At 34.6% G+C, this 144,179-nt stretch overlaps 2 protein-coding genes, 1 long non-coding RNA gene and 1 pseudogene across 10 annotated transcripts; 3 read left to right on the forward strand and 1 right to left on the reverse strand.

Moving 5' to 3' along the window:
- Positions 1 to 32,879: 32,879 nt before the first annotated feature.
- LOC143227053 (uncharacterized) lies at positions 32,880 to 41,852 on the forward strand. Of its 2 annotated transcripts, none has more exons than XR_013014843.1 (3): positions 32,880 to 33,078; positions 37,046 to 37,274; positions 41,722 to 41,852. It is a non-coding gene; the product is annotated as an uncharacterized LOC143227053 (long non-coding RNA). The 2 variants fall into 2 exon arrangements; XR_013014844.1 differs by lacking the exon at positions 41,722 to 41,852 and adding an exon at positions 40,065 to 41,236.
- A 13,873-nt stretch (positions 41,853 to 55,725) lies between these two features.
- Positions 55,726 to 71,011, reverse strand: LOC143224966 (protein-lysine N-methyltransferase EEF2KMT). 2 transcript variants are annotated; one of them, XR_013013535.1, is made up of 8 exons: positions 70,787 to 71,011; positions 66,075 to 66,206; positions 63,951 to 64,058; positions 62,186 to 62,263; positions 60,339 to 60,394; positions 58,798 to 59,212; positions 57,042 to 57,182; positions 55,726 to 55,858 (listed from the first exon to the last, which is right to left on the reverse strand). XR_013013535.1 is itself a non-coding variant. In XM_076453524.1 (8 exons), the coding sequence occupies exons 1-8, from the start codon at positions 70,850 to 70,852 to the stop codon at positions 55,752 to 55,754; spliced, it is 1,098 nt and encodes a 365-aa protein (XP_076309639.1). In that variant the 5' UTR covers positions 70,853 to 71,011; the 3' UTR covers positions 55,726 to 55,751. The 2 variants fall into 2 exon arrangements, 1 of the variants encoding a protein (XP_076309639.1); XM_076453524.1 differs by having other exon boundaries at positions 58,803 to 59,212.
- An 18,658-nt stretch (positions 71,012 to 89,669) lies between these two features.
- Positions 89,670 to 99,145, forward strand: LOC143224970 (uncharacterized; annotated as a pseudogene). The gene is made up of 2 exons (XR_013013536.1): positions 89,670 to 90,050; positions 96,367 to 99,145. The product of XR_013013536.1 is annotated as an uncharacterized LOC143224970 (transcript).
- Positions 99,146 to 99,159: 14 nt separating this feature from the next.
- Positions 99,160 to 135,571, forward strand: LOC143224969 (WD repeat domain phosphoinositide-interacting protein 3-like). Of its 5 annotated transcripts, none has more exons than XM_076453532.1 (9): positions 99,160 to 99,545; positions 122,207 to 122,383; positions 123,192 to 123,279; positions 124,228 to 124,334; positions 125,684 to 125,874; positions 126,957 to 127,042; positions 128,236 to 128,337; positions 129,707 to 129,828; positions 130,682 to 135,571. In XM_076453532.1, exons 1-9 carry the CDS (start codon positions 99,524 to 99,526, stop codon positions 130,795 to 130,797), a joined length of 1,011 nt encoding a protein of 336 aa, XP_076309647.1. In that variant the 5' UTR covers positions 99,160 to 99,523; the 3' UTR covers positions 130,798 to 135,571. The 5 variants fall into 5 exon arrangements, with proteins under 5 accessions (XP_076309647.1, XP_076309648.1, XP_076309649.1 ...); XM_076453533.1 differs by lacking the exon at positions 99,160 to 99,545 and adding an exon at positions 119,256 to 119,298; XM_076453534.1 differs by lacking the exon at positions 99,160 to 99,545 and adding an exon at positions 119,262 to 119,298 and having other exon boundaries at positions 124,240 to 124,334.
- The last annotated feature ends 8,608 nt before the right edge of the window (positions 135,572 to 144,179 follow it).

Here is a 144,179-nt window from a genome sequence, read left to right on the forward strand (position 1 = left end):
TATTGTAAGATAAGAAAATATATGTTTCAATTTCACCATAGGAGGTGGGGAAGGGGTAACAGATTATATGTAACGTCATCATACATGCTTCAACATCTCAAATGTTGCTCAACAAACTTTCAGATATTTAAAAGGATGCATGTAAGGAAGTTCCTTGTTTGTTTGTTTCAGAATTTTGACCAGAGTTACTCCAGGGTAAGTGGCGAGACAGGGAAATGGTAGTTGTTTTTATGTTCAGGAATTCGAGCCCTCTCTTCAACCCCCAATGAAATGATAGACAGTTAGAATTTAGAAGTTAAATTGCGGGAAATAGAGAGAGTAGCGGTTGCTTTGTTGAGACTGTAGCAGAGGAAGGTAGAAGAAAAACGAAGACTAATTTCTTTGGTTGTCTTTATTGTCATGATGGAGGCCATTTTGAAGATCCAGTAAGTTTCAAAACATCTTCAATGTGATGTTATTTTCCTGTGTGTAGTCTAGGTTGTACACGGTTATTTATGTAAGTAGTGGGTATTAGCTAACTTAGGCAGTATTCCCTGTTTGTCTCAGAATGCATCTTTATAAATTCGGGGTTAATATTTTTTTCGCGTCTTAAAAAAAAAAAAAAAAAAAAAAGTCATCACATCTAGATTGCAGTTACAACTTCTAATTACAAAATGCGTGGGGCCCAGCATAGCCAGGTGGTTAGAGCACTCAACTCGCAATCTTAGGGTCGCGGGTTCGAACCCCCCGTCCCTCTAAATATGTTCTCCCTTTCAGCCATCGGGGCGTTACTATCTTAAGGTCAATCCCATTATTCGTTGGTAAAAAAAGTAGCTCAAGAGTTGGCGGTTGGTGACGATGACTAGTTTCATATTCATATTTGAAACCGATCCAGCTGTTACTCGACGATGTCCAGTTCCATCATAAAATTTATTTCTTTTTCGACTATGCAATTTCTGTAAGGTTGCAACACAATCGTGACAAGTACTGCTACACACATACAATCTATTCTTCTAGATTTTATTGTTCTAGTGTCTGAGAGAGTTTTCAAACCGATCACAATTTTAACCAGACAATTCGATTTAGTTCTTAAACATTACGATTAGTGTCATAATTTAAAGTACATATGCACACGGGAGTTAGCGACCGTGACAGATAAAGGAGATAAACCATCAGTTGACAGTATAAGCTTTAATTCATAATGTACACAATGTGTGACTGAAATCCATTTTACGTGTTTCATTATCGAAGCTTGAGTTTGGTATAAAACCACTTTGTAAAACCCGAAAAGCCTATGTCTTCTCTCAGAGAAGGCCTGGCATGGCCAAGCGCGTAAGGCGTGCGACTCGTAATCTGAGGGTCGCGGGTTCGCGCCCGCGTCGCGCTAAACATGCTCGCCCTCCCAGCCGTGGGGGTGTATAATGTGACGGTCAATCCCACTATTCGTTGGTAAAAGAGTAGCCCAAGAGTTGGCGGTGGGTGGTGATGACTAGCTGCCTTCCCTCTAGTCTTACACTACTAAATTAGGGACGGCTAGCACAGATAGCCCTCGAGTAGCTTTGTGCGAAATTCCAAAACAAACAAACTCTCAGAGAAGATTATAACAGGCAAGGTTAAACCAAGCACACGCCTGTATATCAAGTGAAAAATAGCCTGCCAAACTCTTGCAGAAACTTATGGTAGTTAGTTTGGTGGTTCAGTGTTACGTCGACGTAAAGGAAACGTCGAGGCTTTTTTATTTATGAAAGTGAATTATTAGGGAAAGGGAAAATGGAGTGTGTTTTTGATTCTGGATAATTACTCACCCTATTGAGGGGGTGCACTTATAAAGGGGTTATTGTTGCATTTCAGTATACTTTTAAACAAATTATTCATTCGTTCCTTGAAAGTTTGGACTAAATAAAAACTTTCTTCCTTTTTTTTGATTTATGAATTGTCCAATTACCAGCATCTCTTGTTGGAAATATAAACAATTGGTTGTGTGAAACTTTTAGAACTTTTGAGCGTATTAAAAGCACGGTAAAGTGATGTATTTAAAACTCAGTGTTGTAGTAACGGGGAGACACGCGTTACTTCTTATTTAGGGAGGAAAAAGTTTTATCCGAGAATAAACTGATACTAAACTCATGAAGTCAAAATATTTCAAAAAGATGATTGACTTCCATCAGATATTGTGAAGGTCGATGATAGATTTCATTAATATTTGTGCTTGGAATTCTATATGATTATTCTTCCTCCAAATGTTGTAAAGGTTTTATGGACTTCATTTGCAAGTTACAATTCCCACGCTGTTTTCTCTTTTGTTCTGTAGAACTAAGCGTGTCCGAGTGGTTAGCATAACGGGTTGAAGACTGAAAATTCCGAGATTCGAGATGTCATGTCTTTCGATACGCTTTATAGTTTCAGTTGTAGGGGTGTTATAAAATTGACAATCAATCTCTTTACTCAATTTAAAGATCTGGTCAAAACTTTTGTAGTGGCAAAAGCCAAGGTAATTCTATATTCCTTCTGGTTAGTGGTCAATTTGTAATTTAATGGTCGCAGGTTCGAGCCTCTTCACTGTCATTTTAGCTGTGGGCTGTTATAATGTAACGGTCAAGCCAATTTTTCGATGGTAAAAAGTGGTCCATGAGTTGCCGGTGAGTGACGTTGGCCAAATACTTTCCCTTCTTGTCTATCACTTCTAAATTGTGGACGGTTATTGAAGATATCTCTCAATTAGCATTGCGCGAAAATCAATAAACAGAATTTTTCTAGTCAATAGCTCAACGTTGTGGACAGCTATAACTGAGTTTTATTTAGGCCATTTAGCAAAACACAATAAACCCTTGTTACTCAGGTTAAAATCAGGCCTGAATTTTTTTGAAAAAATCAGCCTACACTTTGTTTTTCAAACTTCGTATTATTTTCCGATTGATAACTTCTATAGAGCATGAGATAACGCATGTACTGTTTGTTAGATAAATTGAGTACATTTGCAAACATTATTTAATTAATAATGAAACAGCTTTGAACAGCTCAATCTTGAAATATTTTCCACGAATTCTAGATCTTGAAAAACTTCATTTCTGTCATAATTTGCCGAATATCTTTTTCACACAGACAAAATGCTTTTAGGCTCAATAGTAAAAACAAGTACGTTCTCAGAAAAGGAGTCGGCCCCGCATGGCCAGGTGGGTTAAGGCGTTCGACTCGTAATCTGAGGGTCGTGGGTTTGAATCCCCGTCGCACCAAATACGCTCGCCCTTTCAGCCTTGGGCACGTTATAATGTGACGGTTAATCCCGCTATTCGTTGGTCCAAGAGTTGGCGGTTAGTCCAAAGGTTGGTGGTGGGTGGTGATGACTAGCTGCCTTTCTTCTAGTCTTACACTGCTAAAATAGGGACGACTAGTGCAGATAACCCTCGAGTAGCTTTGCGCGAAATTCAAAAACGAACAAACAGAAACGGAGTTGTTCTCAATAATTCAATAGCACACACAAATAAAGAAAAAGTCGAAGCTTTCAAAGCTCAACTTCAAAATACGTTTAAAACTCACTCTGATTCAGATATGAATACATATTTCTACAATAAAGTCACCAACCATATACTAAACAATAAAAAACAATTTCAACCAATTTTCCCAATAAACATATCTGAGACAAACACAAGACCTATCACAAACTATGAAAACATGATACTAACGAAAGAAATATCCCTACAAGAACTACTTGAAACAATAAAAAACAAAAACAAAAAAACGCCAGGTGAAGATGAAATACAAGCCATCTTTCTAGACAAGGGCACTCCGAAATTGTTTGACCACCTAAAAACACTTTTTAACCTATCTCTATCCTCAGGATACATCCCAGTTTCTTGGAAGCTTGCTAATATATTAATGTTCCATAAGGAAGGAAAGCCAGCAAATAAACCTAATAGCTACCGACCAAAGCAGCCTGACCAGCTGTATAGGCAAAGTTCTCGAAAGAATAATCAGTAATAGACTCTCCAAATTACCAAAAGAACAAAATGGATTCAGGAAATTTAGACAAACGACAGATCATTTAATTAGATTAACCGAAACTATAATAGATAGCTTCAATAAAAAAGAATGTACTGTCGCTTGCTTCCTTGATATCGAGAAAGCATTCGACACTGTATGGCACGATGGTCTAAGGTTCCGAAATAGGACTACCGCGTAGAATTATTCGCTGGCTGTCTAACTTTTTGGAAAACAGAAAATGTAGAGTAAATGTTGAAGGAACTTTTTCTGAATACTTTACTCCACAAGCTGGTGTCCCTCAGGGAGGGGTGGTTAGCCCTATACTCTTCATCATGTATGTAAACAATATGCCACTGAAGGATCCAAATCATGGATTCTCTTCACAGTTCGCTGATGATGTGGCAGTCTGGAAAAGTGCCGCAACACCAACGATAGCAGCCACTAACATACAATCGTAACTAAATAGAATAAGTGAATACTGTCAAAAATATAGAATAAAAATAAATACAGCAAAAACACAACTCGTAGTCTTTACGAAATCCACAAAACACAAAAAACAACAGACAGAATTATATATGAATGGCACTCTACTCCAGACTGCCCTATCGGCAAAATGTTTAGGTCTAACCTATGATTCAAAATTAAACTGGATTAATCATGTCAACGCAATTAAAAATAAAGTCTGGCGAAGAACTAACTATGCTGGGAGTCTAACTGGCAAAAACAGTGGAGCATCTACATACAACATACTAAAAATCTACAAAACATATATTAGACCTGTAATAGATTATGCAGCTCCAGCCTGGATAACTGTAAGCAATAAAATAATTAAAACCAAACCACAAACAATCCAAAACACACTCCTCACAACAGCATACAGAGTTCCAAGAAGTATATCATTGCAATTCATACCAACCGTACAAGATAGACTCCTACATGGTATAATAATGTACTTCGATAAAAATTGGATGAAAAATGAATTACTATGCGAACTAGATAGGTACCTCATACATGATGAAGTTAGTCCCAAACATCTCTCCCCAATCAATTTATATTTTAAACATAAAAAAATAAAAATAATAAAATTTAATTAAAAAATAAATATATAATTAAAAAAGAATAAAAATGTATGTATATATATATACATATAATAAACTAAAAAATTAATTGAAAAAAGTGCCACCAACAAACTTGACATTCTGCTAATAAAGCAAAATAACAACCATATATGTACATTGCCCTGAAAAGAATCAGAATAATATTCAGTTTACTCTGACCTTAAAATAAAATAATTACAAATATCAATACTGCAAGACCACATAAGTATGGGGAGGAGGAAGAGGTCAAAGAGAACCTGACCCTCCAGGGTATGAACATATCATACCCAAACACCGAGAGAGAGTTCTCACGGGTTTATTCATATTTTACTAAATGTTTTATGTTCGTGTGTCTCAAAGCGTTATCTTATGTTACTTACTATCCAATGTCTAAAAATGGATGTTGCACTGTTGTTACCATTGTCGTTGTTTGTATTTTCCAACTACATTTAATGCCTGATTAGAAATTCACTATTGTAATTATACAGATTTGTAACTTACAATTTCCTGTCAACTGCCATCTTCCCACTCCCGTAGTTTACAGAGTATTTACAACTAAGTAACCACCTGCAGAGAAACCACCTGCGACGAGAAATTAAAAAGTAGATGTGAGAACTAGCGAACTTTTAAACCCTGGTAATAAGAATACCAGGTTCAACGTCACAAAGAAAATGGTTTCACAACTTATATTTCAGTCTGGATCTTTTGTTGACGAAATGAAGCTCTTTAATCGTGTCTAATTTAAAAAAGGCTTAGCGACGAATATTTCTTTCCACAAGTATGATCAAAATTTATAACTTCGAAACGCAAAATAGAGGTATATATAAATATATATATATTAGTCGGCGTAACCAGATTTTAAACAGTAACATCTGGTTTTAAATGTCTTGGAATTTTAGTGAAGCAAAACTTATTTTATAAACTTAGGATGAAACAAACCTATTAACTTTGTATAAAAAGAACCAATGTGTTGGAAGTGACTGTTGAGTCTTTCGTCAAATTGAATGTTTTAGCGTTGCACTCAAGAAAGTGCACGTCTCTACTGATTTCTATTCAAGAGAGCCTGCATTGTCTTGTGGTGACACTGTGGAAAATAAACCCAAAAAACTATGTTAATTAACTGGCATCTAATATTGTCTCAACATTTTGATACACATGTTTTTGTGATAGATCTGATGATGGTTATTGTAGGGATTATTGCCTGTTTATGAGTATAAAAAAAAAATCTAAGAACTGTTATCTTTACCAATGAAAAATATTTTTAAAATTTTTGTATATGTTTTTGTGTGCAAGTTTACTACAGAAAGCAGTAACTTTAAAATAAAAAAATCAAACAGTGATACATGGTAAATACATGTTGAACTGCAAACTTCAACACATTTCTGCAAACGTTCACCAAAGAGGTTGAAAAAACAGACATAATTTAACTTTTTGATATAATCTTTGAACATTAGAAGTAAACTATATCCTTGACATCTTCACCACGGCCAAAAGTCCAGTGGATTTAGATCTGACAGCGATATATCAACGCTTAACAACACAGCCAGCCCAACCGTTGGGGAGGACGTTGTCCAAAGTCTCGCAAGCAAAGAGTGCAAAATGGAATCGTGCTGTTGTTCTTCTGAAAAAAAAATCTTTCGAAAGCTAACACAACTAAACAAAGGCGAATTCTACATGAGCTCATGAATGTTGTGTCGGTTCTATTTTCTTCAAACTAGCCACTTATGCTTTTGTCTGTCCTGCACAGATGGAGTGTTACTTCACCAGACATAATAATGTGGCTGATCCATCCAGTGGAGATATAACCTATCACTTGTATCGTCTTGTAGTTAGTTCTCTTCTTGTAGCTATTACAGCATCTTAAATTTTGTAGACAGTAAAATTTTAGCATTTAAAAATCGTATACACTTTAACCTTTGGTAGATGAAGTTCAAGATTTCAGTGCTTGTTCAGACTACGTGAAAATGCCTTAGTTACTATAGCGACAGTATACCCTCTACACTAAGTCATCCAGATGCCAGGGATAAACAGAGTCTTTGTACTTTAGCTGCCTATAACATCACTTAAATACATCGATAAATAACACTCTTTCGTTACAAATTTGTCTGAGCTGTATTACGATAAACATAAGTTATAAATATCCTAGAACGTTTGTATTTTTTAGCGGTTATTCAGTATTCAACATTTAATTTTACTTGAAGCAACTTCTAATTTTGATTACGCTTTTTAATACGTGTGACTGTACTTGAAACACGATGAAACTGTGTGTGTACTTAGGTGGTGACTGTATGTGTAACTAGATAGTGACATTGTAACAAGATGGTGAATGTATATAACAAGATCGTAACTGTATGTGTAACATCATGGTGACCATGCGTATAACAAGATGGTGACCGTGTGTATGTAACAAGATGGTGACCGCGTGTGTACAAAGATAATGAATTTATGCATTGCAAAATTATAACCGTGTGTGTAACAAGATGGTGTCTGTAGGTGTGATTAGATGGTGGAATATTTGATAATATTAACATGTATATAATAATATCAGTTGACAAAATCTTGAATTTTGGTTTAGGCCTAAAGTAGAATAAAATCTGATGGTTCATAGATCAACATATGCTTTACTGCATTTCACTAATTTTTTTATTTCAAAATGTGTAATTAAGGTGGTTAAGGCACTCGACTCGTAATCCGAGGATCGCGGGTTCAAATCCCAGTCAACCCAACAAGTTCGCCGTTTCAGCCGTGAGGGTGTTATAATGCTACGGTCAATCCCACTCTTTGTTAGTAAAGGAGTAGCCCAAGAGTTGGCGGTGGGTGGTGATGACTAGCCGTTTTCCTTCTAGTCTTATATTGTTGAATTAGGGACGGTTAGCGCAGATAGCCCTCGTGTAGTTTTGCGCGAAATTCAAATCAAAATATGTATATTTTATAAACATCCAAATTTAATCACAAAAATGAAGAATAATAAAGGAAAAGTGAAAAGAAAAATTAATACAACATAGTTTACTACTCGTTATATATTGATTAAATCAACTACGTGTATATTCACTGCCTTACTATTGTTATTATTATTTTCAGTGTGTGATGGTGTGTTCATGCTAAATAGCAAGGTTATGGCTGAATTCAGCCAATATTTAACTGTAGGCAGTTTGAATACGTCACAACAAAGAAAATACAGGCCCAAATACTAAAAATATTTGAATAGAATATAGATTCTCTCAATCACTCAAAGGTAGGTTTGAGGGTTCACACTCCTAAAAACTGGGTTTCCATACTGGTATTAGACACAACGCACGTAACCCATTCTGCAGCTTTGTGCCCACAAACAAACTAGTACAGCATTTACTACAGTATCGAACTGCAAAGAAATCCCGCCAAAACTTCCTCCCTTAAGAATATACTAGAATTACAGTTCCACCATGTAAATTATTGTTAACTTAAACAATGCCTAAACTTAAAAATGTGCTTGATTTAACTATTAGATTAACGATTAAATCCTTGAAATGTATATGATTCTACTTTCTAGTGACAGCTGTTGACCCCATTTGAAGAACTATACATAACAGCAGAAATTTTAATGTATGACAGGGTGCACGTTAACACAAGCTTGCTATTAAACACGTTATCAGTGGTATCGTTTATGTCACACAGTTGTCAAAATAGGTCTTAATAATAATAAATTAACGTAGCAAATATCCATGTACTGTGTTTAGTCTAGATTAATACAATGTTAACAATTATTATGCTTCGATAGCAAATATAGATAAATCACAATTAGAGAGACCTACTAAAGTTCCAGAGAGTGAAACTTATATCTAAGATAATTTATATTATTGGATAACGGGAGGATTGAGCAGGGAGATTACAGAATAATCTAAATATGAAAAAATAACTGAGTTTTATGTTGCGTGAGAAATAAACAGGTTGTAAACGTTTAATGGTGAGGACAAACAATCTTTATTACAGACAAAACAGACTGACAAGTGGACAATTTCTTCTACTGGATCAATAGTCTGGATGAATGCCTTTTTCAGCCAATCACGAAGAAGATCAAGGTAGGAAACTGAAGCTCCGTATTGATAGAGGACACACCGGTTTCTTTATCTAGCGATTGCATCACCACGTGATCAGTTGCACTATCACAATATTAGCAAACGGAAACTTACGGACACCACCCACTCGGCCAAAGAAAGGACGCCACAGAGTTTTCTAGGCAAAGTGAGTGTTGTTTGACATGGGAGAGAAGGAACAAAACTACAACGCAATGTTATATACTCAAACTTTTAACGGCTTTCTGCAACAAATGTTTTATAAAATAAAAAAACTGCAAAGAAACAAACTGCACAAAAAAGAAAGATCCTAAAATGTTAATGGTTTTTAATTATAATCTGCCTCTACCTATATTATTAAATGAAAGGTTACATCTATAAAAACTATCGAAAACCATCAAAGCAAAACATTATTAGAAAACTATAAATAAACAAAATAATCTGGATAGTGTACAACATGAGAAGAACTAATATTTGTTGTAATGTTGCTACGTGTATTTCCTTGCAATGTGTTTACTTATATTTTATATATTTCTTTGTTTGTTTTCGAATGGTCGTACATAACTCCTCAAGGCGATCCACAATTACGAAACAACTGACCACAGGGAAGGCAGCTTTAGGGTTTTTCTTGTCTGACCAAACACTGTCATTTGACTCGTTAATCTTATAATGCTTCCACAGTTCCAAAGTACGAAGAGCGAGATTTATTTACTTTAGATGCAAAAGTTTCGCACACTACCCCTCAGACCAGGCTCGGCCCACTTTGCTGTTTCGAACCCCTGTTTTGACAGCTTGCACCACTCCTGTGAATGGTGTGAAGAAGACGAGGAAAATATTTACACACATCCCAGTGAAACAAAAATATATTATTCACACGTATTCTATTAATTAAACATAATTCCAGGAGAATACCTGTCGGAGGCTATGCGGCACCTACCGGCTGATCTTGCATAAACATGTCAAACTGGTGCGTTTAACATTTTTATTCATAAAATAAAGTGATTACGTTTAGCTTGTTTAGTTAATGTTAAACATAACAATACACAGTGAGTTATCTGTGATTTTTCCAGTGCGGGTATCGAAACCCGATTTTTAGTGTTATAAGCCCGTACATTTATTTATCTTTGAGCCATCCGGAGCAAATGATTACACTATGTAAAAAAAAATTTTTTTTTTTGCTTTTTCTTGTTCCTGGCCAGAAAGTGTTATTTCCCAATTGCTTATGCATAAAGTAAATGGAAAAGACCTATTTTTTCTTCAAACTTTGCTTTTGTGACTTGGGAGCGTATAACGAAAACGCATGATGGGAGACTATATTTGGGGGCTGATACGTGAAAGTGATTTACATTACAGTCGCAAATCTCAAAAACTACATACTTCTAAACATTTTTGTATAACTTTAGTATAAATAATGTAAATCTTGATTCATATGTTGTTTTATTCAGACCTTATGTAAATGAAAATGTGCAAGTGTGCCCGTTTTTACATAGAAAATACGTTAACTTCTAAATTTCATTGTCCAAGTCACAAAAGCAAAGTTTGAAGGGAATAATGGCCATTTTCTGTATTTTTACGACATAAGCAATTAAGAAATAACACATACTATCCAGGAACAAAATAAGTGTTACATAGTGTTATGAAAGTCGCGAACTACTTTTAATGAATATAATAACAACTCTATGTAATATGGTTTGTTATTATTGCAATATTTGAAAAAAAGAGGAAGGTATATACAGTTTATTTTTATATGAAACAATGTAAAGCATTTCTTTAACTTTCAACTAGACCTGCGCAAATCTGTATTATATTTATTTATGTTTGCGAAAAGCTGCATAATAAGCTAACTGTGTTCTTCTGTCCACTGCGGAAATCAAACTCCAAACTGATTTGGAGCAGCCTATGTCTGTCACCTTTTTTTATCATGCTGTGATCATGGTAACCACCTACTGAAAGAAGATGAACTGTGAACATTCGTTTCTTGCTTGAAAGAATACAGAGTGAACGTGAGAGCCTCGCTTTTGTTTGCTGCTGATCGTGTGCAGATATTTTGTAATAACTGAAATAGTTACGACTTTCACCCTTCCATGATAATAATAAAAATATTTCTTTTATTCAGATGAAATTCACGTAACACTTCATAATTATCCATATACGTTGTGCATCTATCTATGATATTCTAGATGACATACTGTAGCCTTTGTTTTTAAGTCTCAAATTAGCTAGTGTGTGTAGACTTCTTGAAAGGTCGTCCATTTAAACAGGCAGTACAAAATGTACAACAACTTGGCTTGAAACTGCTTTTAGACTAATTATTGTAGCATGTAAACCTGTGGATACCCAACTTCCTTTGTATCACACGACTTTGTATTTAAGTCGGATATTTATTTGCACAGTCCATTCTCTTGATTTCTATGGATATTGGTCTCTCTCTTAAATATAACAGAACATTGTGTTTGTTGAATAGATATTACAGAACACTGTGTTCGTTAAGTAAATATAACACAACTTTGTTAAATGAATATAACAGAACATTATGTTCGTTGAATAGATATTACAGAACACTGTGTTCGTTAAGTAAATATAACACAACAGCTTTGTTAAATGAATATAACAGAACATTATGTTTGTTGAATAAATGTTACAGAACACTATATTCGTTAAGTAAATAGAATACAACACTGTGTTCGCTAAGTAAATATAACAGAAAATTGTGTTCATTAAATAAATATAACAAAATACTGAATTTGTTTAATAAATATTTCTGTGTTTAAAATCACACTTTTATTTGATTGTTTTCCTCTACTGTTCTGTTCTCTTTATTCTTTTTTTAACAATCTTGAACCAGCGGTTTGCAGGTTTTTTGGTTGTTTTTTTCTGCTGAACATTAGTGGATCTGAATACCTCAGTTTCTATTATTCATAGATCGGCCATTTTTGTGTTCTCCAACAAATAAAATGTTTTTTTTTTTTTTTTTCGTTTCGCGGCGAGTCTCGTCTCTTCCATTCTACAAGTTAATACATTTCTCCTTTCACACACTAGGTTCCAGAATCTCTAGTTGTAGTAGGATTCAGGTAAGTGGTGTATTGTTTAATCTTGAATTACCACGTATTACCTCTTCCCACTTTCTTAATGTTAATACACTATTTCATCACCCTGTGATCTGTTTTGAATACTTTTCTCCACGGTTCAGGGATTAGAACCCTCTAGACGGTTTAATTTGGTAAAAGTCCATTAGCATCTTTCACGCTTCTCACTGCGTGTCTTGTATAGAAAAGAAACCAGCTAAAAATGGCGCGACTGTCGTAGACAGCTGTCACCTCTCATTAGTACGTGACATGTGGTCAGTAAATATGCAAAATTCAAACTTGGGAATGATACACAGACAGTAACGTACACCCCTCACTCCTTGGCATTTCATCTACCTCTTTTTTTTTTAAAAAAAAAAATAGAGAGAGAGACAAACAAACAAAAGACTTTACTAAGCCCAGTGCTCGTGGGATAAGATCTAGGAGTGAAATCCCGACAAACCTTATGTGTCAATAACAATTAGACAATCCAAACTAAACCCCTAAACGGTAGTTATGCAAATTCATGATTAATGAAAAATTATTTTAGAATATGAAAAGTTGCTTCACTTAAATGTAATTGTCAAAAACGCAAAATATGAAACCGCAAATTTGCATCTATCTCCTCATGAAACCAACAAATCATCATACCAAATTTGGTGAGGACCCATCAACGGTGACGAAGCAGCAGTAAACACACATAAACACCCATAAAACTGGAAAACTTTATGTACGTCTGTATGGACTTATTGAACTTTCATACCAGCTAATTACATGGACATGCAACAGACAGTGTTATTATATTTATACAGATACAGCCATCGTATCCTCAGTGTAATTAATTTGAGTAAACACTACTCTATAAATGTAGAAAGAAAACTGTAGCTGTTCCTTTATATAAATTTTAACGTTTGTTTTGTATTTTCTTATAATAAAGCCATATCTGCTGAGCCCGCCGAGGAGAATTGAACCGCTGATTTTAGCGTTGTAAATTCGTAGACTTACCGCTGTACTAGCAGAGGACGAATTTTAAGGCATTATATTCACGTGATTTACGTGTACACATCCTGTATATCAATAGTCGCAGTATTATTAAGTTCATTCCACGTAACTGGTTGTTTCAAAAGGAATCTTTCCTGTTTTTTCCTGTGTTTCATTTACTTTAATGTCAGTAGTTCGAGTTCATTACATGGAATTGGTTCTTTTAGAACTGTGTTTCCAAGGTACCATTGGTACTATGAGTTCGTTCTAAGGAACAGGTTGTTTTCGAACTAACATTCTCTATTATTTCAGAAGCGTGTGACTCGTAATCTGAGGGTCGCGGGTTCGCATCCCCGTCGCGCCAAACATGCTCGCTCTTTCAGCCGTGGGGGCGTTATAATGTGACGGTCAATCCCACTATTCGTTGGTAAAAGAGTAGCCCAAGAGTTGGCGGTGGGTGGTGATGACTAGCTGCCTTCCCTCTAGTATTACAATACTAAATTAAGGACGGCTAGCACAGATAGCCCTCGAGTAGCTTTGTGCGAAATTCAAAAAACAAACAAAAATATTTCCGAAGTGTTCCAGAGAAAAAATTGGAGTAATTTTCATTTAATTCACGGAAGTAACTGAGTCAATATTATTGTTTTGTGTTTTTTCCATGGAAACGGATTAATGAAATATCAATTTCTGTGACATTTTGAAGAGAACAATTAATGAAATTACCTTTAAAAAAATACAAGGGTTTAACAATCCAACAGTTTAATGAAATCATCTTGGTTTAACAATCCAATAGTTTAATGAAAGTACCTTTAGAACATTCGGAAAGAATAGTTTAATCATATTATAATCATAACATCACAATGAAATAGTTTTGGCCTGTAGTTCTACACCCTCATTAAGTCTTGAGTTATAGACTTAATACAAGATGTGTAGCTCGTTAGGCATCATTCTCCAAAGTTTGCTTTCACAGTAGAGTGAAACACTTTGCACACCAGATCATTATTTCATATTAACACATAGAATGGTCTTTTATTTTATAATTATTATCACGGTACCTACAGGGGATATAGACATTAGAAGAAGAGGTGCATTTTTTTTTTTCAAATATATCACCATCTGTGGTCTATCAATTAGTCATTTCTCTTTAATGATTCGCAGTTTCTTTGCATCTGGTAGCTTCGACTGGCTATACGTGGTACATATTAATTAAACAGAGAAGTGTTAAAGAGACTACATGGAATTTTAGTAGAGGTGAAATGGAATTGTTATGACCTAGCAGTCTGTAATATTTTAGTATTTTCGGTATTATAATACTAATTTTTCGTTTGTTTCTTTGGAAACTTCACGTAGATCTATACAAATGCTACCTATACGCACTAGCCGTCTCTAATTTTGAACTGAGAGAAGGTAGCTAATCAACAACACCCACCGTCAACTTCCAAGCTTCTCTAATCGAGAAAATAAGGTCCAACCGTGACTCTTATAACGTACCAAAGGTCTCAAAGTGTGGAATGCGTGTTTTCTAGTGTGGGATGCGAACCGTGGACACTATTGGATTTACAGTCCAATACGTTAACTATTAACTTACTCTCTCTTTTAATATATTTTCAGAGACAGAATCTGAAGTGAATAAAACAGTGAAAATTAAAAAAGAAGATAATAACAAGAGGGAATTCTCAGTAGCTACGGCTGTAATTAGATCTTAAATAAGTCAAGAGATGGAGCTATAAGGTAAAACCCCTCAGAGCCAACCCTGTGAGCTGCCCTGCTCCTGCTAAAAATAATTTGAGTTCTTATATGTATAGTCTTTGTATTGCTTTTAAAGCGTTTCTGAAGGTTATAAGAGAATAAATGTTTACAAAATGGTGTTCTGGATCATGGACATGGTCAAAAATGTTTTAATATTTCTAACTAAATTTATATTCTTTATGTAATTTATTTGTACTGATTCTAATACAACATTTTGTTTGAATAATGGCAGTTATATAGAAAATGAATGTTAAATTCCAATTCTTGAAAACGTTTGTTAGAACAAGCTGTACATTTTGAAAAGCCAAACTTATTTTTAATGCTAAAAGAAATATTTCATAAGATTTCGGATAACATAGTTCGTTACGACCTCACTTTAATGTCTTGTTCAAACTTATTCAATGTGGCTTGTGGCTTTGAAATGTTACATAGTTTAAATGAAACAAAACAAAAAATAAAACTTACTAAGCCTCGGTAAGCTAAGATTTGACTTAAATATTCTTCCTCAATGCAAAATTCTCTGTGGTTCTTAAGACGAGTATGAAATATTATCTTCCTTTCGGATATTAGGTTGTTAATTGACTTCGATTTAGAAATAAAGTTTGGTTGTTTTTTTGGCGCAAATCCACAATGGAAATGCCCACCATGAGGAATCGAGCGCCAGATTTTTGTGTTATACGTCAGTATTGACTCACCAGAGAATAAAAGGTAGAGGTCAGCTTGTAGCTCTAGCTTGGTATCATTCAACCTTCCAGAAAAAACGTGCACCGTATGCTAGGAACAAAGTTAAGGCCCATTATAACTACGAACGTTTCGAAAACTCGTTAGTTAATAGAATAGACAGACTTAAGAAGGAAACGTTGTCTATGTATTTTTTTTATCCTTTACTGAATAGTTTTAAATGGACATAAGGTCAAGGCGACGTACAACACTCGAAACACTCTCATGTTCTCGATGGCGAGTGCACGTGGCAAGATAGTTAACTTCTTAGCTATCACATTATCATCCCATAGTTCACTGTTATCTATTCAGGCTGTTTTTATTTGTTGTGGGAGTCAAACAACAAAACGTGAAAAACCAGTTTAGGAGACCTTGAGGAAATTCAAAGAATTACGTCGGTAAAACATGCAGAAATATGTCTCAGAAAATGATGAAATCAACTTTCGTTTTCTTCACCCAGTGAAGACCACGAAATCGAAATGCAAAGCTAATTATTGGATATATTATGAGTAAAATATTCTGTTAGTTCTAGTTGACAAACAGAAATTGACACGTCTTCATATAAACTGTAATTATTTTACGACCTCACAACGGGTGCATCAGCTTAGTTGTTTTGCCTAAGTGCTAAGAACAAAGTAACAAATATCTGTTCAAGTTAAAATAACTTGATTTCTGTGTACAGATTATGACATGATGTTTTTATCACTGTTGTATAACTTCGATGTGTTCATTATCGCACGGTTTTTGTATGTTGACTGTTTCACGTTATCACTATGTATATTGTTGTATGTATATTGTTGCATCATGTACACTGTAAATCGTGCTAATGGGTTGATTATCGTACGATGTTGAATATCTTTTTCTATGTGTATATATATATTAGACCCGGCATGGCCAGCTGGTTAAAGCACTCGACTCGTAATCTGAGGGTCACGGGTTCGAATCCCTGTCCCACCAAACATACTCGTCCTTTCAGCTGTGGGGCGTTATAATGTGTCAGTCAATCCCACTATTCGTTGGTAAAAGAGTAGCCCAAGAGTTGGCGGTAGGTGATGATGATTAGCTGCCTTCCCTCTAGTCGTACACTGCTAAATTAGGGATGGCTAGCTTTGCGCGAAATTCCAAACAAATAAACTGTATATATAAGTATATTTTTGGAATATGCCTCCGTGTTCAGTACGTTAAACTATTTAACACAAACTGATTGGCTCTCCGTTAAGTATCATTGTTTCCTTTAAACTTAATTTCTAACGTTCATTGGAAATAGTTTCAACTTGATTCATTTAACATGCCTATAACATTTAACAGTTAACATACCTTAACAACGTAAATCTATTTTAAGTCACCTTAACGATGTTTTTTCTTTAAATACATCTTACGATTTTGTATTTGTATAATGACTATATTTACTATGCTTACCCTGAGATCGAACCCTGAATTTCAGGCTTATCACTAAGTCACTGTGTATTTAACTGTTAGTATTGTTCATTAGTTCGTATATACATATATGTATATATGTACATTCGGCTGCATTTTTACCGCATTCGTTTTGCATTATTTTATTTTTACTCTCTACAAATATTACATTTCTCATTATATTTTATTTCCGCCATTAATGTGTTAATTTTCTTATCGTTATTTACGAATCTCCTAACGATGTTCATTTGTTTGTTGTTGTTGTTTTGCCTGGATGCACGTACACAACCCGTGCTACACTAAATATAAGTATCCTGTTTCCATAGCTACTTTTATTAACAGCAGTATTATGGTACGAAGTAGAAAACTTGTTAAAAACGACTGACTTATCGGAATATACAACAAGACCACCTGTTACTTTAAAACAACACTGCTCTATACTTAACAAAATTCAACCTGTAACACCAATTTACCTCCCGAGAGAATGCGCGTACGCATCGTCATGGCGTAAGTAATTATTCAATAGGTGTTAATTAAACTAGGGATAAGCTTAGGTGACACCCCCGAGAAAAAATCACCTGAAATATGTTATACATTTCTTTAAATTCTGTAATAAATCGTGGATGTAACTAAGCTACACCAAACGCTAGTGATTTCGTAACATGTGGGATATCTCTGAAATGACGCACAAACTAAGCGATAATCTGAAACAATTATAAAGTGAAAAACTTTTACCTCCGTTTTAAATAAATTTAGAAATATGAAATACGTAACGTTGAGGGATCTTTCTTTTATAAACCAAAACGTGTTTTTTCTAAGTCAATGGTAAATTAACAGAAAATGAGGCATAGCATTTTTTGTGTGTTTACTCATTTCTTTCCATTTGCTGAATTTTAAGAATAGTTAGTTGTCTCCACTCACCGACAACTACTGAGCTGCTCTTTACCAACGAATAGTGGGATTGACCACATGCTATAGAACTACCATGGCTAAAAGAGTGAACCCGCCACCTTCACGTTGTGAATTGAATGTTCTAACCATTAGGCCTTGTGAAATCAAATAACAAGTAATAACACTATATTCCATTTTTCAGGAAATGGATTTAGAACATCATTAATAAACATGATTCATAACACCCTTCAAATATAGTTGTTAATGGATCTTTAAATATAACATGAAGTTAAAGAGTATTTTTTAAAGTCTAAAATCGCATAACGCAGAGCAACTATTCTCAATTTTTTCGATATCAAGGACCAACTCGCTCCCTTACTGGGACCACTGAAGTGCAAGTACAACTAAAAACCATTACAATTTACACATGGATATTCTATCAGTTTCAGTTGATTGTTTTTGTGAAATCCCACGAACCAGCAAAGTGGTTAGGACAGATCGATGATTGAGAAACACTGAAAATGAAATGCTACAAGTGACACTGTCGGTGTCCTAACAAATAGATAGAAAATCAACCTTATCGAAATAGTCCTTCTATACATAAATTATTATTTAACGTATAGCTCCACATCCTTTGTTGGGGGCTGGTATGGCCTGGTGGTTAAGGCGTTCGACTCGTAATATAAGGGATAGAATCTCCCTCAACGAATACACTCGCCCTTTCAGCAGTTGGGGCGTTATGAATTACGATCAATCCCATTGTTCGTTGGTAAAAGAGTAATCCAAAATTTCGTGGCGTTTACTAACTGCCATTCCTTAGCTTATGACAACTAGCACAACGACGGCTAGCGCAGATGACCCTCTTGTAACTTTGCGCAAAACTCAAATAAAACCAAAATGAACTTTTGTGTTAGCTTGTGGTGAGAGTGAAAACTGAAACCAGACAGTTTCATGTTCTCCTGTTCGCGTGCTTTTAAAAGGAAATCACAGTTCCTCTAATATGGTCGATACACCTTGAGTTTCTTAAGCCCTTATAATTAGTCTCATTATTGGTTTCATTCATTTCTCGAAATCACTCGAGCCGTCACAGTTCTTACGCCCACTTGTGTTCTATGTTTAATAACTTTAAACTATTAATTATTCACACATTGTTTGCAGTTTTTATAAGCAGTGGAATTTTTCAAACGTTTTTGACTGATTATTATTTTTTACACTCCTGAATAAGGTTTAGTGAACTTTCGAAGGGTTTTTTTAATTGATAGCATTATGACAAACACTGAAATCAGATTAACAATGTGACTTCTTTTAGTGTTTTACGAAATGACAGTCATTCCCAGTAAGCTTAGGTCAGCATGACTTGATGTTATAAGATATATTTCTTTGTTCTTGTTGTTGTTGCTTTTCAAATAATAATAATTAAAGTGAATATTGCAAATCTGTTACACTGAGGTAGCGAGATATTTTTTTGAGCACTGTTTATAATTTTCAGGTTCTTAAGAATGAGCTGGACAAATAATTATAGATATTTAAATAATCAGTTTGCAGGTGTTATGATAACCGGGTTGAAGCTAAGGGGCGTTTTAAACAGCGGTCACCAATTGGCTTTCAAAATCTTGACAAAAGTAAAGATTTAAAACAAAAAACTTCCAAAGCTATACGTTGTTCAATTGTAGACAATGTGTATGTACACACACGCTTACACCTGCTGAGTGATAACTGACACGTGACATTTAAGCTATCACCGTATAAAGTATATTTGTTTAAAGTTAAGCACAAAACTACACAATGGGTTATCGGTGCTCTGCCCAACACGAGTATCGAACGCCGAGTTCTAGCGGTGTAAGTCCGTAGACATACCGCTGTACCACTGGGAAGCCTGTATAAAGGAGCTCCAAACACTCATTTATCCCTCTTCATACAAAATGAGTCCTTATATTTCTGTTTCTATTCACTTGTAGGTACTAAATAAAGCTTTACATGAATTAGCCGAAATACGTCATTTATTTTGAACTGCGCAAACCACAAACAATGGCTATTATTTTGAATACCCCTAGTGGTACAGCAGTATGCTTTCGGATGAACAATGCAATTTCGATACCTGCAGTGGGCAGAACACAGAGATCCCACTTTGTAGCTTTGTGCTTAACTTCGAACAAACAATAGGCCCAGCAAGGCCAAGTGTGTTCGACTCAAAATCCAAGGGTCGTGGGTTCGAATCCCGGTCGCATCAAACATGCTCGCACTTTCAGCCGTGGGGGCGTTATAATGTGATGGCCAATCCCACTATTCGTTGGTAAAAGAGTAGCCCAAGAGTTGGCGGTGGGTGGTGATGACTAACTGCTTTCCCTTTAGTCTTACACTGCTACATTAGTGACGGCTAGCGCAGATAGCCCTCGAGTAGCTTTGCGCGAAATTCAAAAACAATCGAACAAACAAATTATTATGAATAATTTACTGTTTTCTATGTTATTTTATTTTTCTGGTATTATCTCCTGTTTAGCAGGCAGTCATCCAACCTGTGAGAAAAATAAATGCAGTAAGGATGAGTGAGCAACAATCTCCCGAGCTACTGATATCATTTTGTGAAGCGATACTTGATTCACTTGGATTATACTGTATCTTATTTGTTCATGTTTTTAATTTTTATATTAGTTATGAATTGTCTTAACAGATGGCAATATATATTAGTTTTCTAAGGCTGTTGACTTTGCGGTATGTCAGAAAGTTTCAGTTCTCAGACTATTAGACAAAAGAAAACATAGAAAAAAAGCGAAGACATGAAAGAGGGTGAAGAAAGGCAAAACAAAAAAGCATGAACTATTTTTTTTATGTTCCCAACGCTAACAACAGATGTCACTATATGTTAAGCAGTCAATCCTCTACGCCTCAGTTTACGACATCCTTCTAAAGTACGTCACACATACTTGCATACGTGCTACTCATTGCCATGACTCTCTCATTACAAAGATTAAAAATAAGAGTTTCACATAAGCCTTCTTGCAGTAACTTAATATAAAGGTGTCTGTGATACTGAGGAAGGAGAGCACCTTTTCCAAAACTCTTTCTTTGTTATTTGTGACAAACCTTGAATTATAAAATAAAAATAAGATGATCCAGTGATTTAAAATGTGTGAGAGCCCAGTGTGAGAAAAGTTAATATGAGTATTGTTCTGAATATGTATACAACAACATTCTAGAATCAGCCTTGATACTGTTCTGAATATTTATAGAACTTACAACATTCTAGAGTCAAGCTTGGTACTGTTCTAAGTATTTATACAACTTACAACGTTCTAGAGTCAACGTTGGTGCTGTTTTAAATATTTATACAACTTACAATATTCTAGAGTCAACCTTAGTATTGTTCTGAATATTTACAGAACTTACAACATTCTAGAGTCAATCTTGGTATTGTTCTGAATATTTATAGAACTTACAACATTCTAGAGTCAATCTTGGTATTGTTCTGAATATTTATAGAACTTACAACATTCTAGAGTCAATCTTGGTATTGTTCTGAATATTTATAGAACTTACAACATTCTAGAATCAACCTTGATACTGTTCTGAATATTTACAGAACTTACAACATTCTAGAGTCAATCTTGGTATTGTTCTGAATATTTACAGAACTTACAACATTCTAGAGTCAATCTTGATACTGTTCTGAATATTTACAGAACTTACAACATTCTAGATTCAACCTTGGCATTGTTCTAAATATTTATACAGTTTACGACATTCCAGAGTCAATCTTGGAACTGTTTTAAATATTTATACAGCTTATGACTTTCTAGGATCAATCTGTTGGAAATCTAATATTTATCTTGTTGTGTGCTTTTGTTTTTGTTGAAAAATTAATTTTTTCCTTTGTTTTCTATTAGAAAGTTAAAACTTGTCTTTTTATATGTACATCTGCTCAGAACTGTAAGAAAAGGTAACTCCTGAACTTGGTTTTGGGGGAAAGTTAATACTCTACACATCAGATCCAGACCAAGAAAAAACATTGAAATATCTAAAATAAAAGTGTGACCTGCTTGATAGAGTTAAAATTCCTAAGTATGTATTATGGCTTCATTTAAAGTGAACATGAGCAGGGCCGTCACTAGGCACTGGGGCCGTGCCCCGATTCTATTTGACAGTGTCCCCCGATCTTCAGTTGGTGTCTAGAAAAATCAGAATAGAAACTATGATAGAAGCCCGGCATGGCCAGGTGGTTATGGCTCTCGACTCGTAATCCGAGGATCGCGGTTCGAATCTCCGTCACACCAAATATGTTCGCCCTTGCATCCGTGGGGGCGTTATTATGTCACAGCCAATCCCATTATTCGTTGGTAAAAGAGTAACCCAAGAGTTGGCGGTAGGTGATGATGACCAGTTGCCTTCACTGTAGTCTTACACTGCTAAATTAGGGACTGCTTACAAAACAGACCTCGTGCATCTTCGTGTGAAATTCAAAAAATAAAAAAGATCGATAGCATACCAAAACGGCGAATATTCCCGCGCCTTTGGGTCCGAGCTCCGAATAGTTAAGTGAGTAGCAGCGCCTCTGAACAAAAGAAAAAGATGTTTGTTTGTAAATAATAATATAAACAAAATGTTCTGTGTACGAAGTTTTATTACTGCTTTCTTTTACCGAGCCAGGTGGTTAGACTCTCAATCTACGGGTCGTTCCACCAAACATGCTCGCTTTTTCCGCCATAGGAGCGTTATAATGTTACGATCAATCCCACTATTCATAAAGAAAAGAGTAGATCAAGAATTGGCTGTGGATGGAGATGATTAGCTTCCTTCTCTCTTGTCTTTCTCTGTTAAATTAGGGAGGGTTAGCGCAGATACCTCTCGTCTAACTTTGCGTGAACTTCCAAATAAACCAAACCAATTCTTTATGGAATTAAGTGTTTAGTGTTCTGGTTTCAAGCCATTCATTCACATAACGTTTTAGTCTAGGTATTGAGTTGATTTGTATATATTCCTTCAATATTTGTTTTTGTTATTGTCCAAGGACTTACAACGCTTTCGACACCTGTAGTGGGCAGAGCACAGACAGCCCATTGTGTTGTTTTGCATTAACAAAAGAAGCAAATAAACAAATTATATTTATAAAAACGGTTTACGTAACTGCCTAAAATTTATACACCCTCCAGTTATCAATATACAAACCTTCTGATCAAGTCTCATCACGTGCTCTTTTCTTTTCTGATTATATTTTGAAGTGCAGTCGCGGTCAGTTATCAGTTCGGAGGATACTTTGTGTGTAGAAAAATCTCGCGTTGTGAGATAAAAGATATAGGAGGACCTGCGTGGGCGTTGGAATATTTTGCAGGGGTTAAAAATCTCATCACTATTACACGCCTATGAAACGCTGTATTGCGCGACCATCATTCTTGTACGCTCGTGCAATTTTTGGGGACCAATAGGGTGTCGAGTAATCCAAGCACTTCGTGTGAGTAACAGACTGAAAGGAATAAAGCACGCGAGGGCAAAGGTTGTTATTTATTCGTATTCAACTTGGGAATAAAAATTAATCTACAAGCTAGTAAGCAGTGGTGAGGTTGTGGGTCGACCCCCTAAAGAATTAATAGAAGGAAAAGTTACTTTGAATCCAGTCTGTCTGTGGCACATTTATTATCACACAGATGTTAATGATTGGAACAGTTATTTATATTTATTAAATAAACGAAATATAAAGAATGTTACAAAAAGAACTAATTCATGAGCATCTAAATCTCAACAACCTATAAAACGTCAAGTCTCCAATCCTCTTTAATGGTGCTATATATTCGAGAAACAACGAGAACAGCGTGTGTACTGGCAACTAACTAGATATTTTTACGTGCGGTGAATGCATATAATCAAATGTTTAGTCACTTATGCATCACAGTTGATTTTGGACAGGTATAGATTTTTTTTAAAGGCGGTCTTTTCAAGAGAGAGAATGTCTAATAAGAGTTATATTTGAATTGGGGAAGAGGTCTTTGATGAATGTGGATCTCCCAGATCCAGATAAAGATTGTTTATTTGAAGCTGAGCACAAAGCTACACGATGGGTTATTTGTGCTCTGCCTACCACGAGTATCGAAACCCGGTTTCTAGCGTTGTAAGTTCGCATACATACCGCTATGCCACGGGGGTGGGCTCCAGATCACTCTCTTGGATCCAAAAAAGGATCTAAATTTCGATCCAGACATTCCATATCCATAAGTGAGTTAATTAAATAACTGATGTACTAACAAGTTCTTCTAAATGTCCTCGATTATAGGGCGATATTTTATGTTTATTATTTTCTGCTCGACAAGCCACGCCAGTAGTTCGCATGTTGTAATTCGTAAACAGTGTTAGCACATGGAAATTAGATTATGATATGGCTCTCGTTCAATGAAAGCTCGACGTGGCCTAGTAATAAGTCGGAACCGTAAACCTGAGGATTCATGGTTTGCGACTCAGTGCAACAAATAAAGTGATCTGCACTTTGTGGTAGTGGGTTTGCTATTACATTGACAATCAAATTCCACCAATCAATCATACTAAAGTAAACTATTTGTTCGTTTGAGGGCTAATAACTCTAAACTGCGGAATTAAATCTCTAAATTGCACGTAGCACAGATGGTCCTTTATGTATCCATGAGCTGAAACAAAAGCAATAAAAACAGATTTGTTTGGTGACTTGCAGGAGAAACAAAATAACGTTGCCAATGTTTGTTCAAAACATTACTTATTTTATTGTGGTGTCAAAGCTTCTCGAAGTCAATACATTGCTGTTTTCTAAGCATTCTGTGTTTTGTAAATTTTAAGTATGCTACGTGCTATTTTACGTCATAAAAAGAACAAATAATATTTGTGGACGGTTTCCATTTTATTTCAACTGTTTATTATATTTCTAAATAACGTTACACTGGTATCATATAGTCCACTTCATTTTTTCGAGTGTGTATATACATACATTTAACGAAAATGAATACATTTTAATGAAGTAAAATAAACAAACTCATAAGGAAGGTGGCCCCCGGCCTGGCCAGGTGGTTAAGACACTCGACTCGTAATCTGAGGGTCGCGGGTTCGAATTCCCATTGCACCAAACATGCTTGCCCTTTCAGCCGTGGGGTCGTTATAATGTGAGGGTCAATCCCACTATTCGTTGGCAAAAGAGTAGCCCAAGAGTTGGCGGTGGGTGGTGATGAGTAGCTGCCTTCCCTCTAGTTTTACACTGCTAAAATAGGGACGGCTAGCACAGATAGCCCTTGAGTAGCTTTGTGCGAAATTCAAACCAAACCACAAGGAAGGACTGCGTTAAAAACAGCAAATCCAAACCTCTGGCTAATTATATTAGTTATAACTTAAAAAAGAAGCCGACACAAAAATAAATTAGATACAAAACGCTGCACTAATTGAAAAGTTCGCAGGGTACATTTTATAATCTTACATTATAGTTTGTACCCTGAGATCTTTTCAATTAGTGCAACGTTTTGTATCTAATTTATTTTTGTGTCGGCTTCTTTTTTAAGTTATAACAAACTTATATATATATATACATAATGCTTTAATTGTTGTTTAGCTATTCCAAAAGCCGAAGAAAGCCGTAACGACCTTTCAGAAGTCACTTGAACTCTCTGTAGGAAGAGGGGTGATCGTGAAATTCAAACACTAACAATATTCGTTGTTTTCATCATTCACGTCTACCATCGTTCACATTCACGAGAAAACGCGATACACAATTAAACAACACTGTCTGGTTTCCACCAGTGACATCTGGTGTCATACACTGTTTTTCAAATCTGTCAAGTTTGCGAGCGCGTCACGACACATCAATAACATGGGTGACCCCACAGTGAAAAATCAGAGGGAGGAGATATGAGGACTGTGTTGGCCATGTGTGGTGCGTATGTGGAAAATGCTTGCAAATAACCGATCACTGAAAGTGCTCACTGCAATGGTGACCCATAGCGGGTAAGGCCGATAAGAAGAAATAACTACGTAATCTAAAATGAATCAATACCATTCACCTACAGAATAAATTCTGGCATCTTTGATTTTGATTTGGTACAGTTTCCAGTACGCAGTTTTAACGATTAGCGCCATCTGGTTATAATTATTTGTATCATTGGAATCAGTGTTTTCTCCACCTCCTTCGTCCATCTATCCAGACATCAAAACACTGTAGCAATTAATTTTCGGGTCATAGATGAACGAACATTTTAGACTATCTGCGCTGTGTCTCCCCACCTTCCTCCCCGCGCCTATAAAAATCCGATTTATAGCGTTAGCAGCCCTCAGATTTCTCTCTTAGTCACCACAGATTATAAATGTCAGAACAAGACAACTAATTTTATAAAACACCATAAAACGTGTCTCTTTTATAAGCTAAGGATTTAAAACGTTAAAGAACGAGTGTTGATACCTGAGGTAGACACAACACAAATAGACTATGATGCAGTTTTGTATTTAACAATAAATAAAGATACTTTTATAGGGAGTTTCCATTGTTCGACAGTGTTGCTTCTATGAAATATCTTACTTACCCATTTATTTGTAAAAAGTTTGTTTGTTTTGGAATTTCGCACAAAGCTACTCGAGGGCTATCTGTGCTAGCCGTCCCTAATTTAGCAGTGTAAGACTAGAGGGAAGGCAGTTAGTCATCACCACCCACCGCCAACTCTTGGGTTACTCTTTTACCAACGAATAGTGGGATTGACCGTCACATTATAACGCCCCCACGGCTGGGAGGGCGAGCATGTTTGGTGCGACTCGGGCGCGAACCCGCGACCCTCAGGTTACGAAGCGCACGCCTTAACGCGCTAGGCCATTTGTAAAAGGAATAGCACTATGAACAACAAACAGTTTATTAACTCACAAGAAGAATTTGGTGGGATCGCTACTGCGTACCTCTGAAACTTATATATAAAAAGAAAGGATCGCTGTGCGAGTAAAAGACGTTTCAACACATCATTCATATAATTCTTATTTCATATTTATATGATCTCTTGTCTATCAGTTCCCCTTGTTTATGTTAGTGATGAATAGTAGAATTCCCCCAAACCGGTGTAACTCGGTGAAAAGTTATAAACCGAGTGGATTTGTATTTTAGAATCATATCTATTGCCGAAAATATACTCAATGACGAAGGGAGTGGATGGGCCTGATCCCCACAGGCTTTTCAATCTGTCTCAGTAGAAATGCAACAAAATTAGGAAAATGACGCTTAGGAAAAGCAGGAGAATGTATAAAATTTAATCCAGAACTTTCTGGATCCCCAAGAGCTTTCAGGGCTGGCAGGCAAACTGTAATGGATGTGCTTTGCTCAATCACAGAAACCTTGGGCCTCCCACTTTTAATTTGCCTCCTACACTTCTGTCTCCTTCAGAGAATGTAACAGCAAAGAGGCTGCCCTGTAGCAAAGTGGTATGTCTGCGAACTTACAACGCTAGAAATCGGAGTTCAATACCCGTGACGAGCAGAGCACAGATCGCTCTTTGTGTAACTTTGTACTTAACTACAAAAAAATAAAATAAAGTAACGCACAGTATGCTTTCATAAGTATAATTATGCTTAGAAACTGTTGTTGGTGATTTAATAAATAGTAAATGTATTTTGTTATTCATCAAACAGTTAAGCACTTAAAACGTACCTCGCTTTCATATTTGATATTTTATACAAAATAACTATGAATTCACAGTCAAGATTCTAGCAGTTATTTAGACGCTGAACGAACATTTCTGGTCAACTCATAATTACCTTCATACCAGGACAATATTGAACTTTGATGACCAAACGTCTTGATATCCATGGCTGTAATTCACGCTACTCAGATTTCAATACCCATGGTGGGAAGAAAACAAGTCGCTCTTTGAGGAGATTCGTGCTTAAATACCAACAAACAATTATAGCTCCTTTAAAATAATGTTTCACCACCATGGATTCACAAAAACATGAAGCAAAATACAGAGAGATAGAGAGAATATGTAGTAATGATATGTAAAATATATGTCTAGTTATTTGGAAGAAAACTACTTGCCCCCTAGTGGCACAGAGGTATGTCTGCGGATTGGTACAGCTAGAAATCGGGGTTTCGATACCCGTGGTGGGCAGTGTAGTTTGTGCTTAATTCTGATCAATCAGCATTCATATTATTAAAACTTAAAATCATTCCAAACTTGTTTTTCACAGTTTTAGGTATCACTACATTATTGCAACTTCATATAAGCATAAATCGTATATTGTTGTATGGGATTGTAGGTTTCCGTATTACTAACAGACTTTAAACTTTTCACTTAGATTTTGCAAGTTCAGGAAGCAAGAAAGGCTGGTCACTGCTGCTTTATTATTAATATGCTAGAGAACTATGAAAGAAAAGTTGTTCATATATAAACTGGTATAATTTTGGCATTGTTATTAGTTTATATACTCAAACATTATTAAAAATTCCCCAGAAATCCATCTAAAAAACTGAAACCATTGAAAATATTACGTTACAGTGAAAATCAAGCTTACAACTAAATTTAATGGTTCGAAACGCGTGTTCTTATTCTCTTCAGACCGTATATTGACCAACTTATATATAATTGTTTTTTAATTTTGCGTAAAGCGTCATAAGGGCTATCTGCGCTAGCCGTCCCTAATTTAGCAGTGTAAGACGAGAGACAAGGCAGCTAGTTAGCACTACCCACCGATAACTCTCGGACTATTTTTTTCCCAACAAATCGTGGGTTGACCATAACATTATAACACCACTACGGCATGTCTCAGGCCAAAAATATGACAGATAACGTGTGGATTTTCAGTACAATTATTTGACACCTGCATACTCATGTTTGTTCCTTATTGACTTCTGAGGCCTTGGCCTCCTGCGAAATTCGTTAAGATATGAAGTGGTCAAGGATTTGAAATCTTATAATCGTTAAAGATGACAAATGAACTTGTATTCAACATTATCCTAACTTATTGAGAACAAATACGTCTTTAAACATACTGCTTCTTAACATGTGGAAAGAAAAATCCACAGTTATCTCAGAACCATCTCTTTGTTTCATGATTGATTACCAAGCGAAAAGGGTTGGGAAAAAAGCAATTTTCTTTTCTCTTAAGGACCGAAATCATATAAGATGGAAGGATGATAGGGCACATCTGAGACACTTCGTTTATCAAGCAGCTATTAACAAATAGTGATAAAACATTTATATTAGTTTCTGAGATTTTCATTTTAATTGTTTAATAAAATTCCCAGAATATCAGTTTACAAATCTTCATCATACATTTCACATTTAATGAAACAATCAGTGAGAGCCACGCTGATTAGTGTTTTCCACTGTGGTAAACTCAGCAGTGTTCCAATTAGTTTATGATTATTTTTATTGGTGAAAAAATTGACCGTCGCAATTTTACGGCCAGAGAAACCTCAAGCAGCACAATTAATATCTTCAAAAGATCTAAAGTGTCTGCTAAGATACCTCCACAGCCACTTATTTTGAAGCTAAACACCAAGGTAACCAACACCTGCTCTTTCCACACAGAAATGATGAATCGCGTCCAGTGAATACTCTATACCCAAGCAGTAATATAAAGAATAGGACCCACATGCATATAATGTTTAGGCTTAACCTTTAAGAGGCCCTTTTACGGTTTATAGTTGGTTTAAAAAGAACAGCTATTATTCTGCAGTTTCTTTTAGATATGAATGATTACAGATTGTCCTGGTTAAAGATTCATTCTTAATAAAAGTCACCTTATACTACAATCCTCTTTGGAAATGTGTGTTACGTTACATGCGTTTACAATTTTAGTAAAGCATGTGCTGACATCTGCATGACCTTAAATCGTATTGTGTTTCTATTGTTGTATCAAAGTGGTTCCTGAATATAGTATTGAAGATTCTTCTTACTTCAGTGACTCCTTTCAGGTCCAAACAGCTCCAGAAATAAACAACTCCAAATCAATAAGGTAAACGATACAACTGAATGCTTAGTTGAACTTTCGTATAGCTACACGACTATTAGCACTAAGACCCGGCATGGCCAGGTGGGTTAAAGCGTTCGACTCGCAATCTGAGGGTCGCGGGTTCGAATCCCCGTCGCACCAAATATGCCCGCCCTTTCAGCCGTTGGGACCTTATAACGTGGTAGTCAATATTCGTTGGTAAAAGGGTAACCTAAAAGTTGGCGGTGGGTGATGACGACTAGCTGCCTTTACTCTAGTCTTACACTGCTAAATTAGGGACGGCTAGCGCAGATAGCCCTCGTGTAGCTTTACGTGAAATTCCAAAACAAACAATTAACCCTAAATTGGCATGTTGCTTAGAAGGTTTCGTATAATAAACAAGGGGTAATCTTCAACAACCACGGCACTTCAGGTTATTTTAGGCAAGATTAGAGTAAATCAATCTATGAAAGTTTGGGCATAGTCAAATACATCAAACGAAAGGGTTCGACTACCTGAGACGAAAATTGTCGTTAGATCTCAACGGAGCTTAAGCTATAAGCAAAGTACGAAGGCTGTTCAAAAAATACGCGAACTGTTTGAATTGCGCGGCTCCAATTGGTTCCAGGGAAATCCGCTTGGTGTCGCTAGGTTCGCACAGATCAGCTGATTACGACATCATTTCCCGATTGCTGATATCTTCATTTGTGTATTAGCTACGCGGCTTTAAGTGAAGTGCGATTTTTTCGTGTGGAGGATTTCAGAATGAATGACCTGAAGGAGCAAAGACTTGCTGTGAAATTTTGTGTTAAACTTGGAAAATCTGCGACTGAAACTTTTGCTATGCTTAACACGGCTTACGGTGATGTTGCTATGAAACGTACGGCATGTTTCAAGTGGCATGAACGTTTAAAGGATGGTCGACAGTCCATTAAAGATGATGAGCGTCCTGGACGTCCTTCCATGTCAACTGACGACCCACACGTCGACAAAATCAACACCCTGGTGCGGGCAAATCGACGTCTGACTGTCAGGGAGCTTGCTGAAGAGTGTGGGATATCAGTTGGATTTTGTTACGAGATTTTGACCGAAAAATTGAAGATGCACCGCGTTGCTGCGAAATTCAGCCCTCAGAACTCGTGAGTTTTTGGCCAAACACTCGATCACTGTTCTTCTCCACCCCCCTTACTCACCTGACCTTGCTCCTTGCGATTTTTTCTTGTTCCCCAAACTCAAAAGACCCTTGAAAAGAAGAAGATTTGAGACGATTCCCGAGATTAAGGCAAATGCGACGAAGGAGCTGGAGGACATTACAAAAGAAGCGTACCAGGACTGTTTCAACAAGTGAAAACACCGTTGGGATAAGTGTGTGCGTTGGGGAGGAGAGTACTTTGAAGGGGTCCCAGACCTGTAACTTCTAAGTAAAGTACATTTTGTTTTATGACATCAGTCCGCGTATTTTTTTAACAGACCTCGTATTATTAAAACAAAAGAGAATTAAAAAACAGTAAAAACGCACTTATGTAATAAACAAGTCATCTTGTTTGTTTGTTGCTGTTTTTTTCTAATAAAATGAATGTTTTTATACTAATAAACCACCGGGAATCTACTGCTGCTAAATCATTAATGTTTGTTTTGTTATTGCAAAGCCATCTCGAGTTATCTGCTGAGCCGATAGAGGGGAATCCGTAGACAGACCCCTGTAGAAGCGGGGGGCAAATCATTGATAGAAACCTCTTCAGTTGTTGTTTATGAATTAAGCACAAAGCTAGTCAATAGGCTATCTGGGCTCTGCCCACCACGGGTTTAGAAACCCGGGTTTTAGCATTGTAAGTCCGCAGACATACCGCTGAGCCACTGAGGGACAACATCTTCAAAGGCTGGCTGTTACTGACATTTAATCTACAGTTGTGATTAACCATTCGCTTAAGATTGCGTGTAACACACGACTATTATGATCAAATAATTTAAAATGTGAGGTGATAACTCTTCATGTTTTGTTCATTATTATTATGTATATATCATATTACCTTCCATTCAATCACTCAAGTTTATCTACTTCACACTCCATTAGAATTAATTGTAATATTATATTCTCATAGGAAACCAGAATGGCTGACACTGGATGGCGCTAAGATCAATCATATTAATTATGGTAATATTTAAAATCAGCCAATAAGTGTTACTCTATATAATTAAATTAATCAGATACTGTTTGATACTTTTAGATCTTTTAATTGTTGTAAGTTATAATGAATCAGAGAGTTTGTAATTGTATTTATAAACAGATTTTCTGATAATGTATACAGTTAGGCCTTTTCTTTCTGCTAACTTTTTACTTTAATGTTGTATTGTTGGGTTAAAACTTGAAGTTCAAGTTTATTATTTGTAAAATATCACACCAGGCATTTTAAAACTATGAGACTTTTTCTCTTTTTTTAATGTGAGGATATCTTGACTATGTAAGGTAAGACAAGTTGAAGAAGTGTTTTGTTGAAATCTTGGAAAGGTATCATATGTAAGTGTGGTTGGAAAAACTTTAAATTACGGTACCTGAAACCTAGGTGCTAATGTTTGAATTTGTAACCTGAGGATCACTTCAAGCGGTTGTGGTCAAGCAGAGGACACCTAAATTTCAGGCATAACAGTCCTTAACTTTCAAATAATGAGTGGAAGAAAGACAACCAACCACTAGCGCCTGCCGTCACAAGAGTTTTGTCTAGAATTTTAAACTAAATAACGAGATTGACTGTCCCCTTTATAACGCACCCATAACGAAATGTAAAAAGCGCATTCAGCAATATTACGTCTCAAATTCTGGACCCATATATTCTATGTCATACATCAAGTAACGTTAGCAGGTAAGACGGTTAATTCTACTTTTATTTTGTTGTGGTTTTGCCTACCGTTTATTTATTATACTTTCTGTCGTTTAGTTCAACTCTGAATTTTGAGTTACATTAAAGTGTTAAGGCTCCCTCTGGGTAGAGCAAGTTGAATTTTAGTAAGTATGTATATATTATGAAATTGACACTAGTCTACCCTAGCGATAAGGTATAGATTGATATTAATGTTCTGAAAGATTACATAAGTCAATTAATTACATGATATATAACCTCGTTATATACCCACTAAATAAAAATCCTGCCTTAAGCTTAAATAAGTTAGTTCACGAGGTATATTAAAACGTGTTATTGTGAGTGCTGGGCAAGTCCGGATTTATTAACCGTGTTTTGGGTAGGTTATATACTTCCTATTTTAGCTATTTTAAAATTTCATGTTGGATTTCAATGGTTTTCAAAATTGTTTTTGGTTGTTTGACCTTGGTTATAGCGGCTGTTTGTTTTAGTCAGTTACAAGTTCGTCAGAAAAGTTTCTTAAACCCAGATATCCATTAATTTTAAATGGTGTCGTTGTTGTTGTTCCAAGTTAATACTGGCACTGGGCCAATACTCCATCACGTAATGTGTACTATACATGTATTACGTTAGAATTCTCACTTTTCTCCCTCTATTAAATTATTTTATCTTCAAAAGTCTGGGAAAAGCTTGCACCCTCATATTGTAATGTGTTCTCTTTCTTTGCTTTTTAAGCTCTGTGAAACGCAGATCGCCATACACCATTTGGAATAATTAGAATACGTTTAAAAGCCACGTGCTTTACATATCGTTTTTTCGTTTAAAATGTTTATTATATTAACAAGTAATGTTGTGGCATTATGAACAACGCTTTAGATAATACTGAACAATTAATTATTCATGTTTCCAACATCTACGATCCTCTGCATAGCTTTTGTTTTGTTTTAATTTCGCACAAAGCCATACGAGTGCCATATGCGCTACCCGTCCCTCATTTTGGAACTGTAAGACCAGAGGGAAGGAAGCTAGTCATCACCACCCACCGCCTACTCTTGGGCTACTCTTTTACCAACGAATAGTGGGATCGATCGTAACATTATAACGACCCTACGGCTGAAAGGGCGAGCATGTTTGGTGCGACGGGGATTCGAACCCTCGACCTTAGGATTATGAGTCCAACCTCTTAACCCACCTGGCCATGCCAGGCCCCTGTATAGCTGTTGTTTGTTTAAAGAATGTAAAACAACAACAAAAACCGACCTTTACGTTTTAGCCCCTTCATGATTTCTTGTCCCTAAATGTCTATAAAGAGTTGTTTCATGAGTTTTCTTCCTTCCAACCCTACTTGATTCATACTCGCAGGTTAGACATGAATATAAATATTTTAATAAATTAACCGTAAGATGAAAGGAAGTAACCGATTGTTTTTCAACGGTTCGTTCTTACGCTATACGCTGCGTCAAGTTTTTAAATGTATCACAATCAGATGAGGGAACTTAGACCGAAAAGTCTCTTAAATTTATTTTAGTTAACTTGTATCAGTAGTGTCGATCACTGTTTGCCATTGGTTTTCTACACCTGTTTGGTCTTTCTCTTTGAATTATTACATGTTTGAAAACACTATACTGAATAAATGTGTTTTTAATTGAAATTATTTCGCTGATGCATGGACTTCATCAACTTTTATAAACTATTTAAAATGCTTGTAGGTCTTTGTTGTTGTCGGTTATTAGGCCTCTAACGACATGTGGTAAAATAAGTTGCAAAAATATGTTTGTTTCGAATATGTGGCAGAGAGCTACGCAAGGGTTACCTGTCAATATTGTATTGACAGACAAGGAGAGCAGGCAGCCAAGAGCCCCATCATTAACCTTTGGGTTACTGTAATCAAGTAGTGGAATTTAGTTGTTAATCTTGTAACACACTCAGGGTGCCTAAGTGAGAGGAGAGCAGGCAGCCAAGAGCCCCATCATTAACCTTTGGGTTACTGTAATCAAGTAGTGGAATTTAGTTGTTAATCTTGTAACACACTCAGGGTGCCTAAGTGAGAGGAGAGCAGGCAGCCAAGAGCCCCATCATTAACCTTTGGGTTACTGTAATCAAGTAGTGGAATTTAGTTGTTAATCTTGTAACACACTCAGGGTGCCTAAGTGAGAGGAGAGCAGGCAGCCAAGAGCCCCATCATTAACCTTTGGGTTACTGTAATCAAGTAGTGGGATTTAGTTGTTAATCTTGTAACACACTCAGGGTGCCTAAGTGAGAGGAGAGCAGGCAGCCAAGAACCCCATCATTAACCTTTGGGTTACTGTAATCAAGTAGTGGAATTTAGTTGTTAATCTTGTAACACACTCAGGGTGCCTAAGTGAGAGGAGAGCAGGCAGCCAAGAGCCCCATCATTAACCTTTGGGTTACTGTAATCAAGTAGTGGAATTTGGTTGTTAATCTTGTAACACACTCAGGGTGCCTAAGTGAGAGGAGAGCAGGCAGCCAAGAGCCCCATCATTAACCTTTGGGTTACTGTAATCAAGTAGTGGAATTTAGTTGTTAATCTTGTAACACACTCAGGGTGCCTAAGTGAGAGGAGAGCAGGCAGCCAAGAACCCCATCATTAACCTTTGGGTTACTGTAATCAAGTAGTGGGATTTAGTTGTTAATCTTGTAACACACTCAGGGTGCCTAAGTGAGAGGAGAGCAGGCAGCCAAGAACCCCATCATTAACCTTTGGGTTACTGTAATCAAGTAGTGGGATTTAGTTGTTAATCTTGTAACACACTCAGGGTGCCTAAGTGAGAGGAGAGCAGGCAGCCAAGAACCCCATCATTAACCTTTGGGTTACTGTAATCAAGTAGTGGAATTTAGTTGTTAATCTTGTAACACACTCAGGGTGCCTAAGTGAGAGGAGAGCAGGCAGGCAAGAGCCCCATCATTAACCTTTGGGTTACTGTAATCAAGTAGTGGAATTTAGTTGTTAATCTTGTAACACACTCAGGGTGCCTAAGTGACAAATGCGATTTCTGTTTTATTTGTTTGTGAGGCAAGGGGATGCGATCCTCGGACACTCAGATTCAAAATAAAGGAATACCAACTATATTAACAAAAACATCGCCATTACTTCAATTAATTCCACTATTCTGCTGGTAGGAATCATGCCCATTTTATTTACGTTTTTTTAATCGATTCCTTGCATTGTGTGATATGCAAATCATTAAGATGGAAGATGTGAATCCCTACCGGCAATAAAAGTTAATTTGACGGTTAGCATTGAAATTAGGTAAATTTGATATAATGATGGTGTTTAAGCTTGTCTAATTTAAGTTCTAAGTGAGTTAGTCTTACTTATAGACAAACTATAGGTGTAACAGCCTTGAAACATCAACTTCATGTGACGAACACGTGCGCGTCTTTTTGTAATTCAACGCAATGACTCAACACCTTCTTCGGAAGTTGTTTTTGATGGATGCGTTTTGATTGTTAGGGAAATTAACGTAAGACTTGGGTGATTCCATTTATTCACAGGGGAAAATAGAGGCATTTAATTTCCGAAATTAAGTTTGACGTCTTAGATTACATTATTAAAATTTGTATGGCTTTTAACACTCCTTACTTAACGTCTTCAATTCATACATAACTTTAACTTGATAGCATGATTAAAATTATGGATGACGTGTTGTTACGTAAATATTAAATGCCAACTAGTCAAAAAGTAAGGAATCTAAACTAGCAAGTAATAAATAAAACCAATTTAAGTTTTAAAAGTTACAAACTTATTTGTTTTCGGTATATCTTGAGTTGGAAGTGACGGGAGGTTTTCTGATAAATGACAGAATTGTTGAAGGAAACTGAAATGCTAAAGTTGCTTTAGCCTTAGACAACAAATGAAAGAAAAATAAGTTAGTGCTGGATTCACTATACGTTAATATCTAACACAAAACTTAATGATGGCGTAACAAGACTCGGTATAACTTTGTAGTGCTATTGTAGTTTGAAAACATTTTACTGAAGAACTTGGTACTGACGTAGAATATTCAAGCCTTTTTAAAAGAAAGTCACGAAGCGTCAAACGCTGAAACTGGCTAAATTATGGAAAACTAATACACCTAAACAGGTTATTAAAATAAGTTAACTGTAATGGATACGTAAAAGGAAAAACACCAAGATTTAAGTTATTTGTATAAAGAAAAAAAACTCGGCCTGTTGATTTTTCGGTAGTCCGCCTGCTATTGACATTTAAACAATTTTAAATTTATTTTGACAATTTTAAAAATATTATACTGTATATATAAGTAGCGTTTCATAAGTGTTGATAATAAGGTTAGAAAAAATGACCTTTAAACTCCAAATCATAGATATAAAAACGCTAGACTGGCCAGTCATTTCCATTTGTCATTGAAGAACACTTCCCGTGCTGTCGCCATTGCTCTGTGTTGAAGTTCGACCTGACAAACAATGTAAAATAACTGGGAGTGACAGAAGTATGTCACAACCCGAAAGAACTGGGGAAACAAGGTGCTATGCCATTAACCGTTACACATATCGTAACCAAAATTAGAAAGCGGAGGCTGTTTCATTCCACAAGTAAGTCAAAACTTTTACTCTTCTGTAATATATTAGATTACAATGGGCAACATCATCGTGGAGACGGTGGCGACATTGAAAGAGCGTGGATGTTTATATCTGTTTCAAAGTATGTATGAGAGTTTCTTGTTTTATTTTTGGAAGGCATATCACACTACACAAATCGGCATGACAGTTTGGTAGCTTTTGATTTGAAAGGATGTACCCATATAAGTAGAATTACGACATTCTAAAATCGCCTGCTGGCCAGTTAGGCTATAAATAGTTTGTTTGTTTGTTTTTGGAATTTCGCACAAAGCTACTCGAGGGCTATCTGTGCTAGCCGTCCCTAATTTAGCAGTGTAAGACTAGAGGGAAGGCAGCTAGTCATCACCACCCACCGCCAACTCTTGGGCTTCTCTTCTACCAACGAATAGTGGGATTGACCGTCACATTATACGCCCCCACGGCTGGAAGGGTGAGCATGTTTAGCGCGACGCGGGCGCGAACCCGCGACCCTCGGATTACGAGTCGCACGCCTTACGCGCTTGGCCTTGCCAGGCCGGCTATAAATAGACGCCGCCAAAACATACACTGCATACAGATATGAGTTCTGTGTACATACAGTTTCAATGCTATCACTTAGAGTCGATATAGAATATTAAGTATACCACTTCGCTTAATGGATGAGAGAGAAATTTTGATTAGTTTGTGTGATATAAGACAAGTGTAATCTGATCAGTGACATTATGGCTTATCTGGGAAACAATTCAAACATAGGCTTAATCGCAATACTGCCAATAGGCTCATTCTCAGGATTACATGATATATTAACATTTTGCAGACGGCTCCTTCCAATCCAAAATCATTGAGATGTTATTGTATTTACATGTTCACGTGGGAACAAAGTACTACAGAAATAACTATCACATGAAATAATAGAATTTGATTAGCATACAATTATGAATTGTATACTTAATGTTGAAAGTCATTTATTGTACTGTACATATATATATATATATATATATATATATATTCCTGCAGTGTTCTTGAAACTAATCCATTGTAGAGTACCTTACTCAGTTGGAAAAGTCAGGTCTATGTTATTGGTATTTTTCTACATAAGAATTTTCGTAAGATTTGTAAAATTACTCTGTTGCATACATTACGCACAGGGCCATTTTCTGAAAACAGATTTTTAAATATTGTTGGAAAATTGGATTTGTACTTTAATCTTTTGATATGTTTTAATAAATACTGGTAGACTAAAATTATTACACATTTGTAAATGTATGCAGGTTCAGAAAGGACCGTTATGAACTGTATTGAGACGTCTTTGATGAGGATAATATATTGGTCATTAAAGTTAAGGTATGCACATGGTAAAGTAAGACACACAGGTACTTACAGAAAGTATTAGACATATATTGTGGTATGCAGATTAGATAACGCTAGGCCAATGAAATGGTAAAAGTGACACTTCTCGTTTGTTTTTAATTATTCATGTATATATCCATAAAGTTGAGCCATTTAAAATTTACAACATTAATCTGCATGTCTTGTACTGCACCGGTGATATATGAGTTTCATATATAATAATACAGGGTGTTCGGAAAGTCACTGTGCAGTTTTGAAAGCAGCGATAACAGCATTCATTCAGTCTATTTCAAGCCAGCAACTGATAGCGGTGTTTAGAAATAAAATAAGAAGGATCCAAGCCTGTATTGATGACAAAGGGGGTCACTTTCAACATTGTTTATAATTGTCATTCATATTTACCTCCTGTATTCTATATTGAAGCATGTATGTTGATAAATATATAAGTGCACAGCGACTTTCCGAACACCCTGTAAAAGAGTATGTCTGTGGGTGTGGTCGCCATAACTTAAAAAAAAAAAGAAAAAAGCCTAAAACCCCCGAAAGCTTCACCCATACTAAGTGGACTATAAGAGTATGCACGTAGGTATTATTACTTATCCACGTATATGCGCATCTTTTTATGAAGTAAACAAGCGACAAACCACATAGAAAATAATATGTGAATGCCATAGCTCCAAAAGCAAAGAACCTAGAAACCTAAAATTTTACACCCACACTAAGTAGACTCTAAGGGTGTGCACCTGACTATTGTTACTCATCCACTTGCGTGCGTATCTTTTCAACGAGGCAAGCTAGCGAAAACCTACATAGAACAGAAGTGGTTCCTTTTATTACAAATTAGCGATAGTACCAAGCTTTGAGCAGGCTAGCAAGTTCATAGTGTATGTATTGTGAACCCATTTCGGCGTAAAAGTATAACCTATATACTATTGGAACGCATTGTTACAAAAAATACACTGGCTACGATATATATATATATATATTAGTTGTTCTATAAGGAATAGCTTCCTTTCTATGTGGTTTTCTACTTGTCTCATCAAAAAGGATGCACATACGCGCGCACAAGTAGCTACGATAAGTAATAATCCAATAATCCAAGCGAAGCATGTTACTGTCGATGTTAAAAGGTGAATCTCACTATGGGGAATGACATTTGGCTTTGATGGTAGCCTGATCCTAATAACCACTGTTCTCATGAGGAGAAGGTTGACATTTCATCCAAAGGATTTTGTTCTTATTACAGAATAACAATAGTAGTGAAATATAATTAATTTCACCCAGATTATGAATTTACAGTTTCATGAGGAATTATTTATTCTTCTTTAAAATATGAGACTGGTTATGTACACGAGTTAAAGTACAATAACAATTAGAAGGTTGTAGCAAAGTGTTTTTCCTATACTTCAAGTCTTTAATTATAAGAACTTGCAGAGACCATATGGAGGTAAGGGACGCAGTTCCAAACAGATCAAGTATTAGGTGAAGATAGAAGAACATGACCATTCAGTCATAACTCGATAGAAAGTGAATCTATGACAAAGTAACATTGTTAAATTAATTGTCTTCAGATCTAGTACACTATAGGTAATACATCGTTGATGAAATTAGTGTAATGAACCTGTGTTACTTCTTTTGGGCATCATGTTGTGTGTGTGTATATAAATATATATATATTCAATCATTTCTATTAGTTTTTGCGACAAATTCTCAAATAGATCTGAATAAATTTTATTATAATTATATAATAAATTTTCTTAACTATTTCCACCCACTTCTATTAAGAATATTAAACGTTTGGAGGTGCACCTTCTCCACAGCCTAGAAATGGACATGACGCGCCACCTCTTGTCCATTGGCAACAATATTTGAGATGTGTATTTTTTCTATGACACATAATAAACACCGACGTTAACAAATAAACAAAAACAGATTTTAGTCTTAAGATTTCCATTCGGGGTTACAATCCAACGCATTTTTCATATATGTCAGATATGTTTTGCGAGCTATTTTTGTACTAATTTCTAAGTTAAAAATCACGTTTACATGATCTTGCCTTAGCACACTTGTTAAAATCAAACAACAACATTATCCAAACGTCTATTTTAAATGTTAAAACATCAAAAGTTGCGAGGTGTATTCCCATTGTCATTTCGACTGGCGGGCTTTGAAAATTCAACACATGGCAATGACGGCCGTTTGAGTGTGTTGAAAAATTACGTGACTTCCAATCTAGTGTCATTTATATCTATGCTCTAGATAATCATAGAGTAAATTTTATTTTAACCAATTGTTTTGACTATGCTACCAATTTTATGCAATATACAATTATATCCTGAAAGTAATAAAAATCAAAGTTACCTGGATATTATATCTGCATAAACGTTTTTGTAAATTAACTTTATCATACGTTTACCAGTGTTTAACGTGTTATTAGGTTTCTGTTCTGCCAACATTACATCCGACATATTCTGATATCCGTGAAAGAAATTGCGCAAGCATCTTTTTTGGCGATTTTTGTCTTTAACGGTTTTTAATTTAATATGAACTTTCAAAAGAGACGACCCTAACTTTGTCATCAATTTGATTGCAAACTATGTTAGCTATTTCTGTAATTAACTATTCATTGTAATATGTGAGAAACAATAAAATACTCTAAATGGTTTGACGACAGAGAGATGAATAAATATCATGTCACTGAAACTTGAAAGACGTCAGAAGTGCAAGCTGACGTCTGTTTCAATTTGTCACGTCGTGTCGCAGAATTTGGGAAGAACATGTGAAAAATAACGTCTAAACTTCACACAGTAAATAAAATGTGTCTTGACTAATGTCTAATACTGAGACTGCAAGAAGTTTGTATCACAATATTTGCCTGACTGTGTTACCAGCATTCAAAGACATATTCAAGCTTTTTGAGACTTCATTTTTAAAAGTCGAAGTCACGTTACTCATCTGTTAACTGATAAAAACAGGATAGTTCGTTGGTCAAACTAATGATCACTGGACTGTTTCAGTGTCACATATAAGATGTGGTTAAACTCATCTGTCAATGGACTAACTAATTAACGTACTTTCTTCTAATTTCTAGCTTCCAGGAAGAAATGGGAGCCACGTAACTTATACTCATTGGAATTCCAAAATGCTGATAAATTAATCTTTGAGTTAGATAATATATTAAATATATTTTTATATTAAACTAGTGTATAACGTATAATAAAATGTTTGATTATTTGTTATTCTACAACGAGAAGTAAAACGAATTTAAAATCTAATTTATATAAAAAAAACACATTCCTTCGGCCTACGCATTCTTATTTAATATTTATTAGAGGAAAAAAAAACTCGTGTTTCCCGCATACATGCCCCCCGCTAGTACAGCGGTATGTCTTCAGACTTACAACGCTAAAATCAGGGGTTCGATTCCCCTCGATTGGCTCAGCACATAGCTCGATATGGCTTTGCTATGAGAAAACACACACGCACCTGCACACATTTTTTGTTTGTGGTGTTTTATTTGAAAGTCCACAGTTAAATAAAATGTAAATACAGTCAAGAACATGTAGACAATAAAATTACAGAAAGTTATTGACAAAAAGGACGCTTTCTAAGCATCATAAGACAAGATTTTTTATAGGAAGATAACAAAGTTGTCGAGGAGACTCTGGGTTGCCTCTTGTACATATTTGTAAAAACTACTACAACGAAGTGATAAGAAGCAAATGTGTCCTATTTTTTTCTATTCAATTGGTGTTATAAACATTTTAAAAATCTAAAATTACACTGTGGATTCTTACATATTATCATTTAACATCGAATCACAGATATTTATACTTTTACTCTGAAACCTACAATTCCTTATGTTTCATTTATTTTAAAGTAGAACTTGTGTTTCCACATAATAAATTGCTGCTAGGAAAATGTGAAATTGGGCGTATCTTTTAGTAGTTTTTCATTATTTTTTTATGGTTGAGAGAAAGGGTACTTTTGGATCGTAAAAGCAGAGGCTTGAATCTACCCCTTGTGCACATCAATAAAGGCAGTGATGTATATTTAAAGTAATTAAAACAATTACGCGACTTGTCTAAACTAATTCACGTATGAGGTTATTAGGTTCGTAGAATGCTAACAAATCTGTTGGCTGGGTGAAACACTTTAACGACTAAAAGGTTTAAATCTATTCCACAATACGTGAAAGACATGTTTAGCCGAATGGTATAACCAAAAATGACAAATCGACTGACTTATCTAATAAAAAACACTAGAGGGTAAGGATGAAAACTCAACACGATGACGGTACCAATGCTCTTAAGTATCTGTAAACAAATAGATAACACACAAAACCTTAACACTTAAACATTGCTCTCTGAGCTAGGATTCTGAAGATAAGATTAATCTATTCCCCAGTTACTTTTCCCTGGCCCGGCATGGCTAAGTGGTTAAGGTATTCGACTCGTAATCTAAGGGTCGCGGGTTCGAATCCCCGTCACACCCAACATGCCCACCCTTTCAGCCGTGGGGGCGTTATAATGTAACAATCACTCCCACTAGTTGATGAACGAGTAGCCAAAGAGGTGACAGTGGATGGTGATGACTTTTCTTCTAGTCTTACAATGCTAAATTAGGAACACCTAGCACACAAAGCCCTCGTGTAGCTTTGCGCGAAATTCAATACAAAAACAAATACATTTCCATTTGCAATCGCTAGTACTACCTACCCCCCATCCCGATCTTCTGTATATGGTGACATCGTCTGCACTTCCCTACTGTTAATTTAAATTTTTAAGTTTGTGTGTGTTTTCTTATAGCAAAGCCACATCGGGCTATCTCCTGAGTCCACCGAGGGGAATCGAACCCCTGATTTTAGCGTTGTAACGCCTTAGACTTACCGCTGTATTAGCGAGGGGTAATAATGTTTAGAAAGCTTTTTTTGATTTTTAGATTTTTGATGCGTTACAATATTTTTTTTTCATATTTTCTGTCATTTGTCGAAATAAGTAAAGGGAGTATTTTTATTCTTACCTAATTGACATCTTTTTCACAAAATACCAGTTACTGTTTCCTAAATTGGGAAAATCTCGTTTTTGACCAATACGCAAATCTAAGATTTTAGATCTCTTTCGAATATTTGAAAATTTTAGCTGAAGCCAAAAGTTTAGAATATGGTTTGTAAATATATCATTTTTCATCAAAATGCTCTTTCAACATCCACCCCACACCGCCGGTAATTATCTAGGCTTATAACCAGGAACACAATTCTAAAAACAATATATATACATATATAAAATAGAGGTACTCAGCTGGGTGAAGTGGACCTGTTTTTGAAAGAAAGAAATTCACGTATAGACAAAAAACGACAAAGCACCTCAAATATGTTCTGGTACTAGTACCACCTTAAGAAATTAATTACGGTACTTACACCCTAGTGCAAATTAATTGAAACAAGTGGTCATTTTATTTTCAGCATGGCGGCCGGTGCAGGCTCGCTGGACACGCTGATTTCCTTTAATAGTAACTTTTTACATAGATGACGTCATTAGCTGTGTTTTGCAGTACGGTCGATCTATTTTTGGGATATATGTAGAAATTTTGAGGAATATTACGTCATTCGAAATTGTGTTAGACTTTTCTCAAAAATGAAGCTATTTGTTTTACTGCTGATCAGTCGTCTTTCAGCCGTCATACTCAATGGACGTGACTCCTAGAAAGCGTATAAAGATTGTGACACTGAACGAGCACACCGGCATGACTTACAGGGATATCGCGGACGTTGTTGGTGTTAGTCTATCGACCGTCAGCCGTGTGATCAAGGCCAAGGTGAGTACCGGATCTATCAGTCCAAAACGTAAAGGAAGATGTGGCCGAAGAAGAAAAACAACGCCAAGAGACGACGCGTACGTGGTTAGGGAGAGTGTGAAAGATCCACGGAAGATAAGTGACGCCATAAAAAGAGATTTGGAGGTCAAAGGAATAAAAGTCAGTTCTTCAACGGTTCGTCGTAGGCTTCTTGATGTCGGTCGAAGGGCAAGGAGACCAGTCAAAAAACAACTTCTTACCAACTCAATGAAGAAACAACGGTGTCAATAGGGTCTGAAATACAAGAACTAGATGCAAGAACAATGAAGGAAGGTGTTATTCAGTGACAAGACTCATTTCTTCGTACAGGGTCAAAGAAGTCTGCATGTTCGCAGATCTCCAGGTGAGAAACTTAGAGAATCTCACATCAATCAGTTCATAAAACATCCATTGAAGAAGTTTTGGGGCTGTTTCACCTACTATGGCGTTGGAGGCTTACATATCGTAGAAGGTATGATGCGAGGGCCACAGTACATCGAAGTTTTGCAGAGAAGAGTCGTTCCAGAATTGAAAAAAAGATTTCCAGATGGATCTGGCATTTTTCAGCAAGATCTGGCTCCATGCCACACATCGAAACTTGTGAAGAATTTTATGACTACAACGCGAATAAAGGTCCTGGACTGGCCTGGAAACTCTCCGGACTTAAATCCTATTGAAAATCTTTGGGCAATTTGTAAAGAAAGACTTCGGGGAAAAGACTGTACTACGAAAGATAAGTTAGTTGAGGCCATAGTTAAGGTGTGGTACCGCGATCCAAAAATTAGTAAAGATTCCAGTTAACTCGTGGATTTTATGCCAAAGCAGATTAATGATCTTCTGAAAAATATCATGTCATATCATGTATTAGCTTGTAATTCTCAGAAATAAAACGCAAAAAATTGAAAAAATCGTAATTTTCCGTCTTGTTTCAATTAATTTGCACAAGGGTGTAGTAGTCGGTGAGTACCAGCAGTATTCCAATCCTGCTTATAACACTAAAAGTTGCGATGGGTAAGAAAGAGCACAGACTTCGGGCTACTAAAAAGATTTGCAACGATTTACAGAGATAGACTGCCACCTAGTTGTCAATAAACAAATTATTTTGTTGATAATCAGAATGTGTGACTGCAGAACGCTGACAACGAAATTAATTTCGCTTGTTCAGTGTCAAAAAAGCATATCAAGATAACTAAACAACTAGATAAAACAAAAACCTCAAATCATATATACATTATTTTTCTATCGTTAAATTTCTTAATGAAAGATTAAACACTTGAGGTTTATACAAAGTATGTGGTATTTTATACATGCTCACACATAAAGAAATATGAACTTTTACAACATTCGCTTGTAACTCATAAGCATTGCTTACCTGGGGGTGCAGAGAAGACACGATCCTCCTACTTTCTCATAAATGTGGGATTGTTCCTCTCATATATTCAGACCCTTACGCAAAACGTTGAAAAGGACGTTTATTGTGTGTTTTCTTACAGTACATTGGGCGTGGTTTCTCTCTCTCTCTCTCCTTTGGGTAGTTGTATTGCCCGGGTGGTTCAGATGTCCGTTACCTCTTCCTTCTTCCTTTACGTTTTGGCGTGGTATTAAGGCGTGTTTTTGTTTTCTGAATTTCGCGCAAAGCTACACTAGGTATATCTATGGCAGCCATCACTGATTTAGCAGAGTAGGACTAGAGAAAAGGCGGCTTGTCATCGCCATCCACCACCGACTCTTGGTCTACTCTTTACCAACGAATAGTGAGATTGAACGTACTATATAAAGATCTCCACGGTTGAAAGGGTGATCCTGTTTGGTGTGACGGAGAATCGAGCGACCTAACCACCTGACCATGGCGGGCAGATATTAAATTTATAACGTGAGAACTGTTTCACGATTTTATATGCTGTATTTGGTCATACTGACTGTTCTTACGTAGAATTTAAAAATAGAAGATGATGATAGATTTAATAATGATAAATGTAACGAAGCCCGTAAATAAAGTACGGCCTTTCAAACGTAAAAAAAAAGTTTTTTATTGTAATCAAGAGAACTACAAATCGAAAATAATTTTAAATATTAACTTAAAAAATACCTTACATTTACATCAGCTGATAAGATATTGCATACTATGAAAACACCCTAATCAATCCGGGGTTTAAAGTTAATTTTTCTTGAAACCTTGAAGTACAGTAATTCAAAATACTTATACACTGCAAAACTTGTTTGTTTTGGAACAAAGCCACATTGGTCTATCTCAGTGGTGCACAAAGTTCGGCCCGCGATGTCCAACGGGAAAGTCAAACATAGAGAGTTCGCGCCTGCGCAAAGATTAAGCATTATAGAAGAATATGCATTAGATTAGATACTGGATGGTTCCATATTTGTGTCGAGCAATAAAGAAAATTTAATAAGCAAATCTCGTTAATGCACAGGTATTTAATCATTGGCACAATGACGTAATATTCCCGTAATTACGAAATCTAACGCGTTCCAATTGTTCTTCGAGATTTACTCATGAGCCCTATTTTGATATTATTTCGTAACAAAAATGGCAGCTAATCGTAAAAGAAAAGTTGACAACGAAAGCCGGCAGTATCATGATGATTGGACTGCGCAATATTGTTTTGTTCAACAACAGAAGAAGCATAAAGATTTCCGCAACGTTGTCGGTGATGAACGGACAGCTCGAATTGAATCTCTGCGGCGGTGGTGGAATCTTCAGCAGAAAGTTTTCTCAAAGCAGTCAGCAGATTTAGGTGCAACATGTGAGGTCAGTTACGATATTTCGTTGATGATAGCGAAATCTGGCCGACCGTTCACTGATGGTGATTTTATCAAGCAATGTATGATTACTGCATCAGAGAAGTTGTGTCCGGAAGCAGTTCGCAAGCTACAGACGGTGGCTTTGAATCGTATGACAGTTCAACGAAGAATTTCACACCTCTCAGCAGACGTGACAAGGCAGCTTACAAATAAAGCAGCCAACTTTGTCTACTTCTCTTTGGCAACAGACGAGTCGACTGGCATCAGTTTAACAGCACAGCTACTAGTTTTTGTTCGTGGTGTGTCATCATCGTTTGATATCACAGAGGAACTAATCGGCATGGGTTCCATGAAGGGTCAGACAACTGGGTCTGCTCTATTTGAGGAGACAGCACGACTGTGTAGTAGTGTTTCATTGGATTTCACGAAACTGGCAAGTGTGACAACTGATGGAGCACCAGCCATGACCGGAGAAAGTAGCGGGCTGGTAGCACTGTTGATGAAGCATCGAGGAAAGCAGGACAGTTGGTGAAGTTGCACTGTATTATTCACCAACAGAACCTGTGCAGTAAAGAACTTGGTTTTCAGGCACTGATGGCATTAGTGACGAAAACCATTAATTTCATCAAATCACGAGGGATCAATCACCGTCAGTTTCGAAGTCTTCTTGAAGAAATTGATTCAGACTATGGTCACCTTGTGTATCACTGTGAAGTACGCTGGCTGAGTTGAGGGAAGATGCTCAGAAGATCCTGGGAGTTGATTGATGAGGTGATAGAATTCCTCAGAAGCAAGAACAAACACATAGAAGTGATTTCCATGACTGATCCAGCATGGCAAGCTGATTTGATCTTTCTGGTCGATATGACACAACGCTTGAATGATCTGAATTTGAAGTCGCAAGGCAAAAATCAACTTGTCTGTCAGCTTACAAATCACGTCTCAGCTTTCAGAACAAAGTTGCAATTGTTCCGGCAGCAAGCAGCATCAGGCAACTTCGTGCTCTTTCCCACTTTTCAGTCGCAGCTATAGAAGAATCAGGACATTGACACACAAGCTTATGTTGGGAAGCTAGATACCTTGATTCAATCCTTCAACTCACGGTTTCATGACTTTGACCAATGCAGTTTGTTGATGAAACTTTTTGCTGATCCGTGCAGCGTGTCAGTGGATGACTTGTCAGCAGAATATCAGCTCGAACTTACTGATCTCCAGGCATCTGATGAACTGCGTGCTATTTACCGAGAAAACAGTTTGCTTGACTTTTACAAAACGTTGCCTGATACATTTGCTAATCTCAAAGAGAACGCACTTGTCCACACCAGCATCTTTGACAGCACGTACTGCTGCGAACAGGCTTTCTCGCATATGAAACTGAACAAAAACAACACTCGCAATCAGCTGACTGATGATCATCTGGAAGCAGTCTTGCATCTTTCAACGTCAAACATCAAGCCGGACATTTCTAAGCTCGCAGATGACATGCAGCACCATCTATCGCACTGACTTTGTGATAGTTAATGTATCATAACATTTCTTAGAATAATGTGCAAACTCTTTGATGTAATCGTTATTTGTGTGTTTTTAAATGTGATGTCCATCTTGTGTGAAACAACTGTGAGACGATTTTAATCTTCACTTTTTTGTGGCCCCCAACGGTTACGAGAAGTCTGTGGCCCCTGACTCAAAAAGTTTGTGCACCACTGGTCTATCTGCTGTGTTCGCTACGGATAATTGATCTACAGTAACTATTTTAAAATGAAATATTTTACTTCTTCCATTTGATGGAAATTACTGAAAAATTGTAAATATTGTTCACGGAGACATAAATATGAGAGTAGGATAAAGATGCATTGAAAATTCTAGAAATATAACACTAAGTGGCACGAATTATTCTAATAATAATAATAAGCTGAGAACGAATTTTTCAAACATCTGTAAAACATGGACATGAGGCCTTTTGGTTTCCATTGTTTTGACAGCTTTCATCGTTCAAATTAACACTGAAAAAATTGGCAGTAACAAATGTATTACAAGAACATAATAATGATGACGAAAGTTTAAAATCGAAAACAAAATATGACTCGTATAAACATTCAATTCCAATTAAACGTTGTAAAATTAAACAATTTTCAATAGATATCGGATGTTTTTTTCATAAAACAAGTTTATACTGTGGCGTTCGTTACACGAATAAATTTCGTTTATAATATCCGAAAATAATACAAGACTTAATGACGGAATAAAAGTTGTTTAACACGCTGCATGGAACGTTTTACCAATTCTATTATTATAAACTCTGAGGCTTACTGTTGAGCAACTGGGTGACCTAATTCAAATAATCAGATGAAAATAAGTATGCAGTTTATTAAGCCTAACAAAAGAAGAAAATCGTGTTTTTATTACTTGTATTTTATTCAGTAATAATAGTTTTATGAAACTGTTTCTCACTTAAAAACGTCACAAATATTCCCTAAAAGCCTAAATATTTTGTGTGCCACATTTAAAACATCTTATTAAAACTGCAAAACTTTTGATATCCTTAGTTGACTACAGAAATAAATAACTGTTGCTAAGTCCTGAGAAAGACTGTTTGTTTTGATATGATATAGTATTCTATCTCGGGTCTTCTTGTTAGGAAATATGGGATTTCCACAGTATAGTTACTATAGGCTGCTAACCATGACAATATTTGATATCTATTCACTACTATCTTACTGTAAATGCTATTTATCAAAAATAGCCAACATTTGATCATTATAGGGATTAGAAATATAACCAACGTAAGCTAATTACTCCAACATCTGAACATGTAATATTGTTGTCATCCTTAAACAAATAAACATAAAAAACTTAAGTTTTCTTTACACATTTTCAATCATATTCTCACTTTGCTATCAGATTCAACCAACTGACTGTAGCTGCTCTAAATGTACTGAATATTTGCAAGCTGTACACTTGAAGTAAATCAGCAGTCAAAAAGATTGAATTTAGTCATATACATTGTTTTAAGCAAATATGTTGCAACTAAGCTTTTAATAATTGTTTCACAATTACCTAAAATAGATACCTATACTTTGTTATTCATTGCTATTGACAAGTTTTTGCAGCGTCTAAAATGTAAACATATACAGTTATTGTCAGTGGTGTGATTACAAAAGATACTTCCCTGAATGAAAAGTAATTTATCCCCTTATATTTATTTTCCTTGTCAGTAACTTGTAAGGTTGCCAGGCCCCCTTTCTGCTTGAGCCCCACAGTTGCAGGGTGATACTGGTTGTTGTTCACTGTTTTATCTTATGTCATACTTAATGTCATAAAGTCGATGAAAAATCTCTTCCACAAATATATATTTTACTGTTTAGGCCCTAACATACTTAAGGCAAAGATAAGAAGCTTTTTGCTGAAATATTAAATAGTATTTTTGCCACTAGCTGAAACACTGAAAGTAGGATGTTTTGTTTTTTTAAAAAGATATTTGCATAAGACTTAAAAACAAGCTTTGAGGCAAGGTCTACATGATTTATCCTATGTTTAAACTGTGGTTATTCCCTAAATTATTTATAAACAAAATTCATCCACAACTTCAAAGTTTCATTCTCTCCACCTTTAAAGATAACCTGGTTACAAAAGTGCAAAACATAGTATATAATATACTAGAAAATCAAAACATTTTTAATGCAGAAGTTGGGAATATTAAATAAACACTTATAAGAAACTGTTTACATTTGCCGTTTCTTAATAGAATAATCCACACAAAAACAAAATATCCCATCTGATGTTATGGCAGATATTCTAAAGAAAATTGTTATTTTAGTCCCACCCTACTTTGGAACTGTATTTCTTACACAAGTGAAAAGAAACTTACAAACTACCTTATTCATAGATTTAGTTAAAAGGTATCTTTAAAACAATCTAGGAAGATCTGTTCAGCTTTAAAGATAAATAATGTTCACTAAATACCTCTCTAGTGTTATAAAAGCTAATGTGCCTGAGGTATAATCAGGAACGTAACATATTGAATGAACCAAATTGAATCATTCAAATAAGAATACACTGTAATGTGAAAACCTACAATACCAGCAACAGTATTAACCACCATCTATACAAATGTAATGTTGTAACAATTTCTTATATTAGAATCCCTTGCCACTAAGTTAAGAAAACCAGCTCTCACTACATTTTCAATCATGAAAATCTAAAGAACAGAATGTAAACTTCAATTGGTATATTTTGCATGAAGTAACCCACAGGAAAATAAAAATGCTTTAGAAATTGTTGTGAAAATACATGCTACCCAAAATGTTTTACATCTGGACAGGTTTTTAGTAGAGTAGCTTGATTTGAAAGTTAAAAATTGTGAAGTATCAACTTTTGTTTTTAGTTGTGATTTTATTTAGTATTTATACAATTTTTTAGTTCTATCATTTAGTACAACTACATAGTAGTCTGGTATAAAACAATGCCTTACAATTTTAACTGATATGTTCAGACCTTACTCGAAACGAGCTTAAATACTAGGCATATACACGATTTTGCATTTGTCATGAACATAAAAAATTGTAATCTAAAATCAAATTACTTGACATCATCAAAACATAATATATTAATATTAATTTTAGAAATCTATTTATAAACGTTTGAAGTGAAAGAAACTGTTGCCTGCTACTATTAAAGCTACATGATATAAAAGAAAAAGTAGTGAACTTTATGAATGGTTTCCAAAATGCTTCTTAGACTTAGATTATTTTTCCTGTATTTGTTCTTCATGGAATGTCATTCATTTATATACTTCATGTTTAAATACAGGTTCATAAGCAATTAAATCTCAAAAACGTAAAATATTGTTCCCAAGAAGAAATAGAAAACTTTTTTAATCATTTGAAGTTCCCATAGTTAAAATGTCTCATAGACATGCATTAAAATAAATAAATAAATAGAGAGGCAGATGGAGAGTAAAGTATCATATGAGTGATAAAGATTGGGTATCTAGTTTTAGTTTTCCCCTTTAGAAATATTTATAGCCTGAGTAATCCTATGATCTCATGTAAAAAGCAAGGGAAGAAAGAAAGAAACTATTTAAGCAAAGTTTTTGTTTAGTTTGTCTTGAATTTTGTGCAAAGCTACAGGAGCGCTATCTGCACTAGCTGTCCCTAATTAGCAGTGTAAAGCTAGAGGGAGGGCAGATAGTCATCACCACATACTGCCACCTATTGAGCTAATATTTTACCAATGAATAGTGGGATTAACTATCATATTATAATACCCTCACGGCCTAAAGAGTGAGTATGTGTGGTGCTATGGGGATTTGAACCCACAACCCTCAGATTATGAGTCGAGTGCCTCAACCATCTGGTCATGCTGGGCCCTTAGGCAAAGGTATAATATTTGTTGACTTTTTGTGTATACATTTTATTCATTCAATATACATAAAACAGTTTGTGTCATGACAAGTAAGATGAGCCAAATCTGTTGCCAAGCAACACACTGTTACTTGATGGGTTGAGTAGATTCATAGCATTACTCCATCACAGTAGGTTTTATTTGTATGGATGAGTAGCTTCATTTCTTATTTACAAATAAATCTTCCTAAATCATTAGAACTTTATATACCAGATTCTTCAGCTAACAAATACTTAGAATACAGTTCAAGAACAACAACAATTAAAAAAAAACATTGTTTAATTAGTGTTTATTGTGTCATGCAATTTATGCACATATACAGGAGGAATTCTGGGGGTTCAGCTGAGCCCCTTATTTTTGTAATTTAAAAATTATGGTTATATAGTTATAACACAGCTGTTATGGTACTTAACATTTGCTACATGTCTACATTCTTTTGATGAAGCATTAGCATGCTGATTATACTTAGCACAATAGAATCCTCCTTTCAAATATTCTGCATACAGGCCTACAATTTATATGCAATCACTTCTGTGTTAATTCAAATTCTTTTAAAGATTTAGAAAATACTTTTCTGTATGTTAAAGAAGTTAAGAAATTGCAATTTATTCACATAAAACGGTGTTTTTTTGGTTTACACTGTATAACAGTCCTTATTTCTAGATTACATAACTACAGCAGTAAAACACCAGCATCTAATATTAGAGTACACACACTACTGATATCTTGTTATTGTTAGTGCAACATGCTTTCAAAAATAACTTATATCATGTGGTATGTTACTTCTGCACTGTACAGGCATCTTGTGATTTGGTATCACATTTTATGTCATTTATGCCCATCTGAAAACATGCACCAATTCATTGAACTTTCATAATAAAATTTTATTTCTACAGAAATTTAGATAAAAACATAAACTAAAAGTAAGGGAACATGGTGTGCATATGTTGTGCCTAACATCCTGTTAACAACAATATTTAGTTTCTACTGCCTAACATCCTGTTAACAACAATATTTAGTTTCTACTCTCCTGAAACTGAATTTGTTCATTTACTTTAGATTCATAGACAGAAGGAGAGGGAGTCAAACAACCACATCAATATCATAAACGTTTGAAAGGCCCACTAACTTTCTTTCTTTCTTTCTTTCTTTTAAATAAACACCTGACTTTCATGAAAGTCATTTCAGTTCATTTTGAGAGAAGTGCTAGCTATATCCCTGACTGACGCTGGTGTTTCATGTAAATGAATTACAAAGAGAATCAAAAGTTATTGCTGTATGACATTACCTTTTATAATTAGATACTACAGGTAAATAATATGACATACTGATCTGAGCTACATTTTAAAATAGTAGTAACATGTTAATATGTTATTCCTGAGCAGAAAGTTATGACAATTTAAGCATACAAGAAACTGATTTGTTGTGATTCCACATGCACCATGTAATATGTGGATTTTGTTCAGACCACAAAATTCTGTTTATTAGTTTACACAGTTTCTGCCACACTGAATCCAATGATATCTCTATGTCAGACCACAAAAAATTCAAAGCTGTTTGTGTTCCAGTAGTTGCTCAATCATAAGCTCATGTCTGAAGTAGTCAGAGTTTCTGCCTTTGTTGCATTTTCAGAAAAGTCACCAAACTAGAAGAGCCAGGAAATGATTGTTTGAGGTTGTCTTTAAATTTATCTTCATTATGACATTTTGTTCCTCTTAACATTCTATCTCACAAAGAGGGAATAAAAACAATACTTTTCTTGATTTACATCTTTGAGATTTTTTCACTTTGATGACAGATTGATACCATGCTCTTAGTTGTTCACATTCCATTATAAATTTAATTTGGAGTCCACATATTTACCAGATCACCATAAGTTTCTTCCAATAAACTGCAACAGTTTAAGGGTGGTTTGCCTTAAAATTCACCCTCCCACACATTCTCTTGTCATTTTGCAAGCACATAATCATATTAATCTTTATATTAAAGAGCCAGCATACATGTCTATAATAAAGTTGTATCGATCCAATATCAATCATCAGTGTTTGACGGTGATGCCCAAGGTACAGCCCAATCATTCATTGTCATTGTTAGTGACTTTTATAGTTTACTATGTCTAGTTATTAATTATCTAATTAATTATTAGACCCAGGCAATTATATTGGCTAAATGTGAAAATGATTGTTACTTGGCATCAAAATATGCTTGCAGTTTCAACAACCATAACTTAGACAGAGAATATTCTGTATACCATTAACAATGTTATTTAAATATATTTTACATTTATCATTAGAATGAAATTGAAAAACATTACATATTAATAAATGAGAATGATTAATTTTGGCTTAACCACAAAAAGGTGTTTTAATATTAACTGCAAATATAATTTGTACAAGTCCTGTTTGTTAACAGGAAATAATTTTTGTATCATTTTGTATTTACAAATAGAAAACTCATGCAGAATCCTTAAAAAATGCAATACAAATGTTGCAATAGATATGTTTCTCTTTGACTTTTGTTTTATAAAGCACAAGCATTTTTTTTAAGTTCTTGTTTCCATGGCACATCTTGTTCCTTTATTATTCAAGAAATGTTTGTTACTCAAGTTATTATATTTATTTAAATTCCAATAAGGAAGGGTTACCTAAAAATCTAGAACTTTATATTAATTCAACTTCTACTTTTAAGTTAAGAATTTAAAAAAAATTTTGGTGAGAAGTTTATGGAAATCAGAATAATTCATCACTTACTGTAAGTAACTTTAATTCTAACATTCAAACAAACTTTTGTTGAAGAGTCCACTCAATACTTTGAGTATTCACACCATAATGTATCCATTCTAACTATACTTTTTCCCTCACCAATATGAAAAAAAAAATGAATGAACTTTCTGTAACTTTTTCACGTATACTTACATTACAAAAAAACGAAAATAATCTGTGATTTTAAGTCTTAAAAATACGACTAGTTTCACAAAATTTTGTAAATGTTTCATTCTTATGCAATAAGCAAAACCATAAAGAATAATAAAAGCTACATTTAAAATAATTTTAAAATATATTACTTTAATGAGGTCTGAGTAAAAGTGAAAAAATCCAGTTTTGTTTTAAATTTATTTACTTATTAATTCTTATAGTACAGCCTAAAAATAACAAAATTTAGAGTTCTGTCAAACTGGAAAACCTGTTTCTTTGGCAGGTCCATTTCTTCACATGTAAGACCAAATTCACCTATAATAAAATATGCACATACACATATAGACATACTGATTTCATTATAAATATATCAATTATTTTTATACTAACCCATACAGTAGTGATTACATATAATCAGCAACATCCAAAGAACATTAAATGGGTAGGATCTCGCTAACAAACAAACAAAAAAAAGGCACCTTTCAAGCATCATGAGGCAAGACTTTTAGTGAGGGGAAGTGAAGTGTTAGGGGAGACCATGGATTGCCAAAAAACAGGCTAAAAATATGATAAGAAGCGAACAGATCTTTCAGTTTTAAAATGTAAAACTAAACAATAAATGTTTGCATATTAATACTTAACAGCATATCACAGTTATGTTTTTAATGTAAAGAACAATAAGTCCTTGTTTTTAATTCATTTTAAAACTGAAATATTGTTCTCTACCTGATAAAATAACATGCAGCTAGGAAAGTGTGAAATAAGGTACATCTTTCAGTAGTTGTTAACAAATCATTATAACTGAGATAAAGAACACTTTTGCATCATGCCGGCAGAGGCTTTAGTCCTCCCCCCATGTGCGAAATGATCTTTTGTTCAACATAAAATTTTTTAAGTAATTACTTTGATGACTAAACCCTTTTATGTTCATTACCAATGAAAGCAAAATGTAGTAAGCTCATACTAAGTAAGAAAAAATATATCATTACAATGTAAGAACTGCAGTTTCCAGATGTATTACTGCTAGTAAGTGTGTTAAAATAAATTTTATATTATAGTCAACCTTATTTTAGGAGAAAAAGAATTCTCTGTTGTTGCATTTTTTATACAAAAAACTAAATTGTGCATAATTTATTAAAATCATAAAGAAATGAAAAATTATCTTCATGAAACTATGGAATTTATTAATGTGTAAAGCAGTTACTATCACTCTAATTTGAATCTATTAATAATTCAGAATTTCAACTATACTTCATAATTGAAGTACTGTTCACTGCAGTTTTTCAAAAATTATTACAAGAACATTTGCTATTTTGAAATAAGATGAATGAAACAAAAAAAATGTGCTTTAAAAAGTAGCCTTTTTATGAAGATCATTGTTTTTGCAATTCCAAGCTATTAGATAACTTCTTTAACTATTACAAGTATAGATGACACTTTTTCTAAATATCTAAATGAGTTTGTATAATTTAATCAACACTTAAAATTTACAACCCACCTGCTTGTTGAAGGAAAATATCAAATGTATTCTCTCTTCTCAGAGGACAAGCCACCCAGGCTTCAGTCCTAGGTTGTTTTGACAAGAACATATATAAAACTTTAACAAGGGGTCCAATCAGTGCTGGGTCATATGTAACATCTGTAGCAATATCAAAAATATGAAAAATGTCTTTAATTATAAAAAAATAAATCAAGCAATAAAGACCTCAAGATTATTACTACACCAACATATCAAAATAATAGCATGAGCTGAAAACATTATTAGTAAGAGAATTAACAAGTCAACTTCAAAGACTTACAGTCATGTGAAAAAAGTAAGGACACCCTATGAAAGCCTGTGTACTTTTGTAACATTTTTGGATATATAGATATTTAATCTCAATTTTAACAATACTGAGAGATTATAGGAATATAACTAAACAATTAAAACTGAAGAAAAGACTTTTCAAGATCTTCTGTAAATGTCATGCTACAAAAATGCATATTCGAACTGAGGAAAAAGTTAGGACACCCCCACATTTATACCCACATAAAATGGCTCAACTCACACACAGGTGTACCACACCAGATGCACATGATTAGAAGATCGTTACTCAGCATTGTGAATGAGGCTTGCCCTATTTAAACCTCAGACATTTAGTTTGGTGTGCTCCTAACTGTTGAAGTGAGAGTGAGCACCATGGTGAAAGCAAAAGAGCTGTCTGAGGCCTTCAGAAAGAAAATTGTATCAGCTTATGAGTCTGGTAAGGGATTTAAAAAGATCTCAAAAAGAGTTTGAAATCAGCCATTCCACTGACCGGAAAATAATCAACAAGTGGAGGGCTTTCAAAACAACTGCCAACATGCCCAGGTTTGGTCGTCCAAGCAAGTTCACCCTGAGAGCAGACTGCAAGATGCTGAAGCGGAACTGGACCCTGCAACACGACAATGATCCAAAACATACCAGTAAATCCACCAAGGACTGGCTGAAAACTAAGAAATGAAGAGTCCTGAAATGGCCGAGCCAATGACCAGATCTTAATCCAATTGAGATGCTGTGGGGTGACTTGAAATGGGCTGTACATGCAAGAAACCCCTCAAACATCTCACAGCTGACAATATTCTGCATTGAGGAGTGGGGCAAACTTTCTTCAGACCGATGTCAGAGACTGGTAGATGCTACAAAAAGCGTCTCACTGCAGTTATTTCAGCCAAAGGGAGTAACACTAGCTTTTAGGGGATAGGGTTTTTCCTCAGTTAGAATATGCATTTTTGTAGAATTACATTTACAGAAGATCTTGAAAAGTCTTTTCTTCAGGTTTAATTGTTTAGTTATATTCCTATAATCTCTCAGTATTGTTAAAATTGAGATTAAATATTTATATATATCCAAAAATGTTGCAAAAATACATAGGCTTTCATAGGGTGTCCTAACGTTTTCACATGACTTTATATTTTTAGCTATTAGAATAAAAACATTACATACATATTTATTTCCCTTCATTGATTAATATACTATTTATTCCCCAAACACAGACAGACAGACAAGTATCACGTTTCCAAAGGTCTTCTATGTGCTATCTCTTATCAACCACACAGTTTCTCATATAACTAAACATGTAGTTGTTATAAAAATTCAACATTTCATATTTATATAATACTGATATTACAACATAAAATATTATTGTTTAGATATTTTAGTGCATGAGGAGATAAGAAAATATATGTAGTGCTATTACAACAAAATATTTAATATTAACTTTTCTATGAATTACCAAACCTGCTGCAAGAATAACATCAGCCTGGAAAGAATCTATTTCCTCCTGTGATACAGTCTCCCAATCCAAGGAAAGGATGCAAACATCAGACTGGCTTGTAGCTACAGTTTCTTCAGTTAACCCAGCATGAATTTTTTCTTCCTTAAGTAGACTTTGTTCTTCACTGGAATGCTCACATTGGTTATCAAATAGTTGTGCTGTAGACAGCTGGAGATTAGTTTTGAGCTTACTTTTTGTACTCTCCTGGTTTCCAGTTGATTTTAACATGCATGGTAAGTTCAAGATAATATTTCTGTGGAGCAATCTGAGAATTTCTTGATGGCCATCAGAGAATATATAACTATGAGGTCTACAGAGCTTACAAACCACTATGCCTGTTAAACCACTTCCACAACCCAGTTCCAAAAGTTTTCTTAAACCAAAAACCAAAATGGAAAAGAAATTAAACAGTGTATTAAAAGAGAAAGAAACTTTGTTTTTTAGAAAGATAATATGTTCAATGAAAGGTTACCTTTTTTTCTTTCTATATATGTTTTATGGCTGCAAGCAAGAATTGAGAACAATTGTTCTAGTGTTCCAAACATAAAAGTTAGACTGGAAATTAGCCATAAAAAGAAAATGCACAATTTCCTAGTACAAATGCTAGTAGAAACAAAACAGTTATCAGAATACAAACAGTTTCTATTGTACCTAGTACAAGAGTTATTTAAATATGGTCATCGGAATGTGTTCATACAGATGATACAGTAGCTGTTTGTTGTTGCCATTAGTATACTTACACTTGTGCAATGCTAATTAACCAAACAACTTTGGTAATTAGCATTTCATTCATAATTGATGATTAAAATAATTCTTACAACCACTGTAATATTATCACTTATTCATAACTGATTCACATGTCTAAATCCATCATATGGTCACCATAATATGGATCACTACTTGCACCTGCTACAGTTACAAGGTGTGACCAACTTCACATCCCTGATGCTAGCACAGTCCTCAGAAAGTCCCTCACTACTTGCACCTGCTACAGTTACAAGGTGTGACCCACTTCTCATCCCTGATGCTAGCACATTCCTCAGAAAGTCCCTCACTACTTGCACCTGATACAATTACAAGGTGTGACCCACTTCTCATCCCTGATGCTAGCACATTCCTCAGAAAGTCCCTCACTACTTGCACCTGATACAGTTACAAGGTGTGACCAACTTCTCATCCCTGATGCTAGCACATTCCTCAGAAAGTCCCTCACTACTTGCACCTGATACAGTTACAAGGTGTGACCCACTTCTCATCCCTGATGCTAGCACATTCCTCAGAATGCCACTCATTAAAGACAACAGGTTTACACAAGATAAAGAGTTATTAAATAGGAAAAAAAATATTTTATTACATTATTAAACAAAATGACATAAATAAATGAACTGAGTTACTGCTTACTTAACAGATAATGAAAGAATCATACACTAATTTAAAACAAAGACATCCTTTATACAAAAAGTCTTATTTTCCAAGCAACACATTTATCAAAATCATACCTTTTGTGGAGAAAAGACTTCTTTTCCAAGCACAATTCAGCTAAGATTTTTGCACCCTGAAGAAAGTTTCAATGTTAAGCAATTAGGTCAAATATTGCAGCTTAAATATATTGCACATCTTTCTTGTGAGTAGTGAATCTATTCACAAAAAGATGACCATAGGTGTCAATTAAATAAATATATTTAAATAGTAAAGAAGAGAAAATGATTATTCATAAATATTTAATTTCCTCATTATTAACATAACAGTAAGGACAAAAACTGGTTCTACTCGTCCAACTAGACTATCCTATCCATTAATTTAAGCTAACAAAGCAAAAACTAGGCCTGCTCTTCTCCCTCAAATATGTAGTCTTGTCTTAAACTTCTTTAACTTTAATACTTTCACAACATCTGAAAGCAACTCATTTCAAAGACCAACTAAACTGTTACAAAAATAAAACTGTCTCACTTGATAATGACTCGTAGCAGCATTTTCCTCTTAACAGATAGCAACACCAAAGTCCTTATTATCATCAGCAAAGTTAAATAATCTATTGGTCACTACTTCATCTATGCCATTGAGGCAAACCAAAAAGAGCAAAGGCCCTAACACAGAACTCTAAAGTACCCAACTTGTAACATTAATCTATTAAATAACATTAATTATAAAATGTACCCTAGGTTTTGGAGGTGACTGCAGTAGTATGATCCACACTGTGGTGGGGATATACCATCTATCAGTCTTAACCTCCAATTAGTTTCACATAAGAAGATTAGAAATTTGGAAATTAGGAGAGCGAGATGTGGGTGCTCAAGCCCACAACACCCCACGTCTATATCACCCTTCACTGCCTGCACAGTTGTGGGAAGGTAATTGCTCTCCCAAGTTAAAATGAGAATAAGAAAAAGATAAACATAAAAAGATGAAAATAAATAAATAAATAAAATAAAAAAAAAAAAACAAGTAAAAAAGTACAACGATTTGGGGGTAAGGAAGATAAAACTTACCTCTTGGAGTTAGCATTCCTGCCTCCAATATGGTAGAGGCACTAATTAACACAACATCAGTAAAGTGATAGTTTAGTGTGACTGTTGTGGTTTTATATGAGGTTCAAGATGTACATCCTCATAAAGTAGTGCCAAGTTGTCAGATGACCTTATTTTTAACTAAAAATAATTATGAATAAAATTTCTCTGATTTTACCTTTTTGTATTTATTTAATATATTTTTGTATTTATTACAAAATAATTAAAGTATTTGCAAGTACAGTTATTAGTATGATATTCAAAAGTTATTTTCTTATTATAATTTACCATTTATACCATCTCCATGTGTTTTAGTCATTAGTGTTTATTTCTGTAAAACATGTAGTTGCTTTAAATTACTGAACCTAAAGACAAATTATTTGCAAATTTTCTCAAGTTGTAAACTAATTAACTCTTGTGTTAGTTAAAAAAAAATAGAAGGAAAACAATTACAGTATTACTAGAGTTTTATGTCTTTATAGTAAATTCAAATTACACACAAATACATATATAAACTTGTATGTGTATTAACATGTTAAAACTGACATCTTAATCATCAAGGTAAGATCATTTTTTAAAAAAAAAAGCCATGTTATTGGAGAATATGTAATGCCAGGACTTCACTTTTTTTTTCCAAGTCTTTAATTTCTTAGTAAATGATTGACAACATCTCTATCAGTCTTAAGATGAAAACATTATCATAACAAATAATCTCAAAAATAAATGTTCATATGTTCACAGAAATATCCAAAATATAAAGCAGCTATGGTTCATATTCCATCTGTCAAAATTTCTGAAATCTGTTAGAGATATAAAATCTCATATGTATAAATACTTACTTCCCATGTTCTGAATCCTGTTGTTCCATGCAGAACAAGGCATTTAGTTTCTTCTAATGTTATAGAAATGTGAGGATCCTGCAATTAGATTTAAGTTAAACAGGTTTTTGGTCACTTGTGTGTTGTTCAAATTTACAAATAGTTCTTTTTCCAATTTTATCAGTGTTTTCACAGATTTATGCATTTAAAAGAATATTTTGGTACAATAGATTGCACAATAACTTCTCTTGAGCTGCACTAACAAGCTTCAGATAAAGTTGAAAATATAGTCTCAAGTACAATTTCTTTTAAAGTTACATAGTATTACTATAAATACCATATGTGTGCACCATTTTAGGCAAAGTGAGAATAGTCTTGGAGGTCTAAAATCTTGTCTGTCTTCTCTCATATGTGAATTATGTGATCTACTCAAGAATCAAGATTTTAAAAATACATTTGTTGATTTATTGTGTTTTTTCATAGCTTTCAAATAAAAAAGTAAAAATCACAATGCACACACACACATTCTTACATATATGGTTTTGTAAATGTTTATCATTGAATATTTGTTTTTCACTGGAGATACATGTTTGACCAAAGAGACAGTGTAACCAGCCAAGAATGCAATTTTCATGAATAGAAACTGCAAGTATTTTTAATCATCAAAAATAACTACCAAAATCTTGTATCTAAAAATGGATTTCAGTATTATATAATAGTAATGATATACAAAATGTTTATATTAATGTTTAGCCTGACAAACTGTAATTGCATTACCATTTCCCAGTGAGAGATGGATTTAAGGATTAGGGCCTGAGAGGAATATTCTTCAAGGGTTCATCAACAAAAATAATTAATTTTGTGCATCTTAGTTTAATAAAGTAAACCCACTGTCACTGAGTAAGTATATGGCCTATTTGATTTGGATAATGTAATTCCTTGCAACTAATTTTCCAAGACATTGTCACCTTGTCCAGAGTTGTAAATGCTGTCTGAAGCACATTAAAATGTTTAAGGTCTTACAAATTACAATTTTTATCATATTATAACTACAATACTAAGCATAAAGAATTTATTTTGAAAAAATCAATGAGAAAAATCACTGATGTTCTACATAAATACACTGAGAATACCAAAATTAATTAGTGGGATTAATTGCAATATTCATGCTATTTTTATTTACATTATTATTATGTTAATAATAGCCCTAAGCCAACATTGTTATGAACACACAAACAATTTGGTGCATAAATGTTTTAGATAAACATGGTTATAAAGTTCTTTGGTACTTGTATGGTTAATACTAAAGCTATTAGCAATGGTTTAAATGTGGATTTTCCACATAGCACTATTTTTTATTTTGCTGTATAAGATTACTATGTTCTAACAGCATACTTAGCATGGACATTAAAATCTTCAAGACAGTTTACATTAAACTGTGCATACTGGTAAAAGTTTTTGAAAATGATTCTTTCAAGTTAGGGCACAGTAACTGATGTTCACCACAAGGCAGTGCCTAGAAAAACTATCTTAATTATTTCACTATATATATGTTATATAAGCACTATTTCACAACAGTGTTTTGTTTAATGGTTTCCATGGAAGTTGGATACAAACCTTAACTGTTGAATTTAGAATACACATCATTATTGGTAAATGTTTTGATGAAGGTTTACAAGTGAAAACAAAAAACAAAACAGTACTATACTAATCATATGCTGTTAATTAGAAGTAAGAATTATAAAACTATGTAAAAAATCTAATAAAGTATGAAGACTGTACTTACTAAAAGGTAAGTACAGAAAGATACATAACTATCTCTTTCAGGAACTTCAACAGATTCAGCATAAGCGACATACATCTTTTCTGAAATCTCATGACATTCCATTTCTACCTATAAAACAAAACAAAAACCAATATTATCATATGAATGTTGCTGTTTCTAAAGTTAAGGTCTATGGGAACTTTTCATTGTTCACTATAGGTTGTCATCAATAACAAGTATAATATAAACTTTTCAATTTCAGTGAATACAAACAAGCCAAATATTGATGCTGTTTAACAGTGTTGCAGCCAAGTTTATCAATTTAAATATTATTTCACATTTACAACAATGACTCATAAAGCCATGAGGCATAATATTTGAGATTTCTTCCATTGGCTTTCTGGGGGTAAGACTACCATTTGGCCCAGGCCTTAAAGTTTTGCAACTTGTTAACTAAAAATATTCAAATTGTTTTCTTTTGGGCTAATAATTGTCGTATTTTGTTTTAATGTCATAATTTTTATTGTAGCCAGGGGTTTCAAAATATAGAAGTCACCTTGGCCTCATGAACCTTTGAGAAGGCCTGGCAACAATAATAAACAAACCACAAACCCTCAGATTCACAGTTTAATATACTGATCATTAAATAAAAGAATTCCTTCAGTACATTTAAGTACCTGAACCTCATACAGGATGAAAAGCACTAAATAATCTCATGTACATAAAATAATATGTGTGAGAATAACACATAATGCATACTTCCACTGTACAACTTTGTTCTTAGTTCTATAGGGTTATCTAAGCTAGAGTAAAGGCTAATTGGCTAAGTGTTTTTACACTGATTCTCTCATAATGTAAAAAAGGTAAATTTGGGATCTTCTTGAACCTATCAAAATTTTACCAGTATTCTATATGAAAGATACGAGATAATAAAGGAGGCAAACCCCATTGAAGAGTTCCTGAATTAGAAGAAAATAAAAAGACCAGCCAAATCAAAATGAAAAAGAAAGAAAGACATGTAGCTGAAGAAAGAGTCCAAGAAAGTGTTTCATTATAACTTCTGCACTTGTTCAAAGGTTGACATAAGTATTCATCTCCAAAACAATAAAACTGTAAAAGAATTGCCAGTTACTTGCATTTATTTTCATGTTAGTACCAGAGCCTGACTGGATTTGTTACTTAGCATGTGATTGTGTCTATCCAGCATTTATGAACTGTCTGATGTAACTGTCTTTATGTTTTAATAAATTGTTCCCAGGACTACTCAGTTTGACCTAGTTGAAGCTATTGTGGATGACCTAGATTCCTAAGCCTAACACGTAACTGATTATTAGAATAAATACATCAAATATTTTATGAGGTTTCACAAGCAAATAGAATATTTTTTAACTTTAGGAAAACAATTGATTTTTACCTTAACAAAACAAGTCGTACATCTATATCACATGAGTTAGTTATTAATGAAGACAAAGAATAAAATATGCAGTAGAAAAACATTTAAACCTTTTTATCTGAAAAACAAAACAAAAAACAGGTTCTGTATTTTATCAGCTTACAATTAACATTCAAAATATACAAAAACATCTGATCAAAAGAAGAACAGATTCTTAAAATTATTTTCAAGGAAAACAATATTTCATTGCTCATATTATATTAATATTTATTTTTTTATCACTTACACCATTAGATTATGCATCTAAATTTATAAACAAACATACTAACTGTTGTTAATTTGGCTATGTACATGTGTAGTGGATAATTAATAAAATTAACATATCAATCATGATTTTGTTTGTTTTGTTTTGAATTTCATGCAAAGTTACAGGAGGGCATTATGCACTAGCCATCTTCCTAATTTAGCAGTGTAAGACTAGCTGCCTTCCCTCTAGTCATCACCACACTGCCAACTCTTGGGCCACTCTTTTTACCAATGAATAGTTGGATTGACTGTAACATTATAATGTCCTCACGGCTGAAAGTGCGAGCATGTTTGGTGCGACAGGGATTCAAACCCACGACTCTCAGATTACGAGTTGACTGCCTTAACCACCTGGCCAATAATCTTTGAATTCAAATCATTATTACATGTACAATATAAACTAATTGCTAAATATCAAAGTACACCAATAAATTTACTTTAAATACCTTTTTCATCAGGGATTTTAAAAACTTCATTCGGTAAACTTGTGATGGAGGATACTGCTGTGCCAGTGGATGGTAAACAGTGAAACAGAGGATCTTATTTTGGTCTTCTTCATCATAAGTTAGCCCTAATTTCTGAAATATGTAAATGAAACTATATTTCATGCCAGTTACTTTTTATTCATTAGATCCATATTTATTATGTTATTTTTCATAAAACCAACACACATTTACAAACACAAAATGTGAGGGGAAAACAGACACAAATAGCTTATCTTTTTTACTAATTTAAATATCCTGCAAAATGGCTTGTCAGGAAAAAATAGAGGTAAACCATCTAGGCAAAAAGTGCTAGTCTATCAATGGTGATGAAATCATAATGACAGCATTAAAGTAAAAGAACAACATGAAACACTTCCTTAATAGAAAATGTAGAATACATTAAATAAATTTAAAGCTCAAATAATGACAAATGAAAAACCCCTATAAGAGAAGAAACATTGAAAGCTGACAAACAGGGAGTAGTGGTAGGTAAAAGGAAAATATGACATGGTACACATCCTGTAATCTAAAGATGTAATAAGACATTGAAAAATAGTACAAAATAAGGTGATCATGGAAACCTTGAATATCTGCTACTGATCCAAGAGATATCATTTTTATCTCCTCTTATTATATGTTATTGAGAAGAAGGACTATTTAGAGAAGTAAGAATGTCATATAATCAGTTTGTCATTAAACTACTGAACAAACTTGCTGCTACTAAGAAAGAAATTGGATGACATCTAGATATGACCAAGATAAACGTTAATAAAATTCACATGTGAATAGATCAAACATCCAAAAATAGAGATCTAAGTTTTGTTAATCCTACATGTCTGTGAGACAGTTCTCAAAGCTGCTTTAGAAGAAGTCACTCCCCCCCCCCTTCCCAACTTGGAAATGATTAGCTTATTGTCCACATAAAAATGAAAAGTTGTTCTCATACAGAAGTGACCAGGTTGGGATGAAATGAAAATTGGTTTGTCATACCTACATAAGCAAACAAATCAATTTCTGCAATTCAGGTAAAAAGAATAACAAGATAATTATGAACACAGTAACCAATCATTTTCAGCACCTATGTACCTAAAATGAGGTGTGGCACCACTTTAAAGCTCTTCTATCTTGAAAGGATGTGAAGCAACAAACAATTCATTTTAAAGGTAACAGTAAAAGAGCATGGATTACTAAAAAATTAACAACAACAAATCACTTTATGACCTCTGATTAGGAGCCTGAACTATTTCTAGTAAAAGAAAATCATGTAAAACAGATCCAGTGCAGGTCAAAAAAAAAAAAAAAAGATGAAAAAGAAAGGATTATTCTAGATGCCAAAATCTCAATATTACCAATTGAACTGTGACAAAAGTGATCTCAGATGCTAAATGAAACCCCAAAAACAGATCAAAATGCTCACTCACAAATAACAACAAATAGATAGGGTTTTACAAGCAATTCAGAGTCAACAAGGCATCTTAAATCAATGAGGATAAGCATGTCTTAAAGCCAAAGTTCTCAAGAAACATAACTTAAAATCAATGAAAAAGCAAAAAAGCTTGGCCCTCTCTGACAAGAAGCATAATTAGCAGGTTGATGCAAAGATTAAATAACCAATATGTCAAAGTGCTTTAATGGACTTCTTACAAGATTGCATTTGCTTGGGTAGGAGATAAGTTTGTTTTCTTACAGCAAAGCAGTAGGAGATAAGCTAGTTAAATAGATTGATAGTTGGTTGAATGGCTGATGAAAACTGAAAACACGGAAAAACATCTCAATGGATTAATGTCCCAAATGGTACATATCTCGTGGGTTCATGCTGTTTTTTGTAATTTCTATTAATACCACTGATAACCAACAAATTTGTTAGATTTATAATTAATTAAAGTAACAAGTATTTCAAATTTTATTACAAGATTCTGAAGTTTTACAGAAAGTTTGAACTGTTTTGTTACCATAATATTTATACAGTGAAACTCTAGGTGAAGTTGATATGAAAAAAAATTGGGCATAGTTATTGGAAAGTTTATAAAACATTCTAGATGATGTACAAGAATTAGTAATAAGATAAGCAGCATTTTCGGGTTATATACATGGAGCCATTGAGACAAGTTAAGAGAGATCATGTATAACACATTATAAGGTGCTAGTAAACATAATTTGGAATATGGTGTTCAGTTGTGATTACATTATTTAAGAAATGATACTGAGTTGTTGGAGAGGGTTTAGAGAAAAGCTTTCAAGATGATTCCTTATTTGGAGGAGTTATACTGGTATTGGGTAAAATCTTTTAAATTTTTTCTGTTAGAAAGAGGCTCTGGTGGAGAAGGGCCATGATTAAGGTTTTTAATATTGTTAACAGTTTGGAGTGAGACTAGATGGCACCAGTTTAAAATATAACATTCCACATTACTGATACTTTTCTAATAAAGGGACTACACTGTGGAATAAATAGTTTCCTTTTACATGCATTAGAGGCTGCAACACTGGAGTTTAAAAACAGATTGGATGATTGGATTAAAAAATCAGGTTAGATATAAGAAAAATTATTTGTTTTTGCAGTTTCTATTACAGTGGTTGTAAAATATAGCACAGATAGGCATAATGATCTCTTGTTATTCTTTGGAATTGAAATAAAACATTAAAGAAAAAAAGAAAGAAGCAAGCATGAGGACAAGTATGCTGACAAAAGGCCACTCACTCCAATGGGATACTCCTTCCTCACCAAAACAACAGGCAAAAATAACAAATTTAAGATCTACACATCTATTCAATAACATCTTCAATTAAACACACCATTAGGTAAATAATTTTATGAGCCTGAACTCTTAACAAAGAATAAAAAAAAAGTCCCGATTTAAATGTGTAACCTCTTCACTCTTACTTAAGACCAACCCACAAGATTTCCTAACCCATAACAATCTGAATTAAATCAACTCAAGTTCTTCTCCACTACACAGAAGACAACTCCAAAAATATTTGATGTTCCATACCAAGTCCCTCATCTTATGCAGAGCTACAATAACTTGACTACTCTTACATCCCACTTTCCTATAAACAAAACCAAGAATTCTATTTACACCATACCAAAACAATGAGCAAAATACTTCAGAATTTTATGAACTTAGAAGTGAATCCAAGTAAAAATATATAATAATGTGTCAGCCACACTATATCTGTGTTATTAAGTGCTAACGAGGTCTTTTACCTAACACCAAAACTCATTAGACAAGCTAGTAGTAGTTTAGGTATTACTTATAAACTGTTTTGTTAATATGCATAATTATAGAATGTTTTCAATAATCACACTTAAATCTTTCTCTTTAATCACAACACAAATGCTCCTCTCACACACACATAGTTCTTTCTGACAGTCCATAATTTAAGAAATTAACTTTACTTTCTCAGTGATGAAACTCATATTCCAATTTCTGGCTCTATCATTAAGACTGTCCTTTAATATACAAGTCAACAGTCATCTCACCTCAGCAACGTCACATCACCAGTAAATTTAGAAATAAACCTTTAAAAAAAACTATTCAAATCACTAAAGTAATAATGAATAACATAATTCTGAATGATACATTATAAAAAGCCTCTCATTCATTTAAATATAGCAATGTCCATTTATGACCACTCTTAACATTTTACCTATAAAACAATTTTTGATTCATTTCTTAGCTTTATCACTAACTCTGAAAGCATTTAACTTTTTTGTTGTTTAGCATTTTAAGGTGGCTTTCTGAAAGAAGCCCATTAAATAGTCTTAAGCATCTAATACCATGACAAAAGGATCAAAGCCAGAACACCCCAAAATCAGTATATCAACACCCATCCTAAAACAAACAAGATATGCTCATATCATCCAACAAATGAAAAACTGAATACAATCAGTGATTATAACGTTCAAAACCACAAAAAGGGAGATATACATACTCTAAGAGCCAATGAATGTTTTTTTTGTGAGCAAATGGTTGTAAATGTACAAACTTAATATTTAGAAGTAGTTATTAATTTCATGTTTTGGATCATTCACCAGTTAGTTAAAGGATATGTATAATGAAGTTTAAGTATGTTGTTCAAAAATATATCCTTAGGTGTTATTTCAATGATATTTAACATGCTTTTATTATTATTTTAAAAAGTTGATTCATAACGACTCTGAACTTTATTTGTTTTCATAGGCTGCATTTGTTTTTTTACTTTTTTTTTCAACTGTGCCTGGTAAGAAGGCCGTATACACTTCTGAATCGAAATTGTTACTAACAATAAATAACATTATTTTCGATAATAATGCTTTCTCTACTTTGGAACACGAACCTTCCTATTACTTGTGTATTTTGGTATATCAACTGATTGTAATACAAGTAGTAGTAATAATCTACCGCACCTCACACGTGGTTGACAAGAGCGTACCCTTTCACATTAAAAAAAAAAAGTTTGGACACATAAAAACCTTATAAACTGGTACAATCTACTGTTTATAAAAACATGTTTAATAAATATATAAAAAAGTCTTTTCACAGATTATTTCATGAAATGATAGAGTAACAGAAGATTTTTGTCTTACCCGTCAGAGGGCAGCAACGACATAATGATAAACGAAAAACTAAACCTTGTTCATAAACACTTATGGTTAAGGTATCGTTATTTGGCATAAGTTCAAGTTAACTTACATTGATTTCTTTCATGACATTTTGCAGTGAAGACATTTCAAGGTATCTTTTCATCACAACTTCCATTTTGGAGAACGACGAACATCACCACTCACTCAGACAAGGCCAAACCATTATGGTTTTGAATAGCTGTGCTGAAAGCTCATTATTTAATCGATCTATTGCAGCATTGTGCTTCTTTCGAAACACCTCATATAATCTTCCGGGAGTGTACGAACACTGATTATCTATGCATGTATATTTTCATGAACTAAAATAAATAACCCAAACTCTTTCGGCAAGTAGACCTTCTTTCGTCAGTATATTAAAATTGATAATATTTTCCGTAAAAACATTACTCTTCAAGAAACATCTCCTATCCTTCTTTTTTCACAAATTCTTTAATTTGCTTTTTTATTACTGTTAATTTGACTTAGCTGATGTTTAATCAATCAGAGTAGTTAACAACCTAAAAATATATCGTAACTAAATGTATCATCTGACGTTAGGCTAAGAAGTTGTTGCTGGTATTTTAAAAGAAAAAATTTAGTAAGATTTATTACTATTATTTCGTACGTACCCCGGATTACACACTTATAACGATAAAACACGGGATTCGGGTACCCGTGATGGGTACAGTAGATAGCCTAATATGTGTTTACTTTAAAATAAACTATTATTTAATACATTAGGTCCCATTTACGACAGTTGAAACTATTTAGTTCTGAGAAGTAGCAGGGATAGGTTATTTACGCTGATAGCCTCCTGCTAGAATAGTGGTAAGTCTACGGATTTAAAACGCTAAAATAAGAGGTTCGATTATTCTCGGTGGGCTCAGCAAATAGCCCGATGTAGCTTTGCTATAAGAAAACACACAGACACTCTCTATTTACGTTGATATGTGTCAATAAATTTCTATTAATGTTCAATAAACTGCGCAATTCCATACACTCCAGGAACACTCCAGCAATAGAACGGTTTCTTGAATCCATTCATCAAATAGGCTAATTCTTGTCTAGCTAGAAAGCAAGGAGTATTAGCTGTAGCATTTACCAGTCAGAAAAGATAGTGAAGTCCCAGTTTTATTCTGCAAACATGGACCATCGGCTAGCCAGATACAAGTTGGAAAGGTCATGGAACCATGAACAAGTGGAGGAAACTAATGCTATGGTTCCTTCCGTTGTGCCACATTCGAAAGTAGCTACACGATTACCAACACATTGGAGATGTCTAGGATGTGATTGTGCAGACATTCTAGATACAATGAAGTGATAGCAACTTAGTGTCATGTTAGTGGAATATGTCAGTGTATTTATGGGACCGAATAACAGAGTGGGTCAAACCAAAGTCAAATGACATTACATGACAAAACCTGCTGTACGGAACTTCCTGTATACTAGGAATGTGTCCAGTACTAAAAGAATAATAAAGTATCCAGAGAGTACTTAGACCTCTCCCATATTATCATCAGAAAAAAGCAAGGTATCCCAGGATCTGCATGCATGCATTAATTTTAGATGAGTGAATGTGGTCACTACCATTGACCCTTTCCATTACTATGAAAAGATGAATGTCTGGACTTACTGGAAAGACCCATTGGTTCAATACTGGAATATCAGACTGAATGATGAGAGCAAACTTAAAGCTGCTTTCAGCACAAGAAATGGGTTGTACGAGTTTCAATGCTTTTCGGCTTGTGTAATGCAGTCGTCACTTTAAAGAGATTATTGTCGTTTACACTCAACGAACTGCAAGAATAGAAGTGCCTGGTCTATGTTGGTTATGTCATAGAGATTGGCCTCATGTCAGAAGCTACATAGTATGATTTCCAATCGACCACTAGAGCCAGAACAAGTACCTGATCATTGGAAGGAAGTGGTGGTCCTTGTTTTCCAAGCTACCATGTGGTAGTTACTATACAGTGTATATAATACATTATTTAATTTTCATTTGAAACTAAAATGGCTAGGGCCAATACATATTCTGTCTAGTGTGTGTGTGTGTGTGTGTTTTTCTTATAGCAAAGCCACAAAGGGCTATCTGCTGAGCCCACCGAGGGGAATCGAACCCCTAATTTTAGCGTTATAAATCCGGAGACATACCGCTGTACTAGCGGTGGGCATTCTGTTCAGTTCAGCAACAGTTTGTGTGACTGGAAATGATAAATAGAGGTTCTAAAATTCAGTTAAAAAGAGTGTTTGTGACTCTTGCTTTCTTAGCTATAGAGTGGCACTGTAAGACACCTTATTTAGATAGCATTACTGAAGATGATAGCTATTATTATATTTCTCTGGTATCGATACACGTCGCATTTTTCGTTTTTATGCGTGGCTTCACAGACTAGTGAAGTGAATAAACAATATCCTGATTCCCTAAAGATTACGAGGAAAAAAAAAATATTTCAGACATAAAATAAATCTATTATGTTTTATGTTATCCATAGCATCAAATATGACATATTTCTGTTCTAAATTAAGATCAAAATAAACAAATTAAAATTTTATTATACTGAACACAGAAATAAATTTGAATAATGAAAACCGACAGGTACTTATAATACTTACACAACTCAATAATATTGAACTATATACAGAGCATAACGGTCAATAATCATTAATTTCTCAGTATCGAAGTAAGGAATTTGATTAACAGGAAAAAGAAAGAGAATAAAAACGTTATTAAAAGTTTATTGATTGTTGTTGTTTTGCATTAAGCACAAAGCTACACATTGAGCTATCTGCGCTCTGCCCACCACGGGTATCGAAGAACGGATTTTAGCGTTGTAAGTCCGCAGAAATACCGCTGAGCCACCGGGGGACAAGTTTATTGATAACAGCTCAAAATGTTTGATGGTTTGTTGATAATAGTTCAATTTGTATGTTTTCTCTGTATGTCACCCTTTCGCTTGGCTACTTTTATCGCCAGTTTCAGTAAATTCGATAATAGTTATTTTATCCTTAATTTATTAGATAAGTTAATAAGGTGCTTAGTAACCTTTCCTTGTGTTTATGTTTTGAAATTGGCTAATGAAATAAATATAAAATAATTATGGGTGTTTAATGTCTAGAGAAACAAAATTGCCACATTTTTGTTTACATGGTGGCTGAGAATAAAGAGTTTTGCGTGTGTTTTTTTTTTCCAGCAAAGCCACATCGAGTTATCTGCCGAGCCCACCGAGGGGAATCGACCCTTGATTTTAGCGTTGTAAATTCGCAGACTTACCGCTGAACTAGCGGGGTACGAAGAATTTTGAAAAATAATTATTTAAAAATTAATGAGGCTATAGAGAATAATAAATTTTGAAAAGGCGCGGCATGGCCAGGTGGATTAAGGCGTTAGATTCGTAATCTGAGGATCGCGGGTTCGAATCCCTGTCGCACCAAACATGCTCGTCTTTTCAACCATGGGGGCGTTATAATGTCACGGTCAATCCCACTATTCGTTGGTAAAAGAGTAGCCCAACAGTTGGCGGTGGGTGGTGATGACTAGCTACCTTCTCTTTAGTCTTACACTGCAAAATTAGGGACGGCTAGCGCAGATAGCCTTCGTGTAACTTTGCGCGAAATTCAAAAACAAACAAACAAGTTTTGAAAAATAATAATTTATAATTTATTGAGACTACTGAGATTAATAACTTTTGAAAAATAATGAGTTATAATTTATTAAGGCTACTGACTTAAGTAGAACAGGAACGAGTGACGTTGTTAATTGCATTAGTCATATATAAATTCAATCGAAGCAGTCGTCCTTCCTTCTAGAAGTGGCTCAACGGAAATTCTGAAGGCTTATAATTCTAACAACCCAGTTTGGATACCTGTGTATATCCAATAGAGATATTCCATTGTTTAGCTTTGTGGTGAACAAGAAGCAATTAAACGATGCAGTCCTAACATTAGAATTCCCACTTTTATATTTAGAAAAATTCACAACAGGTTCTGAATCTCAGATCACAAGAGACTTGGCAGAAATTAAACAATGGCGATTCTATTTTTATCTCTCGGTTAAACACCTTGGAGTTTAAAATTAATTTTTCAGCTCTAATGAGAATGTGCTAAGCAGAAAGTGGCTGAAGAGAAAAAGAGGAGGTGTTATTCACTTTTATATCAGCGATCACAGCTGTTACGCCTTACGAAATTGAATTAAACGTAACTTTAAATTAGTCAAATATCTTTCTGTCAGGCTTATCCTGTGAAAACACATTTTTTTTAGGTTTAAGTTTCATGTCAGCATTCGATATTTATTACAAAATATGGTGTTCCAAAAATAAACCTAGCGCATAATACTTGGCAATAAGTGGAGATTCGAGGACCTGCTTGTGCAGAAGAACAAGTACTGTGATTTGTTGCAGGTGGAATGAAACAGCCAGAACTCGGTGTGAAGACAGACCAAAACAAACACCTTATTTATGGAGACAACAGAAAAAGTAACACACGAGCCGGTTAATCGTCTACGTGGCAGACTCATGTTGTAAAGAGATGAAAATAAAATGAATAAATGAAACGATATTCAATTAAAAATAACATAACTGGTGAAAACTGTCTAGATCTAAATAATGGAAGATAGAAATAAACGGTGTTTGAAGATTAGCAACAATTAAACAAGGACCAGACTTGAGTAATAGAAAAGAAACGCCAAAATTGACCTCAGATGACAAAGTATCTGTAGCTAAAAATCATACGCATCTGGAAGTAATTCTGCTCCATTTGGCAGTTGTAGAGCAACTCCTAATAGACATAAGCAAAGCAGAACACAAGATAACTATTCCTTTTAATAGCAGATAGCTTCCAGGGCTGGGACTTACAAAATAAAATAGCATCTAGGACTGAATTAGCACAAGGCATCAAGTGGATTTGGTATGTTAAAAATTAGAAATTTACATTTTTTAAATATATGACATACGTATTGTAAGGAAATGTATATTAATATCTTAATGCAGTAGTTGAGTTTCATACATTTAGTGTAATTTATTTTTCTACTATTTTAGATTATTAACAAATAATCTGATTACACTTCTAATAACATTTTCGCATAATTTTAATTTCGTATCCCCACCAATATAATTCTTTAATTTTTCGTCGAAAATAATAACTAAACTCGAATTATTTAGTCGTAAAATTACACGTGTTTTTTATCGTTACTTTTGTACCTGAACATATCTAGTGTGAAAGAGTGTCAAACTGGATCAGAATTGCTTCGCTGCATTGTGGTCGAAAAGTCGATAAAACGAGCTAAATTTTCGTCTTTCAGTATCATGTTTATAATATAAAAGTTGTCGTATAACATAATTTGATAGCCTATTTTCCTCTTGTCTTTGAAACAAGCCCATATTTTCCTTCCATAAAATGAATAAATTCGCCAACATCCATTTTGCGAACAATACCATCAGAAATAGACATCAATTATGATGACTACCCAAATAATCAGAGTTCAGTGTTTGGTCTCCCGTTACAGAGGCGAATTGACATGTTTTTCACAAGTTGAATGTTATCATAACTCAATTATATGCGATAGGGAGTATTATAATTATTCGAGTTAGAAGCCTACTAAAGAATATGGTTATCTACTAAACCTTGCCTCATCATTAGTGAATTGAGTAACGTTTTCCCTTCGTCCTTCAAATGTTTCTGTAATAATACTTTGCTTCATTTACAATCCTGTTTAGCAAGGCTTCACATATCTGCAATACAGAACTGAGAAATATACCTCCAAACAAGTTTTATCGGTTGAACATAGTATAATTTATTAACAACGTTTCACTGAGTTTATTTGTTATTATCAGTTGGTATCTAAGAACTAAGGCTAACATAATCTAATTTTAAAATAAGGAATAACGTGAGAATTTATAACTTAACTTCCCTATTCTGTGTCTGCTAAGTGCTGCCATCCATCTATTTGTAATTCCGAAACTTTACCTACGTATGAAACGCGTGGTGAAAGCCTAACTTTAGTAAAAAAATATGGGCTTTTTTACCTTTCTTACTTTTATTTGTACGTGGTATTATATCACTGAGCGCATAAGATATTCCAACCTGTGTTTAATATTGGAATAAAGTAGCCTATTTGTTATTTAGTTTTAATAACTTGTATGAATGTTGATTTACATGCTGAAACCTTTGCTGTTAAAACTTGCGTACATGAGAATGATTGCGTCAGTGGCCAAAGCATCATAGCTGTTTTAAAAATATTCTTCTTTAGTGTAAATTAGTGTAAAAACTAGAACTAGGAATAAGATAATTTATTTTATATTTTTGTATCATACTCAATAGCCTTAGCAGTGTTCCTGTAACTTCTAAGCAGTAATTTTATTCGAAAGTCAAGATACTTGATTTCGCTAGACTTGATGGTTACTGTTTATGTTAATATTAAAATAAAATTAGGCCTTCGTTGCATGTTTATGTCTTGTGTTACAATTTGAGGTTTGTAACTTGTAATTTGCAAAATTTCATTCGGCTAAGCTGAAAACGTGATCTAGACAACATGTAGATAATAATCGCATAAAAAAAATCCATACTTTTTCAATTTAGGCTTAAGCCTATGTTTTTTCGAACTAGTGACAACAGACATTTAGGTACGCAAAATATTAGTGTTTGCTACGTTTTTCTATTTCTAAATCTAGAAATGGTAATCTTGAATCTCCTTCAACAATAAATTTTATAGTGGAGTGCTGGTTATTCAAGTAGTCTCATAAATAATTTAAATGCTATAATTTCTTAAAATTAACAAATGTGCCATGTGTATTTTAAAGGCGTCTGATTGGGTATTAAAACTTTAATTAAAATAAGGTACAGAACAACGTTTCGCGTCATTAGTTTAATGATTAGTCAAGCTAGGTGTTAATTTAGATCCCTTAGTAATACCATCACCTTAATCATAGATGGAGTTCTTAAAAACAAAAATGTGATTTTAAATGGCATACTCTAATAATTCTTTAAACACGGATTCTGCGATCTCGATTTCGAGAACTACTTCACCATTTTTAAACACAATATGTACCGTAAATTAAATTATATCATTTAGGGGAAAATTGTTATAAAACAAAACAATGTCAATGCTGACACGATACATGGCTTAATCAAATCTTGGTTGTTTTAAAATTTCGCGCAAAGTTACACGAGTGCTATCTGGGATAGCCGTCCCTAATTTAGCAGTGTAAGACTAGAGGGTTTATTTGTTTTGAATTTCGCACAAAGCTACTCGAGGGCTATCTGTGCTAGCCGTCCCTAATTTAGCAGTGTAACACTAGAGGGAAGGCAGCTAGTCATCACCACCGACCGCCAACACTTGGGCTACTCTTTTACCAACGAATAGTGGAATTGATCGTCACATTGTAACGCCTCCACGGCTGAAAGGGCGAGCATGTTTGGTGTGACGGGGATTCGAACCCGCAACCCTCAGAATGCGAGTCAAGCGCTCTAACCACCTGGCCTTGCCAAGTCCTAATCAAATCTTAATTTTGTTAACTCTTCAGATATTTCACAAACTATTTTTTACCGCATATTCACTTTTCGTAATTAAAAAAATCGGAAAGATAATGTTATAATTAACAAGGTTAGAAAATACTAGTCTAATCCCTCAACTATTTTTCTATGAATTTTAGATAAATAACATAAAATACTGCTGTGGGAACCAGACAATCTAATGTCTTTGTAGGTTTTATTATCTAATAGCTACCAAATAAACGTAATTATCATCCTAGTGTACAGAGCTTATCAAATAGTAAATATATTTACATATTTAAAAAAATAAGAATACTTGACTGAAAATTTATAAATGAAGTTAATAATTCTCTGAAAGATAGCTTTAAAGTGCTCAAATACATTATAAATGTTAGTTTGCTGTGTAGGATAAAAGTAGTTTGGGATTAAGGAAAAGGATGGAGAATAAGTTCAAAGTTTCCACAAATTTCCATCCAGGTGGTGTTTAAATCAACACTTAGGGCTGTTTGTTTGTGTGTTTTGAATTTCTCGCAAAGCTACTTGAGGGCTATCTACACTAGCCGTCCCTAATTTAGCAGTGTAAAACTAGAGGGAAGGCTAGTCATTACCATCCACCGCCAATGCTTGGGCTACTCTTTTACCAACGAATAGTGGGATTGACCGTCACATTATAACGCCCCCACAGCTGAAAGGGCAAACATGTTTGGTGTGACCGGGATTCGAACGCCTTAACACGCTTGGCCATGCTAGGCCGCTTTGTACTCCCGTTATTTAAATTCAAAGATTGGGTTGGTAAATTGCAACTTTCTTTTATTGTTTTGCATTTTTTCGCTGTGTACGATATTATCGATATTATATTGATTCAATCTTTCACTGCTTAAAACAACGTATAAGAGAACACACAGAGCCAGCCTTGGATAACAATAAGAGTGTACAAGCACTATAATGGACTTACTAATATCTATTTATATTAACATCGATCTTTGAATGTATATTTAGAAATGCGTGTAATTTATACTGTTTAATGTGTATTGAGTAATTCCCGTTTTTCGCTAATTGTGTAGAAAATCCTCAAGGATAAGAATCAATAAAGTACGATGTGTTTATGTAAATACCAGTATTATTGCCAACTGAACTTTCGAGAACCTCACCTAAAGTTTATAAAACGACGTGCCAAGAGACAGTTTTATATTGTTGGTTTGCTACAGTTAGTATAATATATACCTCGTGAGCTATAACTATGATAAACAATTATTAAGAGGAAAACAACAAATATTTGACCAAGAATGTTTATAGATTTTGAACATTACAAACCGTTCAACTTCAGACGCGTGTGTGTTTTATTATAGCAAAGCCACATCGGGCTGTCTTGTGGTATCCACTGAGAGGAATCGATACCCGTTAAATTTGCGTTGTAAATTTGTAGACTTATCGCTGTAACAGCGGGAGATCTATATATGTAACCTAGAATTAAAACTTAGCATAACAGAAACTTAGTGAAAATGCTTCAGTTCAGCAAACAGTTAGTATTTTGTGTGTCTTTCTTTTGTTTTCATAACTACAGGCAGTCTTTTATATGGTTGTAGCATATTTAATGAAAGTTTTCCTTGGAATTTTACCCAAAATGTCTTTAATACACTCTCGTAACATTTCTTTGGAAGTAACTTTTGATTTTTCAAGTTTTTCATCTTTCAAGTCTCAGACCTACTCAATTTGGTTTAGATCAGGGCTATGGTGGAGAAGGGGGGTCCATTGCATCACTTGAATGACTCCAACAGCTTCTTTCTGCATAGGTTGGATAAATGTTTGAGGTCATGAGGTGCGGATTTAAGTAAAAATGCTTCGTCAGCTAAAAAGGGGAGAGGTCTGGCGGGTTCTACTCATACCATTATTATACATCAAGCAAAAGCATATAGGAGCCTGATCAGTTGTAGTTGACCGTTAAATCCACCCCTGGAGGTCATTATATTCTTGATAGTAGAATCCTTTACCAATAATACGCAAGCCACTGTGTATATAATGATTGATCAGTATCTGATTATACTTGTGCCGGTTCATTAGTTCATATATTTTGCAAATATCTCCTGTCACCTAAGGAGAAACACACTCCAAATCATCACGTTGCCTTTCCCATGCGTCATGATAGGTGCAATGTATCGAGATAAGTAAACCTTTTCTCTGCTGGGCGTATAACATATTCTTTGAACCAAATATTTGAAACTTGGACTCATCCATCCGTAATAACCTTTTTCAATCACCAGTAGTCCAGTTTTGTCATTTTTAGCAAATTTCATTATCTTGACAGTATTTAGTAATCGACTCGTAATCTGAGGGTCGCGGGTTCGCATCCCCGTCGCGCTAAACATGCTCGCCCTTTCAGCCGTGGGGACGTTATAATGTAACGGTCAATTCCACTATTCGTTGGTAAAAGAGTAGCCCAAGAGATGGCGGTGGGTGGTGATGACTAGCTGCCTTCCCTCTAGTCTTACACTGCTAAATTAGGGACGGCTAGCACAGATAGCCCTCGAATAGCTTTGTGCGAAATTCAAAAAAACAAAAACAACAAACAATTTAGTGATCGAAGTAAAGGTTTTTACCTGCTACACGACCAAATATTCCATTCTCGTTGAATCCTCTTAATACGTGTTGATCTGAACACTTTTCTCCTATTTGGTACATGGTTGTTTATCTCATCCTTGAGATCAGTGGCATTCTTCCTTCTGTCTCAAATGCTGCATAAACGAAGATACTTAACATCAGTGTGATTGAGTTCAGGTTTTCTGTCTCTTCCTTTATTATTTTGAAATTTACCTGTCCCGATATGACAATTTATGATGTACTTGATAGTGTTTGGAGAGCATTTCAAGCCTATAGCAATCTGTTAAAGTCCAACCAACATCACGTAAAGCTTTTATGCAAACTCTCGTCTCTGCTGACAATTTTCTACGGTTCTTGGACAGTGGAATGACAACAAAACTTAATGTGTTATTGAACTGATTTCTTCTAGGATATACCAGTATCATATGCTAGCTCCTTGCTAGCTTCTTTCTACTAGTTAAGACACTTCATATGGCACCATGACAGTTATTTCAAAGCATAAAATTAAATTAATCAGTATGTTCATTCAAGCAGAACCATTATGACATGCCCTTGGTACAAGTATATGGGAATTCTAAAGAATGATAAGTATTCTCACCATGACTCATTCATTTGTCAGTAAAGCATTATCGTAATGTTGAAATTTACATTTTGTAATGGTGCGGAAGGATTAACTCTGTAAAATGGAAAGAATGACAAACTATTCTCTTGTGTGTGTGTTTCTTATAGCAAAGCCACATCGGGCTGTTCTGTTGTTGTAACACTCTTGCACAGTATTGTATATGAAGTACGAACAATGAAAAACAACCATAATTAAAAAGACCCTTTGCATTAAAGAGTCTAAATCTTCGTTTCTAACTCGTTGAAAACTTTTCCTTGCACTTTGTTTTTCAGGATATCTGAGACAAGATGATCTTCCCTCCCGTAACTATAATCAATCAGATTGAGGTCTGGAGATTGTGATCACTAGAAATGTGACTGAAGTATGTTTTCATTGCGGGAAATACTAGTACAGTGGATTGTTGCGTATAATGCCCCAAACCATTACATCAACTCCAGCAGCTTACATTGTTGAAGTAACGCAAACATGATCAAGTATTTCATGCGATGTTTTCCGTATTTCACTTTTCTTTAATATAGGAGCAAAGTTCGACTCATTGGGTCTCATCGTGTGGTTCCAGTCATTTACTGGATACTACTTATGCTTCAGGCATCACTATAACTACGGTAATATTTTGGTTGCATATGAGAGAAACAGTTTAAGGACCGATTATCGCAGATATGGTTTGATGACAGTTGAGCTACAATCACTGTTTAAGGATTCGGTTAATTAGAGTACAGTGTGATACATGTTGTACGTTTCAAGTCTGACTAACCGTCCTTTCAATGGGTCATTCATCGGCGACTAACGGTCACAATGTTTTGTTGCAACCGATTTATTATTCTATTGTAATATCCACCACTGATACATTTTGAAGACAAATTATTTTGGATATTCCTGCTAGATGGCATCACCATCGCAATATTTTGGAAATCGAAGGAATCCTTTCTCGTTGTCTTGCAAACTGTTTGTAATTAAGCACAAACTTACACCATAGGTTATTAGTGCTCTGCCCACCCTGGGTATTGAAATCCGGTTTCTGACTTTTTAAGTCCACAGACGTGCCGCTGTTTATTGAGACGCTTTTTTATATTGAAAGTGTTATAGCTATATTTCGGTATTTATACACAGTGTTCTAAAAACACGTAGGTCCAAGAAATCTTGATAAAGATGAAACAGAAATCCTATAGCCCGAGCGCTTTCGAAAAGTGGACCTTTCTTCTTCAGGAGCAAACTTGGAGGTTGTCTCGGTATTTATAGGTCTCAAGCAGTCATCCAATAAATTGCACGAGTGGTGAAGTTTGCAAAAAGAAATACATAGAACGTTCTATAAATCTGTGGAGGGTCAGTAAAGGTATTCAGTTAATGTGATTACATCAGTATTAATCTTCGTAATTCTAAATTTTTTCATCCACCAGCCTCTAAATCTACGGTTCAAATTTCGTAGTTTTATATTAATTTTACTAGCTACTGGTTTCTAGACTGAAAATGGTATATGTAAGTAATCTCGAAAACTCTCTTAAAATAAAAATACGTGATTTCTTAACAAACCTTAAAACCTCAGATCGTTATAATTAACTTTTTAAGTAGGGCTGATAATTCGAATTTTTAGGGTTAACCCAAAATACACAGATTGTTTCATCGTAACTCTTGTGACATTAACAGTAATATTTCGATAACTGTCTGCACATCTCCTAACTATGATTATTATTTTGTATGGAAGAAAACCGGCTTCTTTACACTTTCAGCTTCATTCTACGAGTGAATCTTTCTTATGGTTTCAGTTATCACTTAAGAAAGGAAATATTAGAAACCAAAACTCACGATCGGCCAGTTCTAAGTGTGTTTGTTTGTTGTGAATTTCACACAAAGCTACACTTGGGCTGCCTGCGCTAATTGGCCCTAATTTAGCAGTGTGAGACTAGAGAGAAGGCAGCTAGTCATCACCACCCACCGCCAACTCTTGGGCTGCTCTTTTACTGAGAAATACTGGGATTGACCGTCACTTATAACGCTCCCACTGCTGAAAGGACGTGTATGTTTGATGTAATGGTAATTTGAACCTTCGACCCTCAGTTTCCAAGTCGAGCGCTCTAATCACCTGTTCCATGCCAGATCAATTAAAGTGTGTTGAAGATAGACAGCTATTCCGATACTTACAATAATTATTTGTTTGTTGTTAAGTACAAGACTACATAATTGTTTGCCTGTACTCTGCCATCGTAAGGATCGAACCCAGAGTTCTAGTATTATAGGCCCTCAGCAAATTTATGAATCAACTGCACTGCTCGTTTGTTCCTTGTTAAGCGTAAAGCTTTGCAACGTGTTATACGGCCGTGCCCACCGTATGGATCGTACCCAGAACGTTGGTGTTACAAAACCTCTTACGAATAGCCGAACCACTGAAGGGACAAATGAACTGATTAGTTTTTTTTTAAATTGATTTTTCTGTCTCTTCCATTTTTCTTTATTCTCAGGTTAGTTGACCGCTTTATTTAAAGAGGAATCTTGAACGCTGGTCGTGATAAAATATTTATTTAATTCTCAGTGGCTTTATGGCCGTTGGTACTCGCCAAAGCCCAATGGAGAGAAAAACAACACATTATTTAGAACATCACTTGTGAACATGTACTCTAATACCCTGTAGAAGCAGAAACACCCAAGAAAGTTAAAATATAGGACCATAACAGAGATATAAAAATTCCATTTATCCTAAATAGCCCACCTTGTCATGGAAGACGACCATGCAATGAATTGGAATAATGAAGAAATAGTGGGATGTGAACTATACACGTACAAAACAGAAAAATACCAATTTAACTAACAAATAATACACTCAGTCAACCTACCATAGAAGTTAGCAAAATATGCATACTATTTTTGAAAGTATTCATGTAGTATGTTGACCAAAAGTTCAATAGAGGAGAACCAGAATAAAGGAATATCACATCAGCTTTTTCTTCACATTCCGGCCACAACCATCACAAAAACAGTCCTTATCAAGGCAAGAGATTACTGTCTAAACGTTATTTGTTTGTTTTTGAATTTCGCGCAAAGCTACACGAGGTCTATCTGCTCTAGCCGTCCCTAATTTAGTAGTGTAAGACTAGAGGGAAGGCAGCTAGTAATCACCATCCACTGCAAACTCTTGGTCTATTATTTTACAAACGAATAGTTTGATTGACCGTCACATTATAATGCCCCCACGACTGAAAGGACGAGCATGTTTGGTGTGTCGGAGATTCGAACCCACAACCCTCAGATTATGAGTCAAGTACTTTAACCACCTGGCCATGCCGGGGTGTCTAAATGTGATGAGTAAGCTTGTTAGGAAATAATATTTAGAAATAACAAATAGCATATAACTAATCAATACTTTGACTGAGCTGACCGTACAGATTAGTAACTATGGCAACGAAGTTATTCAGATTTGAGTTGAAAGAAGTTTTGATTCGAACCATAAGTTTGTAGAATCAAAACTCATTTCGTACAAGAGAAAATTTAAATAAATGAGTGTCTAGGACGTCGGTATTTGTATCCCTCTGATAAACCAGCAAGTCCTTATCTACTCTTTAGTCTGTCAGTGATAAAGAATAAAGTGGTAACACTATAAACTTTAAACCAGCAAGTCCTTATCTACCCTTTAGTCTGTCAGTGATAAAGAATAAAGTGGTAACACTATAAACTTTCAGAGCTATTGATTATTTCTTTCCATTTCACCCTCGTCACACCAAACATGCTCACCCTTTCAGACGTGGGTGCGTTATAATGTGACGGTCAACCCCACAATTCGTTTGTAAAAGAATAGCCCAAGAGTTGGCAGTGGGTGGTGATGACTAGTTGTCTTCCCTCTAGTTTTAAACTGCAAAATTAGGGACGGTTAACGCAGATAACCCTCGTGTAACTTTGCGCGAAATTCAAAAACAAACCAAACCATTTCGTCCCAGGGAAAAACCAAAATCATCAGTACCTGAACTTAAAAGATTTAAATATCTCGACACGAGAGGCCTGCCATGGCCAGGTGGGTTAAGGCGTTCGACTCGTAATCTGAGGGTCGTTGGTTCGAATCCCCGTCGCATCAAACATGCTTGCTCTTTCAGCCATGGGGGCGTTATAATGTGACGCTCAATCCCACTATTATTTGGTAAAAGAGTAGCCCAAGAGTTGGTGGTGGGTAGTGATGACTAGCTGCCTTCCCACTTGTCTTACACTGCTAAATTAGGGACGGCTAGCGCAGATAGCCCTCGTGTAGCTTTGCGCGAAATTCAAAAACAATTCTCAACACGCACTATGGAGGCGAGAGCAAACACATGTCCATTCTGAGTATTTAGATGAATGATAACCAATAGGCGTCACTTGGGCGAAAATTCTATACCAGTGTTTGCGTGAAACAGATAGCATAATGCTAAACACACCCACGTATTTCCGCTGTTGGAAGAACACACGGAAAATGCTCCAGGCAGAGAAAAATTAACAGATTCCGCCAGCACTCTCGATAAATGATTTAGTCAAAAATGGCATAGTGCACGTGCAGATATCCCATAGAGATCGACAGAAAATAACAGAGAAATTCTGAGTCATGCTTCTTTTCCATAACATTTGTACAAATACAGAGTCAGTTTGGGCCTATTTTCATGTTGCGAGAACTAAGACATGAAGGAAAACGTAAATCTGGAAAAACACACAAGAGAAGTTCAATATAAACAAGATTTTGGACTATTTAACTCGAGCTGGAAAACTAATTTTAGAATGTTCATCTGATTATAGTTCGTCAAATCTTAAACCTGTTGTATTGAAGACAGATTTGTATCGCTATTGCAATGCATATATTACACAATTTTTTTTTATTTCGCGCAAAGCTACATGAGTGCTATCTGCACTAGCCGTCCCTAATTTAGCAGTGTAAGACTAGAGGGAAGGCAGCTAGTCATCACCACCCACCGCCGCCAACTCTTGAGCTACTATTTTACCAAGGAATGGTGGGATTGACCGTCACATTATAACGCACCTATGGCTGAAAGGGCGATTGTGTTTGGTGTGACGGGGATTCGAACCCTCGACTCTCAGATTACGAGTCGAGCGTCTTAATCATCTGTCCATGCCAGGCCCAAAATGAGAGAGGGAAAGAAAATAATGTGAGATATAGAATACGTGAGATAATCAAAATAGACAATTGGGAGAAAGAAGCGATAAATAAATAATGTTGGTGTCATTTTGAGAAACTTCTGTAGTCCAGTCTCTGATAATGTGGTAAGAACAGGAAGAGCGAATGGTCGTGAGAAAGATTTAAGCCACAACGTGGCGTGACGTATTTGGTGTCTTCGATGACAGCTAAACCAGTGATTGAGAAAGGAAGTGACGCTTGAAACGAAGAACTGATAATACCTCTAGAGGTCTCTGCGTTTTGTTAACATTGATTTCGTCACATGCATGATTTTTATGAAGTTTTTTATTTTTATTTTGCGCATTTCTGATTGATTATGTCGCCATAATGAAAACCTTAATAAGCACTGTATTTGTCCAAACACGTGCACTGTTACGTAATACATTTTTATGGATAAGTCTGCAGATATTACAACTAGAGAAATTTCGTTTCTTGACGCAAAGCTTGTTGGATTATTTTGAAGACTCAACGACCTCGTACTAAACGAAGCGTTCCCCGGTGGCTCAGCGGTGAGCTTTAGGGCTTGTAGTGCTAAAAATAGGGTTTCGATACCGGTTGTCGATAGAGCACATATATCCAGTCCATTGTGTAACTTTCTGTTTAACTACTAACAAACAACAAACAAGTAAACAAAAGTCAGATGAGCAAACCCCAGCACCATGAACAAGTAAACAAAGTTGAGATAAGTGAACCCCAGCACCATGAACAGGTAAACAAATTTAAGTAAACCACACCATCATGAACAAGTAAACAAATCTATGTAAACCCCACCGCCATGAACAAGTAAAGAACTCAAAGTAAACCCCACTACCATGAACAAGTAAAGAACTCAAAGTAAACCCCACTACCATGAACAAGTAAAGAACTCAAAGTAAACCCCACTACCATGAACAAGTAAAGAATTCAAAGTAAACCCCACTACCATGAACAAGTAAAGAACTCAAAGTAAACCCCACTACCATGAACAAGTAAAGAATTCAAAGTAAACCCCACTACCATGAACAAGTAAAGAACTCAAAGTAAACCCCACTACCATGAACAAGTAAAGAACTCAAAGTAAACCCCACTACCATGAACAAGTAAAGAACTCAAAGTAAACCCCACTACCATGAACAAGTAAAGAATTCAAAGTAAACCCCACTACCATGAACAAGTAAAGAACTCAAAGTAAACCCCACTACCATGAACAAGTAAAGAATTCAAAGTAAACCCCACTACCATGAACAAGTAAAGAACTCAAAGTAAACCCCACTACCATGAACAAGTAAAGAACTCAAAGTAAACCCCACCACCATGAACAAGTAAAGAACTCAAAGTAAACCCCACCACCATGAACAAGTAAAGAACTCAAAGTAAACCCCACCACCATGAACAAGTAAGACTATCAGTGCTGAGTTCTGCTTCAGGTGAAACATGCTCATCCCGGAATAGTTCCAATAATTCAACAAGTAGATTTTGGCTTCTTCACAAAATATTTAAAGATAAGGAATCATTGCTGTATGTTACCATGTCCCTTTCTATAGTATACTTATATATTCAAAGTTTTTCTATGTGTTTCCGAGTATATAACGTGCGCATGTGTGTTGGAGAGAGTGTGTTAACTTAACACATAGCTTGAAATTCAAAATATTTGTTTTACTAGCCATATACATCAGAATATATTGTACTTTTTATTTATTACAAGAAATTTCCTGGCTGAGTTCACAAACAGTTTTGGATAAAGCATTACTTCACGAGCATATCCAATAACACATTTGAGAATAGTAATAATGTCTCCTGCAGGTGTATGAATATGTAGGTCAGAGGTTAAAATATTGAACAATGAGATTGTTGTATGATTTGATCTCCTGAAACAAATTTCCTCAAATATGTAATTAAATTATAACTTCATCCATTAATAATTAAATGTTTTACTCCACCTTGCTCCGGCATGGCCAGGTGGTTAAGACCCTCGACTTGTAATCTGAGGGTCGCAAGTTCGTATCCCCGTCGCACCAAACATGCTCGCCCTTTCAGCCGTGTAACGGCAAATTCCACTATTCGTTGGTAAAAGAGTAGCCCAAGAATTAGCAGTGGGTGGTGATGACTAGTTGCATTCTCTTTAGTCTTACACTGCTAAATTAGGGACGGCTAGCACAGATAGCCCTCGTGTAGCTTTGCGCAAAGTTCAGAACAAACAAAAACTTCTGCAATATCGAGACTCAAACCATTGCGTTCACAATCTGAACACAATAACCACTAACGCACTCTATGCCCGTTTTTCTCTGTGTGTATATATATACAAAAAAACTAGCTTATTTTATTTACGTTTGACGATAGTTTCCTTAAGACAAACACTTTCTTTTACCTGAGCTAAATTTTTGTTTATAATAATGATTTTCTTTTTTTCAAGCATGTTTAATTAAGAATTTCACTTTCTTGTATTATGCTCTTCCTGTTAGAATACTAACGTTTCGTCAATTCAAACTTGTCTGAAATTAAAGCAGCAAATACTTCGTAAAGTAAGACAAATAAAATTGTTTGTTTTTTTGTTTTTGAATTTCGCGCAAAGCTATTCGAGGGCTATCTGCGCTAGCCGTCCCTAATTTAGCAGTGTAACACTAGCGGGAAGGCAGCTAGTCATCACCACCCATCGCCAACTGTTGGGTTATTCTCTTACCAAATAATAGTGGGATTGACCGTAACATTATAACGCCTCCACAACTGAAAGGACGAGCATGTTTGGTGCAACCGGGATTCAAACCCGCGACCCTCGGATTACGAGTCGAATGGCTTAACACGCTTGGCCATGCCGGGCCCAAATAAAACTAAAATACCAAATACGAGGTGAGCGCGTGGCAGCATTATTAAAACTACAAATTTTTGAACCATAAATTTTATTATTTACATAAATACGGGGGAAGGAGGGGAGGTGGGGTGAGAAGTTCTTTCGAAATTTTTTTCTAAAATCAACACGTCATTTATGACTACTCCCTGTCTTTGTTTATAATTCCGACAACTTCTGGGAACTCTATAGGAAAAATGATGAACGAGCTCCTCACTTATTGGCCAGTTGGCTACCGAGCATGATTACGTCATTCACACGCGATCCTTATAATTTGAGCGAGAAGATGAAACAACTCAACCGCTTTCACACCTCCTGATTTAAGAGGCGAAACTCACGTGTTTCATTCGCTGTAAGTCGTATTAAGCCCTAGTGTGCCGAATAAAAAAATATAACTTTTACTAGATTAAACAAAATGGTTCGTCTATTTAAAATAAACTGTAAGTGTGATATTAGTAAAGGTTGGATAGCATAGGAGATAAAGAATTGGAAGGACAGGGTAAAACTGAGAGTTGGACAAAAGAAACGTATCAACATCACACACGATACGGGTATGATTAGCATTGTTAATTTGAGATTATTCAGTCTGTCTACTAACAGTCTTGGAAGAGGCAGCGCCATCTGTGACGTAACTAATATGATTGTAACTTTCTTGCGCTTCTGTAAGTATGTGGCAGCATTGTGCTGTTCTTAGTAATTATATTATTATTGTTATAAAAGTTATTGCCTTGTCACTGTGTAATATCACAGTACTTATTATACCATTCCGTTTTACTGATATTGTGACAGCACCATATTTGTTCTGCTGCCTATATAATACTGCGTTTCAGAAAAAGTATCTACTTTAGAGTTAGTGTAGCACCTAGTTACGGAGTAGTGGTCATTTTAGTGTTAGTGTAGTACTTTATTATAAATTAGAACTGGTGGTTCAATTCTCCATGGTAAACAGAGTGCTGACAATTGAGGCTGGAAATATGAAATCATTCTAATTGTACACACTTTGTTTTTCTGGAGAAGTTAAATATTTCTGGTCATAATTGTCGTCACTAATTTATAACTTTTTAACTTATTTTATTCAAATCATCTCACATTTAGTTTATTTTATTTTTAGTTATCACTAAACCCATTATAGATATTGTTATCACTAAATCCATTATAGATATTGTTATCATTAAACCCATTATAGATATTGTTATCATTATAGATCTCCACAATATTTCTAACTTTTACATTTTTGTTTGAATTGGGAAGGGGTGACTTCAATACCTCGAGTTTTATTTTTTTATGGATTGCTATTGAGAAGTAAGATTATATTTTCAAAGATCTGTTTGAATTCTAAAGAGAATGTTTAGATTAGAAAGTATTATATCCCACTATTTCTTCATTATTCCAATTTATTGCATGGTCTTCTTCCATGACAAGGTGAACTATTTGGGATGGGTGGAATTTTAATATGCCTGTTATGGTCCTAAATTTTAATTTTCTTTGGCCTTTCTGCTTCTACAGAGTATTAGAGTACATGTTCACAAGCGATGTTCTAAATAATGTGTTGTTTTTATTTTCATTGATACTGCAAAGAAGATTATAAACAAGGATTTTAAGGTGGCAAAGACTCGCCCCCCGCTAGTACAGCGGTATGTCTTCGGATTTACAACGTTAAAATCAAGGGTTCGATTCCCCTCGGTGGGCTCAGTAGATAGCCCGATGTGGCTTTGCTATAAGAAAACACACAAAGACTCAAAAGTCAAATACTCGAACGTACAGCCATACCTTCAAGTCCACGATTGCTTTTACGAGCAAGATGGCCAAAATATCTGGAATCACAACAATCACCTTAAACCAGTGATGTTGAGAAATTTATATGCAAAAACGAGCCAATTTTGCATATAAATCACCTTAAACCATATGTATCTAGGCCTGCAGGGCAGATTTCCCAACTGGGGGTCAGTATCCCGACCCCTCCAAAGAAGTAACATCATATCTTTGTTACCAAGAATCAAAAAACGTAAACAATTTTTCCATTGCAGCTAATGTTTTTACCTTTCTAACACATATAACATAAGTCCAAATAAAATTAAAATAAACAATAAGTTTTCACTATTCTTCTGATGAGTTTGATCGTCTCTTCTATTTCGTTCTCCATCATAAAATTTATTTCCCGTTCAATATTCAAAATGGCAGCATGAGACAGTCTTTCTTTCCAATGGTAGAACGTAAGTAAGTTTTTATTCGACATAAAGCGGAGAATGATCCTTCAGCAGAACAGGATGTGGCTGAAACAGTGCTGAATATTTTAAAATAAAACAATTCGTGTAAATGTAATTACATATTTCAATTTTTGGAATCAGTTGAGCAGCATTCAATATAAACTTTATACAAACTGGACGTGTGTAAAAAGTCACTTTATTGATGGTCAGTTGGGTGAGTGAAAGGGTTCTAAATCTAATAAAAATGTGATTATTATTATGTTTGGGGTTGTCATGCAACGAACACTGAATTCCACTGTAAAATTCACTAACGCAGTTTTAAATATTTATCGGTGGTTCAGTATATCAGTCTATTTTAAAGCATCTGTAGTCAGTTTCTGATTAAATTAAACATTTTCCTCTACATTTTTCTACATTTTTTTTTTTTTTTTATAGATACTGATGCCTCTCGATTTCTTAAGGAACATAGGGCCGCAAACGCTGCGGTTTTAGTAACAGGCTGGTTTTTAAGTGAATAGGTTGTTAGCCCCCAATCAGGCTTTTTCTTAGCCCACCGAGGGGAATCGAACGCCTGATTTTAGCGTTGTAAATCCGGAGACATACCGCTGTACTAACGGGGGCATTGTTTTTTTTATAGAATATCCTGTATATTTATTTAACAAGATTAACTATTTGCTGTTTCGCACGATTCTGCTTTACTTTCACTTCAAAGGAAACGTATTAAAAAACAAAACTGTTTTTCTTTTCAAACTTAAGAGCTCTTAGAAATGTCAGTCGACATTCGGAAATTCTTTTCAATGTTCTTCTATTTTGGTACTGATTCCATAATGTTTCTTAAACTGCATATTTCACCCCCTTGGAACCATAACTATAAGTATTATAATTATTTTCGGTTTCGAAACCGGTGTTTATTTAACTTTTCGATTATTATTTTAAGGAAATCATAACAGTCCTTCTGTTCTCACTCTCTCTCTGACTTTATGTTGGATGATTTATGTAACCATGGTGATGCTTGCTGTTTCCGTGATACCACACTTTACGTTGTGCCCAAGCCACATCTGTGATTATCTCCTGGTTAAATCCTTATATAGATGTAATTCGACATATTCCAAGTACTGCACATCTGGAACGATTCACAGAGTTAAAGGTGTCTCAAAATTTATAACTTCTTTTACATACCACACATTCCTGTAACAATAAATCATTTTATAACGATTTTCACAATGTTTTACACATTGTCCTACACATGTATATCACGTTGCATGACACACACACACACACACATTTATATATATGTTCACTGGGTAATTTAAGTCATTTTCTAGAGAGCAACATATTTCTCACACGTTAAGTCGTTCCGTGTATTTCGTTCCATGTGTTTTCTCATGTCTTGTCGGTTTGTTTAATTTACTCTTTTATATTTTTCTGTTTTAAAAACGATTTTCTCTGCCATTTTGAACAGGACTAGCTTCCGTCAACTTGGGTTAACGTATTGTATCCGTTCTTTCCAGTTTGACGTGATGAACTCCTTATGATGTTTTGAACTGGTGTGTTTTGTCAGTTCCTTTCAGTATGATTTGATATGACGACTTCTACTCCATTGAGATGATTTACTTTCTCAGTTCATTTCGGTTTAACAAAACGAATTCCTTATACCGTTCATGCAGGACTAATGTATTTTATAAGAGTCTTTCAGTTTGATATGGAGGATTCCTTATAGTATTTATGCAGGACTAACGTATTTTATAAGAGTCTTTCAGTTTGATATGGAGGATTCCTTATAGTATTCATGCAGAACTGTTGTACGTTTTCAGCTCTATTCAGTTTGACATGGCAAGTTCTTAAGAGCGAGATCCTTTTCCCCTCAGTGAGGGTGATGAAGTGAGTTTGAAAATGAAATGGCTCCATCATACATCTTGAATGTACACCTATTCTAGTATGTAGAAAATAAGCCAATTTAACATTGACATTGTTCATTGGTGCGAGAGCTAGAAGCGAGGCTAAGGCACATTTTGGGGTAGCTTCAGCCCCAACAAGCTCTAATCCCATGCTACCGCCTCTTCGAATAACTAATGGTTTTCTGAACTGGCGCAGTTTTCAGCCTTTTCACTTTGAGATGACAAAATATTTAATGTGATTTTTACTGATCTGTTTTCTCAGTTCCACAACCTTGTTGTGCAGGTTCTCAGTTCTCTTCAGTTTGTCGAGTTCCTCATGCTGTTTTAACTAACGTATTTTCTTTATTTTCCCATTTTTCTTCAGATGAGATACGTACATTGTTTTCAACCTATGTATCATACCATAATGTTTCGGATAGTATCGTGTTCTAGGATGTATTTCATTCAGTATTTGGGAAAGTAACTTCTAGGACGTGCTGAATTCAATATGTTGGGGACTAACTTGTTCTACGATATATTTCATTCAACATTTCAGGAGTAGTTTCTCCTAGGATATTTTGATTTTAACGTTTCATTGAGTATCTTGTTTTAGGATGTATTGATTACGTTTCATTGAGTATCTTGTTTAAGGATGTGTTGGTTACGTTTCATTGAGTATTTTGTTTAAGGATGTATTGATTCGATTCATTGAGTATCTTGTTTAAGGATGTATTGATTCGATTCATTGAGTATCTTGTTTAAGGATGTATTGATTCGATTCATTGAGTATCTTGTTTAAGGATGTATTGATTCTTGTTTGGGATGTATTGATTCGATTCATTGAGCATCTTGTTTAAGGATGTGTTGGTTACGTTTCATTGAGTATCTTATTGAAATGTGTGTTGGTTACGTTTCATTGAGTATCTTGTATAAGGATGTGTTGGTTACGTTTCATTAAGTATCTTGTTTTGGGATGTGTTGGTTACGTTTTATTAAGTATTTCGTTTTAGGATGTGTTGATTTCAACGTTTCATTGAGTATCTTATTTTAGGATATATTGAATTCGTCTCCATTCTTTGTTTATTTTCGTCCACAAAAAGTGTAAATAATGTGTGTATTGTATCACTTGTAAAAACACATACACGTAAACTGTTATCCAATAAAAACGAAAACTATAAAACACGCACATGTTTGAGGTGTTATAATGACATTTTATTTTCAGTCTGCAACGGGAATCCTTATTTTCTATCTACATTTATAGAGAACCAAGAAAATGCCAAACTAACACAACCAGACTGAATAAGAAGCTAAGAGGCCATAAAATTGGACCAAAGCAATTAAAGGAAAAATTCTGGGAAAGAAGGATAGAATGCACTTAATGTTTAAAATAAAAGGGATGCATAGCCTAGTAGTTAGAGTGTCGAACTAAGAATCAACAGTATAACGTTACTGAACACACACCGTTCCTTTATCTGTAGATGGAGTATAAGAAAGAGAGACAGTCAGTCTTCTTATTCGGTTCACAGAGATGTGTAAAACTCTTGTGGTGTTGGATATTCCTGAGTGGTTGTCTTTTCTGTGGTTAGTAGTTCAAAGTTAGAGACGAGCATACCTGAATCCTGTAGGAGTCTCTGATGTAGCCGAGAACATACACATAAGGTGCCAATCAGGTTGAAAATTTCAATCCCATTATTCTATAATATTTTTCGCCATGTGTTTAGAATAAAATGTTACTTAAGATTGTTTTGATAAAACCATATGAAAAAACTTCGACTGCTAATTTCTAAATCATGCGGTCTCATGATTATTTGACCATAACTGTCTATTTCCTTGGACCATCATTTCTTAACAGAAAGCTGTGCGTTTCAGTGTATAAAAGTTTACTGACTTTCAAAGCTCAGCTTCAGAAATTTATATTTCTTATAACTGTTCTTAGTAAAGGTACTTTACCATAAAATTCACAATACTCTTAGAAAGAAGAATACACTCTGAAGATGTTTGTCCAAACCAACAGATGCAATATCCCCCTTTCCAGTGGCTCAGCGATAAGTCCCTGGACTCATGACAATAAAAAAACGGATTTCGATAGCAGTGGTGGTCACAGTCCAAATAGCCATTGTGTAGCTATGTGTTTGACAAAAACAAGCCAACCAACTGAGAAGTGAACATGACAAGGCCAATAAATAATATTGCTATCACTCCTTCGTGGCCATTTTTGTGCGTGGATGGGTATAAATAAATCTTATTATCTTTCCCTATTTATCCTGTTTATATTTCGGGTCGTTAAATGTAACATCAGAACAGTTAATATGGTACATGGTTTTACTACCTAGTGACGAGAGCACGTATAGCACTTTTTTTCATCGATAAGGGGTGAGAGAGACGTATTTCCTCAGTTAAGAGGAATTAACCTCTAGTAATGCATTTCAAATAATACGATCGTTTTCATACATCTGAGCATGATTTTGGTCTAACAACAATTTTTTATTATCTAAAATCAAAGAATAGATAAATATATGTAAACTGTTCTTAACAATATGTTCTGAGAAGATAGACAAAACTGAATACACACACACACACAAAATTGAAAATTAGGTTGATAAATACGAAGTTTCATATTTCAATGTTCTAACAGTTCAAACTGCATCTTAACTAAACCTGTGTAAAATTAAGAACACATTTTTTGGTCCGATATGAAAATTTTATATGTTTATTTCCATCATTATTTTAAATTATTTAATTAAATATGAGTAAGATTAATAAGATAAGAACATATCTCATGTATTCACCTATTTGCTTTAGTAAGATAAGAACATATATCATGTATTCACCTATTTGCTTTAGTAAGATAAGAACATATATCATGTATTCACCTATTTGCTTGTTATTTTCAGATAGTTGAATAGGAAATACGAAGAAGAAACGAAGATTTGAAGATTTTTATAGAGTTTGACAGAAAAATCTATTATTATTATAATTCATATCCTGTCCACCAGGTGTGTGTTTGTGTGTGTGTGATCAGGAAAATGGTTCTGAGTAGCGTTATTGGCGTTTTTCTGTTACTCGGTTTATCAGAAAGTGTGGAAGTGAAATATTCGGAAATACAAGAGCTCTTAAAATCTAGAACCTGTTTCATGAAGGACACGTGTTCGACACCACTGGTAAACAGTTTACAGATACGACATTGCATGTGCGACGACCTGTGTGGAAAATACGACGACTGTTGTGTGGATGTGAAGTCTCGTAAGCACGATAAAGAACACTGGAAGTGCACCGGTTTAGCTGGAAATTTGTTTGTGTACCTTAAAGATAGATGTAAACCTGGGTGGAAAGGAGAAGATATTCGCAGTCTCTGCGAAGGTGTAAGTCAGAAAAGTGTTGGCCTTCTAAGTGAGACGCCAGTTTCCAATGTTGTAAGTGGGGTTGTGTACAAGAATAACTACTGTGCCATCTGTAATGATGAAGTAGCTGATATGGTGATGTGGAATCTGAAATTAATTTGTCCCTCAATGAATAAAGACGATGTGAAAAATATGACAGAGTTAGATATAGTTAAAAATTTGGCACGTGATAAACACTCTAAGAACTGGATATTTCAAGGAGAAACTTTTCACCCTTGCAAGATTTTCCCAAGCCCTCCAAACCCCATACCGGAGAATCTCAGGTTCTGCCGGAGCGACCTCATCTCCGAGTGTCTTCCTAATTGGAGAGACGACGATGTGAAAAGGAAATGTGCATCTTATATGGGAGCTATGTACACCAAAGACAAAGGATACCGCAATGTCCATTGTGCTGTCTGCAACAACGTCAACGTCACGAATTTACGATGTAGACAACCTCATTCTGCAAAGAGCTCAACCTTTAAATCAAACGCCTTCTCTTTGCTGTTTGATATAAACACAAAAATGGGTGAATATGTTGGAGAAGACGTCGTATGTGCGGACGAAGAACGCTATGACTTTCTTCTCAAACGTTGTGTAAACATATCTTGTGGTTTACCTGGCTACAAGTACGTATCTGGCAAGTGTGTTGCACCATCGCCGTCATCGTTTACAACGTCTCCACCAGACGTCTCTAGTGTCCCTTTCAGCAGAGGACCTTTTTCAAAGTATGGTCAGAGAGAGAACCAAAAAACAGGGACACTTAACTTTGAAACCCTAGAAAGAAACAATAACACACAACAAGATGGAGACACTACGTTAGATGAAACATCAACTCAGAACTACACCCTTTCAACTGTCATTGAAAAAATAGAATATCCTGAAGATTTTAAAACTGCCTTAAAGTTTTAATTTTCACAAAAGAGTATAAACGTTTAAAAGATGGTGACATTTTTATTCCGAAATACGGACAAACATACAACCAGTCTTACTACATATTTGATGGAAAGAATGTAATGGTTTGTGGAAACGATGAACTTTCAAAATCTAATCGCAGAGAAACGTTTTCCGTTTATCTTGGATACATAAGCAACATTGGCTTAGGAATATCATTGATTTTTTTAGTTCTGCATTTTGTTATTTTTATATTAGTTCCAGATCTACACAATATCTGTGGACGAAATTTAGCATCGTTATCTGTAGCACTGATTACTTCTTATTCCTGTTTTATTATTGGACAGTTTAAGCTCTCACGTGCTGTTTGCACCATCGTAGCGGTAGTAATGTATTATTCCTTCTTGGCTTCCTTTTTCTGGATGAATATTCTGGCCTTTGACGTTTGGAGAACATTGCGAATGGCCACAAAGAATCTCCGTGTATCTAGTGGTAAACAATGGCGTCGTTTCATGTTCTACTCTATGTATTGTTGGGCAATTCCCGTCATCATTGTCGTGTCATCTGTTGTACTGGAAAACATTGATAGTATTCCTAAAGAATACAGACCTGCATTTGGCACGAGCCGTTGTTGGTTTAGCCACAGGAGAGCTCTGTTGATTTTCTTTGCTGCACCTGTTGCACTAATTATGCTAACTAACATCACGTTTTTTCTCCTAAGTGCAAGGATGATTGTAGCTACGTCTAACACCACAGCTAAACATCAGGAGTCTTGCAGCTCTCCAAAGAGAAATTTTAGATTGTATGCTAAATTGTCCGTGTTGATGGGCTTATCGTGGATCTTTGGACTTATAGCAGGATATTCTGGTTTTGAGGGCTTGTGGTTTATTTTCGTGGTTTTCAACACACTTCAGGGAATGTTCATTTTCTTTGCCTTCTCTTGTACAAGAAAGGTAAGAAAACACTTCATAGAAAAACTTTCGACTCTTACCAAACCATCTGCTTACCGTTCTACAAGACTAAACGACGCTACTGCGTCTGGTTCTGGCTACCAATCACAGTCTACCCTTAATTCTCAGCTGTCACATCGAAACTCTTCTCTGAGCCAGATGAATCCCAACCACATCAGCGTCTGCCAGTCACCAATATAAGACTGACTTGACGTTATTCCGGTGCATCATGGACTGACTCCTATAGCTGTTTTTATGTATAAAAAACAAACAAATATCTGTCGATATTGTATGCCATGCATAATGTGCCCAGTGCACTGGGTTAGGTATGAATATGACTATACTACATGCCTCACAGTGAGTTACGACACTGTGTCGTGGTGTATGTTTAATTGTTACATGTTATAATAAATTTTTTTTTATGTGGAAAGTTGCATGAGCAGTAGAAATAGTGATAAAGTTTATTTCTATGTGCGATACAGTACTTAGATTGTATAAGTCAAATGAAACATTACGTACAATCACATTGTGATAGAAGCATGTAACCTCTGTATGGATTTGTAATATGTTTCACATGCTCTGTAAATAGTTCACTTTGTCGGGTATATTTAAATGAGAAAACTAATATAATCATTCTAGTATGTACATGTTAAAGGAGTGTAAATAGTTAAATTATAATTTACCGGACATATCAAAATGAATTCCCCACCCCACCCAGCGACACAGCGATAAGTCTGCGGACTTACGTCAGAAATAGGGTTTCGATACCAGTGACGTGTACAGCACAGACAGCCCATTGTGTAACTTTGTGGTTACCTACAAACAAAATGAAAATGAAGTTATTGCAGGGTAAGATACCTTAACCCTATCACCACCTAGATAATTCGTGTTACATTTAAAAATGTTGTTTATTTTTCTTTTACGATTATGAACCTAAAAAGCGAATCCATCTATTAGTAATAGATTACACTATGTAACACTTATTTTGTTCCTGAATAGTATGTGTTATTTCTTAATTGCTTATGTTGTAAAAGTACAGAAAATGGCCATTATTCCCTTGAAACTTTGCTTTTGTGACCCAGATAATGAAATTTAGAAATTAACCTATTTTCTATGTAAGAACAGGCAAATTTGTACATTTTCATTTACATAAGGTCTGAATAAAATAACATATGAATCATGATTTACATGTATTTGTACTAAAGTTATACAAAAATGAGCAAAAATGTTTAGAAGTGAGTAGTTTTTCGTGATTTTCGACTGTCATGTAAATCACTTTCATGTTTTCGTTATACGCTCTCAGATCACAAAAGCAAAGTTTGAAGAGAAAAATAGGTCTTTTCCATTTACTTTAGGCATAAGCGATTTGGAAATAACACTTTCTGCCCAGGAACAAGTAAAAATAAAAAATTTGTTACATGAAAACGGAACTTTGTCGACACAACTAACTGGCTAATATAAAGATTTTTTTCATTTCGTACTATCTTCCATGATATGAAAATGTATTAATTGTTATCTAAGGATAAGATGTATCGAGTTATTGAAAAAGTGTTTTTTTTTATTGTCTTTACTGTTACTTTTATTTCAGCCGTTGTAAATTAACGTCTATAAAGAATCAGTACATATATTTTTGTCGTGTCTTCTTTATAAAGTTCAGGTGTGTAACTGTATTCTGAACATCCGTAATGCTAAATAATCTGATAGACTCTACTGAAAACAATATGTTTTTAGAGATTAAAAAAAATGCTCAACTGGATAATCGTGCTAGCTTGCAGGAAACATAACTTTAGTTTTGTTCTAGAATGATGGTAAGCTAACTATTCTCTCTGTGTTTGTTGATTTATTGATGGACATGAAACAGCTGTAAATTTGAGATACTACAGCCCCACCAAGTGATTTAAAAATAGAATGCTGGCCTGTGTGTGTGTTTTCTTGTAGCAAAGCCACATCAGGCTGTCTTCTGAGTCCACCGAAGGGAATCGAACCCCCTGATTTTAGCATTGTAAATCCGTAGACTTACCGCTGTACTAGTGGGGGAGGGAGGGAAAATGCTGTAATAAAAATAAAACGTAAATAATCAGCGTGACGTTTACCTTGACTTTTATCATCGGAAAATGGAAGGAAACAACAAAATGGCCTTTTATGTTGCTGCCCAATAATTAAATAATTCGCATAATTGTTGTTTGGTCAGTTTAGTTCTTTGGACTTCAATCAACTGCGTTCAATAATGCGTTAGATAAATATAATAATTAAGTGTTTAACTTACATTAAAGAACAATTTAGAGAAGAGCCCAACTTTTAAATTACGTATCAGAAAGTTTGTGGAAATAGTTATTAATATTAGTTATTAGTTATTAATATCAGTTATTAATATTAGTTATTAATATGAGTCTTCCCCCCTTTTCAGCTGGAGAATAACTAATAATAAGTGAGACACCATTTCTGAAAGGCTTCCTTCTATTTATCAATACTGACCCTCCAAATTTTTGCTTTATCTTTCTCCCTAGGCCTGGCATGGCCAGGTGGTTAGGGCGCTCAGTTCGTAATCGGAGGGTCGAAGGTTCGAATCCCCATCACAAAAAACATGCTCGCCCTTTCAGCCATGAGGGCATTATAATGTGATATTAAACCCTACTATTCGATGGTAAAAGAGTAGCCCAAGAGTTGGCAGTGGATGGTATGACTAGCTGCTTTCTCTTTAAACTTACACTTCTAAATTAGGGACGGCTGGCGCAGATAGCCTGCGTGTAGCTTTGCGCAAAATTTAAAAAAAACGAACAAACAAATCTTTCTTCCTTTCAGTAACTACTCATTTTGGTTTGAAACAATTGTTGTTGTTGTTTTAAATTAAGCACGAAGCTACACAATGGGCTATCTGTGCTCTGCTCACCACAGGTATCGAAACTCGGTTTTAGCGTTGTAAGTCCGCAGACATACTGCTGCGCCACTGGGGAGCTTAACACAATAACTATTCGAACACACGTTGTCAGATTTTATGTTCTCGGACTTGATTTCGGTAGCAGCTAAACACCGCTAAGAAAAAAATAGCAATCCGATCGTGTTTTTCATGTGTTTGTTTCATTTATGTTTTTTTTATTTATAAAAATTATTATTGTTTACAGAGGAGTTGAATTATTTCTGACTTTATCATGTTCTTTACCGTTAAATTAAGTTCATTTGTATCTTTTAATTTAAACAACATAATGAAATATCATAGCACCATTTTAAAATGTTATTTGAAAATGTACTGGATGTTTTGATCATAACGTCTGAGCTTTATTCACAAAAATGAATTGAGGTTGATCCTTGCGCTACGCTCAACCTTCAAACGAAATTCGATTAAATCAAATGATTTTGTTTGTTTGTAATTAAGAACACAGCTACACGATGGGCTATCTGTGCTCTGCCCACCACTGTTATTGAAACCCGGTTCTCATACGTTGTAAATCCGTATACATACCTCTGTGCCATTGAGAGGCTCGTGATAATAACCAACTTCAGTGAAGTTTATGTCAGTTTACAGTTTACACTGTTTTGTTTAATGGTATATCACCGTATGATCTGAAACAGTGTTTAAACCACTACATTAAGTCTGATCAGACTAATGAGTTATGTATTGTAAGACTACCACCCACTCCCACGTTCCTTCGGAGGCGGTTTTTAACGGAACTGGTGTCCTACTGACAAATTTCTTCCCCTCTCCCTGGGAAACTGATTATCAGACATAAATGTATGGTGATAAAAATATTTACAAATTTACTATTACGTGTTATCACAATGTTCTAAAATAACTCATATTTCATGCTATATAGAACCAAATGTTAGATTATATAAACATTTCAGATATAAGGTTTTACCTGGGACGACTAGATCTCGTCTTAGACATTCGCTTTGGGTAATAGTAGCGTTTATATTTAAACCAAATAAAGGAGATGACTGTTCATGTGTTAAGCAGAACACATTTTATTTTCACGGAAAGGGAGATCTGCCGAAAAAAAACCAAGATATTTATTTAAATAAATAAACTTTTATTGTCGAAAACAGTTGTTATGCTTGCCACAGATCACAGTAGGATCTACGTTTAAACATTTCAATAATTATCTAAATAAACATTTTATCATCACTAACATTTGTTGAGCTCGATACAGTTATGACAAACATAGCCCACAGCATGACTTATGCTACACTTTCATTGTACTCTTTACATAAGCTCCAGAAAACCTCACATAGCGAGACAAGAGTTTGGAGTTTTCTGATTACCGCAATAAATATATTCATGGTATGCGTTTTTTTATTTTACATTCCTTATAAACACAGTATAAAATAAACCAGAATGGCTTTGTTGAAGAAAATGAAAGTTCTAATTAAAATAATAATAATAAACAATGGCTTAAAACAATGCTTCTCAACTGGGTGGATGGTTCACCATGGGTTTAATAAAATCAGGAATAGGGTGGATAAATATTATCAATTACGCAAAACATTCATGTGCAAAAGGGTCATTAATTGTTATTATTTATTCTAACTGTAGTCTGATAAATATATTTATTTTATGCTGTATTCATTCTGGTTTTAGTTTGATGTATATTAAAATCATAATAAAGAATCTTTCATTTTGATTTATTACTTTTTTTGTCTTTCTTCGAACTTGGGTAAGTGAACAGTTGTGGTAAACTTATAGCGATGAATGGTACTGGGAAACATTGAAAAGCACTGACTTAGAATAACCAGTTGGTTGTTTGCTTTGCTGGGAATTATTTGAGTCCAAAAGAGTAAGGGAAAGCAGTAAACAGCGAAATTATTATTTGTTTTCATAACAGAAAATGAAATGGTCGTAGTTTAGTACTAGTAGTAGCAGTAGTGATGTGTCAAGCTACGTATCTGAAGGTCAGAGATTCGAGCCTCGATACGTCGCTGTACACGTTCCACACCTTCAGTTGTCGGGGTGCAACAATAGCAAAAGTCAGTGCTATTATTCTGATAACAACAGTCTCGTAGGTAGCAGGTGTTGCTAACTGTTTGCCCTTCCTCTGGTCAGGAGAGCTAATGTTAGAAATAGTTATGAGTTAACTAACCCTACTTACTATACTAATGGTAGTAATATACTAAATAATTTTTATTTAATTAAATAATGCATCAAACAACATGGAACAATATCATGTAAAAAGGAAACAATTTCTCCTGATCACCACAATTTTCTGGTTTTCTAACGAAGCAAGAGCCGTTACAAATTCATCCAAGCTAGGCTTTATCTTGGGAACGAAGCTTCTACTAACAGAGAAATTGTCAATTTTCCGTTCAGAAAATATTATAATATGAAATGTCATTCAACAGATCAAACCTCCTGACTTCCTATTGGTTATACATAATATAGAATTTAACATAAGAAAGAACTATTACATCGTGAAAGAGAGAATGTGTTAGTTGGGTGTGGTTTGTTTGTCTTATTTTTGTGTATTTCGCGCAAAGCTACTCAAGGGCTATCTGTGCTAGCCGTCCCTAATGTATCAGTGTAAGACTAGAGGGAAGGTTTGTTTGTTTTTGAATTTCGCACAAAGCTACTCGAGGGCTATCTGTGCTAGCTGTCCCTAATTTAGCAGTGTAAAGACTAGAGGGAAGGCAGCTAGTCATCACCACCCACCGCCAACTCTTGGGCTACTCTTTTATCAACGAATAGTGGGATTGACCGTCACATTATAACACCCCACGGCTGAAAGGGCGAGCATGTTTGGCGCGACGGAGATGCGAACCCGCGACCCTCAGATTATAAGTCGCACGCCTTAACACGCTTGGCCATGTCGGGTCTAGAGGGAAGGCAGCTAGTCATCACCACCCACCGCCAACTCATGGGCTACTCATTTAGCAACGAATTTACCGTCACATTATAACGTCCCCACGGCTCAAAGGGCAAACATGTTTGGTGCGACGGGGATTTAAACCTGCGACCCTCAGATTAGGAGTCGAACACCTTAAACCACCTGACCATGCCGGGCATCTGGGTGTGGTAAGAAGGATCTGATTTTCTATTTAATGGCTCTGAAAAAACAGCATTGAAGGCTATAACAAATACGGTTTGTTTGAACAATGACGATTTTATTGCGAGTAATTTACGTTAAATTTCGTACTTTTCGGAGGGTTGGTGAATAGTGAAGAATGGATGTCTCGAGAAATATTTCACATTTTTCACACAAGGGAGAAGTTCAAGATTTTATGAAATATGACCTTATAAAATTAAAAACTTATATTATATTAAAATGTGGATTATTAGCTATGGTTTTATCCTATAATAACTGTTATAGTATAAACAAAAGTAATTTGATGAAACTTTGAATGTAAGTCACTACAATGTCATAACATGCGCAGTAAACGATGCTCGGACAGAGAAGGCCTAGCCTGATTGTTTATCTTCAGGCTGAAAATGCTAATGTCAAAAGAAACGTTTAGTTTGTTCATTCTAGAGTAAAGCTGTGTTTGCCTATCTACTATGCTCATCGCGTTGAATCGAACATTGGATTTCACTGGAAGACAAGAAACGTTTTCTATCTAAGTCATAAAAAATAATGTCATTTGCCCTCTCATAAAAATAAATTTATAACGTTACCGAACAAATATAAAACGAAGAAATATATAAGGCATATTTTTGTTGAGATATACTTGAAAAACATGTGGTATAACTATCATACATACAAGTTGTAGTACTAATTGAAGTCAAATTTGAGCAACAAATATGCTTGTTTTTCATATTTAAATACGAATAGTTCAGTACTGTGTTAGTAAAATGTCAAGGTTTCATGTTTATGCCAAAGTTCTAAAGGCAAATCATTTTCTGGATAGTGTAGCTATTCCTGAGTACGTGTGTATGTGTTTAGATCCGTATATTACGGTTTCATTTTGAGTTGTCTATATTTATAACTTTCTACTGTGACTATAAGTAGAGGGTGCTTAGCTAAAATATTACATTTAACTTTTTTTTTTCTTTACAAATTTTCATTGTATTTCATAAGAGAACACCATGCTTTTAATAATGACTACACTATCTCGACGGTAAGATTTCCTGGGGGTTTGTGGTGTTAAAAATAGAGGCTCGAGTGGGATGGTGTAGATAGCTCACTGGCTAGTTTTGCGTCTTTAAAAGACAATCAACAAATAAATTCGTTTAGAAGCTGTCTGATGTCGTACCGTGTGATGCACCTGGTGGCATTTTAGTGCCATACTAAGCTTTAAAAGCCTTCGTCAGTATTGTGCATATAAAAAAAAAAACACGTTTATCAGATAAAGCTATTATAAATCCAGTTTAATGAACCAACACAGATGAAACTAACATATTTTAATTAAGTTTAAACCATTATTTGACAAAAATATATGTACGTGTGTCCTCTTATATCTAACAAGCCGTTGGAGCGATTAACATTAAACATATCTTGTTCTTAGCCCTCCTTCTCTCTCATACCCCCACAGAGTGAATAGGAGGAGGACCCGTCCAACTACGTCACCCTGGGGACTTATATCTTCAGGGTGCGTTGAATGGATAAGCCAGTTAATAATAAAATAATTTTAAAACCCCAAGAATTTTCTCGATGGTACAGCGGTAAATCTATGAACTTAAACGATAAAATTTACTGTTCCAATCCGTCCAGTCAACATATCGAATAACTCAATGTGCCTTTGTTAGACAACAAACAAACCATAAGAAAGTTTTAAATAACTTATTAATGACTCCCTTTCTTGTAGACATCGAATGACTTTGAATTCCTAATGAACTATATATTTATTGGAATAATAAGGGTAAACTGTAGTGTTCAGGTTTTCTATGTTTTTGCTTTTTGGTTGTGTAAACTAAAACTAGACTGGGTTTGTTTATCCTAAGCGTTGTATTAAAGTTTCGTTTATTCAGACTGAACGTAGATGTTAAACAAATAATCTATGACATGCCCATGTTTAAACAACCGACGAAAGATACGCCCAAGATAACGAACCACTCACTATTCAGAAAGCTGGTACAAACTTTCTTAGATGGCCAAAGAACGTAATATTTATAGGAAAACTACGAATCGTTATAAAAGGTTTTTCACCTCACTATTGCAAGCCAGGAAAACAATACTGACTATGAATGTTTGAATAATCTTATTCAAATAGTGATATTAGTTCAAACGGAATTTGAATCAGTGTACCACCTCTAAATTAGAGACGCTTAGTGCGGATAGTCCTCGAATAACTTGAGCAGGTGGCCCTCAAAAGACTCAGCGCTGGCAGCTTTCGAATAGTTTAGTGCAGTTAGCTTTCAAATGGCTTAAACAAAATTACTTGCGTAATTGGAATAATGGAAAATAAGGATCAATGAAATAATAGTTTTCATTAGTCGATTAATTTCATGAGTTGTGACGTCAATCGATTAAGGTGAGCAGCGCTGGCAGCTTTTGAATAGTTTAGTGCAGTTAGCTTTCAAATGGCTTAAACAAAATTACTTGCGTAATTGGAATAATGGAAAATAAGGTTCAATGAAATAATAGTTTTCATTAGTCGATTAATTTCATGAGTTGTGACGTCAATCGATTAAGGTGAGCAGCCTTGAATTAATCGAAAGTAATAATCCTACTGGGAAAATTCCGATTACTTAGATTCTTGAAATAATTGAAAACAATAGCAATTGCGAACATTAATTTCGATTAGTTGGTTGTATACTCAAAGCTCATAGGAAATATATTAACTAAATTAATCACTTACATTTATATAGCAAACAAATAAAAAAAAACATCTTTATCGACAATGGTTTTTGGGATTCAAAAGGTCAAGGAGCCTAAAACTAAAAATGTAAAAAGCTATCAGTCAACAATTAGAATTGTATGTATAGGATTATAGTTTTGTGTATTTTAAATGTAATGCGCCTCACAAAAAAGTTTACCCAGTAGAATAACGCGTAAAAAAGAGTTTTTAAATTGAGATATTCTATGCTTTGAGTGGACATGAAGTAAAAGACAGTAATTTTAAACTGTATCAGTATCGAAACTTATGACAGTCTTTTATGAAAGTAACAAAGCACATTAAAACTTGACGTTTTCAATGAATTGGATCAAGAAAGATACAATTTTTTTTAACAGTTGATAAAAATTTTACATCCGTTTTCGGAAGTAAAAAAATGTTATTACCATTTACAGTTTATTTGGATAATGGTAACACTGTTGGAATAAATATAATATTCGTTTGTTTCTAAGTTCACGTAAAGCTACATGAGGGCTATCTGTGCTAGCGGTCCCTAATTTAGCAGTGTAAGACTAGAAGGAAGGTAGCTTGTCATCATCACCCACCGCCAACTCTTAGGCTACTCTTTTATAAACGAATAGCGGGATTGATCATGACTTATAACTCCCCTACGGCTGAAACGACGAGCATATTTGGTGTGATGAGGATTCGAACCTGCGACCCTCAAATTGTGAGTCAAGCACTCTAACCATCTGGTCACTCTGGGCAAATATAATATAAGTGTTTGTTTTATTGTAAACATATTATTTAAAGAACATGTTCACTCCAGTCTGTCAGGTATGGTATAGTTTTACCAAGTGGTAACAGTCATGCGCTAAAAGTTCCGTTCGGAAAATGCCTCGAGTTGTTGTGTGTAGTCTTACTTATAAACGTGGTTATGTTTGTCGTAGTTTGGTTTGGTTTGTTTTGAATTTCACGCAATGCTGCACAAGGGCTACTTGAGCTAGCCGTTTCTAATTTAGCAGTGTAAGATTAGATTGAATGCAGCTAGTTCCCACCACCCACCGCTAATATTTGGGCTACTCTTTTACCAACGAATAGTGTGAGTGACCGTATATTATTACGCTCCCACGGCTGAAAGGATGAGCATGTTTGATGTGACGGGGATTCGAATCCATGACCCTCAGATTGCGAGTCGAGCGCCCTAACCACGTGGCCAAGCAGGCCCCAAATTTATCGAAGTGCACAGAGTTGGTCATCTCACTTCTTTAAAAATATTTTGTATGTTAAAACAGTGTTGTTTGTCAGCACGTGAGACGCATGGTGCCGTGGGAGACATATTTTGCACCTATATATTTGGTTTATTGTGAATTATCGATAGCTTGATAGTTCATATCTGCCAGTAAGACATAATAATGTCTTAATGCTCTTCATGGAAGTAGAAAACTAACATTCAGAGCGTTTAGAACAACAACGGTCCCCAAAACTACACCCCAGACTAATCGGGTTATAAAATAGAATCCTCCACCCCCCCTAAAAAAAAAGAAGACCAACTACAAAAAACAACAAACAAAAACAATAACAAAGCTTGGAATTTCTCTTCAATTTGGATTTTGTGACGATCCACTAACTAAAGGCTCACAATTTTCGAGCCATACTTTCAAATCATCAGTTTTTCTCGTGATAAAGATGCCAAAGACACACGAATTACAGCAACTCCATTTGACCACATGTCTCTGTCCCTAGATCCAGCTCTTATGAACTTCGTACTTATGCTACACTTAAAAGCGATCGTCAAATAAGATATTCACTAACAGTTGAGAGAAAAGTTGTCAATATTTGTCTTCCCAAGATTGATTTCTTTGACGTTCTACTAAAAACAATGTTTCTGTAGAAACTGTGGAGTCCGCCAATCGTATGTAATTATAGTCATCAGAATAAACACGGTCGACAATGAAAGAATGGAACATCGATCTGATGAACTGTGGTTAACTTAGTGAATTGGCCAGGTGGTTAAGGCACTCGACTCGTTAGCTAAGTGTCGCGGGTTCGAATCCCCGTCACACCAAACATGTTTGCCCTTTCAGTCGTGGGGGCGTTATAATGTGACAGTCAATCCCACTATTCGTTGGTAAAAGAGTAGCCCAAGAGTTGGCGGTGGGTGGTGATGACTAGTTGCTTTTCCTCTAGCCTTACAATGCTAAATTACAGAAGGTTAGCGCAGATAGCCCTTGTGTAGCTTTGCGTGAAATTCAAAAACAAACCATTCTTTGATAGATTGCTTGTGCCGGAAATTCTAACCCCCCCCCGCTAGTACAGCGGTAAGTCTCTGGATTTACAACGCTAAAATCAGGAGTTCGATTCCCCTCGGTGGGCTCAGCAGATAGCCCAATGTGGCTTTGTTATAAGAAAACACACTGTACAAAGTTTCATAAAAAAAAAAAAAATTAGTGAAGGAATTAATATGTTTTCACGCATGTCTAAGTTTTAAAATATTCCTCGTTTACAATTTCAAAACTGCCTAAAAATTACATACTCATGACGGTGACATATTGAACAATTTTTAGTACAATATCATAGGTAATTACAAAATATCTATTAAAGTTTATACAACACCTCAAGCATTAAAAGCTCAGAATGAGTAAAAGAATGATTTTGTGTATACTTCAATGAATTTTTATACAGAAATTCGTCCTTTTGTATATTTTAGACATCAAAATTCTGCAACATTGAAGACAATGGAAGAACGTAAGAATGAGATACAGATGGTTCAGATTTGGAATGTATCTAAAAATTCAAAGTTAATTGATATATGAATTTTAGAAACAAAATAAATAATTAAGTTCTCAACTGGTACATCAGAAAAATCATTAAGTAATAACAAATTTATCAGCTGATGCTAAAATGTGACATGAAAGGAAAAAAGGAATATAGGGATTAGCCGTATAAAATGTGACATGAAAGGGAACAAAGGAATATAGGGATTAGCCGTATAAAATGTGACATGAAAGGAAAAAAAGGAATATAGGGATTAGCCGTATAAAATGTGACATGAAAGGGAAAAAAGGAATAAAGGGATTAGCCGTATAAAATGTGACATGAAAGGGAACAAAGGAATATAGGGATTAGCCGTATAAAATGTGACATAAAAGGAAAAAAGGAATATAGGGATTAGCCGTATAAAATGTGACATGAAAGGGAACAAAGGAATATAGGGATTAGCCGTATAAAATGTGACATAAAAGGAAAAAAGGAATAAAGGGATTAGCCGTATAAAATGTGACATAAAAGGAAAAAAAAAATATAGGATTAGCCGTATAAAATGTGACATGAAAGGAACAAAGGAATAAAGGATTAACCGTATAAAATGTGACATAAAAGGAAAAAAAAAAAGGAATAAAGGGATTAGCCGTATAAAATGTGACATAAAAGAAAAAAAAAGAATATAGGGATTAACCGTATAAAATGTGACATGAAAGGGAAAAAAAAGGAATAAAGGATTAACCGTATAAAATGTGACATGAAAGGGAAAAAAGGAATAAAGGGATTAGCCGTATATAATGTGACATAAAAGGAAAAAAAAATATAGGGATTAGCCGTATAAAATGTGACATGAAAGAGAACAAAGGAATATCGGGATCAGCCGTATAAAATGTGACATGAAAGGGAACAAAGGAATATAGGATTAACCGTATAAAATGTGACATGAAAGGAACAAAGGAATAAAGGATTAACCGTATAAAATGTGACATAAAAAAAAAAAGAATAAAGGATTAAACGTATAAAATGTGACATGAAAGGAAAAAAAAAGAATATAGGGATTAACCGTATAAAATGTGACATGAAGGGAAAAAAAGAATAAAAGGATTAGCCGTATAAAATGTGACATGAAAGGAAAAAAAAAGGAATATAGGATTAACCGTATAAAATGTGACATGAAAGGAAAAAAAGGAATAAAGGGATTAACCGTATAAAATGTGACATGAAAGGAACAAAGGAATATAAGGATTACCGTATAAAATGTGACATAAAAGGAAAAAAAGGAATATAGGGATTAACCGTATAAAATGTGACATGAAAGGAACAAAGGAATAAAGGATTAACGTATAAAATGTGACATAAATGAAAAAAGGAATAAAGGATTAACCGTATAAAATGTGACATAAAAGGAAAAAAAGGAATATAAGGATTAATGTATAAAATGTGACATGAAAGGAAAAAAAAGAATAAAGGATTAACCGTATAAAATGTGACATGAAAGGAAAAAAAGGAATAAAGGATTAACCGTATATAATGTGACATAAAGGAAAAAAATATATATAGGATTAACCGTATAAAATGTGACATGAAAGAGAACAAAGGAATATCAGGATCAACCGTATAAAATGTGACATGAAAAGGAACAAAGGAATATAGGATTAACCGTATAAAATGTGACATGAAAGGAACAAAGGAATAAAGGATTAACCGTATAAAATGTGACATAAAAGGAAAAAAAGGAATAAAGGGATTAGCCGTATAAAATGTGACATAAAAGGGAAAAAAAAGGAATATAGGGATTAGCCGTATAAAATGTGACATGAAAGGGAAAAAAGGAATAAAGGGATTAGCCGTATAAAATGTGACATGAAAGGGAAAAAAGGAATAAAGGGATTCGCCGTATATAATGTGACATAAAAGGAAAAAAAAAATAGGGATTAGCCGTATAAAATGTGACATGAAAGAGAACAAAGGAATATCGGGATCAGCCGTATAAAATGTGACATGAAAGGGAACAAAGGAATATAGGGATTAGCCGTATAAAATGTGACATAAAAGGAAAAAAGAAATAAAGGGATTAGCCGTATAAAATGTGACATAAAAAGAAAAAAAGGAATATAGGGATTAGCCGTATAAAATGTGACATGAAAGGAACAAAGGAATAAAGGGATTAGCCGTATAAAATGTGACATAAAAGGAAAAAAAGGAATATAGGGATTAGCCGTATAAAATGTGACATGAAAGGGAACAAAGGAATATCGGGATCAGCCGTATAAAATGTGACATGAAAGGGAACAAAGGAATATAGGGATTAGCCGTATAAAATGTGACATGAAAGGGAAAAAAGGAATAAAGGGATTAGCCGTATAAAATGTGACATGAAAGGAAAAAAAGGAATAAAGGGATTAGCCATATAAAATATGACATAAAAGGAAAAACATGAATAAAGGGATTAGCCGTATAAAATATGACATGCTTGTTCCACTTGCAATCAAAACTGGACAATGTCTGCCACACTTTTTTCTTATTCAACTTTTTTACATTTAAATTACTTTTCTTACATAATTTGTTTTTATATCACACTTTTACATGATTGAATTCATTTTGCTGGTTTTGTGGATATCGTTCTCTTTTAATATTCTTTTAAAAATAATTAAAGCTTCAAGGGAAGCTATTAATGCATATAAACAGCGTCTTATACCAATACAACATTCCCTGACTTAACATTTTTCCGTGTGTTCCTGGATCATTAAGTCATTAGTTTTAACTTAGTGCAATGGAGAGCAATTCACCATTACAAATGTATAAAAAGATTAAGATATACGCTAAAGTTCTCAAGCCCTAATATAGATTAACATTTGTCAGTGGAATTTCGTTTCGCACCTGATCTACTTCTCTAACTGCATGTTTTGTCTCTTCAACAAGACGAACAATATCTTTCCACATTTTTTTATTGTTTATTTCTATTAATCTAAAACAGATACGAAGATACTGTATTTAAACAGGCGTCAGCGTGTTTAGATCTATTAATAAATATAAGAACAATGGCATTCTAGCATTTGGAACAACTGTGACAACCCCGCACATCCTACGAAAAGTTTGATTCTGTACATAGAGTTCTGTTTAGTTTGAATTTCGCGTAAAGCTACACGAAGGCTATCTTCTCTAGCTGTCCCTAATTTAGCAGTGTAAGACTAGAGAGAAGGTAGCTAGTCATCACCACCCACCACCAACTCTTGGGCTACACTTTTACCAACGAATAGTGAGATTGACCGTCACATTATAATGCCCCCAGTGCTGAAAGGGCGAGCATATTTGGCATGACGGGGATTCGAACCCGCTACCTTCAGATTACAAGTCGTGTATCTGATGAGACACCTGGCCATGCCGGGCAAATTGTATGTAAACTTTTATGACGAAAGGCTAGATCAGGTGCAACTTATCATAGAAAGGAAATAGAAGTTAGGATACTATCCTTGAGAAAAAACCTGTCATCCTGTTCTTCGTGTACGTACATACATGTATCCACAATCAGATATGTATTCATTGGCCGTGATGTTTAAGACAAGAGGTTTGAATGTGAGAAAAAACACAAGTTATTTTATTTACCACGAATCACTTAACATATATAACTTTAGTTATGATTATATAGAATTTAAATTATATTTTATACAGCATATACTTCCTTTAATTTCAATTAAAAACCACTCACTTTTGCAAAAATGAAATACTGCAACTAAAAGTAAATTATTATTTTATTTTCAGAAAAAAAGAAAAGATAAAACGTAATAGCGTTTTTAGCGATTCTTCTGGATGTAATTTGCTGTTTGGACATGATATATAAACATTTTGTGCTGTTCACGCTGAGAAAACTTCCTGATTCGTTTTGTTATTATCTGTTTATTGGAAATAACGTGACTTTTTTACCAGTTTAATCTGATGCAACCAAACCAAAGTCCTCTCTACCACTTCTTTTGACCTTATTGTTTTTATTTATCTATTTTAAGATGCTAACATAGCGCCACCCAGTGACGTGATATGATATTCGAAATAATTTCCCATCTTATATTTCAATTTAGTGTTGTGCCATAAACATTGCAGTTTTAGAAATTCAGTAAACTAAACATACACGTAAATTAAACAGCATTAGGTATATAAACAGATGCACAAAGACAATAACCGTAAATATATTTACAAATTCTATCATCCGTGATTTCTTAAAGTATGTACTTTTATGAAAATACACCAAACATCTACAGGTACGAATACTTGTTATTTATTTTCGTGTTATTCAATGTAACAAAAATAAAACTAAGCATGTAAAAAAAAAAACAACTTCTTTAACTCTGTTTGCCAGGTTAACATGTTGTACTTATCATCTTCAATCTATGATTTGTTTACATATTACCATAAATTCTGATATGTTTGACTAAATGTGTTTTTTCAATTACAGTCCCCGCTAGAGTGTCAAGACGTTTAGTGTTGCTGGCTTTTAACCGACCATAACATCAATCACTATAGGACAGTTAATTCAATGTCTGTGATTACTCAAATACAAAGATACAAAGAGACTCATATGGAATATTCAGCGTTTGTTGATATTAAAACATGACACCAGTGCAACGTGCATTCGATGTTTCGAACAATATTCACGTGGTTAGTGTTCATTGTTCCTCTGTGTCACACTATCTTGACTTATAAGTAGCATAACTTCTCCTTGAGTTGTGGTGAAGACATTTCTCTCTACTGCTGTTGGCCCCTTTCTCAGTTGTAGAGGGCCAAAGTTTTGTTCTATCTGGGAGACATCTTCTGGTTACGTCTCTTCTGCACAGGAATCTCTTCTAACATCAGATTGTTTATTACCTATCACCCCTGATGGTTTGATTGGAACCTGGTTATGTGAAATCTATACGTAGGGCTGTCCAAGGTGCTCAGTAGGCATAATACAAATATGCACGTTAAAAAATCAACAATGGCATAGAGTTTTATTTTTAAAGATGTTTACTGTTCTCTTTCATTTATTTCTCTAACCAAAAAGCCTGAAAACAAGACATGAAACTATAGATAAGATATAAAACCAGAGAGTACTAACCCACCATCCTTATATTCTTTCTTGCATTCTGTTTGGCACGACCATCCCTATGTTATTTTACGTTTACGAAATGTTTTTTATTACTTAGCAAAGGTTGCAGATGTTCTGATTTCAACCTTACTGAAACAAATGACAGCGTTATGCGTATAATTCATATATCGTCTGTTGAAGAAAGTAAAAACTGAGTAATTATTACAAAGCACTCTGAGTGGTACATAATTTCTTTACTTTGGATAGTTGGCTGAGTTGTGAACAGAGATCTTAAAACAACGTTTAAAAACAACAATACCAAAAAGTTAAAAAATAATATTAGTTAAATAGACTCGCACAGAAAGTGATGTTATAAAAAATGATGCATTCTCTCGTTCAAGTAACGTGTTTCTCTCTCTTTATTTGGCCCAGCATGGCCAGGTGATTAAGGTACTCGACTCGTAATCTGAGGGTCGCGGGTTCGAATCCCCGTCGCACCAAACATGCTCGCCCTTTTAGCCGTGGGGGCGTTATAATGTGACGGTCAATCCCACTATTCGTTGGTAAAAGAGTAGCTCAAAAGTTGGCGGTTACTGGTGATGACTAGTTTTGCGCGAACTTCAAAAAACAAACAAACATCCTTCAAGATAATTGGGCCTGGCATGGCCAAGCGCGTAAGGCGTGCGACTCGTAATCCGAGGGTCGCGGGTTCGCGCCCGCGTCGCGCTAAACATGCTCGCCCTCCCAGCCGTGGGGGTGTATAATGTGACGGTCAATCCCACTATTCGTTGGTAAAAGAGTAGCCCAAGAGTTGGCGGTGGGTGGTGATGACTAGCTGCCTTCCCTCTAGTCTTACACTGCTAAATTAGGGACGGCTAGCACAGATAGCCCTCGAGTAGCTTTGTGCGATATTCCAAAACAAACAAACAAACAAACAATCAAGATAATTAGTTATTCTGGCAAATTCCTCTTGACTTGGAAAAATTCTTGACTCTCTTTGTTTTCATTATTCACTAGATGGCATACATTGTCTGACCTGTTGGGGGGGGGGGGATCTCCGAGAACCGGACTTCATCCACCAGTGATACTTTAAATTTTCCTCAACAAGTCTTGAATAGACTTAACCAGAGTGTGGTTATGCTACTCTGAATGCTGATGGTTTAGGAGTCCTGTACAGGTCACCCCATATGATCTCAAACTTCATTCTATTTCAGCGAGCTCCAGTCAATTTTGTTTTCTTTGCACAGAACGGACATTAATTCTCAGGTGCAATACTTAACCTGCTGTTCTGGATTTGCTACACATTGGCTGATATTCCCATATCTGTAGCTGCAAAGAGAGTGAAGTCATGAGACTTTAAAGCATCAACAAAAGCCCAGTGTTCAGAAGAGGCCTTCTTTTAGCTCTTTAACTCTCTTATAAAACTATCTATTTTTCTAATGATATTCCTGAATCTGCAGTCACAAAGAAATTAAGGTCATAGACCTTCAAACCATCAGCGAAAGTTCAATTTCAGGAGATGGCTTATCCTAGATTCTACGACTCTTTAATAAAACAATCCATCTTTAGTGAATCGCTCTTTTCCTCTCTGCCGTCAGTACTTACACACAAAGAAAATATCGTGCTATAAGAAAGAAAAGCATTTCTTTTAATTTCGTTACTCAATGACGTATTGCTGCATCTGAACCTACAATGAGATTGAATTCACCGATCTTAAGAACGCCAGCAAAAGTTTAACATCCGAGAGAGAATATCTCCCAGTTTCGACAACTTTCTGATACAATAATCTTCCTTTAGTGACTAATTATGTTGCTCTCGGTCCTTGAAACTTATACATACCAAAAATATTATTCTTTAAATAAGAGCTCAAGTAAGGGCGATATCCACATTAATAAAAAACACCACAATAATATTTTGTGGTCATGGCATCAAAATTCATCCTACCGACCTCCTACTCCGGTATATTTAGGAAATCCAATTTCATGAAAGAGTAAATCAGTTAGGTCTACCATAAAACAGTATGCGTGAGAAGATAAATTGCAAAGTAATACTGAATTCTGCTGAAACTATATGTTACAAAAAATGAACTGGGAACAAAGTGTGATATAACTGTTTTAAGAATTATCAATTTTATTTGAATATACCACATTATCAATACTCCCTGAAGGCTTACTTCCAAAACTGGCTATCTTACTCAAAATGATGTTCCGAACTATACGTATTTAACGGTGTTTAGTTAAACCAGTAAAGTCTATTTAATCAGAGTAACTTGCACAGTATGCCTACATACCACCGAAATGTTATAAGAAGTACTCCGTTTCTTCCTTTACCTACAGAAGTATTGTCTGATAGCAAATGAGCTGTGGAAGATCGCAGAAAGTAGCAAGAGAGGGTATTTGCCCCTTTTAACATAATGCATGTTCTTTTACTTCAGTCTGATAACTTACATTTTAAAAGCTGACCACCTATGTACATTTCAGAAAGCATTTGACAAGATGCTACGTAAAAGGCTTGTAAAAAAATTGTGTGGGAGATAAGTTAGTAAATTAGATAGAAGAGTGGCTGGGTGAAAGAAACCAAAGGGTTATTGTAAACGAAGTTCAGTCAAACTAAATTAATGTCACAAATGGGGCATCTCAGGGTACAGTCTTAAGACCTTTGCTTTTTTGATTTACATGAATGGCATAAATGAAGAAATGATTGAAAAAAATACTTACATTTGCTGATTATATTAAGATTATGGATAGTGCTGGCTATGAGGATGTTGCTGCTGCTTTGCGAAAGGATTTAGATCGATTTAAATTATAAATATAATTTGAATGGGAATAATATAAAGATTGTTGTGAAATAAAAGAATCTTGGTGTAGTGGTTGGTCAGTCGCTTAAGTCTTCTAAGCAATGCTGTTGCTAGTGGTAGAGGAAAATGATTTTAGGTTGTATCTAGTGGAATATTGAATACAAGTCTAAAGAGCTTATAATTTTATTGCAGAGGTCATTGATAAATTATCTTAAATCAGGTAACTTAAGATAGTTGTAACTATTATGTTTTGTCAGTATACAATCTTCAACTAAGACAGTTTTATTTGTCTAACAGGGTGGTTGGCAACTTGGATGGGTTGCCTTCAGAAGTTGTGGAGGCAATGAATGTAAGGGAATATTAAGAAGAAGCTTGTTAAGGTCTGGCTTTGAGATGTTTTATTTATTTAAGTTTAATTAATAGTTTTAGTTTAGAGGATGGGACAGCCTAGATGTACCAATAGGTCCCTTGTTGTTTCTAAACATTGCTATGTTATGTTCCCACCCCGAAATTATTTCTGAATAGATCATATTGAAAATGAATTTTTTTTTATTCTTGAAAATTATCTCAGTGTCACATTTCTGTATATAATAGAACTCAAATACAGCAACAATGTCACGATTTAACGTATAATCAGAAACTCAAAGCAAAATCTTTAAATATGTAAAATTAACTTATTACTGCAAATATTTTGTAGGTTTGTTTTCGTCCCTCGCTGGTACAGCGGCAAGTCTACGGAGTTACATTAAAATCAGGGGTTTGATTCTCCTCGGTGGACGCAGCAAATAGCCAGATGTGGCTTTGCTGTAAGGAAACGCGCACACGTATATTTGTTTTCTTTGTAAATAAATTCAATCTGAGCTCACACTATGTGACACTGAAAATTGTTTGTTTGTTTTAGAATTTCGCACAAAGCTACTCGAGGGCTATCTGTGCTAGCCGTCCCTAATTTAGCAGTGTAAGACTAGAGGGAAGGCAGCTAGTCATCACCACCCACTGCCAACTCTTGGGCTATTCTTTTACCAACGAATAGTGGGATTGACCGTCACATTATAACGCCCCCACGGCTGGGAGGGCGAGCATGTTTGGCGCGACTCGGGCGCGAACCCGCGACCCTCAGAATACGAAGCGCACGCCTTAACGCGCTAGGCCATGCCAGGCCCCACTGAAAATTGTCAGATAAACACACACATGAACACGCTGGAATATATATATATATATATATACACATACATACACGTACAACAACAGTCAGGTGACAATGATGTTGCTGAAACTAAAAGGTGATATTTAGAACTAGACCAAGCATTTCTTATATGTTTTTATGTTTTGTGTACTTTAAATAAATCTAATAATACTTATTGAAATTAGAATGTTCATTTTAAATATAATATTTTATATAAAAGTTTTGCCTTGTCACTTTTTCTTAAACTGAATTCAACATACCTCACAAAATAAATAAAATCTCCCACGTTTCGGTTGTTAGAGTATGTCGTATGTAATGGCTGGCAATGTGATGTCAGTAGGAGGTGTTCGCTTGTTTTGAAACACATTGCTATTAACGCACTTTACAAAACTTGGAAATTATTTTTGTTTGCTATTTGATAAGTTAATTTCAAGATGAATATAGGCCTTTCAAGTCCTTATGAAAATGGTTTGTTATATGCAGGTTTTAATCAAGATCAAGGTAGGTCTACTTGATTAAAAACTCAAATTTTGAAGTACTTCCACATAATTTTGTATTTAACGTTTAGTGGCTTAATTGTATACAAAAAAAAACAGTATTAATGTTAGTTCATACCGTTGTGTTATTCACTTATTACTAATACTGACAGTGAAGATACCTTTGAACTGTGGCTTCAAAACGATTTAGTTTTACCAAATTGGTGTTAAGTTTCAATTGAGAATTAAAAGTTTGGCAGCCACAAGTTATCTGGTAGTGGTAGTAATACTGTAATTTGCAAATGTAATACTAGTAGTAGTGAGTAGTACATAAATATTGCTAATAACATTATTAATTCTCATTTTTTCTTCATTTTCTATGTAAAGCTTAGCTTTCAAAATTAATTCAGAATTTCTTTTCAAATATTACAAGAATTAAAGATAGATTTTTTGAATAATCTAAATTATAAGTGTACCGTGCAGTAGGTGGGGAGACCCATAAATGCCACTGTCATGCGTTTTTCTCTTGGTGTCAGTTTGCTTTAGAGTGCAGCTTCAAGTTTGTGGTCAACTCCATTTAACTAACTTATAAATATATTTACAAGACCAACAGAAAATGATGACTGTGAGAAAAATTGAAAATAACTGTAGTTGAAGTGTACTTTAAACTGTTTAAAGGCAACCAGGTTGTCCCCTCAATACAGTGTTCATGCTAATACACTTTTTACCTATAAAGGCACAAATTTAAATGTTAGGGACATGCACAAGGACCTAATTAGAAATATTCAACTAGTTATTAGCCAGCCATCTTTACTTCAGTGGTTGAGAAATTAGTCAAGTCTGTACTTAATGGCTTTGCAAGATAATTTATATAGATTTGATATTATTGCAGATAGCATAGGTTTAGGAAAGGAATGTCATGTTTTACAAATTTCATTTCCATTTGAAAATGTTACAATTAAAATAGATTTGGGCAATGCAGTGAACTTAGTGTATTTAAATTTTTAGAGAACTTTTGGTGAGATACCACACAGATGCTTCTTAGGAAGTTTTGTGTCTATTGTGTAAAGAAAATTGGCTAGTTAAATAGATCAAGAGTTGGTTGTGATCATAGTGGGTTAATTGTACAAGTGGTGGACTTCAGGATTCTGTTATTTTGTATATATGTAATTGTTACTACAATATAGTTATCTACATAGACCTAGCTGTTCTAAGGAAACTGTGTGAAGTTAATGAGTGAAAAGATCTGATCATAGCTATTACACAATTGTACGTTAAATGAAAGTAATGAGACAAACAGGATTTTATTCTGTTGATATGAAAATACTGAGTACAAGCTAAAGGAAATCATTAGTTCATTCTGAAGTGCTTGTTAAACCTTACCTGGAGTATTGTGCTTAGTGTTGGTCATCTTACTGAATAAAATATGTTGAAGTATTGGAAGACAGTTCAGAGGATTCTTTCTGAGTAGAAGAGGTTGTTGTATAAGGATGGATTGAAATATCTTAACATATTTCTGCTGGAAAAAGATTCATCTAGGTTTTCTACGAGCCAGAGAAAATCGTAAAATTTATAAACAAACAGTTGTCCTAGCAGACTGTTCGAATTTGTTTTTTTGAGCAAATGAATGTTTATAGGATATTCAAGTAAAATGGTATCTTCTGTTGTGTAATTATGAACCTTTAGAAACCATAACAAATGTTTGTGATGCTATATTTTAAGGTATACTATTACTACAAGTTTAAAACCTGCTTACAACAACTATACATCATAAAATAAACTTTAATAGCAACTATGAAATCATCAGGTGAAATATTGCATGCAATAATGTCTTTTTTATGCCCTCAATTTTATATATATTGCAGATACATTTTAATCCTCTAATTTGGATACATGTATTAAAAAGAACTACATGATTAGTTGCTGTGTATATTTCTTAAATGAAAATTTAAGACTTATTTGCTTATGTTAAGAAACTCTGTTTTTATCTTTTAAAATTTTTAGAAGAACTAATAGCTAAACAGATGTTCTCATAATAAGCATTTATGTACAAGTAAACCCTTAATTTTTACTACCAGCAATGGTACCTGGCAATGCTAGGCTTAAAAGTAATGATATAAATAGAGATGTAGGTCACCCCTCTTATTGTTTTGAACTGAAGCACACTATTTGTTTGTCAAATGCAAAGATGTCTGTTGCATGATTGTTAGATCATGAGATGTTACCCTAGTTTGGCTTCATGTATTTGGCTACCAACTTCCTTGGTCATTTGAACATTCATTTGTGCCATTAAGACAATAACATTGAAATGATTGCCAAACCTAAACTACTCATCTAACAGCTTGCTTATTTATTTACTTCATCTGTTTGAGGGCTGGGAGAGAGAGAACCATTCTAGTTCCCTTAACATATTTCATCAAAATTGGTTCAGCCAGTTCCTTACAACGTCTTGTGATACCAAACACTGTCAGTTGCTTTATAGATAACTGTGTATATCCTTTTCAAGTAGAAACTTTTCTTTATTCCAAGGATGCTTTGCTTGTGGAATGGAGAATGGATTCCGTGTATACAACTGTGATCCACTGAAGGAGAAAGAAAAGCAAGATTTTTCTGATGGAGGAATAGGTTATGTCGAAATGCTTTTTCGATGCAATTACTTGGCACTAGTGGGAGGAGGAAAGCAGCCACGTTATCCACCAAACAAAGGTATTATTAAGGATAAAAGAAAGACCAGTGCAGTACGTTCCTTGGTTTGAAGTAAAAACAGTTTGCTGTACAAGATAAGATTCAGTAACTTACAAGTTTCAGTCAGAAATTATTAATAAATACTCTTGCAAGTAAGTGTTATTCAAATTCTTAATTTGATCTCGTAGGGATAAAAATGTTTGAAAAAAATTCAAGCTCTTTTAAATAAATTTTGTTTTAATCATTAGAGGTAATAATGCCACTACTTCTGATAAATTTTGTTGTGGTGTTTATTAAAAAAACAACAGTGCATCTTCTTTTTTATAATTCATTACATTAGTGTAATAAATTTAACATTTTATTATGAAACAAATTCTAATTAAACTGATATGTGCATAGTTCTTTATGAACTGAGAGATAAAGCTTTCGAAATAAAGGTAAGCTAAAATTATCTGATCTGATATTGAACAACTTTTACTTTTTGATTATGTTTTTTACTTCTATTTTCACTAGTGGTGATAACAATCTTACTAAAATATACACTAGATTTATAAAATACCCAATTATTAGAAACTGAGAACAGTGAGTATTATTGTAGGCTTAGCAAAATGTAGAAGTTTGTGGGCATAAGTCAGTCTTGCTGCAACATTCCACGTGAATTTAGTTGAAGAATGACACTCCACATGAATTTAGTCCACCAATGTGTTGAAGAACGACTCTGACACTGTCTGGCATACGCTGTTTATGTTTGGCTTTTCTAAATAAAGTATGTTTTGGACTGAAATAGTATAGCTTATCTGTTTTAAAAGAAGTTTTATTTTTGTTACAGTTATGGTGTGGGATGACTTAAAGAAGAAGAACGTAATTGAACTCGAATTTTCAACAGACGTGAAAGCTGTTAAACTGAGGAGAGACAGGTAAGCATCGGACAGTTTTATTAACCGTTGGAAGCTTTGGTTACTGTTTCTATGGAAACATAGTACATGTCTACTTAGAACCTGTATTCTTTGAAGTGTAAGTTGAGAAATGCACAGAAAAGCTGGGAAACTTTTTGCTTTCTTGTGTTGTGAAATAAAAATCATCCACCCAGCAAGCTCCACAATTATGTTAAGAATGACTGAGCACATTGGTATGCATTCTTTTATCTGTTCTAAGTATCTTGGTGAGAATTATCCTTGATGATAATCATTCTAATAAACATCATATTAATATGTATGTCCTGATTAAACGTTAAAAAAACCCTATGAATACTCCTTTAGTACTTACATTTATATTGTATAGAGGTTTATTTACTTGGTTATTTGAGTAGTAAATATTGGGTATCATTCTTGTTTATTGTAATACCCATAGTACAGGATCATTGGGATATTTAAATATATTCATAAATTTTAAAAAAGAAAAATGCCATACAGTTATTTATTCTAGAGCTTAATGCTTCCAAACGTTCTCAATTATGGAATTTTCTTTAATCTCAAGTATAAAAATTCCCATTTCCTAAATTACTGCATAAAACTGTAGTACAGGATATAACAACTGATATTATACAATACTAAACAACTTATACAAACTTTTATTATCATGTAAGGATTGTATTATGCAAAAAAAGTTTATTTTATGCTTTGTCTTAGACTAAAAGATTATATCCTGCAAGATGAGTTATATTTATTTAGCATCTTTGACATTATCCTGTTGTAATCTTCAATTTAAGATTTAATATATTTTGTTATTGAATATAAAATTAATATTTTTAAACATTATCTTTAGTGCAAAAAGAGGATAAGCTGTTGCCGTGTAAATGTAGAAGTTATAGAGGTATATAATTGAATTGGGTGGTTAAGTTTCTCCCAGAAAGTGATCATAACTAGTTTATTTACTAGAATCGTGGCAGTCCTGGAAACGGTCATCAAGGTTTATACCTTTACCCAGAATCCACAGCAAGTCCATGTATTTGAAACCTGTGGAAACCCAAAAGGTACTTTATAATTATATATAGACCTTTTTGTTGTTGTTGCTTTCTCTTTGGTAAATGTATTTGAATTTAAAATTGTTTACTAGGAAATGTGTTATTTATAAGTAAAGAAAACTGGAGCAAAAATTTACTAGTGTATTGGTTAAGATTACAGGAATTTTGATCTCATTCAATGTCAGTTTTTATATCTGAGAAATTTCACATCGCTTACTTAGTGTGGAGAGATGTTTCCCCATTACTAATAATGAACCTTTACTAGTTTTCCTTATATCAAGCTAAATATGACACTAAACATACACACTTGTAAAGCAAAATTAATTAGTACCAATCACTTTATTCACTAGTATATTCCAGTTCAATTGTTTACTCCTAAGTGGTATAAAATCTTCATTCTTGTAAGACTGATTCAAGTCTTGTACAATAAACTTAAATTATTTTTGCGTAACTTCTTATATTACTTGTAGAAGATGACTTTTTTTTTTTTTTTGTAAATGTATTATTACATGACTGTCTGATATAGTCCTCTACAAAGCAGTTGTAAAAATAAGATATTTTGATTGTGCTAGTCATAAGGGGATAGTAAAAGATATCAATGAAGAATGGCACATTTTCATTGTAAGTTCATTCAATATTCTTATAAACTTATTGTGGAATTTTTGAAGTAGCAACTGAAAATTTTCCTGTATTTCACATCTCTGTAGTTTATTGTTCTTACCCAAATGTAAACTCTTGGTGGTGAGGGTGTACTTGTAAAAATCCCTTTTCTAGCTATTTTTGTTTCATCTGTAAAACTAGAAGTAAACTTTTCTTAGAACCTTTTATATAAGAATCTGATAATTATAATTATGAGGCTAGCTTAACTTTGTGGTTAGAGCACTTGATTTGTAATCTGCAGATCTGTTTTGAATGTGCCTCCCTTTCAGCCAAATGGGGTGTTTTATAATGTTATGGCTAATCCCACTTTTCACTTGTAAAGAGTAGCCCATGAGTTGGCAATGGGTGGTGTTACTAGATGCCATCCTTCTGGTTTATCACTTTTAAATTAAGATTTAGTAGTGCAGATAGCCCTTCTGTAGCTTTGTCTGAAATTCAACAACCTAACCAAATAGTTATAAATTCCATCTGTTCTATAACAAGCTAAGCTATTACTTAAGAAGTGTTTTTCTTACTGTGGTAATTTTCTGGATATTGGGAACATGTCTATGGGGTTTGATCATCTTGATGGTTTGCTCTTCTCAGTTAGATACAAGTCTAATAAATTATATAAAATCTCATCTTCCACATAATAAATACAGTTGAATTTCAATTATGTATATTTACTTACTGAAAAGAATATTTTTTTGAATACTTAGGCCTCTGTGTGTTATGCCCCAATAGCAACAATTCTCTCCTAGCATTTCCTGGAAGAAAGACAGGACATGTACAGATTGTTGACTTGGCCAACACTGAAAAAGCACCACTTGACATCCCTGCTCATGAGGCAGCTCTAAGCTGTATCTCTCTTAATCTTCCAGGCTCAAAATTGGCCACAGCTTCAGAAAAAGTAAGTAATGTTTGACGCACGCCTTGGAAACGGCTGCTGCTGGAGTTATGCTGTTTTATTAATGTCAAAAGATTGTGTGAAAGGAAGGAAACATGTGTGATAATATATCAGCTAAGTATTTGTCATGCCTAGTGCCATCTAGTCCTTCACTCAATGCCAGGATTCGGCAGACTAGCTGAAATATGATAGACATACTGGTAGTCTAGGTGGTGATTATTATAACCTTTTGCATGAACAGCTGTTATGGTGTGAAATACATTTATCGACTGAAATTTAGTCAGTCATTTTTTTAGTCATATACAAGTCAGAGTGAAGGTAATAGTTAATAGCACATTATCTATTTTAATTTTAACTGTTTATTATTATTATGATTTTAAAACATGGTAACAATTTTTTTTCTATTCTTTATCATTTACCTGGCAAATGTGCATGTTTCTAAGTAATAGATTTTTAATATTTTAACATCTAATAGTTTAACATCTGTAGATTTTAAAACAAACATTTACTATTAGTTAATTAGAAGAAATTTTATAAACATAGTAAACAACTTTTTTTTATTGATCTACTGAAAGCCTATAGTCTAAAAGTTCAACAGCTACTTTTTTTATTTTCCCCCCTTTTCTCAAGGGCTAATTCCACCTCTGTTACTTAACTCACATAGCTGGAATTTTTACATAAATTTCTTAAACTTCCAATCATTTTCATCTAAATATGTTATTGGTTAATGCAAAAACTTAACTGAATATGAAATTTGTTTTTCATATGTGTGGAAATTAGTAATATGAAACTAGTCAGATTTGTCTAATTTTTGGACCTTGATCTACCCAAATTTTTAAAACTTGGGTTTCCCATCGTTAAAAGAAATAGGATTGTTGGACATAATTCATATGGTATAACACTGTTTAATTTGTTTTTGTGCTTTTATACCAATTTTTATTTTTGATACTTTTTATTCTATTCTAGCAACTTTCTACTCTTTTAACTTTTAGCTTTTTGTTTAAATGATTGTAACATTTTGTTTCAGTAGTTTATAAATACTTATTATGTGATAGTAGAAATGATTGTTTTTCTTTTAATGCTAGGGTACCCTCATCCGAGTGTTTGACACAACGACGGGAAGTCTCCTTAACGAGTTAAGGAGAGGAGCAAATACTGCCAATATTTACTGGTAAGTAGGAGAGTCAGTTTTTAAGTGACCTCTACCCTAAGAGGTATTTGCATTGTAGGCTTTTCTGTACTCTTTATTTAAGTGAAATTATACATGTAAATATCATGCAGATGTTTTTATTTCATTTTGTGAAAAGTGCATGTACAAAAGCCAAACAAATCAAAGACTGTAAAATGCAAGTTTTTATCTTTTTCTGTGATTTAAGTTAAACATTCATCCATGTAGTCATCCTTTCAACAGTTAGAGTTGTGAGTTTAAAATTAGTATAAAGACTTCTTTTTTAAAATTACTTCATGATTCACATAATACAAACCAACAGTTATACTAATATTTGGTATTTTTATACATGCGTGGAACCATGATTTTAAGATTAATTCCCACCTAATGTGAGTAACTAGATTACCATAGAAACACTCAAGGAAATCCATAAGTTCAAAGAATGAAAAGAGAATGAAAACTTTAAGAATCTAGGTGTGTTATAAGAGCAAGAGTCAGTGCATGGATGGTAAAGTGTTGTTAACTGGCTGCCTTCCATCTGGTCAGTAGTTCAAAATTAGGTATAGTATCAGATAACTAGTAGCCATAAACACACACACACACACACACACACACACACACACACACACACACACACACACACACACACACAATGAAAGAATTGGGTTTCAATATCTGTGATGGATAAAGCACAGATAGCCCATTTATGCAGTTTTGTACTTATTCCTTAAACAACAGGAATGTTGCAGGTAGCAGAATCAATTGATGATGGCTGCTGTTTAAGGGGTAACAAAACAAACTTATTTTTAATCTTTTTAGATTATTCTTTTAGTTTATTTTGTTTTCATTTTATTATGTCCAGCCTTAAAGCTGTAGTCATGGTGAGATTTTTTTAAACTTAGATTCTGAATAATCTTTTGGATTTTACAGTTGCAATTAAAAATAGTATAATAGTTAAAAATAATAAATTTCTTGCTTAAAATTAAAGCGTAATAGTGACACTAACATAGAAATGCTACTAGAGGAGCACAATTAAGTCATTATTTAAATGGACAACTCGTCAAGTGAACTGGTGATTTGTGTGTGCATTTATATAATTGCCTGAAAGCTAATTAAAAATGTTTAATTGCCAATTCATTAGACAGGCTGTCCATTTGATCTGCAACTTCCAAAATGGGATGATTTTTTTTTAATAGTATCAACTTTAACCATGACTCATCCTTACTGTGTGTGTCCAGTGATCATGGAACAGTTCACATATTTGCAGTAGAAGACTCCAAGAAGAACAAACAGTCCAGGTAGGAATTAATGTTTCTTCCCACTTGTGGACAATAGTGTTGCAATTTATATAATTTCATTTTTGTAATTGACATTTTAATTGCTAAAGTTCTCTTGAGCTTTTCTTCATTACTAACCAAACTTAAATTTCTTGGAAGTGTGTTTGGAGTCATTATCATCTTGAAATATGAAATTATGTCCATTTAGAATTTTATTTTTTATGTATATAATATGGGATGTACGATGATAGACTAATATACTGAGTTATTTATAATTCATCAATCTGTCAATTTTGTGAAGATGGTCAGCATTAATTTGCAAGTATTGTGCCATCACAGAGTTTTGTGTATGTTTGATTGTTCAAATAAAGTACTACTTCTACAACCTTTTATTGACTCTTCAGCAAACGTATGTGCCATTTGAGATCAAATATTTCAAATTTAGATCCATCTACTTAGAGCATCTTGTGTGGTTGTTCCAAAAGTCAGGATGTATTTTTGTTTACAACAGCTAGTCTCTGCACAGTAAGGACTTGCTTTCTGCTACTTTTCCCCAAAGGCCATATTTCTGCAGCATTCTTGAGACTGTAATTCTTGAAATGTTGTGTGCATGAATTTTTAATATCACCAGCAAAGATTTTCTGTTTTACTTTGTTTCTTTTAAGAAATTTATTTTTAGTGAACTTTCTCCTCTGTTTCCTACCTCGTCTAACAATGTAGGACTGGTTCCATTTATCTATCAAATGTTTACTATACTGGACTTTGAACAGCACAGTATTAACTGTACTGGAGATTTTGAAGGAGATTCGTCACTTATACCTACATGAAGAACCCAGAATATGAAAATTTTAAATGTTGTCAGTGCTGAATGGTACAGACATTTCAGGCAATTGTGTGTGACAGTATCTTACTGCTTTGTATTTACATTAGATATTATGGACAAATTTTAAAAAAGTATACTATAGTTAATCATTTGTATCCATGTATTTTCTTTTTCTCTTTTAAGTTTTAAGTTTAATTAAATGTGTGAGATATTTAAGTCATGGATGTAGTGAGAAAATCAGTAATTGGATGCTTTTTCTGTAATTTTAAACTAAATGGTTTTTTTCATAGGCATAGCAATTCAAAGTACAAGAGGAAATGAGTGTTTATCTTTATAGCAAAGTTACATTGGGCTATCTGCTGTGTCCACCAAGGGGAATCAAACCCCTGATTTTAATGTTCTATAGACTTACCACTGTCCCAGCAGGGAAAAGAGCAAATGAGATGGTCTAATAAATTTGTGCACTACTCTGTATCCTAACTTGAAGTGCATTCTGTGTTTTTTGGATTAGCATCTGATAGGTTCGTAACTTGCATCTTAAATTTAAGTGAATTCTGTATTTCTCAGCTTAGCATCAGCAACTTTTCTTCCCAAGTACTTTGCATCGAAGTGGAGTTTTTCTCGTTTCCAAGTTCCTGATGGTGCACACTGCATCTGTGCCTTTGGTGCTGATCCTAACTCTGTGATAGGTTAGTTTTGTTTTGTATGAACTTTGAAATTTTAATACAATAAAATTTAAATATTTCTTTCTACCAAATTATAACTTTTAAATACCTATACATCTTCACAATTTTTATTTAACAAATTTACTGGTTTTAGATACCAGCTATACAACTAGTGCTGTACGTTATTCATCTACTAACAGGTGGTCTTCAGTGTACATTTAATTATTTTCATATTTGCAGTTAAATCCCATATTGTTTGGAGAAAAGCAAACCTCAACTTCAACTTAAAGCACAAAGTAATGATATTGAAAATAACAAAACAAGTATGTGTAAAAATGTTAATCAAAAAGGCATCAATAATGCTTTTAGTAATTTATAAAAATTAAAAAATTATGTATCTAAACAAAACATTAATTGATTACCAACTGAATACATTAATATTCCATTAAAGTGAAAGTTTTTCAAGAAATATTGAAACTTCTATGCCTTTAAGTGACACTTGAATGTTCAACCAGTGTATTGAATATTTATATGGCATGTTTTAAGTAAGTATATCCAGAAAGAAGTAATGGTCATTCTTTGACATTTTTGGGTCACTGGTATCACCTTTGATTTGCATCTGGTGAAGCAATGTTGACCAGATTTAAAAGAACAAAAATGTTGAATAGTTAAATAAATGGGCCAGTTAAACAATATTTACATCGTTTGTACTTTCTCTCCTAATTCTAAAATAGTTTTTCTTTCTTTTGCTTTTTGTTGATGTAGTGTACATATTTAGCTTTTCTGTTATTATTTAGTACATAATTTTTTCACACAAGCAAGTTTTTAAAAATCTTCAACAAACCATGAATAACATATGTGCTTGATCTTTCTGTAGTTATCTGTGCAGATGGTAGCTACTACAAGTTTGTTTTCAACTCCAAGGGGGAGTGCAGTCGAGATATCTATACCCAGTTTCTAGAGATGACGGATGATAAGGATGAGAAATCATAATAAAACAAACAGGTTAAAACAAAACGGCAAAATGACAGATCCAGTCATGGTGGAGAACCTTTCTTCTGTCATTTTTTGGTGGTTAGAAATGAAAAAGAACCGTGAACCTGATAATTTCTTTCTAAATAACTTCAACTGTAGTTCAACATTTCATAAGAACAAAGTAAGTTGAGGATATGGTTCCAGTACCTTTATTCAGAAAGGTTGTACAGTATTTGAGTTTTTGTTTCTAAGTAACTGAAGGCTAAAGACATTGTCAGTAATTATTATTTGACAAAGATTCATTGTAGTTGTTTATATACTTGTCATGCTCTGGTATGAAAATGAACAAAACTTTTTTCTATTAATGTATTGTTTGTTAAGATGCATGATATAAAGTTGTTAGTTTTATACATTTATCACAAATATTACGTATTTGAAAAGTGTCAGTATTATGTAATAACAGTAACAGTTTCTTAGCAGTAAATATAAAGTTTATTTGATGAAAACTACTCTCATTTTAAGCTTTAATTACAAACTGATTTATGTTTAGACTTGGTTGAAGTAGATTGATATATAAAGACTTGAAGTTTTGCAAGATAGATGCATTAAAAATTGTGACACGACAGCAAGAGAAACTGCATTTGTTGTGGAATGCAATAAAACAACCAACACTTTTTAAGACAGTGAAATGTAATTTGACGGAGAAAACACTTTATAAATTATGCTACTTTGACTAAATAAGTTAATGAAATAAAATATCAGATTAAATTTTCAAACATCTTTTGTGTGTGTGTGTGTGTGTGTGTGTGTGTTTTGCTGTTGATATTGTTCCTGAGCAAGGACAGAATAATACAGGTTTGTGGTGTTTGTTTGATTAGTCCATTCCAAATATGGCCATAATCATAACTTAGCCCTTTTCATTTGGTTTCTCACACTTTGGCTAACACAGCATTGAAATATGAGAACCAGAAATTGATCCTGCGGAATATTAATTAGCTTCCATATTGGGAAGTTTTTGTTTTGATTATGAAGTAAGGTCATCTTCGGTGTTGGACATATGCATATTTCTTTTTTGCTTGTGTATAAATATTAAAGAAAACTTCTGATTGCTAGAACTACCTTATCTGAAATCCATTTTGTCTGCCTATTGATGTTTACAAAAGATAACAAATTTGAACTGTAGTTAGCATAGCTTGGTGGACAACTTACCACTCTTACTTATACCAGTCATTAATTATTCTTACTGTATGTCATTAAAATGTTTTAGTCAAAATGAATGCATAGAAGATATCATCTTTTCTATGATATAAATACCTGTTTACTTAACTTTCCTATCATGATCTGGTTCTTATGGAGGCTTCGTTTACAGGAATAATAAGTTTATAATGGGAAGTCCTAATGAATCAGCCTGTGTAGTTATTATATCAGTACATGAAGTCCTCTCAAAGAACCAGTCAGTTTATAGTAAAGCATATAAGCTTAGAAATAGTAAACCTAATGTGAACCATAGGCTTAACTTCCTGATTAATCTTGTAAATGAATTAAGTTAGCTATGACTGTCTCGCGCATTACGGAGTACCCGAATGCCTGTTTTAAGTTGGTTCATTTGGAATTATTTGCAGTATCTTGCTATCAAAACCTGTAGATATTTTGATTTTGATATTTTTTTATATTTTTTTTAAATTGTAAATTCATACAATTCTTGGCAGTAAGTTATTTTGTGTTAACAATAGTTAAAAAAAACCCATTATAAAATAATTTTAAGAGTCAACTAGATTGATTTTGTTAGGATGCTAATCATACTTTAGACTTATTTTAGTTAAAAAATTGTTTTTTTTCTCTTCTCTTACTGCTTTATTTGGTAGGTGTACTTGGGCTTTAAAATTCCTGAAACTTGCATATATTATGTTTGCAAATAAGGAATATGGAATATTTTTTTATTTTGTGTAAAAATTGTATAAGAATTTATTAGTGTGTGTGTTTACACATAGCTATGGTGCAAAAAGCAGGTCACTACTACACGAGTATTAAGAAGTGCACCTACACTCATTTCGTGAAAACAGAGTCCAAGAAAAAAATTTTTGTTGTTGTTGTTGTTTTGCTTTGTTAATATAGGATATCTTCAGTGATTACTCTGGAGTTCTCTTTTCTTAATTAGTCATCTATCATAGTTGCTTGAGTTCAGTCATAAAAGGAAATTACTAAAACAATATTTTATTAAATGGCCTCAAGATTTGAGGTGCATGTAGTACCTTAATTATTTTTTTTTCTCGATTTTCCAGTTATTTGGAAAATTAAATACATTTTGTAAAGTGCCCTTTATCAAGGGTTGTTGATCTTGTATCTTAATCTTGGAAATCTGTTTTATTGGATAATAAGTGTGTGTGTGGGGGGGGGGTAAACAATTTTGTTTTCAAAATAATTAGAAATGTTGAAGTTTCCTTCTGGAAGTTCATTGGTCTTACAACAATAAACTTTGGAGGTTGACTCTCTGTGTTGGATATAGTCTGGATATTCACTTCTATAATGTTAGTAACATGCAGAAATGAAATTTGGGATAAATGAAGAATGATAAATGTAAATATTGCTGTAGTTTATTGTGATAAAATCCTCTAAACTCTCCACCATTAGACTTGATGTGTGTAACACTGCAGATGATTCATTGTGTGGATGGGAGCAGTACTGAAATTGATAGGTGCTAGGGAAGAAAGAAAGTGATAGTTCCTTTGCTAAGAGAAAGTGGGGACAAAAAATAAAATTCTCACTGTCAAATTATTTGTTGTGAGAACATGTATCTGTGAGTAGGTTTCAAGAATCCCCTTTTTTTAACTTTTTACAACTCTGTTTCTGGGTGGGAATAGATATCTCCACACCCATCCCTTGAGAACCTTAGTCTTATCCCATATTATAGTAGAAAGATTCATTGAATAAGTAAATGTTTGAAGACAAAAGATGCAGCTTAACTAATCCACATTTTAAAGAGGTGAACTAGCAAGTAACAATACATTGCTCAATGGACAGTGTAGTTTATAATTAATATGAAAACTGAAACTAATTGCAGGCAGTAACATGCAGATGACAATGGGTAGAAGCTGACTGACAGAAAAAGAACACTTTTTAAGCATTGGAAGTCGAGCTTAATTGGAGGGAAGGAGGTGTTAGGGATGATTGTATAGACTACAAGTGACCTCTGGTACACTTGGGGTAGAAAACTATCCAACAATCTGTTATTCATTTACATTTACTGTCAGTCTTATAAACACTTTCAGATTTTAGAATTAAATGGTGAGTTCTTGTGTACTGAAACTTAATTATTTTCTAATTGTAGACTTACAAGTCCCTGTCTGCTATACATTTTAAAGCTGATTTTTTTTTAAATCTTAAAAACTCTGTGTAAGCACGTGTGGAATCAGACACATCTTTTAATAGTGGTTGCAAGAAAAACCACCTTTTGTTTGTTGAAAGTAAAGTAATAGAAAGTGGTTAACCCTCTTTATAACATGGGATAACATCCTGTAGCAGCATTGCACCTTATACCAATGGAAGACACTTCTGTTAGTATTTTATAACTGATGACTAGTTAATAGATTTTGGAGATAAATACGTGATAGTTAGTTGGGAAGGGTAATCTGAAGTGTCCCAGATGGGGGAACGTAATTACATAGTAATTGGTTGGGAAACTAGCATGTAGTTTTCCAGATGGATGGGTGTGTGTGCATCTACTAACTCCATGTTAGATTGGGAAAGTGATGTCCAGTGATCTACACAGGGATGGGAGGGATTACTTACCTAATGTTTGGTTGGAAGGTAACATCCAGTTTCCCAGATAGGGAGGAGGTTATACTTACCTGGTGTTAGGAAATGAAGATAGCATCTAATGTCCAAAATGAGGGGATGGGGCATTTGTTTGGTTGATGTCTGTTTATGAAAGTAATATCTAGGGTCCAAGATGGAGGAGGGAAACAATTTTACTGATGGTTAGTTGGATAGGTAAACTATACACATACACACATTGTGTAACAGCAATAATTTCTTGAACTGTATATTATTGATGACATGTTGAGAAAAGTAATACATAGAAGTAACATCTGTATTAAATGAATGAAATCATTCAAGTTAAAACACTTGCTAATAAGTTTAATTAATAGGTCTGGAACATCCAACATGTTAAACCATGTCATTTAATCTTTAAACAGTGGGAATGTTGCAGGTAGCAACATCAATTGATGATGGCCACCATTTAAAGGTTAAGTTACATTGAAAGTTCAATTTTGATTTGTGAACATTTGTAGTAATCATCATTTTCTGTTACTTTATGTCTGCGTTGCTTTGTGGAAATACAAAAACCAACCTTGCAGACCTAATCTTGAATGATTTTAAAATACAAGTCCAGCAAGATTCAACTGTTTTTGTTTTTTTCACCCTTATGTCATTTATGGACACTACCTTGACATATTTATGAAGTATGGGAGTTACTGAACTCTTGAAGTTGTTAAGTCATGACTGATTTCCCATCTTATTCTTTATGACCCTTAACTTGTTTTCAAGTATGTTAACATTTCTAAGTAATGTGAATGTGAGTAAACATGTGCTGGTAAGATACCTGTAGGTCTTCTTCATGAGAGTGTGCCTTTTTAAAGTAAAGAATTGATTCATCTTTCTAAATCAATGTTGTCTCTGGTATTATACTGAATTAATATTGTGGGTGTGTTGGTATATTTCTGTCACATGTGAACCTTTTTTTGTGAATATTGTACATAATTTATAAGTATTAAACATATTTTGTTCTGAACTAAGTCTTTGGATGTTTCATACAGTTATCTGAAGATCCGTGTTTAGCGTGCTCTTGCTGCAAAATTATTCTCTGCACTTTAGGGCCATGGTTGTGTTACAAGCATGATATAACATCCCAATATTAGATCAGACGAAACAAGAGTGGCCAAAGAGTTAGCAGTGGTTGCTGTTGGCCAGTTGCCTTTTCTCTGTTCTGTCAGTTCAAAATTAGGAATGACAAGTACAGATAGTTCTTGGATAACTTTGGACAAATATCTAAAGCAAGCAAATCCACACAGTTAAGTTTTTCTGTGAGGTATTAGTTTTCTGTCTATTCCAAATATTAAACAAAGCCATTGCTGTTAATACAGAGGCTTAGTTTAATGATTCCCAGCTACGTTTCATTTTTACTTCAATATTTAAACTGTGTATGAAGAATGAGGTATTAACGACCACTTAACTTTAATATCATGATCATCATTACAGTCGAAATGTTATTTTAAACAATTAAAACTAGAACATTTTAGCCTATAGGTGTGGGCCATCTTCAGGTAATGTACACTTAAGAAAACATTACATAAAGATGGGTCACTGTTGTGGCTGAAATGTTGCATTTTTTTAATTAACTGCTTAAGAAAATATTTTCAATGTAAAGCTGATAATGTTATTAAAGTCTATGGAGAAAACCAATTGCAGCCAGTCACCTTGGTTTAAAAACAAAATTGGTACAACTGCCCCAGGTATGCGGTTTTTTTTGTTGCTTTTTTTTGTAAGTCTGGAGAACCACTCATTCTCTCATCAAATAGACATTTTATATTTTCTGGAGATGTGAAAGTCAAGGTCATTTGAAGAGCAATATACGTTATATTCACTTGATAAAGAATCCAGCACACATTCTTCTGCCAGTAGTTTATTACTAGGTTGCGTATTAGACATATCGAACATATGACATAAAAATTTTGAATATTTCATAAGATTATCATTATAAACTTGATTCTGTACTTCTCCTGTGATATGTGTTGTTTTTGTTTTCTCATGGAAATTTTAAGTGACGCTTTTGACGTAATGTTTTTCTTAATGAATTTGATTGAAGTGCATTGGGAAAAATAGTAACGAATCAGTGTACAAACAAGTAATGTTGTTAATCGGTTCATACAAGTGCTTAAGTATAATTTTAAGAAAGCTAGTTTGTTTTAGAAGCCATAGATTAAGAGAAATGTATATTTAAATGGACATTTAATTAATAAGGCTCTTCGTAGAATGGGCTGTATGAAAATCTAAAAGTTCCTTCTGACCGTTTTCTTAGAATTTCGTGTGTGATTAAACTAAGAATTAAAGAAGCAGTCACTAAGGGGTGGTGTGTAATTAACATATAAGTAAAATAATGTATCAGAAATCCTAATAGTATGGTATTCCCTGGTGAAACCGATTTCTATACAGATAGGTCCACCTTATAAGAGGAGGATCATTCAGGATACTCAGAGTAGATGAATTTAGCTTAGTTTGAAGCTAAGAAAACAAATTGGATAACTGATGCAAAAATCAATATTTATTTGTTCAAAGTACAAAATATCTTTCATGTTTTCATAAGATACTGGAATTTTGTCCTTCACTAGATCTGTGAATCGATTAATAGCTTTATTCTCTCAAGGCATCTAACCATTAACACACTCATGTTGGTAATCAAGTAGAATTGCGTCAGTTTAACAATTCTTGCTCAACAGAAAATGTTGGATTTACTTAACGCTACTCACGTTAATTAATGGTCTTTCTCATACAACATAGTTAAGGCCATATTCTCTGTATAACATCTTCTCCACCAATGAAGGACGTTGTATTACGTATAAAATAGGCAAAAATGTATAGAATGAGACTAAATGAAAACGTTTGAAAATATTTATATTAATATAAGAAAGTAAAAGAATGTACGTCTTAATACGTGAGTCAGTGAGTAATAATAATAATTATAATAGTTTTTATACAGTGAAACGTTAGTAATACCAGAATAGCACTTTCAGGCTCTTGTTTCATTAATTAAAAATCGCTAATTTATGCTGTTTTATATATACCAGCATAAAGTAATCCATTCTGGTGTGGGGACCAAAAACTCCCTTACGATTTACAGAGGTCTTTATGTACCAATCAGTCTACTCCATTATCCCCTGTTGCTTTCGTAGCTACCTCAGGGAAAGGGGGGCATCTCAGACAAAAATTCTCTTTGAACGCTTGCCCATAGGCATGTATGGCAAGTTTGATTCAGTTAACTTGTTATTGGCTCCCCCAGAATCCTTAGAATAGCTACGAACATAAAATCCAATATGACTAGAGCTCAGCGACCCTGCAAACTACCGAATAAACCTCATCGTCCTCGGTGGCCTTGCAGGTGCGTTTCAGCACCGTCTCCTTGACAAGAAAGTGACGCGAAAAAGTACATATATACATCCAGACCACCCCCCGAGTCCGCCTGCAAGTTTTCAAGTTTTCTTTTGCTAACATCGAAACAATGGAAGGCATTTGCATAAGAACAGAAATAACATTCACTCAAAACGTATGTATGTATGTATGTGTAGTCCACACATTTAATATACTGCATGGAATCATCTCGCGGCGGATACAGCATATAGCTCAATGTAACAAATGAGTAGCAGGGGATCTGAAACGAATAAAGTTTAGTTTCTCAAGTACGTTACTTTATTAGAGCATTCTGGAAGAATACTTGTTTTTTGTTTAACTTTGTGTAAAGAAAACGAAATTACGTCGTCAAACAAAATTTCAAGTACACTTTTCATGCAACAAATAAAATTTAAACATTATTAAGCAATTTATGGTGTGTCGCCAATTAACAAGATAAATGCCCTAATATTAGTGGGTTCAGCATAACCAGATTGTTAAGGCATTCGACTCGTAATCTGAGGGTCGCGGGTTCGAATCCCCGTCGTACCAAACATGCTCGCCTTTTCAATCGTAGAGGCGTTATAATGTAACGGTTAATCCAACTATTCGCTGGTAAAAAAGTTGGCGGTGGGTAGTAAAGACTAGCTGCCTTCCCTCTAGTCTTACACTACTAAATTAGGGACGGCTAGCGTAGATAGCCCTCGTGTAGCTTTGCGAAAAATTCAAAACAAACCTAATATTAGTAATATGATAAATTTTATTAAAACAGAGGTTGATGTATATGTAACCCAGTTAGCTATAGTATTATCGCCATAAAGTTTTAATTCTAGGTTACATAATAGATCCCCCGCTGGTACAACGGTAAGTTTACGGTTTAACAACACTTAAATTAAGGGTTCGATTCCCCTCGGTGAACTTAGCGGATAGTTCAATGTTACTTTGCTATAAGAACACACATGTACATATATGGAGCCCTACCTGTCTTTACAAAATTTATTTTTTTACTACACTTGTTTATTTCGTTTTCATTAGCTATATTTTTGTACGCGCGCATATACCCGATTCATTTTATTACTTATTAGAGCCTCTACCAACAAACCCTCAAATCTAATGATATGCCCAAAGTATGCCTTTTAGTACAAGAAAAGAATCATTGTGACCAGGTAGGTTAAGGCTTTCGACTCGTAATCCGAGGGTCGCGGGCTCGAATCCCCGTCGCACCAAACATGCTCGCCCTTTCAGCTGTGGAGGCATTATAATGTGACAGTCAATTCCACTATTCGTTGGTAAAGAAATATCCCAAGAGTTGGCAGTTGGTGGTGATGATTTAGCTGCCTTCCCTCTGGTCTTACATTAGGGACGGCTAGTGCAGATAGCCCTCGTGTAGCTTTACGCGAAATTAAAAAAAAAAAAGACTCCAGACGGAGGAGTTCTGCGAAATAATTAGTGCGATAAGGTTTTCTTTTTTCTTTCTTTTTTTCCAGTACGATTGTCCGAAAGAGTCGCTTGTTTACTTACATGAAAATTAATTGAAATGGTGAATTTTTGGTTCATTTTATAAACATGTATTTAGCGATTTAGGCAACTATTTAAGTAAATACAATAATCTTTAGATTTGCACAGCAAATACTGTGAAGTAGTCATTGTTAATATTTAAACATTTTAAAGGTGGTTTTAAACGGATGACTTTTGTGGCCACCATTTTGTTTCATTACGATCCCTGCTATTAACTACTACTGTGCTTATCTTTAAAGTCTGAATAAACACAATCTTTCTTTTTCTTAAATGCTCTTCTTTTTGTTTCTATAAATGATGATAAATGTTTGTTCTGAGTCAAAAACACACCATATAGTCATTAAAATATTAACATATTTCGAAATACTACTGAAGAATTATTTATTTTCATTTATGATTTTAATGATCATAAGCAAAACAATATAGATCATGTGTAATTTGCTACTGATGGAGAAAGGTCCACCTTCGGTTTCTTCTCAGTGCAGCAATTGTAATGTTTGGAAGGTGAAAAATATTGCGGAATTTCGTACTTCTCGTTTCTTTATCGAAGTGTTTGTAATTTTTGGGTCCAGTTATAATTTTATTTCTACAGAAATATCCAAATCTTTCTTGTGCCAGTAAGAATACTAATCACTGTACTTTTAATGGTGAAAATTTGAAAAGTAGTTTCATTCTGAAATTAAAATGTTTTAACGTTTTTAAACAATATCAGATGTTTATTAACCTAGTATAAATACACACTTGATCTGAAACACTATTTAACGTATCCAGTGTCTTATATAGTTGTCAAAACTAATCCTGAATACTCACTTTGATCTTGATACACTGTCCAACATATCCTGTGTTTTGCAAAGTTATTTAAGTAAACTGTAAATAAATACTTGAGCTATTGGAAGAATTCCTAACGGATTCCCGTGTCTTAAAACGTTGTAAAGACTATTTCTGAAAGAGTGGCACACAAACTAGGTAGGTTGATGGAGAGAACAGCTTGCGACACTGTTAGCTAAATATAAAACAAAAAGTACGAAAGTGCCTTGTTACTCATAAGTAGGGCTGTTTGGCATAAGGTCTTGGACCAGAGAGACTTTTCGATGATGTCAGGGCATCTTTACACTGTATTGGTCAGCGTGTGTTCAACTTAAGATTGGCAGCCTCATTCGAATAATAGTCACTCGACTCTCTTGGTATTGTGGACGGGGATTTTTGAACAGTTAAAGGTTAATGCATTGTCTACAAACAATGACGCATTGCAAAACAGCACCCAGACGGGTACTCGCAGGAACAGTGGAACAATGTAAGTCATGCTCTTAGCAGGAGATCTAGGCTGTTCAACAGGAGAAGAGCAAGAACATCCGAGACCTCAACATCTAACTGGAAAATGACGCATGGTCATATAGTGCACCGGACCCCACTAGTTTCACATCATGGTGGGTGATTGTAATTTTCAGAGAGTTGGGGAAAACAAATACTGTTTTCAGAAGCTCTTTGAATTTTATGAAATCGTACTTTTCCAAGGGGCTAAACTTCAGGCCATTAAAAGTTCATTCCTTCTGGCCTGATAACACAATATATAACCAAGAGGTTGGAATGGCCATTACATTCTATATGGTCACAGTACTCGCTGAAAGATTTCGGTAAAACACACTTGCAGGCTACAAACTAAACAGATAAATGCGTTTCACGGTTGTGTACATGAAACACAACTCATTGTGCTGAAGACTGAAGATTCTTGGCTGACTTATTTGACAACATCCTTACGTATGTAGTGATAGACTTCGTTGCCATGTGAAAGGATGCAGGTGAAAACGATAATGGTAAACATTTACACTCTACTCTACAGAATATAACAACCAACCATATACTACTAAACTCGGATTAACCAATAAGAATTACTAAGTGCTAAAGTGACAGAAACTCCTATACAATCATTGCTTTTGCTAACTTCACTTTGAGTGCAATCTGTACATGGCATAAGGGGCATATCTTTACTTTCAATCTTTTCTGTAAGGTGTATGTGAAGATTGGGAGACAAGAACAATATACAAACACAAAATATTAAGGTTTCTGGCAGTGATCACATTCTCAAGTATCAAACAAAGTCAGATCAAGAACTTTTGTAGCAGGAACACCTCATATTAGTGGAACAGTGATAAAGCCTGGAAGCCATACAATCAAGCAGAAGCTGGGTTTGTGCAAGTAAGGCATGACCCAGTTCGAGCAAAAGAAATTAATAATTTCGTAGTATAATAAAGCCTCTGCTCTCTACACAGGTATTCTGTTCCAAAAGCTTGTGGTATTTAATGAAATGAACTATGCAGCATGGGTAATCTCACAAGCACTTTGTTTCTTATGCTTTTACAGGCTTATGACTGACACAGAAACTAAAAACATGGTTATGTCAGTCAATGGCCTTAATGCACATATACATTAACCAATGAGGACATGCAGGCGATTACCAAGTTACAGTAATCCTTATGTGAGCGACAACTATGTGTAAATAAAGAAAGTCTTTAGCAGGCATAAGATACGCAGAACCATAAATAGATCCGAAGGTGAACTCCAAATTTGGATGACATAAGAATCTTCACCTTAAATAATCTTTATAGAAACCAATTTTGTTGAAGTTAGTGCTGGAGTATCACCACGACTAGTAACGGGTAACATCTCTCAAATATGGCTTGATGCCTTACGTAAATCCATGATGGATCACTCTCATTTCAAATACAGCCAAATTATCGTCCTACAAAATATAATTAGCAAGATATCAGAGAAGGCTGTAATTAGAATACTTGCTAATAATATTTTGTAGGATGATAATTTGACTGTATTTGAAATGAGAGTGATCCATCATATGAATTAATAAGTTACAGACGCTATTTGTAATCATTTGAGGTTTTAGATTATCATTGTGTCTACAAAATATTATTAGCAAGATATCAGAGAAGGCTGTAATTAGAATACTTGCTTATCAGAGCAAACTTACTATCATTTCCGTTGGGTAGTTATCACAGCGAAACCGAAATCTCGATCAATGCTATTGAATTTGCAACTGATTCATGGGATGGCTTTGAAGCTTGTCACAACACCTTGGAAGTAGCTTTTATTAGAAGATTCCTACATCATAGTTAATTTGACTATTCTTGCTGATGAAATACTCTGAATATACATCAGTGTAACATGTATAAGATGGGTCGTAGCTACACTAATTACCAGAATATGAAACACTAAGTAGGGAAGCTGACAATCAGATTGGATCACCACCAACATTGGTTCGTCTCAATGACCACCACTCTCACCAATACTCTTCGGTATCTACACTATGGATCTAGCATGCCTTGAAAGTTCAACAAGTTGCCATGTGCTTATCTTTGCTGACAATATGTTAGTGTATAGCAGAGGCTCTAATACAGCTGAAATTAAAAAACAAAATCATGATGCAATTGTCCCTTAACAGGGTGAGCAAATGGTTAATGATATAGGAATGATAATCAGTCTTGACAAAGTCAAGTCAAGTCATATTCTGCCCATTCAAAAACAGGCATGCCAATGAAAATAAACAATCCTCATTCATTGTGGACACTTATATTCTTCTGGAGACACTAATTTACTTGGTGGTAACGATTGGTAGACAACTGAAATTTACTGGTCGCATTAACACCACATGAAAATTCACGAAATGAAGTTGAAGAACATTTCCTGCTTATGTTCCACCAATCTTATCTATTTCATCCTGTATTATGCACTGATGTTTAATCTAAATGTGAAACAGCTAGAAAGATGGAAAAAATTGAAACTGGCTATGGGATGTTCTTCAGTCATTCACTTGAAGACCTTACTGTACCTCACAAGCCTCAGAAGTATTCAAAATACAATAACACTTGCAAACAAATTTATTCGCTAGGGCTTTGCAGTGATAGTGTATTCCTTTACTCAGCCTTTCTCTTTTTTTTTTTTAAGTTGGGGTATTCAAGTCCCAAAATGACACCACAGACACCAACCAAGCAGGTGATTATCTAAAAGACGCTTCAAAAGTCAATATTGATAGAAATGCATTATATAACCACTTCTAACATAATCTATCACAACCATATCTTAGATGTTCTAATGTGAAATAAATATGTGACCTCGCTGAAATTTGTGAAAATCAAAGAGTAAAGCAGGAAAAGATTTTCAGCACATATTTAAAGATCATGATGGACCGCCATCATAGTCATAAATAATTCTCAGACGAAAAAGAGAGAGAGAGAGCTTGTTGAGCATTTGTCGTCTTGCAAATCAGCACTCTACCTAAGCCTGAGAGTTTTCAAGCTTTACACGAACAGTACAAAGATGGAGCTAAAAGTCATAAAGTAAGTTCTCCTTTGGGCTGCTGCACACAACAAACGACAAACAGACAATGCTGGCAACCTTATATTTGAAATTGGCTCGTGGGCAGTACTGCGTAAGAATGAATTATATGAAGCAAAAGAATTGCATAGAAAAACCATCTCCTTAATAAATATGCTAGGCTATGTAGTGGCAGTGCTAAACGAAAAAAAAGCTCACAAGAGCACAGTGCTGTTCGCAGAACTTTGACTTTCTTTGCTTTAGTATGGCAAAATTGGTGACCATGGAAGCTCTTCCTCTACAGCGAGACTGCTGGAAAACAGAATAATATATGGGTATAGCTAGGACAAGCACTACGTAGGAAATAAATAATTATACAGTGTACAACCATA

This window comes from Tachypleus tridentatus, chromosome 9 (genome assembly GCF_004210375.1).
Source record: "Tachypleus tridentatus isolate NWPU-2018 chromosome 9, ASM421037v1, whole genome shotgun sequence".
NCBI lineage: Eukaryota > Metazoa > Arthropoda > Merostomata > Xiphosura > Limulidae > Tachypleus > Tachypleus tridentatus.

Bases quoted from the DNA above. Each gene is read 5' to 3' on its own strand.
- LOC143224969 (XM_076453530.1), top strand. From the start codon at position 119,636: ATGAATATAGGCCTTTCAAGTCCTTATGAAAATGGTTTGTTATATGCA. The intron at 128,338-129,706 runs GTAGGAATTAAT...TGTATTTCTCAG, and splicing joins AAGAAGAACAAACAGTCCAG to CTTAGCATCAGCAACTTTTC. The intron at 129,829-130,681 runs GTTAGTTTTGTT...ATCTTTCTGTAG, and splicing joins TGATCCTAACTCTGTGATAG to TTATCTGTGCAGATGGTAGC.
- LOC143224966 (XM_076453524.1), bottom strand. From the start codon at position 70,852: ATGGAAGTTGTGATGAAAAGATACCTTGAAATGTCTTCACTGCAAAAT. The intron at 62,264-63,950 runs GTAAGTACAGTC...ATCTAATTGCAG, and splicing joins CTTTCTGTACTTACCTTTTA to GATCCTCACATTTCTATAAC. The intron at 60,395-62,185 runs GTAAGTATTTAT...AACTTTCTTCAG, and splicing joins CAGGATTCAGAACATGGGAA to GGTGCAAAAATCTTAGCTGA.